The following is a 144,179-nucleotide window of genomic DNA, read 5'->3' as shown; positions in this document are numbered from 1 at the left end:
GAGTTCTAAGAGAAGGAAGAAAGAGGAATGGAAAGAGAAGGTAGGAAGTTGAGAATAGAGAGCTTAAGAGATACAGAGCCATGTGGGAACCTCTGTTTCCTATGCATATGAGCCTGGTGGTGGTGGTGGGGTTCTGAGCTCTGATGACTCGGGAAACTCAGTCCTTTATTATCTGAATTTCCCAGGTGTAGTAGAAACATGAAAAATCATTCATATAGCAATTTAGGAATCTCTTCTGCAGCCAGTATTTTTATAATTGATTCAGCCAACCAAATATTTATGACAATGGCCTCTTAGAAATTGTGTGTGTGTGTGTGTGTGTGTATGGGTGTGCATATGGTATTTTCACATGGACGTGTTTGTGTGAATGTGCACACTGGTAACGTTCTTGTGTTTGTGTGTGTGTGCATGTGTGGACTCGTGTGTATACATGGAAGCCAGAGGCTGATGCCTGGTGTGTTTGAAGCTCAATCAATTTCCACTTTATATTTTAAAGCACCGTCTCAGACAGAATCTGCTCATCACTGACTTGGTGAGGCTGATTGGCCTCAGGGATCCACTCATCTCCCTCTCACCAGAACAGGTAGAGTTTCTCTGTGTAGCCCTGGCTGTCCTCTGACTCACTTTGTAAACCAGGCTGGCCTCAAATTTAGAAATCCACCTCTGGCAAGATTTTTCCATACAGGTGCCAGTGAAATTACTTCAGGTCCTTTTGCTTGGATAGCATGTGCTTTGTTTACTAAACCATCTCCCTAGTCCCTTTAATTATATTTTTAATGCCCATAAATGAAGACTTTTTAATCCATCAGCAATTATTAGACACTAACTGTATATAAAGTTACTAAAGTGGTGACAATTCAGGAGTAATTTAATTTCCACTTTCAGAAGCCTTTAGTTGAGAACTCAATAGAGTCAGACAAAGGCAGATCAGCAGGTGCCCAGGGCATTAAGAAGACTATTCAGCAGAAAAAAAAACCAATGGAATCCTGAGATTTGCAGGCAAATGGATGACACTAGAAGAAACCATCCTGAGTGAGGTAACACAGTCACAAAAAGAGAAACATGGCATGTACTCTCTCATATATGGATTTTAGACATAGATCTGGGGAGTGCCAGCCTACAATCCCATGGCCAGAGAGTCTGGGAAACAGAAACTTCATTCAGTGGCTGATGGAAGAAGAGGCAGACTCCCATGGCTAAGTACTGAGCTGAACTCAAGAAAGCCAGTAACAGAGAGGGAGGACTGATGACCAAAGGAGTTAAGACTGGGCTGGTTTAACCCCAGAAACAGCTGAACTGACAAGGGTTAACTCTTGAATCCCAGGCATCAGCCTGGGAATCCAGCATGGGACTGATCAAGACCCCCTGAATGTGGGTGTCAGTGAGGAGGCCTAGGGAATCTATTGAGCCTTGGGCAGTAGATCAGTATACATCCCGAGTATACACATGGACTTTGGACTCCCATCCAACAATGTGAGATGAACTCTCACCCTGAACTCTTGTGGGGAGGGTCTAGGCTCTGCCATGGATGAAATGACAGTCTATGGACACCCCCATGGAGGGCCTCACCCTCCCTGGGGAAATGAGGGGATAATGGGGGAGTAGGGTGGAGGGCATGGGAGGAGGGGAGGGAAAGGGAGAGGGACCTGGAACTGACTTGTGAAGCAACCATGTTTCTAATCTAAATTTAAACATAAAAATAAAAAAAATTAAAAAATAAATAAATAAAAAAGAAGACTTCAGTTTGGATAGTTTGAGAGGTCTAGAGCCTTCCTCTCAGTGGCTACCAATCATACCTCTTTCATGGTCCTCTCTATTTCTGCTACTTCAGACCTAAGTACCATCTTAGTTCTGAACTGATCCTGAGGGGAAATGAACTGATTTCTTTGTAAGTTTAGTTATCAAAAAATCGCAAGCTGACATGTAAACTTTGGTGATTATTTTCAAGATGTATTTTTACACATGTGTGTGTATGCACCCACACCTGTATGGGTGCCTACAGAGGCCAGAAAGGGGCATTGGATCTCTTGGAGTTGGAGTCACAGGTGGTTATAAGCTGCCCAAAGTAGATGCTGCGAACTGAAGTTTGGTCTTCTGAAAGAGCAGCAGGCTCTCATAAGTACTAAGCCATGTGCCCAGCCCAGGCATATAAACTTTGTGACCTTCGTAAGTGAATGAGGAGAGTAAAGGAGAAGAATTTGATTTCAGCATCCAGCTGTTCTTTTCCATCCAGGCTGTATTCCTGAGGCCTGATAGCCTCCATATCCTCACCATAAACATCTCTCCACACCACCATGTATGCTCCTGAATACTAGGTTTAATGCGTTTTCACTTGAAGTTTACCTCACCAAGGTACCTAACAGATCTGAAATGGGGAGGGATGCATCTTTCCTCATTCCATTATACACGAAGCATTGAATAATGCTAAGATATCAGTTGTCAGGTTTCAGAGGCAGGGGCAAAAGGTGAGGGTGTGTGGACCATCAAGGCAGGAGATGGAAGCCCGTGACGGATTCCTAGAGGTACCAGAGACCTTGGAAGACGTAAAACGTGCTTGTCAGGAAAAGCAGGTGACTGGTCCATGCTCCACCCCTGTATCACCAGACCCTGATTGTGGCAATCAGTCTTCACCCTGAGATACTTCTTTTCCCTCAACTGCTGGAGCTTGTCTCTGCCCACCTGGGGAGTGTGGGTTCCCTGTTGAAGTGACTCCTTTTTCTTCAGGACTGGCATTGTAGGCTCTGCAGACTGTAGAAGAAAGCAATGGCATTTCCATGTATTTCTAGCTCATTCTTACGCGCAGTCAATGGTTCAATATTTACGAAGTGTAGCAGTGTGATATAGACTGAATGGAAAATGCAACAGCCATGGTTCCTGCTCTCCTGGATCTCCTTTCATAGGATGAAGGGTGTGAACTCACATGCAAACCCATGAAACCCTTGGGATGACTGTGCAGCATATAAGGTTTGTACTAACATATGAAGAAAATGTTCCAGGGCATGTCTGGAGGAGTTCCACTGGTTTCTGCTAACTCAGGTGTCGGGTCTCCTGTCTCAGATCAAATTCCCAAGTTTGCATTCATGCTTTTTTAGTCACATCGAAATAGCCTAAATATTCACTAGTCATGAGTGACTTTTGAATTCTATATTCCATTATGCATTAGCTTATTATTGTAAATTCAGTATCATATGGTTAGAAAATGATTTGCTAACACACAGATTTACTAGTTTTTCAAAATGAAAAATGTAGAATATCTTATTCATTCTTTGATAATTTCATTCATGTATACAATGTATCTGGATCATATCTATATCCAACACCCACCCTTCCCCCACTGGGTATCTCCTAACAGGTCCCCTCCTACCTTCACGTCCTCTCCTTTTTATGGAACAGCACCCTGAGTGTACTTTAGCACAGCATGCTGGAATGTTGACTGAAGTTAGCTTGATCTGCATGTAACCATAGCTGAAGTTAGTAGACTTAGGAGGAGGAAGGGAAGTAGGAAAAGGAGAAGATGGGTAGGGGGTTGCTACTTCTCAGCCTCACCCTGTGAGTGACAACTTCTCCACTAGGTAATTTGCTGATCGATTTGGTATCTGTAAGATTCAGGTCACAGGGATGTGGATACGGACTAAGCACACTGCAGACTTCAAAGACTTTGACAAATGTATCTGCATTCCACTAACAGCAGCTGTCCAATGTGTTCCCTACTTCATGTCAGCCAGTGTGGGAAGCATTTTATAGAGATGAATTGGATTCCTGCGATCACCTCGTTATCTATTGGCTCCACTTTAAAAGGGGTGGGGAAGAAAACAGATTCTTCACGGGCTGAGGTCGATATCTCAGATCCCACATCTTCCTGTGAAAATATGAGCCTTCTTGTCCCTTGCTGGGCTTCTTCTTTCCTGTGGTTTCTCCTCCTGTTCTTCCTCACCTCCTTCCCTTCCCCCTCTCTCTAGTCTTCTCTGCCTCTTTGCTTCTACTTATTTGTTGCCCTTCTTCCTTGTTGTTCTGCCTCCTCATCCTCTTTTCCTTTTCTTTCTTGTGACCTGGAGAGGGAAATGTGGCCATCACTAGAGCTGTTCACCCAGTATTTCTCTCTGTGCTGAATTTCTACCTTCCTGCTTTGAAATCAGCCCAGCTGTGTGACTGGCTGGGCCAGTGAAATTTGAATTGTCATGTTCCTCTTCTGGACAGAAAGTACAAAAGCCAAGGCATGATTTTCCATATCTCCTTTCAATATTAGCAAGTAGAATATAAATGTAGCTGAACCACTCACTAACTGCTCAATGACTGCTTAGTACCTAGACTGGCAGAGCTCTCACCTCAGACCTGCTCCGGATGTGTGCAGAAGAGAAACCTCTTCAGTTTGTGTTTATGGGTAGCTATCCAATTTGTGTGGTTAAATGTCAAGGTTTGATTTAATTTGTTATTGTAGCATATGAAGCCATTGATATGGGAAGAAAAGCTTTTTTGGACAAACAGATTAGGAGAGCGTGATCTGGATTAGGAGACCCCAAATATGGCTACTGCTGTAAAAGATGGAGTATCTGTTAATGGGTATCTGTTAATGCTTCTTGGCTAGCTCTCATGCTGTTGTCTAAGTCCTGTTAAAACTACAACATTTATGAATTAGTTAGATTTTGTAACCTTTGGATCTTTGAAAACCAGAACACCCTGTCTAACCCTGAGACACAAGCACCCCCTGGGCATGGCTTCGGTCTCTAAGCTGTGTGAATGACTTCCTTGTCCTCTTCTTCTAGGATGTCCTAGAACAGTAGTCCTGCAAACTTTGAACTTTCCCTAACAACCTTTTGAAGCTTCCTTTTAATAAAAAGATGCCATGTGGCTAACAAGGTTTTAGGTGGTTAAGAGAATTGATTTAAGGGGTCTATAAATATGGTAAATAATCAGGGTAAGAAACTGAAAGCCAACCAAGAGCTTTCAGGCAGTCAAAAGGGGAGGGAGGTACAAGCCAGCAGGGACCTTCCCAGCCCTCCATGTCCTTCACTTATGACCATTATCAGAGCCACTGCCGAACCGTCGGAGCTGTTTCTGTGACCTTCAAACAGTGCTTGTGCCCAGTGGAGGCAAGGCGGACGGACGCTGTTTGAAGAGGGACTGCCAGCTCTGCACTTTGAGCTTGCGTGGCCTTGGCAGTGAGCACGCATTTAACCTTCAGCAGTTGTGCACTAGGTGCCTTTCTTCTTTCCATACCACAGGAATGTCATGGTGCTGACTCTTCCCCACCTCCCTGAGTATCTACTACCTGCATGATGAAGTTACCCTTTCTGTCATTTTTTTTTCCAAACCACTAGAATCAAGTATTTTAGTTTACTGGGAAAGAAGAAGACAAACACAAGTCACATTTTGGGGAAACACAGGACAGATGTACTACTTGGGTGAGTGTGACTGTGGGGCAGGAACTGGAAAGATCGCGGATGCTACGTGACTGAGAAGACACAGCTGCTGGAGACTAAAGGAAGGCGAATGGGCCAAGGACAGGGATGAACTGGTGCGTTCTTGGAGTCACAAGTCAACAAGACTCTTTGAGGCACACAGCTTAAAATTTTGAATTAATCCAAGGCTGGAAGTAGAGGCCTCTATGTTAACCATTTTCAGATAGACATTAGAAATCACAGGAGTGAAGGATAGAGTGTCTGGGACTTATTTGCCTTTGTACTCAGCAAAGTGAAATGCAAATACAAAATACAAGAAAGCAGTTTGCTTGCAAAGAGGGAGGAGTGATGAGCAAAGGGGTGAAACCCACAGAAACAGCTGACCTGAACAAGGGGGAGCTCATGGACCCCAGGCAGATGCCTGAGAGACCAGCATGGGACTGATCCAGACTCCCTAAATTTGGGTGTCAGTGAGGAGGCCTCGGCAATCTGTGGGGCAAACTGTGGGGATCAGTATTTATCCTTGGCATACAAATGGACTCTGGGAGCCCATTCCATATAAAGGGATGCTCTCTCAGCCTGGATACATGGGGGAGGGCCTAAGCCCCACCCTGGATGACAGACTCTGGAGATACCCCATGGAGGGCCTCACCCTCCCTGGGGAGCACAGTGGGGATTGGGTGGGTGGCTGGAGGGGCTGGGGGGCCTGGGGGGGGGGAGGAGGAGATGGAGAGGGAGCTGGGATTGATATGTAAAGCAAGCTTGTTTTAATTTAAATTTAAAAAAAGATTAAAAGAAAGCAGTTTGCATTCATGAAAGGTTTGGCTATGAGTGGCTCAGAGAGTCAAGCAGCTTCCTTTAAGAGGTTCTAGGTTGGCAGCTGGGCCTCCCTACTGATGACAGAGGTAAATAAAGCCTGACCGGAGACAGGGCAGTTACACAGAGATATGTATGGGACACAGTCAGCCTCTGGCCACCATCATCTGCTCCCCACTGACCCAAAGGGCACTCTGGTATCTGCAGCAGCCCTTGCAGTGGGTGTAGTAACAGCTTCTCTGTCTTCTTGGCTGAGAGAGTCCTGCTCAGCTCCAGGTTTCACAGGTTGAGCTCAGCTCTGTCTCCTTCATCCACCTCCAAGGGCCTCTTTCCATCTCAGATGTGAACTGCTGGCTGCCCTTGTTGGCTGCTGGCCCAGAGCCTTGCAGGCCTCACTCTCCTCCCACTTACTGAGGGGCGTTTCTTTCCCATGTGTGGTGTGTGCAGGGCCATACACCTTCTTTTGAAATATGGCCATGTTTTTAAAAGTGTTTTACATTACATCTCCTCTTGCTGTTTTTACTCTTCAGAGAAGGGTGCGTGTTTGCTTAAAGGTTAGTTAAGTGCTGTCTTTCCTGGAGACTAACAGAACATTCCTAGTCATTGTCTTCCAGGGTCTTAATGGCAGCAGGTACTCTTCTTTCTTGATGCTGGGTAGACTCTCTGTGGCTTTGATGACCCCGCTTCCTCTATCCCTTATGAGTCTCTTTCTGTGGAAGGCTGCAGAGACCCACATTTGTCAGTGATCTCTCATGCAGTCCCGGGACTGTGGGTGCCATATTACGTTACTGGTTCTAGCCCTGGCTCTCCCCACCTCATGCCAGTTTTTCACTCCCAACTCAGCACATCCAAGACCCTACTGTACAAGTCTCCTCCCAACCTGACACTCTATCTAGTGTGACAAATGGCACCCTGTAAAACTGTGTGCTTAGGCCAGAGTCTTCTGTGCTTTCACAGATTCCCCCTTTGTAAAAGTAACCCTGGCACCTATATCATAAACTATCTGCACATCAGCTTTGCGCCTGAGATGCACATGGGCCTCAGCTCATTGATTCTCTATTCTTGATGTTGACTTTGGAATGGATTTACAGAAAAAAAACCCGATTTGGAAACAACAATAACAAAATGCAGCAAAAGGGATGAAAATTAAAACATTTAACCCTTTAGTAACCCAAAGAGATCCTTTTTAGAACGCACAGCAAACCTCGAGTCCCTGTTCCTCTTTTCTCTTCTTATCTATATCTATATCCTCCAATGCTGCCTCTCATCTCTCCTGTCTATTCTTCTCATACTGGATTAGCTTTTCATATACTTTCCTTGAAAGCACTTTTCTCAAAAGCATTTTTCTGAAAGTCTTCACAGGGAGCTTGCCACTGCCTTTATGGGTTCCCACCTGGCTCTCTTCTGTTTCATTAATGATTTATCTGGACTCTTTCTGATAGAAAGTAAACCCACAGCCTTCCTCTCCTCTCAGTCTTCCTCTCCATTCCTACACTTTCTTAAAACACTGACCAAAAATTTCTAGGAATTGAGTAGATTCACAGAAATATTCTTGAGAAAGTGCAGAAAATAATTTAATATTTGTTTTATTGCCAATGTCTTTTACCTTCATGCTCCTTTCTTCATACCCACTGTAACAATTATATCCCAGTGCTAAGAATAGCTAAGAGACCTGGATTTCTCCCTAACCATAAGTAAACAACCTGACTGCCACAGCTCCATAGATGTGGGTAGAAGACACAGACCCATGGGGCAAAGACAAAGGGCCATTTACTACTCACAGCAATCACAGTTGCCAGTATGTTGACTTTATTGTGCCATTTCCCTCAATTCCCAATTCCCACAGGATAATGCATGTGAGCCAGAAGACACCTGCACACACAGAATTGTATTATAGGAGCAGAACCCTGGGCTTAGTGTGACAGAGTCTTCTATCATGATCAGGACGCATTTTTGATTTTTGCTGGAGTTTGGAATCTGGTTTGATGCTATCTCTAGATGTGAGCAAAGTTTGCTTCTATTCTGAAGGGAGAGAGGCACTCTTTCTTGTCTCTGTTTCCTTTCAGTATACCAAGATTCATTTCCACCTTGTCTCCAATCCCATGCTGGAAATGTTTGCATAAAATGTCATATTGTACTTAATATTGCAATAATAATGATTGGAACTACTTTTACTTAGTAAGCAATTTACAAGTGAATGGGCCTGTGACGAGCTTTGTAAAGTACATTGTAAAGTTATAAACAATTCTTGAAGAGGTGTATCTGAAACCCTGTATGGTGTGTGCATGTGAATATATGTGGTTCTTTTCTTTTTTGTGTGTGTGTTAATGACAAAGGGGATTTTAAAAGAGAGAATTCATCTGTCAGGCCAACAATTGGAATTGTATGTTCTATTTATTTACATTTTTTCTCTGCAAGTGTCTGGGCCTTGTATAGATCAACTGCAGTTGAACTTGTCTCCGGTCAGATTCTAACATTGACCTTTTGCTCTGGTTTACAGCTGGGGTTTTAAACCCTCGTTCTCAAGTTCATACAACTGTCCCTTCAGGGGCTTTGCATTTTCTCCCCATCTGAGTGCTTTTAGGCAAATGTCAAGTTTTTTTTTCTTCTTCTGTCATTAGCCTTGTGAGAATTCCTGCAAATAAATAAACAGTTTGAAGAAGGAAACCCACTCTGGGACTGGAGGCTATGAGTCAGTGTGGCGTCTGGAAGGAGCGGGAGACTGGACATGGACTCAGTCTTTGAGACGTGGAGCTGGAGTGAGCTCGAATACTGCTTCCTTCTTTTGATGCCTGAAGTAGATGATGAGGCAAAGTTCCTTAGAAACTTTTTGTGATCTGCTGAGCTATATGGACAGTTTTAAAAGTGATTTGAAATGTATTGAATTTAGGAAGGATTGCTGCATTTCTATTTTTTTTTGTGTGTATGTGATTGTGTGTGTGTGTGTGTGTGTGTGTGTGTGTGTGTGTGTGTGTGTGCAGGCCTGAGTTCTACAGTATGTATGTGGAGGTACCAGGACAACTTGCAAGAGGAGTCAGTTCTCTCCTTCCACAATATGGAGGCACTTGCTTACTGCCATCTTACCAGTCCTAAAATCACAATATATGCTTCTTGCTTTATATGGACCCCACTAGATGGTGAGCAGTTTCCAATTCCTAGTCTCATTCTTGTGGTAATGGAGTAAAAGATTCTCTCTGGTAGACGAGATCATCCTTGGAGAAATACTTGCACAAACTACGGGAAGTGCACTGACCTGAGGAAGTCAGAGAACCTGACCCATCAGGTTGCCATCTTCTCTGGGTAGCAAATGAGCAAGAGTTCTGGGAACATCTGTGTGGAGATTGGTCAGTGAGGCTGCAAGGATGAGGGAAAAGCTGACAGACTCCTGGGGAAGGAACTCACGAAGAATAAAGGGCGCTCAGTACAATTCTCTGCATCGTGAGATCCTGACTTCCTTTCATCGCAACTCTTTAAATATGGTCCCTGAAATGTCAGGGTTTTCTGGGGTACCAGTTAACTTTGTAATGCGGTTGTAGCTGAAGCCAAATTAGGAAGAATGTGAATGGATAAAAACACAGTGGACATCAGAGTTATATACAAATGAAGAAAGCCTGAAATTAGATGCAATGGAAGGATGAGAGGACCCAATTTGTGTCTTTTCTCCCCTCCCCTTTCTTCATAAAAAAACACAAATGGTTTCAAGTCTTCTGGACATCACATAGACTTAGATGTTGTTTTTACTAGACACTGGAAGCATATGTGAGTGTGCTGAAAATGGTCTACATGGGTAGGTAGAAGATTGTCAACAAGAAAGCCATAGACTGGGATTGGAAAGTGGTTAAGAGTACTTACTGCTCTTGTGAAAGATCTAGCTAACAACCTTCCATTACTCAAATTTCAGTGGACCCAACATCTTCTTCTGACAATGCATGTTCCAGCATGCATGTGGTACACATACATACACTTGGGCACTCAAACACCACACACGCACACACACACACACACACACACACACACACACACACAATAAACAGATAAACCGTTTTTTTAAAAAGGAAAGAAAATTTTATTTTCTCCCTTCTAACCCCTACTCCCTTTGTTCAGGAAACAAGTGTCGCATGCTGTGAGGTAGACCTTTCTTTAGTAGAGAAAGGAGGAGGAACCCATACTGGACCTCCCACCACTATACCACAGGGTTGAACAGAGAATCATCATCATCAGGTTTCAGGTAAACACAGGAAGTGTCTTTTTAGACAATCTGCAGGACATCAGGTGTGTTTGAAAGTTCTCATTTCGGGGAGTTTTGCTATGGCGATTATGCAAACAGTAGCAAGGACCCTAAAAAGGGAAAGACATCAAGCAAAAGCAATTTTGGCCAGAGAGAGAAAATTCTCCTCAGTTAGACATGTCAGACCCAGAGTGAGGCAACTTTTGTTCTATGCAGACCAACAGTGTTGTGAGGCAATGAACATGCCTTATCCAAGCAGTGAAAAACATATAGGAACTGAACAGGACCCCTGCAGAGAGCGATGATGATGCCAAACCCCTTTATCCTGCACGATTCTAGTTGGGGGTGTGGGACAGAAGTGTTAGAAGTGCCAAGGAGACTTTACAAGAGACTTTTCCTTCCTCCTCCTCTTCCTGGTGGATCTTAGTGGATCCCACCCCTTTGATATCTTCCTTCCCTCTCCTCTTTAATCTCTTTATGCAGAGAGAGCTATTTTTTAATGTATTGTTTTTTCTCAATATATGTCTTTATTTAAACTAGAAACGTGAATGTTTCACATGTCAGTCTCAGCTCCCTTTTCCACCCCTCCTCCCTTGTCCCTCCACCAGCCCCTCAGCCCCACATCATTTCCCAGGGAGGGTGAGACCCTCCTTGGGGGGGGATCTGCAAAGAGAGCTATTATTAATGGGCCTGTGCTGTGTTTGTAACATGGCAATGGCATAAAAAAATTCTAACAACTCCTGCACTGTCATGATGCAGATACTGTTTTGTCTCAAGTACATAGAGATCTATAGAGAGCTTTTTCCCTCAGTAGATTCTGCCCTTCTCAGTGGCTTTTTATCAGGTAGAAGCATCTGGGACTGCTGGAGTCCAGTTCTTTGTCTTCAGGGTGAGCAATGCAGGTAAGCATAGCCTGCCCTAACAGAATAACACCTGAGCCAAGGCAGCGCTGGTGGAGGTGTTCAATTTAGCACAAAAATGCCTTTGTAAGCCCCCAAATGCCATTCAGATAAATTGGAAATGATTTCTGCTCAGCCCCAACAGTGTTCTGCACCCAATAAGTCACTGTATTCACAGTAGTCTCTTTATTAAATCCCCTGTCCCTTCATTTATTAGCATGTAACTCGATATACTCTTTTGGTGACTTCTTTGTCTGTGGGTAAATAGCTCAGAGGGAATTTATAAGCCCTTCCTCCAACCCCATGAATAGTAGTCACCATACTGTGAGGTTTGTATTGGAGCTTACCCAGTGAATTTACTTGTAATAGTACCCAATGTCTCACAGCACCCTTGTGGCAGGGGTATGGTAGTGCTTGTGTTACTAGGGAGGAGGTTGAAGTGCAGAGAAACCAATCTACTTGTCCAGGACTTTAAACAAAGGTTCATGGGCCTCAAGAACGCCCTTCAGACCTTAAATGGTCAATTCTGTGAGGTCAAGTGCAAAAGCATGACTTCTGCCTTGTTCCACATCTACAAAATTCAGTGTTCACAACCACAGTGTGTTGAATAGATTTATGTCGACTCGAAACAAGCTAGAGTCACCAGATAGGAGGAAGCCTCAGCTGAGAAAATGCCTTCATAAAATCAGGCTGTAGGCAAGCCTGTGGGGCATTTTCTTAATTAGTGACTGTTCTGGGAGGACCCAAAACATTGTGGGTAGGGCAATCCCTGAGCTGGGATTCCTGGGTTCTGTTAGTAAACACATAGAATCACTTCTCAGCCTTTTGGCTAAGATCAAGTGCAATAAAGCAGGCTGAACAAACCATAGGAAGCAAGCCAGTAGCAGCATCCTTCAAGGCCTCTGCATCAGCTCCTGCCTCCAGGCTCCCGTCCTGTTTGAGTTCCTGTCCTGACTTCCTTCAGTGATGAGTAGTGATATGGAAATGTAAGCCAAGTAACACCCCCCCGCCCCACCAACTTGCTGTTGGTCATGGTGTTTATTCTCAGAAGTAGTAATCCTAAGTAAGACATACAGCTCAGTAATGCCCAAGGACTTAACAGACGAGTAAGGGAAGACCAGTTGAGTTACTCTGGCTGCTGCTATAGCCCAATGTCTGGCATGGGGTAATACTCAGAGGCTTTTTGCTGAGAGGATGGGTGAATGAATAATGATTCAGCACCCCCATGAGGACCTATCATGGTGGCTAGCTGTTTTGTGTTTATTTATCTGAACTCATTTCCATGCTCTGGGGACAAGGTTGTGATTTTGATCCACTGTCATCTCCTGTCATTCTAGCAGAAGTTCACCTTTTTAGTCACAGGAACCCAGCCCTATCAGAATACCTTCCTCTGTAGAAGGCAGACTAATGTGAGGCTCAAAACTCCAGGTTGATGCCCCCTCCTCCCTAGAGCCTAATATAGTAATCTACCTCCCTGGGCAGCAATAAAGAACACTTGACTTGCCCCCTAAGAAGCATATATCAGCACTTCAGGCCTGGGCGCCTGAGTCTTATTTATTGCCAGCCTGCTTCAGAGGTTGGCAAATCCAAGGGAGGCCTCCCTGCTTGCTCTGAGCCTTAGAAGACTGTTGATACTTGATCTCTTATCCCAATTAATCAGATTCCCTGTGCATTTGTGATGTCAACCCCGCCTGCATCTGTGCAGTTGGAATGCTTTCTGTACAGGGTTGCCTCTCTCCAGCTGAAAGACTGGCGGAGGAAGCCCTGCTCTTACCCCGTTTCTCTTCCTGTCTCTGGAGCAAGCTCGTTTTGTTCAGAGGAGAAAAACTTCTGTGTTAGATCTCCTCCAAATGCTCAGGGCTTGGCCTTGACTCTCCCTTTCTGGCCACTTGATGACTCAAGTTTCTTTGACTGTAAAATGAAGACCTTAAGACCTGTCCTGCCTGCCAGGTTCGATGTCGGGTTTGGCTTAAAGGAGTTCTGCTTCCAGAACACATTCTAAAAGTAGCTTGTTTATTTAAATAAGCTTTTCTTGTCATTTCCCATTTTCTCCTTAGAGCACAATGCAGGTTACTTAAAAGAAAATCATTAAGTAGTAGGAACAAAACAAATGACGTCTGCTGAGAAGGACAATGTACACAGTGCCCACAATGCTCACCATCAGAAATTTTAATAAACAGTTCCCCAAGTCTCACTGCTCACTTGACACAACACCATGGAAGACCTGTTGGTTGATGAGCATGTTAACCCTTTTTGTGTGTGAGCTCCTGCTTGGGTAGCAAAGTATCACATTGTGCAATGAGGAATATAGATGTTTTGTGAGTCCAGAGACGTTTCTGGAGGTCAGGCTTTTAACCCTCATAGCAGGAGAGTGCAGCTATGTGTCCCAACTCAGAGAGCTATGGCTTATGCACTGATAATGGAGGTCACAGACATCTAAGCAGTCTCAGAACAAGATGAGGGTGATACGGTGGTTGCACATCTTTCTTATTCACCTTCAGAGGTCCACCGCAGCTTATCATGAAGAGGATACACAATGAGCTCCTAATGAGTTCAAGTTTCTGTGCCCTAGACTGCAAATCAGTAACAGTGAACTCACAATGTGTTCACCAGCAGTCACACTAATCAATACTATTGGTCACTTTCGGCATTTTTAGGGCCTATAATCTCACAGCAAAGTATCTAATTTATTAGATCTGACTCATTCACTATTATGTACCTATAAATATACTATTTGTGTCTATTAAGAAAGTACTTTCCCAAGATAGGTATAATATCCTTATGACATACATGACAAGAAAGTTACCCATGTTAAGATGAAGTATCTTCAGGGATGCATCAAAATGTTTCTGTAAGTATACTTGATTTTTGTATTATATCACGTGGAATGGTGAAGGTGATTTGAATCTTATAAGGTAAGACATTTTCATTTTTGGACATTAAAGATTTTGTGGATACAGCATATGTTACTTTTGTCCATGAGGTGAGAGGCTTTGCTTCATCATGTTGTGATGGTCAGTCTTCATTTTCAACAGAGTACCTACAGTGGAAGCACACCTCTGGGTTTCCTGGAAGACTTAACTTATGAGAGATGACCTTTCTCTGGATGTGGGTGGCACCGTCACATGAAACATACTTTAGGTGCCTCAGATTCGTTCAACAAGACTGTGACTGTAAAGACAAAACAGGATGTCTTTGCGTGCACCTTTTAATGAAGCAATCAGAAAGCTGTCAATATGGCTCAGCATGTAAAGTTGCTTGTCACACAAGCTTGTGTTTGATTCCCAGTACCAATAATAGAAGGAGAGAACAGACTCGTAAAAGGTGTCCTCTGACCTCTCGGTATGTTCTCTCTCCCTCTCTCCTTTTTTCCTTTTCTTCCTCTCTCCCCCCTCCCTTCCCCAAATTAAAAGAAAAATACTAATAAAACAATAAGCAAACCTTTAAAATCCCAGTCATCCATTTTCCCTCCCCCTCATTGCCTTTCTCCATAACTGAACCATGTTCACCCTCCTGACCAAACCAACATTCTACAGTTAGTCTTTAATGGATACACAAAACAAACATTGCAAATATTAAGTAATTGAGGACTTAATTTTAAAACAATTTTTACATGTTTTGCTGATACTTAAAGATGCAAGACAAATTTTCATACTAATGTAATGGATGTGCTTATTTTAATTTTTCATAAAGAAGTAAACATCAGTTGAGTGTGTGAGGCTGCAGAGTATACAGCATCTTTGACACTTTCCAGAACTGACTACATTTTGATTCTACATTCATCAGTGCTGAGAATACTATTTTATATGAATACACAGTTAAAAAAATGTAGAACTAGGTCTAGGGCCATTTCAAAAATTGTTGGAAATTCTGCCCTCAAAATTCACCTAATTATTTAAATAAAATGAAATTCAAGTTAGAAATTCAAGCAGAAAAATTTAAAACCAAACATTCCAATACTAAAATGCAAAGACACATTAATTTAGTATGTACATGCTGAGGAATGATGGTAGCAGAATAAATATTGAGTCTTTGTTTTTACTAATTAAAGCATCATGTTTCTATAAGAACAGAAAACTACACGGAAGGTAAAGAAACAATAATTCATAGCATACAATAGTCTCCAATCTGAGTAGGGGTGTTTGTTGGTGTGGCATGGGGTAGGCACAGTGCAGAGTATGCTTTGTGTTCAGAACCACTGGAGAGTGTTACCAGAAACATCTTGGATTCATTATGCATTTTATTTTGAATTAATTTTTGGTTGTTGGATGTGGAGAAAAATGTTACTATTGCCAACATTTTCAGAATGGAACTTTCAGTTATATGACCCCACATGGGGCTGTGGCTCATAGTTTAGGAAACTGTGCTCTTATGAAATTCTTCCTCCTAGAGCACAACCCTACCTGGCATATTGTGAACCAATGTTTTCCTTCCCAACACCCCCCTTCTATTACCACCTGAGACTCCAGCTGTCCTCCTGCCCAGACACATCAGTGTTCTTCCTCATTCATGAGAACCCCAAGTGGATTTCCATTTTCAGTATCTCAGCATGAGCTGCTTTCTCTGCTGTGAGCCTCTCATGATTTTCACATTTACCAGTCCTTGTCAATTGATTTTCACAAAGACATGGATACACCCCATCCATAGTGGCTGCTGCTGGTGCGCAACCACAATTTCAGTGCTTTGTGGTATACATATCATTGAGGTTCCTTTTTGCTTATTTCCTGGCCTGCAAGTAAGTCCCAATAGAGTGACACTACTGTTCATTTTATCTGGATTTTCAATTTCCAGATTAGGTAAGAGTTCCCAGGATTATGTTTGATTGAAAGAATTGAAAAGATCATGGCCGTAGCTCTCCAACTTTGAATAAACCTTACCAGCTCATCACTCAAAGCATTTGACTGGCAAGAGTCCATCAGCATAAATCTCTGGGCCTGGGAAGAACATGGCTTGGGAGGTCAAATTGCTAATCCTACAACTAAGTGGGGCTGTGAGCCCAGTGATGGCTTTCCTGGCAAATCTCGCTTTATAGGTAATAAATATTGAGTGAAGACCCACTCCAGGCTCATGGTTTTACATTTTCTGCACCCCTGCAAAAATGCTGTGATAGCAAATTTGGGAGTTACATGAGAGATGTGAGAAACTGATGCTCTGAGGTGACAGTGTGTTTAAGGATACTGAGGAGCTAGGATTTGGGCTCAAGGCTATCCTGACCCCAAGTCACTGTCTATTGTCCTTCTGTTCTGAAAGCTGTCCTGAGAGCTATGTGTCTTCATGATGGCATCCAAGAGATAAATATGCAGGTGATGAACAGCCACAGTATGCCTGTGGGACTTGATGTAAGTTAAGGAATAGTCTAAGAAACATCTCCATTTCAATGTTGTTTTCATTAAAAAAGAGCCATTTCATTTAGGGTTTGGAAGGACCTTCCTCAGAGAGAGCCTAATTATAGGGGCAGTGCATTCAAAATTCAAGAATGACTGATTTGTGCTTTTAAAACAGTAAAAGGAGCTCTGAAATATATTAAATTTTTATGAGGTGTGTTGCTGACTGAAATTTTTTTGAGCAAATAATCATACAAAAAAGAGTAGACCACATACTTAAAATTAAAACCTCCAAATAAGAAAAATATTTATTAAATAAACTTACACCAAGCCACAGTGACCTTTCAAATGTGCTTTCTAAGCCAATGCAACCCGCAGAGTAATTTTAATCAAGTTAATGGTTCATTATCAGGGGATGACAACCAGAGGTGTGGCTATCATGTTGTGATTAGGTCTGGTCGATCCAATCTGTCACTAACTGAGTGACTTTGGGAAACCAAGTAACCTCTTTGGGCTATAGTATCTTCATCTTTAAAATGGAAACGAATACCCCTGTTACCTCTTCTGGTGACTAAGAAAATCAAGACTAGTAGATGTAGGGAAATGCTTGGAGAGGTGAAACATATTTATGACATTATTAATATTTGTTACTAAGGAGATTTATTTACAAAGCCCCAGAGGTGAAGGATTTTATTCTGAGAGATGATTCTCTTGTCTTTTATTTTTGCATGCTCACCAGAGTTATTTTGTGCCTTTACCTAGGAACATATCATATTGTTCTCATGGTCTCTTGTCACAGATCTTGTCTATCACTTTGGGCTTAGCTGTTAATTAGAAGTGTAGAAATTCTGCTTGTCTTTAGTTCCTCTTGCTTCCAGGTATCTATTCATTGCTCATCTGTTCAAAACTACATCATAGCTTCCCTCTGGCCAGGTGAACTGCTGTTTTATCTTCTCAGTTCTGCATCACTCAGTCTCACGTGGCTTTGGCTAATGGATCTATCTTGCATCCTCCATTTACCGACTACATTTTACCATTTGCTATATAGTCCAAATGGTGGTAGGAGGTGGAATCTTGGTGATGAGGTCATGAAGGGGAATATAGGCAATATTAGTCCTTTTCCCAGGGACCTGCTTTTTCCTCCTAGCATGTGAAGATTCACAGGGAAAGGACCATCTGTGACATTGGAATAGGCCTCCATAACATGCCGAATCTCCTTCATGTGGCACTTCTTCCATGACTGTGGGAAATAAGGTTGTGCTGTCTGCAGACTGTCTTCTGTGGTATTTCCTCACAGTGGCCTAGATGAACTGAATCACCTTTTAGTCTTGGCATCTGCTGCAGTCCTCTTGGGATGTAACCTCATCTCCCTCATCCTCATCTCAGTATACGAAGCTCAGTCTGGCACTACATCTTCACGAGAGTTTTTGGTTGGTCCACTGTAACTTACACAAGCCTCTGTGGTTTCCAAATTATTTTCTTGCTCTGCATTTTAAAAGTATCTACCAATTAGAAATATGGTAAATGGAAGAGAATTCCCCTAACCCTTAGATAAAGATTTCCCTAAAACTACCCCAAGCCCTCTCTTGGCTGCTATGCCGAGATGTTTATGGCTCCCTTTCATGAACAAATTTAACTTTCATTTTCTTGTTTTCTTCATTGTAACTTTTCCTTCATCTCTTCAATTTCTTCCTTCTTTCCTTCTTCCTTCCTGTGGTGTTGGGGATTGAACCCGGGATTTTGTAGATGCTAAGCAAGTGCTCTACCACTGAGCTCTATCTCAAATTCTTCTTTTTTGTCTTATATACATTTATTCTAAAATATTTTAAGCAAAAACTGTACTTTTCTTTTGGATTTGGAGCCAAGTGTTGTCTTTCAAAGCTTCACATTATTTTGTCAACCCTTTCCTTTAGGTCAGAGAGCCTTCCCTCCTCACAGGTCATTGGCCAGGCTGGTTTTCCATTTTGCTTTTATTTATTACTCAGTCTCATGTTCCTTTGTGGGTCTCCTGTGCTCATAGATGCTGAATGTTGGAGATACCTTTCTTTTTCCCGCCAGTTTTCTTGTCTCATTTTGTCCATTCACTTTTATTCCTGAAAGTCTAGAGACCGATGATGGTAAGTAGACATTTATGGCAAAGATCTTGATTATTTTCACTAAGTACAGTGAATGAAATCTTCCTGTGATAAAGTTTAGACTAGAATAGAATGTCAAGGGAGTTGGCTTTTCACCTTGACATCTCAGCACCTCAGCTCTAACACTTCTCAATGAAGAGTCATCTTGACCCCTTTCCAGATCTTGCTCTTCTGTCTGCATTCTCAGACTTTCCTAGTGGCTTGTGAAGACCAGCATCATCCTGAAACAGTTCTTTCAATTTGTCAAATTCTAGGTCTTAAAATGGTAGTCAAGTGTTTTCCTCTTTGCACTATCTATTGCCCTTTTCCTGTTTCAACACTGTCTCATCTTCTGCCTGGATTATATCAGTGGCTCTCACCTGACCTGCCACCCTTAATACTTTCTTGTATTCTTTAGTTTCTCTTGTAATAAAAATATAAACTGCTGCTGAGTTCTCAATTATGTAAATATTATACATAGTATATAAGTGCTAATCAAATGAGTTGAATACATTTATTTTTGAGGTATATTCATTAAACATTTAAAGGGTTTTAGTTATTATAAAAGACATCTTTGCTGCATCTTCTAGTTCATTATTTTATACATTAAAAATAATCATTTAAAAACAGACTATAAAAGAAATCAGATTACTGAACTATCTTTTTAGTTGATTGAGTATCTTATTTTAGAACTTACTACGTAGACCTGAATAGCCTTTAACTTACAGAGATCTACTTGCTTCTGTTTCCTGAGTGGTAAGATTAAAGACCTATGCAAACATGCCCAGACCTTTATCATGTTTTATTAATATACAATAATATATTTCCCATACAATGTTGCTGCCTTTTTGTTAAACATTTATGAGTCTTATTTCTTTGTTTAGTCTTATTGCTTTGTCCAAAGGCTCTACCAAAATGGCAAATTGGATTTTAATAGGAATTTATGTTATGGATGAACTGCAGTTAAGGATGATTCTGTTAATTAATTTTGAGGCCAGTTTTCTTTACCCTGATAAGGATTCTACTGACCTTGACTAAAATTTAGAATTGTCTTAGTTACTTTTTGGTTGCTTTGATAAAATACCCTGACAAAAGCAACTCAAGGCAGTAAGAGTTTGTTTGTCCCATAGATTTCCTGAGAGATACAGTCTTTCACACCAGGGAAGACATGGCAGTGGCCAGAGATGATGTGGTAGCAGGAGCAGGAAGCTGGCAGGTCATGTTGCAGTCCCATCCAGGAAACAGGAAATGGGGCATGCTGTAAGGCTTCAAGGCCCACTCCCACTGACCTTCTTCCTCAATTTCAACCTCTTAACCATTCCACAGCTTTCTTAAACAATGCCATCAGTTGGAGACCAAGTGTTTAAACGTGTGAGCATTCAAACCACAGCAAAGGCCAACAATAAACAATGAATTGTTACACACTATTTAAAGTGTAAGATGGTACACAGCCACATTTGTTCATCAGTAGGGTAAATTATATGTTAATGCTACCCTATTATTAATTAAGATGTGACTCCAGAGTGATAATGATGACAGTTAGTCTGAAGAACCAAGAATGTCTACACTCCGTCTGGACTTGTTACTATCCTACTGAAGAGGTTTTCAAAAGTAAGATGTTCATTAGTGATAATTACAAAGATCACATTATAAGTTAAAGAATTCTAGAGATAGGACTGGGTTACAGAGAACACGAACTTTTCCTCAGAGAATTCAGACTACAGGACAATAACAACTTCTTTTTTTTTTTTTTTTTGCATTTTGCTTTCTCTGTAAAACTGTGGTCTCAGATATTGCCACACTGGTACTATAAAAAGAAACCACAGGTGAGAGAATGGATGGTCTTTCTTGGAGTCCTAGATTAGTAAAGACTTGGTTCCACAGTCTCCCTAGAGGACACACTCCAGGGACCCTACTGTCAAGTAAATTCTACCTCCTAAAACGCCACAGCATCTCCTTGTAGCACTGCTCTGAGGTCTAAACTTTGAATAAATGAACAATTTTAGGACAGTCTTCATAACAAGTACCCAGGGCAATTAGTTTGTAAATTAAATATGTCAAGTCATGCCCCCTCTATCCTCAACATTCTGTCATGGACCTATCTCTCTTGGAGCAAAACCCAACATCCTTCCTATACTACTAAGTCTCTACTCTGGCTGCCCTCCATGACCTCCCTGATTTTCTTGCCATTCTCTTTGAACCCCTACAGTTGCTCAAAACTTCTTGAGCACAGCAGGCACACTGCCATCTCAAGGTCATTTTCCCCCAGTCTGAATAGTTTCCTACAAGTAGGTTGATCAGTAGTACTCTTCTAAGTACTCACAGAGGACCCTGAAAACCTCCTGAGAGTTGTGTGAACAGCTCTGTCCTCTCTGGCATGCTTTTCTGAACACTAAATCTGCTGTAGCCTCTCTAAACATTACACAGCATCCCTTTCTCAAGTCAGAGAGCATGGTGGACTCTTCCTGTGTTCCTTTATTGCCCTTTATCCCGCACTAGAATCTCTTCCAGAAGTAAGATGTGACTCAAAAACCATTGTATCCCATAGGTTGTACAAAGTGTCTGTTGTTTAAAGTAGAAGAAGTGACCCTGGCATCTATTCCTCCATGTTGGCTAGAAGCTGACCTTTTAGCAATTATTAATTCCTTTTCAGTTTCCAGTGTTTCTATGGGGATAACAATGTCTGACACACTGACCATGCTTCTTGCTGTTCACTTATTGTCTGTCTTTGCCTCATCAATGTAATTCTACAAGAGATATGTTTTCTCCATACATGAATTTTTTTATTCAGATAGGGACTGACACATAGTAGGTACTCAGCAGTTATCTATTAAATGAATGACTGCAGAGAAGGCTGATGTCAGGAAGAATTTTCCCAGCCCTACGAGGGTGTGGTTCCACTTCAACATGAAATCCCCAGGTTAAGCAGAGGCTGGGCTTCTGGGCTGGGTACTCAGCTAGTGGCAAGGGTCTATCACCTCCTCAGTCAACACCCTGCTTTGTGGAACATGCTCTCATTCCTCTTGCCGTCTCTCATAAAGTGCTTTGCTTACCCAACACTCCTGAGCTGGATCACAACTCTGAGAAGCATGGATGGAAGGTTTTAAGTTTCTTTTAAAAATATAATCATTTTACAACCACACATGTATGTGTTTTGTCTCTACACCCAACTCTGAGCAGTTGCTACTTAACCCTCATCTCTTTCTTTGTGGAAAACATAAATGTGAAAGGCTCTTTTAGCTCACAAGGGTGGAAGTTCAGGTGGGAATGAATCCAAGGGAAACCTTGGACTCACTCAATAGGGGTGGGCCAGCTAAATAACAGCACCTTTTCCCACAGACTTCCCCTTGTGAAAGGATTTCCCACCTGTCAGCTGGTACATCCGGCAGTTACTCACCTGAGGAACCAAATGTGTGTTTGTATGTGTGTGTGTGTGTGTGTGTGTCTGTCTGTCTGTCTCTCTCTGACTCTCACTCTCTCTCTGTCTGTCTCTGTCTATCTCTCTTTCTGTGTGTGTGTGTGTCTGTCTCTCTCTGCCTATCTTTCTCTCTGTGTGTCTGTCTGTCTCTCTTTCTCTGTGTGTGTGTCTCTTTCTCTTTCTCTCTCTCTGTCTGTCTGTCTCTGTGTCTGTCTGTCTGTCTGTCTCTCTGTTCATCCATTAGATTATGAGAGAGATTCTGGAGCATATTTTCTCTCTCTTGTTTTCTATCTGAGTTTCACTTTGGTCTCAGGACCTTCATGTAGGCAGTATCTCTGTCCTCTTAGACTTTATTGACTCTTCATCATCTCTCAGGTCTTATCTCAAATGTTATGCCAACCTCATGACATTTCAGTCTTTTGTCTAAGAGCAAGTATGCTATGTCAGTCTCTGTCTTTCAATTACTAATTTTAGCATACTAACACAGGGTGGACAAAGTCTAAAGTCTGGAATCAGGTAGAGGAGTGTAGGGAGTGAGGAACAAGAATAGGGAGTAAGAATCAGGAAACCAGAATAGACTGAGTTGGTAGGCATATGAAAAAAGGAAACTGGTTCTCATTTTTGGATCTGAAGCCTGCAAAGACATTCAGCTGAACTTCTTATGTGAATCCTTTCATCAGGATAAAATACTCCTTTACTTACCTATGTCATGTGTTTTTTTTCCTCACAAAGAAACCTTGCCATTAAAATGATTTTACTTTCCTCTAAAGACTTAGCAAGAAGTTTCCAAAGTGTTGGCACTTTGAAAAGCTAAAGACAGATGGTTCAGAGACATCAGAGATGGAAGCTTCATGTGATTACTAGGTAGTTTTTAAGAGAATGGCACTGGGGATGTTGCTTTCTAAATAACATGGCTTGTATTTAAGAGGTGGACTCTCCACATCGCAATATAGAGGTGATGCACTCTTCTATCCCGTAGGTAACTGAGCATTGCAGCATAAAGGTTAAGTGCTCAGCTTTGGCTGCAGAGACTTATGTATATATTTTACTTCTCTTATTGCTGTGATATCATACCTAATAAAAGTAATGTAATGAAGTAAAGGTTCATTTGGTCTCACAGTTAAAGGGATGATATCCTCCATGGTGCGGAAGGCACAGCAGCTGGATTGGGTTAGTCTGTAGTTGTGAGACCTTGTGTCTGGTTAAACACTGGCAGTGACAGATTGAGAGCCATGGGCCAGAAATACAGCAGGGCTGTAGCCTTCAAGGTCCCCCCACAGTGAGATACAGTTAGAATTTATGTTCCATAGATTCCATAACCTCCCCAAATAGTTTCACTGAGTACCACGTGCCCAGTCACAGCTTATGTGGAACACCTCACATCCAAACCACATCACCATGCATGCATTGGTCTAATTTTGCTACTGAAATGTGTATATTGCCTTCAGGGTTTCATTTATGATACTATTCTCCTACATTGATTTATCTTAAGAATGCAAGAGCAATGTAAATTATTTTTGTGATTACTCTTTCTTAAAACTTATTTTAAGTGATTCCTAAAGTTGTAGTACCTCGAATATTTTTGTGTTGTATACATTGTGTTTTTAAAGAGGCTAATAAATATATCTCAAGGAGTTTTTCCTGGTTAAAAAAATTCAAAATCACTTCTTGTAGTCTGTTGCCACCCTATTGTATAATGGCATGCTTGAGCTTCCTACTACTATACAGATATAAACTTATTAATCAACTTCACCTCACTCCTTTCTCCCCAAGTGTTCTCTACAGACTTCCAATGCTGAACTTCTGTGAGAGCAACTCTCTCAGGTTTCAAGTATAAATGAGGTAACATAACACACGTCTTTCTGTGTCTGGCTTATTTCACATAAAATAATAATCCAGTCCCATCCTTGTTATCACAAAAAGAAAGACTTCATCCTTTTTTTCTTGGTTGAAAAGTACTTCATTGAGTACCTGTACCACATCCTCTTTATCTGTTCATCAGTGAATGCGAAGGCGGGCTCTTTCTGCTTCTTGGTTATTGTGACTAATACAGCGCAAAAACATGATAATGCTGCACATGTATTTTTGACATTCTAATTTTGTTTCCTTTGGATATATACTCAGGACTCGTACTGCTATTAAATTTATGAGAAATCTTCTTGCTATTTTCCATAATGGTTGTACTAATTTATACTCCCACTGTTATAGTTAGCTTCAGCAGTCATCTTGACACAGATTTAGAGTCAGCTGGACCCTCAACTGAAAAATCATCATGATGAGATTGGACATGTGGACCTGTGGATATGTCTTTGAGGCGCTTTCCTCCTTGTTAACTGATGTAGAAGGATCCATACCACTATGGACAGTGCTAGTCCTTGACAGATCAGTCTAGAGAGTATAATAAAGATAACTGAACAACTGAAGAAGAGAAGGACAGTATACAGTATCCCTCCATGGTTCCTGCCTCCAGGATCCTGCCTGACTTCCCTCAAAATGAACTGTTACCTGAAAGGGTAAGATGAAATAAACTCTTTCCTACCCCAGGATGGTTTTGGTCAGAGTGTTTTATCATAGCAATAGAGGAAAGAAACTAGAACATTCATCAGTAAATATGTAAAGATCCCATTTTCTCCACAATGTTACTGCTAGTATTTTTGGTTTAGGTGTTAGGCTGAGGTAGTATCACATTATGCATTGCATTTTTTCGAGATTATGGATGTTGAGCAATTTTTCATATATTTGTTATTTATTAGAAGCCTTCTTTTGAGGGATATGTATTTATAGATATTGCCTATTCTTGAATTACTCATTTGCTATTGGAATTTTGGAGTTCCCTCTATATTCTGGACATGAAATCCTTGTCAAATACGGTGTGCAGGCATATTCTCTTAGGTGGCCTGTGTCTGCTGTCTGTTGATTGTAATAGAGGAAACTCTTTATCCGTGTGCCTTGGGGTAAGGACTTAATATCCAACATTTGGAAGATCAAATGTTCTTCAAAGGGACCCAAGCTCATTAGACTGGGATTTAGGACTCTGTCCATGGGAAATCATTCATTTAATTTAGGCAAAATATGTTCCGGAAAGTTATTGCATGAGATCAGTTATATTGAAAAAGAAATCCCAATGTCTCAACAGCTCCCTGCAGACTCATTTCTCAAGGCTAATGTACTCCATGGAGTAGAGGCATAAAATGGTGAAGCAGGAAAAATTCTGACCACTCCACACAGGGTGTTTATTAGCATTACACAGGAAATTCAAGTCACCCTGTTTCCAGCCAATGGGGCTAATCCATTTGTATACTGGACACCCCTATCTGACCATTTTATATTTCTTTTGAATATAAAACTGGCCTGTTATAGCTATAACAAAGAAGCTTAGAGGAAAGCACACGTTAAAGCTTAAAATATGACCTTGCAGCCAGAAAGGAAGCATCAGATCACAAGGGAGGACTGTGTGAGACCCAAAGAGGATCAACCCAGTATAGAAGATGAAGAATCCAGAGTGGCCCAGACTCTGGCATTACTGTGTTGGGACTGTTAAAGCATATGTTATGAAGGAAAACTCTACGAGCTGATTGTTTTTCTCTGAATGCACACTCAGGTGCTACTGCAGCTTGCTTTCATTTAGAACAAATGCTGTCATGACAAGGCCATTGTTAGTATTATCCTGTAGAGACCTTGGCACTGATTAAACAGAGATGTCAATTTTGTCTGGAGGTTAGTGGTGTCCAGTGAGCAAAGCCAGGTGGGTGGCGGCTTTAGAGGACTTCTAAGGGTGGTCTTCTGCTTCATCCGCCTCCTCTTTTCTGAACTCAGAGACCCATATAGATGAGGTCTTTCTATAACACAGGAACAACTCCTACTGTGTGGTAAATCTGAGCACTGAGACACACAGGGTGCAGCATGGTTGTTCTTCTCTCCTGGAAGGAGCAGGTGCTGCTTCCAGTGCCCTTCCATGCCTGGCTGCAGAGGAGTGAGGAGAGGAGACAAGGTGATGGGAGTAAGATTTATGGTTACTGGCCATGGTTCACTCTTTCAGCAGGGTTAGAAGCTGCTGCAAACTGTGTTTCCAGGTCCAACGTATGCATGTGAGAAGTACCTCCTATTGGGAACCTTTCCAAAGTCTAATAAAGCCAAGCTTTGCTCCCCTGACCTTGGCTCAGTGACAGGTAAGTCCCACAACTTCTCCCACCTTATAAACACTGAGATGGGCTGTGAGAAAGGACTATAGAGGCTCTATGCAGAGGCTTAGGCCAGCAAGTGGGCAGAAAAATGTCAAAACCACTAATCTAATTTTTTGATGGCCTTCATGGGAGTGTATAGGGAAAAATATGCGTTACACCAAAAAGTTACTCCAGCACCTTCATTTAAAATCGCCCTAAGTAGAAGACTCACATAATGAGTGAGTAGTGCTTTGGAAAGATGCAGGCAGAGGAGAGAAATGAAGGGAAGAAAGTTTAGGGGAACTTGGGAGCAGGGCATTTCCCCAACTCACCCACCTCCCCTCACATCTGTCTTTAGTCCTGTGCTTGCAAGTCTCTGGTCTCAGCTTCCTCAGACATGTGAATGATTCACAAAGACAGAATCTAGTGCTGGATATAGAGCACTAAAGTAGGTGTGAGGGTACCAGGGTCACCTCTTCTCTGGAGACTAATCTTGAACAAGAGACAGCTGTGATATGTGATTTCCAAGACTGTCTCTGAAATTCTTGCTCGTCTAACTGAGCACACAATGTGAACACCAATAATGTCCTTTTGAGAAATGAACAGATGAATGGACCAGCATGTTGGTGGACAGCCACAGGAAAGGTATAGATTGTTCCCATCTCAACTCCGGACAGCTTCACTGGTGTTTGTTTCTAGGGCTATAGTCTGTTTGGTTTGGTTCTCTCTCTCTCTCTCTCTCTCTCTCTCTCTCTCTCTCTCTCTCTCTCTCTCTCTCTCTCTCTTTCTCTCTCTCTGTATATGTGTATGGGGGGCACCCTTTTCTTAGGATGACTGGGAGGGAGAAGGTAGGACAGGAGTTTAGCTCTGAATCCTGGAACCAAATGCACTGAAATCAGATCTCTGCTGTGTGTGGAATTGTCCTTGGTGATCTGTCCACAGAATTGGATCACTGGCCAGCTGTAACACCACTTAGGTTGTATTTTTTTCCCCTCTTGAAACATTTGGTAGAATGTTTCAGACTGTGCTGGAGGGAGGAGCGGGGATGTCTGAACCAGATGTTCAGGGACCACCGCTGATGCAGCGAGGACTCAGTTTTAAGTGATTAGCCATGTGAGCAATCTGGGAGCACTCACCTTCCTTGGCCAGGCAACCTGACCTTGGCTGGCAGGGCTTAGTTGGAGAAGTAAGAGCTACTGAAACATGTGTTTGTACAGAAATCGGCTGGTAGAACATGTCTAGCAAAAGTTTCATGAGTCAAGGAGGGAAAAGGTCTACATAAAGGACCTGGGTAGGTGGATCTGGGTTGATTCTGAAGGGACCCGGAGATTCTGAAGTGTCCTGCACAGATACTGCACTTTGGGACACATGATAGAATCAGAAGTAACCTCATGCTAGGTGCTGGGCATGTCTGTGTAAGGGGTGTATTGGGAGACAGTGGAAGGGAAGCTGCCTTGTGGCTTCCAGCCTTTATGGTCAAGCCTATGCTGTGCCTAAGACACTTGAAAGAGAGGGGCTGTGACATCTATATGAGCCTCATGGTGTGAATATGGGTTCAGAGTAGAAATTACATCGAATTCCATGAAAAAGTGCACTTTTTAAAAGCAAGCACAGGCTTCTACCCAGACATTTGCAGCTTTGAAAAAAAATTACCCAGTTATAGTTCTACTGGGGTGTGACTGGGACACAAAAGATAAAAAGGAAGGGTCTCCAAGGGGAGGCAGAAAGAATTCTCAGACTAGGCAAAACTCAGAACTGGCAAGTGCCTTGAGTTTGGTTTTCAACTCTGGCCAATAAGAATCTGCCCCTTAACTTGCTGTATCTTTGTTTTCTTGGAGTCCAACATCCTATAGAAGGCCACCCTAGCCCGTCTCAAACTTTCATCTTCCTCCAGTTAACCAGGATAGGACTAACTGTTGCTATAGGGGGGAAATCTGGGTTTCTGGCTGGGTGTGAGTTTAGGGGACTGTCTCCCTATTACTTGTCTAAATGGTCTTGTAGGAAGAGTACAAGATTGTAATGGAGTATATGGTGTGACAGTTTGATTTGAATGTCATGTGTTTTTCTAAAGAGGGTATTTCTGCAAAATAAAAAATCTAGCTTCTAGCCTTAATTTCTATTATTATGTTGCTTCGATTTAAAAGCTCTACACAAATGTCACCTATACAATAAGCAACCTAAAGTAGAACTAAAAAAAATACTTGTGGTATTTTATTAAATAAAGCAACCTTGAGGTGACTTTTGAAAAAAAAAAGAATCTGCCCCTTTTACACTTATCTTAAAACCTCAATTGGCTATGTACATAGAGAGGATGACTTGAAGCCCATGAAGGTGGAGTTTAGCTTCTATGAGAGAAAGTATACAGGTTTTATTCCATTGCTCTATAGAACACTCCACATTTTGTGCTGTGTGGGGAGGCATGGGTGTGTGAGGGAGGTGTTCACTCTGAGTTCTCCTTGTTGGGTCCTATGCCTTGAGTCAGCCTGGGATGACACAAAACTCACTAAAAAACAGGAGCACTGACAGTTTTCATCATCTGGAGCTGCCAATTTGATTCCTGATAAGGGATTTATTTGTGACTTGTTGACTGATGTATGTTCTTACTGCATGCTTACATGGCTTTCTCCAGCCTTTGAGGAGATGGGAGTAGTGGATTTAGGGAGGGAAGGGGAAGAAGGGAGGCAATGGGGAAGGAGGGGGAAGGCAATGGGATGGATATGCAATTGATGATACTTCTAATAAGGAAACAATCCTAATCACTTAGGCTCTACTTTTATGATCAAGTAAAGATCTTAGCTCCTAAATATAGTTACATTGATATGAGGACTTCAACATAGGAGTTTTAGGGTAGCATAAACATTTGCTCCATTGTGCCATTTTTCTGCCTATGCCTTAGTTGAGAGACTTAGAGTTAGAACTTTCTGTGTCCTCACTTCCAACAGGTAGGGTCACTGTTAGCATCACCACTTCCATCAAGACCCAAAGAGTCTTTAATTGCTTCTATGTATCTATCACTATTTTGAGTTACAGATAAGCCTTTTATTTTATTTTATTAAATTGTATGCATTGCATGTGTGTATGTATGTATGTGTGTTTGTATATACGGTATAGACACTTGTTAGTGTGGATGGGTATGTGCATCTGTGTGTACAGTTACATGTGCACTAGTGAAGGTAGATGTGAAGGTAGAGGTTAGAGGCTGATGATGGTAATCTTTGATTGATCTTATTCCAGTTTTGTTTATTTATTTTTGAGACAGGATCTCTCACTCTCACTGAACCAGAAGCTCATTGTCTCAGTCAGGTTGCTGGCTAGTGAGCTTCCCAGGATCTTTGGCTTCTTAGACAGTGCTGAATGTGACTTAAAGAAGAGAATGTGCAGTCTTTTGTGCATCCCATGTGTATAATCTGTGTTTGCTACCTGTGCCTTTAGGTTTATATTTAAGACATTGTTCTGTTAAGAAGAAGGCCACTACCACTGTCTGAGGCCAAATTTAAGCAGGCTTAATTAGATACTGACCAGGAGGATGGGCTCTGGCCAGGAGCACTTGGCACTTGGCCGCAAGTCACATTTTGCAGGGACTTAAAAAGGCAAAACCATGGAGCCACCATATTTCACATCAGGTCCCATCAAGGGCAAGCATATATCCTGATGTACTTTCTGCCTGTGTACCTCCCATCTACATTCAATCAGGGGCAAGTGTAGACTCTGACTTATTTCCTGCCCACGTACCTCCCATTCACATGTGATCAAGCATATCCAGTGTGGATGGATCAAGCAAACATAGAACAAAAAGGAACTTATTCTTTGTACTATTATTATTATTTATTATTGTTATTATCTCATATAATGCATCACAATAACAGTTTCCCCTCCCTTCTCTCCTCCAAGGCTCTCCTTCCATCTCTCTTCTCCTCCAGATCCATGTTCCCTCTGTCAAATACTGACTAACATGATACAATGTGAACAGGTACATGCCATCATATCAAGGTTGGACTAGCTAACCAAATAAGAGGAAAAGGGTCCCATAAGTAGGCAAAAGAGTTAGAGACAGTCCCCACTCCCACTGTTAGGAGCCTCAGAAGAGCACCAACCTACTCAGTCATAACATATAGGTAGAAGAGACCTAAGTCGCACCGCTACAGGCTCCCTGGTCTCTACAAGCCCCCAATGAGCCCCTATCAATTGATTCTGTGGGTTATGTTCTCTTGGTGACCCTGACCTCTGTTGCTCCTCTGATATTCCCTCCCTTTCCTGTGCAGGACTCCCCAACCTGCACCCAATGTTTGGCTGGGGGACTCTGCATTTGCTCCCATAAGTTGCTGGATGAAGTCTCTCTGGCCTCTTTGATGATGATTCTGCTAGGTTCCAGTCCCAGAACTCTCTGCAGGCAGGACAAACTGTAGGTTGAAGGTTTTGTGGCTGGGTTGGAATCTCAATCCTTCCTTTTGAGGCCTTGCATAGTAACAGAAGATGACTGCTTCAGGCTCCGTGTTCCCAGTTACTAGAACAGTTGTCTAGTTTTACATTGAGGTCTTAGATATTCTTTGACTTGAGTTTTATGCAGACAGGAATTTATTCTTGATTGCAAATAGACCTTATAACCTGCAATGTATATTTTTCCTGTTTTGTTCTTACAGGGTCTGAGGTAGTGCCAAGGGTTTTGTATTATCATGAGCTTTCAGATCTGATTGTACTAACCATGATATAACTGTTTAATGAATTTATACACTGAGTGTCCAGTGGACCGGTATGTTTAAATGATTTTTCTCTTTGTTCACATTTCATTTAATAGATTATAGTATATTTATTACCTTGTGGCCTATAATGTGGGGAGGCAGACATTTTATTTTTCTGGAGAGTCTCTAGAGGATTTATTGATACAGAGAGGTCTCAGAACTATAGAAATGTTCAGAAGCACATCCCTAAGTCCAAGCAATTCCAGAAAGTTTATGGATTCTTTACCCTAAGAGCATTTCAAAGCACACTTAGAAGTAGTGTAATTTCACATCTAAGGCTTTGGTTTTGAAGATCTTGACTTTGCCATTTATGACTGAGTCATAGTTACTGACCTTTTCTGAGAATCAATTTCTCACTTGTAAAATGGAAACAGTAATGCATTCCTTTTAGGTCACTGTAAAGATCAATAGAGCAGAGGTAGAAAACCCACAGAATGTCCTAAATAGACTTCAGCTCTGCCTTGGTATCAGTGGTGTGGTTGCTATTTTTAATATCTTTCTTTACTTTCCATCTCTGACTTTAGAGTCATGATGGTGCATCTCAGACTTCATCATGCCCAGGGGAGTCCTGGTGTGTTGCTACATGGAGTGACTGTAAAGCTTTCAAGGTCAAACCTAGATTCAAGGGCAACAGTGAATCAGTTAATCCTCCCCTTGGAATTCACTTGTCCCTGCAGCAGACTGCCTGGCATCTGATAGCCAGAAGCTCTCAGAGGAGAGCTCCTTGTAGACACTTTTTGGGGGAAATGTGTTCAAGAGGTAGCTTCATGACCTTATGACCTGATATCCCCAATGACCCCACTCTGCCCTTTAAACATTCCAAACCATAAAATAAGGTTGTTTTCCTTTCAATGTAAAACAAAACATTAGTGTCCTTGTGAATCTTGCTGTCTGCTTGGTCGCTGTTCTTCTCTTCCAGGAAAATCAAGTTTTAACTTCTGCTGTGCTGGATGTGGCACTGCTGAAGTACAAATTGATTGCTTTGGTGTGGATCAGGCACCAGGGACTTGGTTTTCTACATAGTTCCCAGGTGATGTGGAACCTCAAAGCTCTAATGAGTCTTTACAGATTAAAGTGATGAAATGTTACTTACATACCATGGGAATCCCACCATTCTCTGTTGCTACATTGCAGAAGCAGAACATACAGTACTTAGGGTGGAATCTGATGTGGTATGAATATGAACTGCCTCCCACAGGCTAGTGTGTTTGAACACTTGGTCCCTAGCTATTGACACTGGAACAGCTGTGAAATGACAAGGAGGTGGAACCTTGTTGGGAAAAGTGGATCACTGGAGGGCAAGCCTTGTGGTTTCATAGCTTAGTCCTACTTCCAGTTTGCTATCTGCTCTTTGACTGCTGATTCAGTGTGATTGATCAGCTTGTCTCTGGCTCTTGAGGGTCACACTCCACTTTATGACATTGTTGTCATTGTTTTTCTGATGCTAGGATGAAACCCATGGCCTCACATATGCTCGTCAAGTGTTCTACCACTCAGCCACATCCTAGCCTGAAAAGCCATAATTTTGTTTTTTCAGACTGAAACAAAATGGTATTAAAATTTAAGGGACTGTTTTCTTAGGATTCCCAGGGTAATCTTTGGCTTTCTCCAGATGTGTATATACCACAGCTTTCTTCTTCTCATGTTCTTCTTTTGACATCTTTCCATCCCTTTACTGTCTGCAGTGGCTTCTAACAGATGTCTGATACACCAACTCAACTCCACAGGACACGCAGGCCTGGCATCTTGTCCATCATCTGGATGATACCCATTTGCAGAGTAAGTATCTCATTTTTTTTTTTTTGGTTTAAGTGGTCTTCGGAAGAAAATGAAAATTACAATGGGAAATTGTGGGTGGCAAGGGAAAAGAGCCATTTTAGGTAATATGTCTTATAATTGGAGTAATTTTAACAAACTCAGGCTCTGTGGAATTCCCACACACCACCCCCTGTTCCCTTAAGTTGGGGAAGTGCTCTGTTTAATAGGGGCCTAAGCTGGTCTCTCATCTCTGCCCGACAGAAATGATGTTGAAATTCAGTGAAGTCATACCTAGGGCTCTGAGAAACATGCTTACTCTGCCCTGGTGAGTCTTGATCCTCTACAGCTCCATCCAGAGCAGAGCGGACAGAGCTGGGGCTGTGGAACTGCTCATGGTAATACATCATGACTTTGGTTTTGGTTTCTACACTTATATGAAGTTGGCTCTATATTTTCTTTTCACAACCAAAGGGTCCAATAACTTAGATTTAAAATGATGACGTTTTAGCACTTTCTTGCTTTATATTTGTGACAGATACAATGACATTTTTCCTTTTTGTATATTGGATTGCCCTTTGATCCCATGACAGCTGCTTCCTTCTAGCAAGAGGGGTATGTGTATGTACATATGTGTGCTTATGTGTGTGTGTGTGCATGTGTGAAGATGTGCACACAACACATCTCCACGTTTGTCTATTGGACTTGGATGGCTGAACAGCTCACCCACAATCTTAAGTATCAATGCAGAGGTTTACTTTTTGGAGCAAGGCATCATGGGCAGAATGGTTTTTGATTCTACAGGAGCACAGGTGGCATGATCAGGAGCTTTGGCACCAGGGTGAAGCTGAGTTTTGCTGTCGCTATGGCACCACACTTAAATGGGGCAAGGGAGGCTGATGGAAAATTTAAGGGGACATTTACACTCCCAGGTGATATAACCCTGTGCTCGAACAGTCTTGAGAGTGAATGCCTCTTTAAATTTCCCACACAGGTGTCTCACTTCCTGATTCCAGTCTGGCTGTGTGTAACCCTGACAATTCACTCACTTCTCTAAGCTTTTGTTCTCATCTGCAAGAACAGGGTGAGTACTAAAAACCCTCTCATGGGCTTGACATGGAGCTTAAATAAATGGGTGTTTATAAAATTTTTGACACTGCTTGGGACCATGACCATTATTAATTTTAATTAATCTATTGGTGTGCATCTTAGCTAATCCCCTTGGATCTTGAGAAGAAAAACAAAAAGGAATTGAGGAACACAGAAGTGACTTCATTTTGGAGCTTTTATTTTTCTTTAGAGTCATTTCTTCTTTAGGAAATAACTTGTTTTAAATCTACTACAAATCACAATTTCTCACAGCTAAGATGTTGCACCAGGCAAACGCAGGAATGAAACTGCGTTTGGGGGTGTGGGAATATAGAGTTACTGGCAGGGCAGAGCAGTGCTCTCATTAGAGCCAGTACTTCATTTTCAGACCAGGAGACCCAATGTCTCACTCAAAGAGCAGAGCAGCAGGATTTGGGTTGAATGTGTCAAGTGCAGGCTCAGCAGGCAGCTCAGGGTGGCTCCCCAAACAGTTCTGACGCTTCCTGTCTCTGTGGTCACTCACTTAGCACAACTCACAACAGCTCACACAGCGTGCTTGACTAGCCAAGTACTTTCCCCACATTTTAAGGTTTTGGATGGGAGGCTGACCATGGTGCTCAGCACCAGGATGGAGAGGAAATCTGTTATAACACTGGTGTGTAAGGTGAGAGGCTCTCAGGGGCTGCTATCCCAATTGCTATTCTTGCCATGTTATTCTGATGAAAACAAAACAAAACAAAACAAGAAAACCTCAAAAAAACCTTTTAAGCCCTCAGACTTTTGGCATTAACAATGCACTGCAGAGCCCATTTGACACCCCCTCCCACCTCTTTTGTTAGATACATGGTGACTAAGAGGCAGTGACGGTGACTGAAATTTATTTTACTGTGTTATTTTGAGTTATTTGGAATGCACTTTGGTTGTTAACATAGGAGTTTCCCATCTCAATTTCTCAATGGATTAGATAAGGGGCCTGGATTTTGGACTGTTTTGTAGGATGAGCCACTTCTGAGACTACTGTGAATGTGTGTATATGCGTGTGTGTGTATGAGTGTGTGCATGTGTGTGTGTCTATGAGAGTACATGAGGGCATATATATAAGGTCTATCTCAGGCTTGATGGTGATGGTAAGTCTACATTATCACTTTATTCACCACTCGGAATTCTGAACTCTACTCTAGTCATCATTCAAAGAGAACCATTTCCTATTCTCATAGCCTGTTTCTGTGGATAGACATTGGTAATCAATCACTGCCTTTTTTTTTTTTCCAAGTCTAAGTCTTACTTTCTGGTGCCCCAGAGGACACCTACTATTCTCAGCCAGTAGGCATCAAATGGAGGGCAAGGACTTCCTTGATCTGGAAAAATCGAGAAGGTAGTTTGCTACTTGAGTCCCAGCTGACTGATTTGTGTAGAATGCAAAGAATGTACGACAACAAATCAAGTGTGGAACATAGGAAACGTCTACGGCTATCTGGAGAAGGCAAATATTTGACTGCCTAGTATATATGCCTGATGCCAGCTGTGATACACAAAGGGTCTGTGTAGAAGCTTGTTTATGAAACTGTATGCCTAGTGAAGCAGGTAGATGCATTGGTACACAGCTATTGCATTCACCTGTCACTAGGATATCAGAGATGTGAGGAGGGTGTCTCGTGGAAACAGTATCTTCTTGTGCTCCAGCAGGTTCGTGGAGTAAATTTTCTACCCAGTCTTCCAGAAGTCCAAAATGTCTTATTGTTTTTTATATGGGATGAGTTGCTGGTACTGTTTAGGTTTGACCACAGCTGAGCATTGCTAACTGGGGAGACCTGCTGGGGTTGCCACTCACTGCAGGTATTTCTCTTTGCTCAAGTATCTGATAGGGACACCTCACAATGGACATTTTTAGTGAGGGGTTTTACCATTTGGGGCTTCCTTCATGTAAAGTCTTGTTCAAGAACTAGAACACAAGTGTTGCTTATGCTGCTCGAGGAAACTGACTTAACCTGCCTATAAACCAATGTACTTGATTAGTGAGTATATCAGATCATGGCCATCCATGTTTCCACCTTTGCTTTATCTGTGCAGGTATCCATGTTGAAAAGGCTGCTTATGGGTCTGGGAAATAGAAGCTTCCCTGGCTTCATAACCAAGAGTTAATATATCCTGTCCTTATCGAGAGGGAGCTGCTATAATTTGGGGCTTTTGTTTCAGAATTTAACATCTCTGAGCCCTGAAAAATGGAATCTTTGTTCAGAGACCAGATGATATTAAGGCAGTTCCAGGCCCAATAAGTCAGATGTCTCTCAGGATTAGGACTGAAATTAGGGATGCAGATTCGTTGTAATAAGCTAAAACCTTTGCCAAATAAATATGACACACTTAAACCAGTGCATTGACTTATAGAAAATTTAAGTCAGATTCCTGAGGAAGCAGGGATAATACTTCTGCTTTTCTATCCTAAAGACAATCTTGTGCAAGGTGCAAGATTTTGCATGAGGGAAGTCCCACCTGATAAACTTGAAACATTAACCAGGAAGTACTCTGCCTATACCAGTATATACAGCTAGCTCTTTGGGCTATTTGTTGAAACAACCCATAATCATATTTTAGTCTCTCTAATACATACCTTTACAAATAAAATTAGGGATGGTGAAGTGAAAACCAATTTGTGGTTCTTTAGGGATCAACACAATGAGATAGAAAATTCAGGCTGGGCAGGCTGACAAATGTCCCAATTTCTGCTGACGCCTCAAAAATAATCCCCAGATCCCCAGCGATCTTGGAGGTCCCTTCTCTACTCTTATTTTCTTTTTCTTTTTTTCTCTCACAGAAAAAAATGCCAAAGACAATTGAGCCAATAATATTTGCTGCACTTATTCCTCTTCTCTGACTCAAACATAATATCCAAACAAAGCGTCCACTCTCGGATTTGGGTGTGTGTTTGTGGCAAGGATGAAATGCCTGCTCATTTAAAAGGGAAAGTAGGTGGTCACAAATGACAGTGTGGCATTGTGGAAAGAATAAGAATGGCTTTGGAGTCTTGCCTGGGTTGACTTCTTGGCTCTTGTGTCTACACATTGTGGGACCTTTGCCATGGCCCCTGATTGTCTCTGTGCTTTCCATTTCTGTATGTACGAAGGAGGATGGAAGCTCATTGGTAGAATTGTTGCTAAGTATGATGAGTTATGTGACATGAATTATTTATCCCTGTTTTCCCCATTCTGAATAGTGATTGTTATAAAAACCATGGAGGCGAAAATGCACAGCGATGGGCATGGTAGGATATGCTCCTTGATCTCATGTGACTAGCAGAGGACCTTATGTGTTGCCAGAGGAAGAAGGGATGGAATACTCAGTTGCTGTGAGACCCTCATAAGCCCTTCCCTTTTGAGATGGTGGCTGCTCAGTTAGTTTGATCACCAGATGACTCCAATGAGCTGAGCTCTCTGTTGGCCCTCAATGTACAACACACTGCTGTTTTTCTTTAAATCACTTATATTCAAATGTTGATTGTAATTAAAACAGAATATAACATATCCTTACAGACTGCACCTTCAGATAATTGAATTTTTCCCTTTTGGAAATTCACACATCTTCACCGTAGGACCATACACACCACCTTTCACAGGTTCTGAGTTTACTATTTGGTACAGTGGAACATCTAACTTGGCAGTGACACGTCCAAGATAATTAACTGCAGCATCTCTTTCACTACTAGTTTCACACAACACTGACTTCTTGGCCAGCATGTGCTCCAGGGAGGCCACTCAGGGGTCGCTGAAAAAGACATTTTATTCTGACTTGGTTTGTAAATGACTCTAGGCTTTGTATTGCTGGTCTGAATTCTCCTTTAGACTAGAGGTTTGGCATACAATCACTATTTGATTATTGCACCTGAATTAAAATGTTATTACTATTTATGTGCACATGTGTGTGTCTATGTCTGTACATGTGCCTGAGGTCAGAAGCATGTCACATTCCCTGGGTCTGGAGTTATTGGTAGTTATGCACTGTTTGATATGGATGTTGGGAATGGAACTTAGGTCTTCTGCAAAAAAAAAAAAAAAAACCAAACTGTTAGCCCTTAATTGATGAACCTTCTCTTCAGCCTCTTTGCTTAGAACTTTAATAGCCAATTAAAGTTGGCATGGCCAAAGCTCTGTCGATTCTTGCTTCTAGATTTCCTGGTTCTGGATCTCCCCCTTGTATGATAGGGTACTGTCAGAATGGGTTTTTAAATAGAGACCTTTCATTCCTATGTTTATCTGTATGTTCTGGTACCCCTGATTTACTCCTCAACTTTTCCATGGAAATCTCTTCTTACCAGGAAGTTACTCATTGGGCAGGCTTCTTGGCTACCTTAGCAAAATCACTTACAACTTTCCCTTTACTAGAGGCTCATTCCCTACCACACATCATCTTCCTCATAGCAGCAGGAACAGACAGGAAACTGGTGTGTATATTTCCATAATATGTACTGCCTAACTCCTAACCCTCCTTTAGGATATCAGTTCACCAGGGGCTGTCTGTTTGTTTTTCTAGAACTAGGAACATTCATAAATACTGATGATCACTATATGGATTATTAGTTACATTTCAGGAAACTTCCACCACATAAGAAATATCTGTATCCTTATATCTCATACATAGTTTGGCATATTTTAGGTGAATAATAATGTTTCTTCAACTTTTTTCTTGAACACATGCATCAATCTCTTTTCCAAAGAGCAAATTAATTGTTGATTTCAAGTATGAAACTACTACTACTACTACTATTACTACTACTACTACTACGACTACTTCTACTACTACTACTACTATAACACACACACACACACACACACACACACACACACACACACACTGAGGAGAGGAGAGAGAGAGAAATGCATGTCCTATCAGAGAAAAGAAAAAGAATGGCCATATGAATTTAGGTGTTTCTATTTGTGCTTTAAGATTATTAATATTCTGGAAAGCTGGTATTACCGTGATTAATTACATATATCAATATTCTTTCATGAAATGCTAACAAATATTACAGGGCAGAAGAAAGCAATTATTAAGATGAAAATTTATTCATGTGCTACTTGTTGGAGAAAATTTAACAGCTCAAACTAAACTGGGGGAACATGCTAATGATATAGGCCAGATACAGGCATGGGACTAGGGCTAGGCTGAAATTTGTGTGTTTACATTCATCCCCCACTAGTTCTGAGAGAGAAAAGACTATCATCTGAACAGTAAGTAGTCCATGAATTCCACTGCCAAACCTTTGTAAGGGGGAGGCGCTCAGTCCTCCCTAAACTTGATGTTTCATGCTATGTTCAAGCCCATGGGAGGCCTGCCCCTTTCTGCATGGAGACAGAGGAGGCGAGGGTGGATGGGGAGGGGAGGTAGATGAGAATTGCAGGACAGAGGGGAAACTGTAGTCAGAATGTAAAATAAAGGGGAAAATGTTAATAAAAATTGCCCCGTAGGCACTGAGTTGGAGACTGAGTACAGGATAAGTCACATGTGCTCCACACATTCTCAGTATCTCATAGTATCTTAGCAAGGTTTTAGGTATGGAGTCATCATGTTTAGGACTCCATTTTATCATCACACCTATCCAATAGAACTCAAATATTTTCCATCTTTTCCTCTTCTGATAACTGTTCTCTATCATCTCCTTATTGCTTGATGTGACGATTCTGGCAAGAACCATAACAAATGATCTATGCTATCTTTGGGGCAGAACACTTAGGTGTATCACTGAGAGCCCTCCATATCTCCTGGCTCCAGAAATGCCAGAAAAATCTGTTCTATTAGCCTGGCTCCTGATGACATAACTAGAATATGATTACTGGCACATTAGTGAAATTAGTGTGATTAAAATAATCTTTGTCACTTCAGGACTTGGAGGTTGGGGGAATATTTGTTACTGTAGCACAACAGAGAAGTCTGAATGACATGTCCAGAGAGGTGACATTCAAGGGTCACTTTAATAACAAAGAGGAAGCCAGAAATAGATCATTTTTAGTATTCAAGGGTCATATAATTCCTAACAGATAAATTATTTTGATGATACCAATATTACTAATTAGAATTTTGACCTTTATCTTTCAATCTGTTTATATGGTGGATTACATTTACTGATTTGTGTATGCGGAACCATTCTTTTTTATTTTTTTAATTTTAGAAACACTCTTATTTACATATCAATCCCCCCATTCCCTCACCCTCCCATCCTCCCATACTTTCCATCAACCTCACAACCCACGGCCCACCCAAGCCCAAGGGATAGTGAGGTCCTCCACGGGGGATCATCAAAGTCCATCACATCATTTGGGGGAGGATCCAGGCCCTTCTTTCCATATCTGGGCTGCAATAGTATGGCTCCCTAGGGAAAGGGCTCCCAAAGTCCATTTGTGACCTAGGAACAAACCCTGGCTCCACTGTCAGAGGTTCCATAGACTGCCTTGGCCTCCTAGCAGGCACCCACATTCAGAGTGCTTAGTTTGATCCAATGCTGGTTCCCCAGCTTTACGACTAGGGTCTGCATGCTCTCATTAGGTCAGGTCAACTGTTTCTGCGGTATCTCCAGCACCTTCTTGGTTCATTTGGTCATCTCTCCTCCTTCTCCGCAATTGGACCCCGGGAGTATGGCTCAGTGTTTTTAATTGCGGGTGCCTGTTTCTGTTTCGATCAGCTACTGGGTCAAGGTTCTAGGAATGGTAACTGAGGTAGTCATCAATCTCATTATAGGGGAAGGGCAACAAAGGCAGCCTCTCCGTCACTACCTAGATTCTTAATTGGAGTTATCCCTGTGGATCTTCTACCATTTCCTCTGTTCCAGACTTCTCCCCAAACCTGTACTGGCTCTTTTTATCAAGTTATCTCCTGTCTTGCCGTCCTCTATTCCTCCCCTGTCTCAGTCCCCTTGTTCTCATCCCCCCTTTTCTCCTTCTCCCCTTTCCATCTCCCTCCTCTCTCCCCCCATGCTCCCAATTTGCTCAGGGGTTCTTGTCCTCTTCCCCTTCTACCATTTTTCTCTTGGAGTCCTCCTTGTTTCTTAGTATCTCTGGTGGCGTGGATTGTATGCTGTTAATCCTTTGCTCTATATCTAAAAACCATATGTGAGTGAGTAAATACCATGTTTGTCTTTTTGTGACTGGGTAATCTCACTCAGGATGGTTTCTTCTAGTTCCATCCATTTGCCTGTAAATTTCAAGATTCCATTGTTTTTTTTCTGCTGAGTAATACTCCATTGTGTAAATGTATTACATTTTCTCTATCCATTCTTCAGTTGAAGGACATCTAGGTTGCTTTCAGGTTCTGGCTATTACAAACAACACTGCTATGAACATAGTTGAACATATGTCCTTGTTGTATGAATGTGCATTATTTGGGTTAATGCCCAGGAGAAGAATTGCTGGATCTTGTAGATTCATTCCCATTTTCCTGAGAAACCCCCATACTAATTTCAAAAGTGGTCCTATAAGTTTGTACTCCCAACAGCAATGGAGGAGTGTTCCTCTTTCTCCACATCCTCTCCAGCATAGACTGTCACTAGTGTTTTTGATTTTAACCATTCTGTCCTGTGTTAGGTGGTATCTCAGAGTTGTTTTGAGTTGCATTTCCCTGATGGCTAACGATGTTGAGCACTTTCTTAAGTGTCTTCCAGCCATTTTAGATTCCTCCATTGAGAATTTTCCCTTTAGTTCTGTACCCTACTTTTTAATTGGGTTGTTTGGTGTTTTGGTAGCTAACTTCTTGAGTTCATTTTATATTTTGGAAATCAACCTTCTGTCAGATGTGTGGTTGGTGAAGATATTTTCCCATTCTGTGGGCTGCCGTTTTGACTTGCTGAGTGTGTCCTTTTTCTTAGAGAAGATTCTCAGTTTCAGGGGGTCCCATTTATTAATTGTCAATCTCAATGTCTGTGCTACTGGTGTTATGTTCAGGAAGCAGTCTTCTGTACCAATTTGTTCAAAAAAAACCTCCCAATTTCTCTTCTAAGAGGTTCCATGTGGCTGGATTTATGTTGAGGTATTTGATCCATTTGGACTTAAGTTTTGAGCATTGTGATAAATAAGGGTCTATCTACAGTCTTCTACATGCCAGCATCCAGTTATGCCAGCACCATTTGTTGAATATACTTTCTTTTTTCCATTGTTATAACTTTAGCATATTTGTCAAAAATCAGGTGTTTGTAGGTGTGTGGGTTAATATCAGGGTTTTCAGTTTGATTCCATTGGCCTACCTATCTACTTTTGTGCCAATATCAAGCTGTTTTCAGGACTACAGCTCTATAATAGAGCTTGAAGTCAGGGATGGTGATGCCTCCTGAAGTTCCTTTATTGTACAGGGATGTTGTGGCTATTTATTGTTGTTTCCATGTATTGTTGAGTATTGTTCTTTCAAGGTCTTGAAGAATTGTGTTTGGATTTTGATGGGAATTGCACTGAATCTGTAGATTGCTTTTGGCAAGATTGCCATTTTTACTATGTTGATCCTACCTATCCAAGAGCATGGGAGACCTTTCCATTTTCTGGTATCTTCTTTCTTTAAAGACTCAACGTTCTTACTGTACAGGCCTTTCACTTGTTTGGTAAGTGTTACTCCACAATATTTTATTTTTTTTGTGGCTATTGTAAAGGGTGATGTTTCTCTGACTTCTTTTTCAGCCCATTTATCATCTATATATAGTAGGGTTACTCATTTTTTTAGTTAATTTTGTATCCTGCCATTTTGCTGGAGGTATTTACCAGCTGTAGGACTTCTCTGGTAGAGTCTTTTGGATCACTTATGTGAACTATCATATCATCTGCAAATAATGAAAGTTTGACTTCTTCCTTTAAATTTTGTATCCCCATGATCTCCTTTTGTTGTCTTATTGCTCTAGCTAGAATTTCAAGTGCAATATTGAAGAGATATGGATGCAGAGAGTGGACAGCCTTCTCTTGTTTCTGATTGTAGAGGAATCACATTGAGTTTCTCTCCAGTTAGTTTGATGTTGTCTGTTTGTTTGCTATATACTGCTTTTATCATGCTTAAGTAAGTTCCTGTTATTCCTGATCTCTCCAAGATTTTATCATGAAGGGGAGTTGGATTTTGTCAAAGGCTTTTTCAGCATCTAGTGAGATGATCATGTGGGTTTTTTTTCAGTTTGTTTATATGGTGCATTTCATTGATAGATTGTTGTATGTTGAACCATCCTTGCATTCCTGGGATGAAGCCTACTTGATCATGGTGGATGATTTTTCTGATGTGTTCCTGTATTCGATTTGCCAGTATTTTGTTAAGTATTTTTGCAACAATGTTCATGAGGCATATTGGTCTGTAGTTCTCTTTCTTAGCTGTGTTTTTGTGGGGCTTGGTTACCAAGGTAATTGTAGCCTCATAAAAAGAGTTTGGCAATGTCCCTTTTGCTTCTACTGTGTGAAACAATTTGAGCAGTACTAGTATTAGCTCTTCTTTGAATTTCTGGTAGAGTTCTATACTGAAACCATCTGTCTCTAGGTTTTTTTCTTTTTTTTCCGGTTGTGAGACTTTTGATGAGTGCTTCTATTTCATTAGGGGTTATAGCTCTATTTAAATTGCTTATCTGTTCTTGATTTTAGTAAGTGATGTCTATCCAGAAAATTGTCCATTTCCTTTAAATTTTCAAATTTTTTGGATTTTCTCAGTGTCCTTTGCTATGTCCCCCTTTTGATTTCTGATTTTTTAGTTAGCATGTTCTCTCTCTGCCTTTTGGTTAGTTTGTATACATGTTTGTCTATCTTGTTGATTTTCTCAAAGAATCAACTCTTTGTTTCATTGACTCTTTATAATGCTTTCCTAGTTTCTACTCTATTGATTTCAGCCCTCAATTTCAGTATTTCCTGGCGCCTACTCCTCTGGGGTGAGTTTTCTTGTTTTTCTTCTAGAGCTTTCAGTTGTGCCGTTAATTCTCTAGTGTGACTATTCTCCAGTTTCTTCATATGTTCATTTAGTGTTATGAAGTTTCCTCTTAGCACTGCTTTCAAAGTGTCCCATAATTTTGGATATGTTGTGTCTTCATTCTCATTAAATTCTAGGAAGACTTTATTTTCTTTTTTAATTTCTTCCTTGACCCAGGAATGGTGAAATTGTGTATTGTTCAATTTCCATGGGATTGTAGTGTCTCTGTAATTTGTGTTATTGAATTCTAACTTTAACACATTGTGGTCTGATAAGATACAGGGGGTCACTCATATTTTTCGTATCTGTGGAGGTTTGTTGTGTTGCTGAGTATGTGGTCAATTTTAGAGAAGGTTCCACGTGGAGCTGAGAAAGTATGTTCTTTTGTGTTTGAATGGAATTTTCTATAAATGTCTATTAATCCCAACTGGGTCATAATTTCTAATAGTTTTTTGCTTCTTTGTTAATTTTCTGTCTGGTGGTCCTGTCTAGTGGCGAGAGCCGATTGTTGAAGCCTCTTACTAAAAGTGTGTGAGGTTTTATATGTGATTTGAGTTTTAGTAATGTTTCTTTTACCAATATGGGTGCCTTCGTATTTGGGGCATAGATGTTCAGAATTGAGACTTATCATGATGGATTTTTCCTGTGATGACTATGAAGTGCCCTTCTTCACCTCTTCTGATTGGTTTTAGTTTGAAGTCTAATTTGTTCAATACTAGGATTGCTAGACTAGCTTATTTCTTGTGTCCATTTGATTGGAAAATCTTTTCCCAACCCTTTACTTTGAGGTTATGTCTGTCTTTGACATTGAAATGTGTTTCTTGTATGCAGCAGAAGGATGGATTCTGTCTTGGTATCCATTCTGTTAGCGTGTGTCTTTTTATAGGCAAGTTAAGACCATTGACATTGAAGGATATTAATGACCGTTGATTGTTGATTCTTGTTTTTTTGAATTTGTTGTTGGTGGTGTAATTATGTGTGGATTCCTCCCCCCACCTTTTTTTCTTTTGGTGTTTGGTAAGGTGGGATTATCAATTGTCTATGTTTTTGTGAGTGTAGTTATGTTCTTTGGGTTGGAGTTTTCCTTCCAGTACTTTCTGTAGGACTGGATTTGTGGATATTTATTGCTGTAATCTGGTTTTGTCATGGAATATCTTGTTTTTTCATGTGCAGTAATTGAAAGCTGTACAGTAGTCTGGGCTGGCACATTCATGTTCCCTTAGTATTTGTAGAACATCTACCCAAGACCTCTTGGCTTTCATAGTTTCCATCGAGACGTCAGGTGTAATTCAGATAGGTCTGCCTTCATATGTACTTGGCTTTTTTCTTTTGCTGTTCTTAATATTTTCTCTTTATTCTGTATGTTTGATGTTTTGATTATTATGTGGTGAGGGGACTCCTATTTGTGGTCCAGCCTATTTGGTATTCTGTGTACTTTCATAGGCATATCCTTCTTTAGGTTGGGGAAGTTTTCTTCTATGATTTTGTTGAATATGTTTTATGTACCTTTGAGCTGTATTTCTTCACCGTCTTCTATACCTATTATTCTTAGGTTGACTTTTCACAGTGTCCCATATTTCCTGGATATTTTGTGTTAGGGATTCGTTGGAGTTGAGATTACTTTTGGCCGATGACTCTAGTGAGTCTTTAACACCTGAGATTCTCTCTTCCTTCTTTTGTTTTCTATTGGTTATACTTACATTTATATTTCCTGATGGTTTACCCAGCTTTTGTATTTCCAGCATCCCCTAATTCTGTGTTTTCTTTACTGTTTCCATTTCAGCTTTCAAATCTTGAACTGTTTTAGTTGTTTGTTTCACCCTTCACTTGTTTGGTTGTTTTTTCTTTGTTGTTGTTGTTCTCTTTAGATTCTTTTAGATTTGTTTATTGGCTGGGCAGTGGTGATCCATGCCTTTAGTCCCAGCACTCAGGAGGCAGAGGCAGGTGGATGTCTATGAGTTCAAGTTCCAGGACAGGCTCCAAAGCCACAGAGAAACCCTGTCTGAAAAAAACAAAAAACAACAACAAAAGAGATTTGTTTATTTCTTGAAATTTTTTGTTTGTCTTTTCTTCCATTTCATGTATTTTTTCTCATTTCCTCTTTGAGGTTCTCTATCATCTTCATCAAATAATTTTTAAGATCCTTCTCTTCTGCTTCATCTGCGTTGTACTTTGCAGGTCTTGCTCATGTGGAGTCTCTATGTTTTAGTGCTGTCATATTGGTCTTTCTATTACTGAGTTTGTTCTTATACTGTCCTCTTACCATCCATTCTTTTAGTGGGTACATGTATCGTCTCTCCATCTCCTCTGGTCTCCCGATGGCATATGCGAACCAAGACTCCAGTGTTTGCAACTCTAAATGGTCTTGCTTCTCTTGGTATTCTCCCCACTCAAGCACAGTGCATTGCAGAGAGGGAGCCAAGATGAGGTGGAGCAGGACTCATGTCCTTCTTCAAGCTGAGTGCTGATTCAGAGTGCAGTAGGTGAGCCAAGAGTGGGGTGTGGAAGGACTCATGTCCTTCCTGTCTGGGTGTGTCCATTCAATGTGAGGAGCAGGCTAAGGAAGATCCAAGGAGGGGGTGATGGATGGGAGTTAGGGCCTGAGCAGAGCCCACATTCCCCTGAACCATTGTTGCATCTCTGGGATGAAGACTGCTTTATCATCATGGATGATCTTTTTGATGTGTTCTTGGAATCAGTTGCAAGTATTTCTTTTTTTTTAATAGTACCTTTTTTAAAAAATTTTATTTATTTATTTATTTTTCAGTTTAAATTTAGATAAGAAACAAGGTTGCTTCACAAGTCAGTTCCAGGTCCCTCTCCCTTTCCCTCCCCTCCTCCCGTGCCCTCCCCCCCAACCACCCCATTATCCCCTCATTCCCCCAGGGAGGGTGAGGCCCTCCATGGGGGTGTCTATAGTCTGTCATTTCATATAGGGCAGGGCCTAGAACCTTCCCCAAGAGTTCAGGGTGAGAGTGCACCTCACATTGTTGGATGGGAGGCCAAAGTCCGTGTGTATACTCGGGATGGGTACTGATCTGCTGCCCAAGGCTCAATAGATTACATAGGCCTCCTCACTGACACTCGCATTCAGGGGGTCTTGATCAGTCCCATGCTGGATTCCCAGGCTGATGCCTGGGATTCAAGAGTTAACCTTTGTCTGGTCAGCTGTTTCTGGGGGGTTAAACCAGCCCAGTCTTAATCCCTTTGGTCATCAGTCCTCCCTCTCTGTTACTGGCTTTCTTGAGTTCAGCTCAGTACTTAACCGAGGGAGTCTGCCTCTTCTTCGATCAGCCACTAAATGAAGTTTCTGTTTCCCAGGCCCTCTGGCCATGAGATTGTAGGCTGGCACTCCCCAGATCTATGTCTAAAATCCATATATGAGAGAGTACATGCCATGTTTCTCTTTTTGTGACTGGGTTACATCACTCTGGATGGTTTCTTCTAGTGTCATCCATTTGCCTGCAAATCTCAGAATTCCATTGTTTTTTTTTTTTTTTTTCTGCTGAATAGTACTCCATTGTGTAAATGTACCACATTTTCTCTATCCACTCTTCGGTTGAGGGACATCTAGGTTGCTTCCAAGTTCTGGCTATTACAAATAAAGCTGCTATGAACATAGTGGAACAGACATCTTTGTTGTATGAATGGGCATCTTTTGGATATATGCCTAAGACTGGAGTTGCTGGGTCTTGTGGTAGGTTTATTCCCATTTTTTTCTGAGGAATCTCCATACTGATTTCCAAAGTGGCTGAACCAGTTGGCACTCCCACCAGCAACAGAGGAGTGTCCCCCTTTCACCACAACTTCTCCAGCATAAATTGTCATTGGTGTTTTTGATTTTAGCCATTCTGACAGGAGTGAGATGGTATCTCAGAGTTGTTTTGATTTACATTTCCCGGATGGCTAAGGACGTTGAGCACTTTCTCAAGTGCCTCTCAGCCATTTTAGACTCCTCTATTGAAAACTCTCTATTTAGTTCTGCAGGCCACTTTTTAAGTGAGTCCTTTGATGTTTTGGAGACTAGCTTCTTGAGTTCTTTGTAAATTTTGGATTTCAACCCTCTGTCAGATGTGGGATTAGTGAATATTTTTTCCCATTCTGTGGGCTGCCTTTTTGTCTTGCTGACTGTGTCCTTTGCCTTACAGAAGCTTCTCAGTTTCAGGAGGTCCCATTTATTAATTGTTGATCTCACTGTCTGTGCTAGTGGTGTTATGTTCAGGAAGCTGTCTCCTGTACCAATTCGTTCAAGGGTACCACCCACTTTCTCTTGTAAGAGGTTCAGTGTGGCTGGATTTATGTTGAGGTCTTTGATCCATTTGGACTTAAGTTTTGTGCATGGCGATAGATATGGATCTATCTACAATCTTCTACATGTCTGCATCCAGTTATTACAGCACCATTTGTTGAAGATACTTTCTTTTTTCCATTGTGTAACTTTACCTTCTTTGTCAAAAATCAGGTGTTTCTATGTGGTTGGGTTAATATCAGGGTTTTCAGTTCAATTCTATTGGTCTACCTGTCTATTTTTGTGCCGATACCAAGCTGTTTTCAGGACTATAGCTCTATAATAGAGTTTGAGGTCAGGGATGGTGATGCCTCCGGATGTTGCCTTGTTGAACAGGGTTGTTTTCGCTATCCTGGGTCTTTTGTTTTTCCATACAAAATTGATTATTTTTCTTTCAAGGTCTGTGAAGAATTGTGCTTGGATTTTAATGGGGATTGCATTGAATCTGTAGATTGCTTTTGGCAGGATTGCCATTTTTACTACATTGATCCTACCTATCCAAGAGCATGGGAGATCTTTCCATTTTCTGAGGGCTTCTTGAATTTCTTTCTTTAAAGATTCAAAGTTCTTGCGATACAGGTCTTTCACTTGTTTGGTTAGCGCTACCCCAAGGTATTTTATGTTGTTTGTGGCAATTGTAAAGGGTGATGTTTCTCTGATTTCTTTTTCAGCTCTTTTATCATCTGTATATAGTAGGGCTACTGATTTTCTTGAGTTGATCTTGTAGCCTGCCACTTTGCTGAAGGTGTTAATCAGCTGTAAGTGTTCCCTGGTAGAGTTCTTTGGGTCATTGATGTAAACTATCATATCATCTGCAAAAAGTGAAAGTTTCACCTCTTCCTTCCCAATTTGTATCCCCTTGATGCCCCTTTGTTGTCATATGGGAATATCTAGGACTTCAAGTACTATGTTGAAAAGGTATGGAGAGAGTGGACAGCCTTGTTTTCCTGATTTTAGAGGAATTGCGTTGAGTTTCTGTCCATTATTTTGATGTTGGCTGTTGGTTTACTGTATATAGCTTTTATTATGTTTAAGTATGTCCCTGTTATCCCAGATCTTTCCAAGACCTTTATCATGAAGGGGTGTTGGATTTTGTCAAAGGCTTTTTCAGCATCTAGTGAGATGATCATGTGATTTTTGTTTTTCAGCTTGTTTATATGGTGGATTACGTTGATGGATTTTCGTATGTTGAACCATCCCTGCATCCCTGGGATGAAACCTACTTGATTGTGGTGAATGATTGTTTTGATGTGTTCTTGGATCCGATTTGCCAGTATTTTAGTGAGTATTTTTGCATCAATGTTCATGAGGGATATTGGTCTGAAGTTCTCTTTCTTAGTTGTATCTTTGTGTGGCTTGGGGATGAAGGTTATTGAAGCCTCATAGAAAGAGTTTGGCAAAGACCCTTCTGCTTCTATTGTGTGGAATACTTTGAGAAGAATTGGTATAAGCTGTTCTTTGAATTTCTGGTAGAATTCTGCACTGAAGCCATCTGGACCTGGACTTTTTTTGGTTGGGAGACTTTTGATGACTGCTTCTATTTCCATAGGGGTTATAGGTCTATTTAAATTGCTTATCTGTTCTTGATTTAGTTTTGGCAAGTGATAGTTATCCAGGAAGTCATCCATTTCCTTTAAATTTTTGAATTTTATGGAGTACAGGTTTTCAAAGTACGACCTAATGATTCTCTGGATTTCCTCAGAGTTTGTTGTTATGTCCCCCTTTTCATTTCTGATTTTGTTAATTTGCATGTTCACTCTCTGTTGTTTGGTAAGTTTGGACAAAGGTTTGTCTATCTTGTTGATTTTCTCAAAGAACCAACTCTTCGTTGCATTGATTCTTTGTATTATTTTCCTAGTTTCTACTTTATTGATTTCAGCCCTCAATTTGATTATTTCCTGGCATCTACTCCTCCAGGGGGAGTTTGCCTCTTTGTGTTCTAGAGCTTTCAGCTGTGCTGTTAATTCTCTAGTATAACTGTTCTTCAGTTTCTTCATGTGGGCACTTAGTGCGATGAACTTCCCCCGTAGCACTGCTTTCAAAGTGTCCCATAGGTTTGGGTATGTTGTGTCTTCATTCTCATTGAATTCTAGGAAGTCTTTAATTTCTTTTTTTATTTCCTTTTTCATCCAGGGATGGTGCAGTTGAGCATTATTCAATTTCCATGAGTTTGTAGGTTTTCTGCAATTTGTGTTGTTGTTGAATTCTAATTTTAAAGCATGGTGGTCTGATAGGACTCATGGAGTTATTCCAATTTTTTTGTAGCTGCTGAGGTTTGATATGTTGCCAAGTATGTGGTCGATTTTTGAGATGAAATGTTCTATATATGTCTATTAATCCCAGTTGGGCCATTACTTCTATTAGAACCTTTGCTTCTTTGTTGAGTTTCTGTCTGGTATTCCTGTCTAGTGGTGAGAGTGGTGTGTTGAAATCTCCTACTATAACTGTGTGGGGCTTTAGATGAGATTTAAGTTCAAATAATGTTTCTTTTATGAATGTGGATGCCTTTGTATTTGGGGCATAGATGTTCAGGATAGACACGTCATCTTGGTGGGTTTCACCTGTGATGAGTATGTAATGACCTCCTTCATCTCTTTTGATTGTTTTTATTTTAAAGTCTAGTTTGTTAGATATTAGGATTGCTACCCCTGCTTGTTTCTTGGGTCCATTTGATTGAAAAAATTTTTCCCAACCTTTAACTCTCAGGTAATGTCTGTCTTTGAGGGTGAGGTGTGTTTCTTGTATGCAGCAGAAGGAAGGGTTCTGTCTTCGAATCCATTCTGCCAATCTGTGTCTTTTTATGGGTGAGTTAAGGCCATTAATATTGAGGGATATTAATGACCATTGATTGCTCATTCTTCTTCGATTTGCAATGGTTGTTGTTGGTGGAATTATGTGTGGAATTTCACCCCTTTGTTCTTTTGGCTGTTGGTAGAGAGGGATTTTCTCTAATGCCTATGTTTTTCTGGTTGTAGTTAGCTTCCTTGGGTTGGAGTTTTCCTTCCAAAATTTTCTGTAGGGCTGGGTTAGTGGAAACATATTGCTTGAATCTAGTTTTGTCATGGAATATCTTGTTTTCTCCATCTACAGTGATTGAGAGCTTTGCCGGATATAGTAGTCTGGGCTGGCATCCATGGTCTCTTAGTGTAGGTAGAATATCTATCCAGGACCTTCTGGCTTTCAGAGTTTCCATGGAGAAGTCAGGTGTAATTCTGATAGGTCTGCCATTATATGTTACTTGACCTTTTTCCTTAGCTGCTCTTAATAATCTTTCTTTATTCTGTATGTTTGGGGTCTTGATTATTATGTGGAAGGGGATTTTTTTTTGTGGTCCACTCTATTTGGTGTTCTGTAGGCTTCTTGTACCTTCATTGGCATGTCTTTCTTAAGGTTGGGAAAGTTTTCTTCTATGATTTTGTTGAATATGTCTTCTGCCCCTTTGAGGTGGATTTCTTCTTCTTCTTCTATTCCTATTATTCGTAGGTTTGGCCTTTTCATGGTGTCCCATATTTCCTGGATGTTTTGTGTTAAGGATTTGTTGGACTTAAGGTTTTCTTTGGTTGATGAATCCATTTCTCCTAGTGTATCTTTAACACTTGAGATTCTTCCATCTCTTCTATTCTGTTGGTAATGCTTGTATCAGTAGTACCTGACTGTTTGCCCAGCTTTTCTATTTTCTTCCTTTCTTCAGATTGCGTTTTTTTTTATTGTCTCTATTTCAGTTTTCAACCCTTGCAGTGTTTGCATTGCTTCTTGCAATTTTCGGTTTATCTTTTCGTCCATTTGTTGCCTTTTATGAATTTTTTGATTTGTTCTTTCTTCCATTTCTTTCATTTTTTAGTTTGCTTTTTGTTCCATTTCTTGCATTTTTTGCTTTGTTTCTTCTTCCATTTCCTGCCTTTTTTGGTTTGTTTCTTCTTCCATTTCTTTCATTTTTTGCTTTGTTTTTTCTACCATTTCTTGCATTTTTTTTGGTTTGTTTCTTCTTCCATTTCCTGCCATTTTTGGTATGTTTCTTCTTCCAAATCTTGCATTTTTTGGTTTGTTTTTTCTTCGATTTCTTGCATTTTTTGCTTCGTTTCTTCTTCCATTTCCTGCCTTTTTTGGTTTGTTTTTTCTTCCAATTCTTGCATTTTTTGATTTGTTTTTTCTTCAATTTCTTGCATTTTTGGTTTGTTTTTCTTTCATTTCTTTGAGTGATTTTCCTATATCGTCTTTTAGGGCCTCTATCATTTTCATGAAAGTGGTTTTAAGTTCGTTCTCTTCTGCTTCGTTCGCATTGGAATGTTTGAGTCTTGCTGGTGTGGAGTCTCTAGAATCTGGTGGTGTCATATTTGTTTTTCTGTTGCTGAGTGTGTTTTTGTATTGTCTCTTTCCCATCTCTTCTTCTAGTGGGTGCAGAAAGAGCCCCTTACTGGTCTGGGGACCAGAGTTCCCTTTTGGTGGGTGCTAGCAAGTCCAATAATCTGGTGGTTCTTCTCTTCCTTGTCCTCGTTCTGGTCCCGTGGGTGGAGAAGAAGAACAGGAATCTGGGGCGCTTAGCCTCCTACCTCGTCCCCTGAACCCTATGCTGGGTCCTGTTGTACCTGATCCGGAACAGCTATTCCCTTGGTCTCCCTGGCTCCTCTGGTTTCCTGGTCTCCTTTGTGGGAGAGAAGACCTGGAGTCTGGGGTGCTTGGCTCCCGCTGGGATTGGGAGCTCTGTGCAGTTCCCAGGTGATCCGCAGGCACTGGAACACAGGCTGGGAAGCTGGCCTGTTTACCTGATGCTGCCGCAGGAACAGCTTAATTAGACTCTGATCTCCCCTTAATAAGTTCACCCTGACCCTCTTCAGCAATTTGAGGAACGGTTCAACAGAGTTTCCAGCAAGCCTTCCTCAACTGATCGCAAGTATTTCTTATTGAGAATTTTAGCATGTATGTTCATAAGGGAAATTGTTCTGTAATTCTTTTTGTTAGGTCTTTTTTTGTGTGTTGGCATCAGGGTAACCATGACTTTGTAAAATAAACCAGGCAATGTTCCTTCTCTTTCTACTTGGTAGAATAATTTGAGGAGGATTGGCCCTAACTGTTCTTTCAAATTCTGGTGGAATTCTGCACTGGGCTTTGTTTGGGAGACTTTTTAGTGATTGCTTCTATTTCACTAGAGATTGTAGGTCTATATAAATTGTTTATCTAATCTTGATTTAATTCTGGTAAATGATATGCCTTGAGAATATTACTAATGTCTTTAAGATTTTCTAATTTAGTATAATACAGGTTTTTAAGTGTGCCCTTATGATTCTCTGGATTTCTTCTATGTTTGTTGTATGTTCTCCCGTTCATCTCTAATATTGTGAATTTGGATAGTCTTTCTCTGACTTGTAGTTATTTAGCAAAAGGTTTGTCAAACTTATTGATTTTCTAAAAGATTCTCTAAACTAACTCCTGTCATTCATTCTTGTATTATTTTTTGTTTCTAGTTTATGATTTGTGCCCTCAATTTGACTAATTCTTGCTATCTACTCCTTGTGCTATTTCTTCTTTTTGTTCTAGGGTTGATCATCTTATTTCTGTAGAGATTAGGAATACAAGGGACACACTTCAATAATAAAGGTGGCAATTTATAGCAAGCACATGGCCAACATCAGCCAAATTAGCAGTGAGGAGTGGGCTGAGGTCAATGGCCTGATTGCCATGGTGATATATGGGACTGACCTGTGACCCTGCTGCAGCCATGGTCCTATGATGATTTCTGTGGCTCCTGAAGGACAAAAGGATAGGGTTGCACAGAGTTGGACCCACCCCTCACTGACTGCAACACTAGGAAGAACTGGTCCTGCCCTCTACCAGCTGCAGCACTAGAGAGAGTGGGTCCCTGAAACTCACTTGGGCAACATGACAGAACTGACTGTTGATTCAGGGGTGAGGGCAAATTGGCCCTGAGGGCACGAGGGTGGGAGAGCTGATCCTGCTCTTGTCATCCACCATGTGGCAGCATGGGCAAGAGAAAGGTACACTTCTACCTTTGACCCTCACCACCTGTGGCAGGTGGGAGAACTGATGTAGCCCCTCACCAACTGCAACACTAGGGAGAGCAAGCTTTGCACCTCACCTAGGCATCAGAGTGGAGCCTACCCTGCTGATGGTGGCATGGGGGAGCCTGCCCTGAGGTCCTGGAAGTGGGTCCTGTATCCCTCATTGGCCATGTGATTGCAAGGATGAGTGAAATATGCCCCCCTTGCCCCTTGGCATCCATGGCAGGTAAGAGAGCTAACCCTGTCTCTCACCAGAAACAGCCTTTGGGAGAGGGGCCCTGTACCTTGCCTAGGCAACTGAGTAGCGCTGACTCCATAGGTCAGGGACATTGGTGTGCTGGTCCCAAGAATGTAAGCATGAGAAATCTGCCTCTGCCTCTCATCTGCCATAGGGTAGCATGGGCAAGGGAGAGAAGGCACTCTCATACCCCTTGTGGTCTGTGGCAGCTGGGAGAGTTGTCCCTGAGGTCATTAAAGTGAGAGAGCTGGTCCCTGCCTCTCACCAGCTGCAGCACTCCGTGGAGTGGCACCTATACCTTTCCTGGGCAAGATAGTAGAGTTGATCCTGGTGGTGTAGGTGTAGGTGAAACAACTCGAGGTCATGAAAGCAGGAGAACTGGTACCTCCACTTGCTGCTTACTACATAGGGTGAAATATCTGGGGTGGTACTGGAGAGTTTACTCTGGTTTTGAGGATGAGGGAGAGCTGGCTGACTGACCAACCTAATCACTACCTAGACTCAGAACCAGGTGACCCACTCCACCAACCACCCCATCTCTTGGAGCATGTGAAGAGGCTGGCCTGTGTCACCATGATATGGGACAACAACAGAATATACAAGAGGATGCAAGAATAAGTCTGCACATCTATGGACACCTGATTGTTTTTAATAAAGAAGCCAGAAATACACACTGGGAAAAGATAGCATGTTCATCAAATAGTGCTTGTCAAACTGGATGGCTGCTTTAGAAGAATCCAGATAGGTTCATACTTATCACACTGCATAAACCTCAGTTTCAAATGTATCAAACACCTCAACATAAAACCAGATACATTGAATCTGAGAGAAGAGAAAGTGGAGAATGACCTTGAGCTCATTGGCACAGGAGAAGGCTTTCTGAATAAAATACCATTAACATAGGAAATAAGATCAACAATCAATAAATGGGACTTCAGGAAACTGAGAAACTTCTGCATGACAAAGGATACTGTCACTTAGACAACTGGCATCCTACAGAATGGGAAAAAATTAACAGCTGAACACTCAGTAGAGGGCTAATATCTAAAATATATATAGAAATAAAAATATACTGAACATCAAGAAAGCAAATAAGCCAATTAAAAATGGTACATAGATCTAAACAGAATTCTCAAAGGAGAAATTCAAATGGCTGAGATGCATTTAAAGAAATGTTCGCTATTTATAGTCATCAGAGAAATGCAAATCAAAAATTCCTTGAGATTTAATCTTATACCAATGAAAATGACTAAGACCAAGAAAACAGGTGAAAGCTCATGGTGACGAGGATGTGGAATACAGGAAAGCAAATCCATTGCTGGTGGAACTTCAAATTTACACCGCCACTAGGGAAATCAGTGAGGCAGTTCATCAGAAAGATGGGAATCAATCTATCTCAAGATCCAGTTATGCTACTCTTAGGCACATACTCATAGAATGTATAGAGACACAACAGTGGGGTAATACTCTGCTGTTAAAAATGAAATTGCAGGTAAATGGATTGAACTAGAAAAATACCATCCTAAGTGATAAAACAGGTTGAGAAAGACAAATATGGTATGTATTTGCTTATATGTAGATAGTAGATGTTAAGTCACTGATGAAAGCAAGTCACAGTCTGTATAACCATAGACGTTAGGTAGAGAGTAAGGGACTAGTGTTGTCTTTCTAGGGAGGTGTCTTCCTAGGATTGGGAAACAGAATATATAGATGGGTGTGCAAGGACTGGAATGTCAGGGTCAAATGAGAGGGGAAGGAGGTCAAGAGAGAGGGAATATAGGGAGAGACAGCTAAAATTAAGGGCCTTTTGAGAGGTAGTTTGGAAACCTCGTACAGTTGAATCTGTAGACAGATTTTTGGGGGCCACCAGCTCACAAAAAAATAACATGGAGACCTGTTAAGTATAAAATCTTGGCCTATAGATTAGGCTTGTCCCATAAGCTCATAATTTAAGTTAATATATATCTTTTAATCTTGGTTCTTTTACATGGCTTGGTTACCTTTACTCTGTAATGTTCTGCTTTCTTTTCATCTGACCGGTGATTCTATCTTTCTTCTTCCCAGAGCTCTCTCTGTCCAGAAGTCCTTGTTATATCTCCTGCCTAGCTATTGGCCATTTAGCTTTTTATTACACCAATCACAGTGACATATCTTTACATAGTGTAAACAAATATCTCTCAACAATAAGCTTCTTACAATAGATACATATAATGAAGGCAATGTGAATGAAGTCACCAAATAATAAGGAAGACGGAGACTCAACTGGACATCTCTGATCACCAAATGAAGCTTTCAGTCTTGGGAATGGTTCACATCAAATCAGATTCTTGGCCAAAGAGGTCTCATGAGAACCCCCAAACAAACAAGCCTTTTGCCAAGGCTATTGGTGGCTCTCCACAAACTGACAGTTAAGCCCTATTGCTGAAGATAACACCTATATAGTTTGTTGAATATGTGGGAATCAAGCTAGTATTTATTTACTGTTCTCTTGCTGTGAGGAGACACCATGATCAAGACAACTTTTACTCCTATAAAAGAAAGCATTTAACTGGAGGCTTGCTTACAGTTTCAGAGTCTCCATTATGATCATGGTGGAGAGCATTGTGGCATGCATGACACCAAGCAACAGCTGAGAGCTAGAGCCTGATGCAGAGGCAGGGAGAGGGAGAGACGGGGGAGGGGGAGGAGACTGGCATGGGTTTCCCTCAGTGACACACTTCCTTCAACAAGGCCATAGTTCCTCATCCTTCTAATCCTTCCAAACAATTCCACTCTCTGGTGACTAATCACTCAAATGTGTAAGTCTATTGGGGCGATTCTCATTCACAACACCGCACGTACTCTGCGTACTGCTAAAGTAAAAAAGGTAAACACCAAGCTGTTGGATTTGCAAAGGTAACTACCTACAATGTATGCTACTGCAACAGCGGTATAAAGTATAAGTGTTCAGGCATCTGTACTGGCCTGTCTTTGAGGTTCTGACAGGGTACACCCTCAGCTACAGCCACTAAAGAACACCACCTGTGCACATTTATTATGTCCACCTTTAAAAGGGCCTTGTCCACCTCCCATTCTGTCTCTGTCTGTGTCTCTGTCTCTCTCTTGCTTGCTCTCCCTTTCTCTTTCTCTTTCTTTCTCTCTCTCTCTCTGTCTGTTCTCCTCTCTCTCCCTCTCTCTCTCCCTCTCCCCCTGTTTCCTTTCTCCTCTCTCCTCTTACTCCTGCCTCTGGAGGCCAGTCTCCCCTCTTGCCTTTCCCATTTTTATGATCCCTTTCCCTAATAACCCCCCCCCCGCTTGAACCCTGTGGCACGGCATCTTTCTCTTGCATGGACTTTTCTGTATTTTTTTTTTTAATTTTGGTTTTTCAAGACAGGGTTTCTCTGTGTAGCAGCCCTAGTTGTCCTGGAAATGGCTCTGTCGACCAGGCTGGCTTCAAACTCAGAGATCTGCCTGCCTCTTGCTCTTCAGTGCTGTGATTAAAGGCGTGTGACACCACTTCCCGTGCTGCTTTTCTTAGATTACTTCACAAAGCTTGTGGGAATAATCAACCACTATTTGATTTGAGTCAAGGCCCAAGTCAGGAGATGCAACTCATACCAAGGATTGCTGGGGTACCAAGAACTTAAGACTAGATAGGCCTGAAACTTAGGGGAAAACAACATACTGCAATTTTGCTAGACTCTAGTAGTTCTCACTTGTGGGTCATGACCCCTTTGGGAGTCAACCATTCCATGGGGATTGCATACTAGATATCCTGTATATCAGGTGTATACACTATGATTCACATCAGTAGTGAAATTACAATTATAAATTAACAACTAAAATAATTTTATGATTGAGGGGTCATCACAGCTAGAGGAACATAGCATTAAAATGATTCCTAACAACATTCTTCTGTACTCATAAATCAGTGTTTGCTTAGCCATCATCACAGAAACTTCTTTTTGTAGCAAATAGGAACAAATGCAAAGACCCACAGCCAGATTATATATGGTAAGGGAGAGGACCTAAATAGGTCACCATAAAATCCCTCCCCTTAGAGCTCAGGGAATTAGATGTAAGAGAAGGCAAAAAGAGCATAAGAACCAAAGGGGATGGAGGACACCAAGGAATCAAAGTCTTCCAGACTCAACAGGGCTGGTGCACATCTGAGCTCACAGAAACTGTGACAGCATGCTCAGGGTCTGCATATGTAGACAGACTTTTCTTTCCCACCTATCAGTTTTCAAATAACTGACATAGAGAGTCAATATAAATTATAAAAGCATGGCCAATAGCTCAGGCTTGTTACTAGCTAACTGTTACATTCAAATTAACCCATATTTCTTATCTATGCTTTGCCATGTGACTTGGCACATACTTTTTCTCAGTATGACATGTCCACTTTGCTTCTCTCTGTGTCTGCTTGTGTCTCTTCTGACTCCACCCTTTTTCCTGCCAGCACTCTCATTTTGGTTCTCCTGCCTAACCTTATCCTGTTCAGCTGTTGGTCAGTCAGCTTTTTTATTAAACCAATCACGGTGACACATATTCACATCGTGTAAAGGAATAATCCACATGCATGGGTCTGCACCAGATGGATGGGGTCCTAGAGTCAGAAGGAGAAATGGAAACATTCTCCCATTACTAACCCAGAAGCTATCTCCAATTGATAGCCACTTGCATGGGAGTCTCACTGGGAGAAACAAACTACCCTTACATGTAGGACTCATGCCCAGGAGTAGATAGCCAGTACAGGGACTCAGCATCTTTGGACGTTCTTTGTTTCATTGTCCAGTGCTAAGTCAGAGTCTTTTTTTTTAATCTCATAGGTCTTTTGCATAAATATCATGACGTCTGGTTTTGGGTTTTTATGGGCTTCCTCATTTGTTCTTTTTTGATTTATTGTATTCTGTTATTATTCCTTAAATGCTTATTTGTTTTCTAAGGAGATTCAGAAAGGGTGTGGATGAGAGGGGTGATGGTGAAGAATTGGGAGGAGTAGGAGGAGGGGAAGCCGTTTTTCAAAAGAAATGTTGAACTTTAGTTTTTATAACTTAATCGTAATTTTCCTAAGACTCCATTTTACACTCTGATTGAGAATTCACTGCCAATGATGGGTCTCTGTTTACTCTTCCCTAGCGTTTCAGGGCACAGTGTTGGGGACCTGGTGTACACTGTGATTAACTCTATTGGGCCACATGTTCTTGGCTCTTGGAGGCATTACTTATTCAGTGTTCAACCTAAGCATAAGAGACAGCCCAGCTCTATCTATGCTTAGACCTAACCACCCACCTCCAGAGGCCTGTAGCCTCATATAGGTTGAGAAAATCTTACTACGTTTCAAACTTTTGGGCTCCTCCCTCTGTCCATGTTTATGGAGTGCCAACTGTAAGCTCTGCTTCCCTTTGTGTTGAGAAGAAAATACCCCAAAACCATTGCTCTCAACATGGGTAATGACAGGGGCTCGGGAAAACATAATAAACAAGTGGACTTCATAAAAGTTTAGACTAATTTGGTGCTACAGCAAAAGCAAAAGAGGGAAGGGGGAAAGGCCAACACAGCCCTAGCATTCTGCTAGGAAGTAGGACAACTATTCAGGGAAGTTTCTGGAAGTTTCTTCCAATCAGTAGGAAATGGCTGAACAGAAAAGCAGAATGCTGGCTGTGTGTTAGGGAGAGTCAAGGATGCTATGAGGCAAGGGGAAACCAGGACAGTCAAACTCTGCATTAAATTGCAGTGTGCGGAAACCACAAGAAGATTCTGGACTGAAACTGCTGTATTAAAATGAGTAAATTGTAGCGGTCAATAGCTGAAGCAGGGAGAGCACTCAGGAGGTATCTTGGGGTGCTACTTTCCAGTCTGGGGAGCTCATGTTCACTCTGTCTCACCCCTTTCAAAAGGATATCACCAGATGCAGGGAAACAAAAAAAATCCTGGTCCCCGTATTAGTTACTTTTCTCATTGTTGTGACAATTACCAGACAAAAGCAGGATAAGGAAAAAGGGTTTATTTTTGCTCTCGGTCTGAAGGCACAGTCCTTGGTCAGGAAGTTATGGTGATAGAAGTTTGAGGCATTTCATCTTCAGTCAGAAAGTGGAGACTAATGAATGCTGGTGCTCTGCTCTCTATTTGCCCACTCCAGAATGCCAGCCCAGGCAATGATGCCACCCACAGTTAAGGTGCTTAGCCCAACTGCTGTTAAACTAACCTAGATACTAGTCACAAGCATGGGTGATTCTCGAGTCTGTCAAGTTGACAGTCACTGATAACCATCACAGTTCCTTGCTGAAGTAAGGACTTTCACCCAAGTCAGAGAGGACTTCAGCATCTTCAAGCATCTGAGGTGATAGGGAGGTGAAGACAGTGCTGAATTTGGAGGAGGAAAAAAAAATACAAAGATACTATGTTGCTTTCTATTTCCTGCAGCAAAACACTAAGTATCCCATAGATTGCCTGTCTCACAGAAATGGGTGATCATGGGTGCTAAAGGTAGATACAGTGCACCTGAAAATGCAGAAGGCACCAGGAGAACCAAGAGCTCGGGATGTGTGTGAATGTGTGCAGGTGTAGGCAGCTATTAGAGTGGAGTAGCTGGAAGACCAGCAAGGACCAAGCTGACACACTTCAGCGAGAGAGTACCCAGATAATATAAAATTTCCAGTTAAATTAGCCTTCCAGCAAACAGAGACTCACTTTCCCAGATGCCTGGCTCCATATTTCACAGGGAAGAGAATATACCTAATCACTGTTTTCTAATTTGCACTTTTCTTTTGTATTTTGTTGTCTTGCAACTCTAAGCTTCGATGATGTTTGGCTGACAGTCATGATCGAAAGCAACTGATTGCTCAAAAATTGTATGTCCTCTAGATAAAGAAATGGGAGCGGAGCAACTCACGCTCCTGGAATGATCACTCTTAGGAACTGATTTGAAGTAGCCCAGGCCATTTTGTGATCAGAGAAGAGAAAAGATCACAGTTCTAATATATAGCCAGAGCCAACAGCTTGCTCTGTCCACACTGTCCTTCCACACAGGAGGGCCAGTGGGCAAGGTCATAATCAATCACGATATGGTTTTATTTGTCTGTACACTGAATATTCTATTTAATTTGATAGTTGGAATGTAGTTACTTCATGGAAAAATTCATCTTGCTGTTTTCTCTTGGGTCTTCAGATGGTGTATAATAAATTAAATATTCTCATAAACTTTGTTGACATAAAGGGGAAGTTCCTGACTCAAGAAGGCAAACTAAGAAAATGAAGGCAGACAGTGTCCTTCCCTTTGTTATCACAGGAGGGGCCTCCTGTGGCTGTTTATTGCTAATGAATGAACACAGCCATCCTTCAGGCTGCTCATCACTGTCTACCTACCACAAAGTCCATCCAAAACCTCTGCATTTCAGAGGATCCCTGCTGGAGCATTTATCCTTTTAAAACTTGACCTTCAGCACACGGGTGACGACTCTCTTGTGTTCCTGCTTCACAGACTTCTCTTTGCTCCAGTGGAAACTGTTTTAATGGACATGCTTTGCACTTGTGAACACGCTCTGTTGCAAAGGAAGTCCCTGAAGTGTCTGTCTCCTTCAATTTTCCATGATACAAAGAAACTGGACTTTGTTTCTTTGTGTACTCAACTTTTCTGCCCTCCCAAATTTATTAAATGAGTTCTAGGTATGAACCTTGGGGTCTTCGGCAGCAGAGTTGAGATGTGGGAAGGGCGCAACATTTACATATTACTGATTGTAATTAGAATTTAGGTTTCAAAGACATTTCCTTCTGCTGCTATTAGCTCAACTGCAGATGTTAACCCTAATCCTGATTCAGTTGTACAAAAATTGATGTTAAATGATCCTGAACTATCACTGATACCAATGCCTGTGCTAGTACAAATATAAAGAGCAACTGTGTTAGCAATCCCCAACAGCAAATCTGATCTACTACTGTGCAGAGCTCTGGTTTTTCCAGGGAAGCAGAGCCAGGATAAGGGGAAGGAAAAACGTTTATTTTAAGGAATTTCCCCATGCAAGTCTCGAAACTGGACAATCAAAGGTCTTCATGGCAGGAGCTAGGTAGGTGTCTGGAGACTGCGGAAAAAGCTAATTGTGAGGTTGAAGGCTAAAGACTTCCACATTGGAGACCCAGGAAATAATTCTTGTTGTAGTTCAAGACAAATGCAGCACAATTCCCACTGATTTGAGAAATCTCAAGCTCAGTAGTTTGTGCTACTTGGGTCTTCAACTGATTAGATGAGGCCCTTTTACATTAGACATGCTTGCATTAGTTAGTGTCTACTAAGAAACATTAATTTCTTCCAAAAAATACCCTCTCTGATCATGTCTTGAATAATGTGTGACCACAAAAATAACAATGAGATCAAGCGACATAAAGCTAATGGCCACAGAAAATCAACCATCACATGTATGTTAAAATAACATAGGAACATTATGTCAGGTTCCACTAATTTTAGAAAGCTAACCAGCAGAGATGCCTGAATCCATAAAGTATGTATCACGTGTATAGTTATACTATATATGTATAATATGGAATATGAATATGTATATGTATATACATAGATATACAAATATTGAGAGGAAGAAAAGAGGTACACACTCATTGTAAGGAGAAGAATTGACTTACAGGGTTGTAAGTTCAGCTAGCCAAGCCTAAAATCAAAGGCTGGTCATTAGGCAAGACATGCTGAACATGGTGGGCAGGAGGGGATACCATAGTCTATTGCTGGAGTTGTTTCTGGGAAATCTCAGCTCTGCTTTGGAGACCTTTCAACCAACAAAGTTAGTGTTAGTTTTCATAACTTCCCTTTCATAAAAAAGCAACTGTCTGTAGCAGAAAGCCACATTTACAGAATGTCTAGATTGGTGTTTGATTGACTGATGGGTACTATAGGCTAGCCATGTTGGGTGTGTGAACTTGAATATCGCAAACATTTAAAGCAATTAACACAATGCCTGTTGATCACTTCTGGCAAGGATAGTAATATAAATGAGTGTCAAGTTCTGAACTTATAGCTATCTTCACATATAGTATAGTAATACATGTGAGGGTTATCCATATGAATCTATATGTATTTTCATGTATGTTTTGTGTTAAGCTTGTGATACAATTGAAAATAAATTGCAGTCCTGTATATTTATATGACTAGGCCAAAACTCTCAGCACCAACTTTCATTCCCAACACCCAGAACTTACCACAGTGCTAAGAGCTTTAAATTCATTTTATATTTTCATATACCCTAAGAGAAATCTTACTTGGACTTTTCAGTACAGAAGGATAGGGTTTCAAGGTAGGAAATTTCAACTGTTTGCTAAAGATTATGTAGCTCTCAAGTACAAAGACAAAGATACTCCCGTGGGATGGTCCAGCAGCCTTAGCCAGGATGGAAAGAACTATGTGGCAGGAGGGACAGAGATGGAGTGCACAGAGGAGTCAGAGCTAGGGACATCCATATGGGAGCTGACAATAGGGCAACCTTATCATTGAGGGAAGACTTCAGCAGGCAGAATTGGGAGTGAGATGCTGAGAAAGAACAGGGAAACTCCTACCAGGAAGGGGGTTAAGACTCAGAGAATGGACAGACAGAGGGAAGTGTAGGCTCTGGGGGCAACTTCAGCATCAAAAATGCAGGATTGAGAGAACAGCAGAATCACCCAAGGACTACATCCTTGTGTGTAGAGAAATTTTGTCAGGGAACCTGCCATGGGAGCCCAGCTTGGTATCTGGGTTCACAATGGGGCCACCAGAAATTGACAAGGAGTATCAGAACCCAGAACTCTCTAGGAGGAACTGGCTGCCAATTGATCTGGTCAATCAATGCCGAGAAGAGAATGTTGAGGAGATGAGCAAGAGGCAGGGACAGTTCTGAAAAGGTGGAATTTCACAGAGATGGTGGTGGTGATGGTGGTGGTGATTGTGGTGGTGATGGTGGTGGTGATGGTGGTGGTGATGGTGGTGTTGTGTGTGTGATTTGTAGGAATGTGAGCTTTCACATGTTCACGTAACTTTTCAGGACATATTCTCATTGTTTTTTCAAGTCCCTACACTGTAAAGAAAATCTCAGGGAAAATGGAGGACTTGAATATCTGAGGACCTTGAGTTCAATTTGGCCAAGGCACTTTTTTTGGGTGCAAAATTTCTAAAATGCCTTGAAAGTATTTTTCAGGGCACATTCAGTGACTTCACTCAGCCCAACTTAAATGGTCTATTTTGGTTTTGAGTTCATAAAGCCCCCCCTCTCTCTCCCTCATTTCCCTGTTCAGGTCCACGTCCAGATAAAACAGCTAACTCAAATACAGTGTAAAAATGCAAGTCCCCTTTAGCCCAGCCTTTCATTCTGCGCCCCAAAGTGTGCCTGGGTGTTGAAAGTGAGAAGAGGTGGGGCTGGGGGGCAGCATGTTTTTCCAGGGCCATTTATGGGAGTGGGTGCTCTCTGGAGCTTTTAGCAGGAACCCTTGCCTCGTGGCCCAGTGGAAGTCATTCAGGGTGATGCCCACGCTCAGTGGTCGGTGGAGAGCTGGGACAGCTGCCAAAGTCAGCAGCTGGAGCCATAGAGTAAATCACATTAAGAGGGAACAGGACAAGATTTTGGAAAGAGAGAGGAGGTGCAGGTCAAACCTTTAACCAGACCTAAAGGGTGAGATGATGAGGTATAAATTGGTATTCCTTGTGCTTAGGAAAGGCAGTCTCCCTGGGATTTATATCTGGTCCTCCGGTCCCGAATGCTTTCAGGTACTGCCATCTCTGCCCAGTGGTCCTCAGGTGTGGGACATTTTGAACTGGATCTGGTGCAAACTAGGAGAGCTCTAGTGTTGCATCTGTACATGCATTTATCCAGTTGTCATCCTCAATTCCTCATACTGCCTGTAGAGAAAGACTACCTGAGCATCTCCAGTCTCTCCTTGCTGGTATCTTTAAATCATTTCTCTTCACTTATTTTTATAGACATTGGTGGTACATAGCCCTGGCACTCAGATGTTGGACACTTAGGACTCTGAAAATGGAATTGTGGCTCTAGGTAAGCACAGTGGTTTGTTTGGTCTTGAGTGGTTCCATTAAACAGGTAAACAAATAGAGGCTCAGAATTCTTACCAGGCTTGCTCCTGGTCACATATTTAGAGCACAGAAAGCAGAGACAGGCGTATAAATCAGTATAATTAACTCCATTTTATAGGTATAGAAACTAAGGCTCATACAGGGACACAAAATAACACAAGAACACACAGAGAGCTGAAGTAAGAACTAGGTCTTAAGCTCAAGCCTCTCTGGCTCTCAGTGTTGCTGCACTCCACTTGCCTGACATCTTGTTCTCTTCACCACTATCCCCTAGAGAATGTCTGGCAAGAATTCAGGAAATGGGTGGCATGTTTTCTACTTTTTTCTACCAACCATTCTAGCCAGGAGCACCCTACTCATTTATCCTTGTAACTCTGGCTCAGCTAACTCATAATTGCCTGGTGCTGCTTGTGTCAGGACCAAGCAGGGCCCTGAGAACTCACCTATGAATAAGCTGTGTGTCAGTCATTCAGCTTTGATTCTCACTCTCTTCATGCCCAGCCCATTGCTGATCCTCACAGATCCATCTCTGTCCTGGCACAGCCGTGTCCTTCTCTCCTCTCAAAGTGACCATCTTGTCTTGTGTCCTCACCAATGGCTCTTTATAATATTTAGAAAAGAGACAAACCCCCTATGTGATGTATAAGAGCTTTCCTAATCTACCCTCCCATGTTTCTAGTAGCTCCTTCATGTTGCCAGTCACATGGAAGATAATTTACTCTTCTCATGCCCCAATGCTCTTCCTGCCTTGGAGACATGGCCTCAACTGTATACTTGCTTGTAAGGCTCTTCCTTGCAATGCCACACGCTGGCTCATATATCCCTGACTTATGTAGACTCTTGGAAGCATTTCTTGGTATCCTACTCAAAGAGGGCATCCTCTATTTCAGTTCTCAGAATCAAATATCTCCGTCTTCTACACAAAATGATGTGTTAATTTTCTTCCCATCATAATGCAACCTTAGGAGGCTAGGCTTAAATCCATCCCTACGGCTGTCTGGACATTTGTCAGGCAGACAAGATGAATAGCTATGGCCCTTGCTTTGTTAACCAGCTTTCTATCCTTGTGACAAAATATTTGCAAAAATCAACTAACAGTAAGAAAGATTTATGCTGGCTTAAAATGGTAGTCAGTCCATAGTCACTAGCTTTGCTGTTTTGGGTCTGTGATGAGACTGAACATCCATCATGTGGCAGAAACATGAGGTGTAGCATTGTTGTAAGCAGGGAGGAGGTAGGGAACGAGGAAGGGAGAGAGTCGGGGAAGGGGAGAGAGGAGAGGAAGAAGCAAGAAAGGAGTGTGGTGTTTTGAATAGGTATGGCCCTCATAGACTCATGTGTTTGAACGCTTGGTCCATAGGGAGTGGCACTATTAGGAGATGTGCCTTGTTGGAGGAGGTGTGTCAATGTGGAGGCAGGCTCTGAGGTGCCATATATGCTCAAGCCAGGCCCAGTGGCTCTCTCTTTGTGCTGTCTACCAATTCAGATGTAGAATTCCTCAGCTCTTTTTTCCAGCACCATGTCTGCCTGCATGCTGCCATGCATCTCGTCATGATGATAATGGACTAAACCTCTGAAACTGTAAGCCACCCCAATTAAATGTTTTCTTTTATTAGAGTTGCTGTGATCATGGTGTCTCTTCACAGCAATAAAATCTTAACTAAGACAGGGAGGGAGAGAAAGAGAGAGTTAAGGAACAGGAATACAGAAAGGGAGAAGGACAAGAGGAGATAGAGAATTGAGAGGGACAGAAGGAGAAACAGTACTGAAGGAGGAGAGACAAGATAACCCCTTCAAGTCTAACCCTCCAGAGACCTACTTCTTCCAATGAAGCCACACTTCCAAGTGTCCAGTACTTCAGGAACCTGTGCAAGCATGTTTGAAGACAAGGGGTAGTTTCTAATCTGTCGTGGATGAGTTAAATGCCTGCATTATCCAATTACCTGTGAACACTGCTGCACTGGGGATGACTTCGTGCAGCACATGGACTTTGGGGGCACATTTGAGATCTAAAGCATAATGCTCGTCTTTAAAGCATTTATAATGTGGTTGAAAAGGTTTAAATTATATTTCTTTCTTTAAAAATGATAATCTTTTGCTAACTTTTTACTATAATATACTTTGATCAAAATTTTCTCTCTCAAACTCTTGCAAGATCCTTCACACCTCCCTGTCCATCCGACTTCATATTCTTCCTCCTCTTTCTCAAAAACAGAAAGAAAAGAAAAGGAAAAAATAAAAACAAACTAAAATTAAAAGACAAAAAGTACAAAACAGAGAGCACACCAAAAACAAAACCACCCCAAAGACAAAAAAACAACAAAACCTCCACCCAAAATGGAATCTGTTTTGTGTTGGCCAGTTACTCCTATACAAGAAGTTTGCCCTGTAGTGTGGTTGACATAGTCAGCGACACTCCATTGGAGAAAACAGATTTCCCCTTTCCCAGCAGGCATCAATTGCAAATGGCTTCTTGGTAAGGGGTGGCACTTTGTGACCACTTTCTCTTCTCATTGCTGGGATATTGTCTTTGAACCTGTGCAGGACTTGTGTGCTCTCACAAGTCTATATGCAAGTCTGTGAGTCCATATGTTTACTAGTCCTATTGTGTTTGGGAGACACTGTTTCCTAAGAATCATCCACCACCTCTGGCTCTTTGAATCTTCCTACCTCCTTTTCTGTGTAGGTCCGTGAATGGGTTTTGGTGAAGACATCCTATTTAGGACTGGGTGCTCCAAAGTCTCACTCTCTGCCCATTCTTATGTTGTGGGTCTTTGTGTTACTTCCCATCTACAGTACAAAGAAGTTTCTCAGGCGAGGGCTGACCAAGATACCAATCTATGAGTATAGCAGAATGTGGTTAGGAGTCATTAGATTGCCATATTCCTTTAGCAGAGCAAGCGTGTTTGGTTTTCCCATAGGCCCATGACCTATCTGAACTCAGGTTTTTGGCCACACAAGTGTATAAGGGTTCCAGCTCGTGTAGTGGGTTTCAACTCTAATCAGTTATTGGTTGGTTATTTCCATAAGCTTTGCACCATCATTCTTAATATCACTCTATTCCTGTCTCACATGATTTCTGAGCTTCCTAACGGCTGCACTGTTTCAGTGGTGGATCTTCTTCATTGCCCCATATCTCAAGAGTTCCTAGTGGGAGTGTTTAAGGACAGAGATCTCAGAGCAGATACTGTTGGCTTTACGGACGCTGTAACGATACGCGACACACAATTACTGAAAATAAGGCTAAGTATTTTATATAGAAAATTACTCACAAGATACCAAACCCCGAGAAGCCCAGCAGATCTCAGCTAGCGACTGGACCGGAAGCCGAACTCCAGGAAAAGAGAGCGAGACTTCCTGTGCGCTGTCTTTTATGCCTTCCCCCGTAACGCCCCTAGCCATGCCCAAAAGTGGGCCTGGCTAGTGACGTAGTTCCGCCTACGTACGTATACGTCTTTACGTCCAGCCGTATACGTCTTTAGTCCTGCCTAAAGTGGGTGTGGTTAGCGGTGTGGTAAACCGCCCTTTTATTACCTCATCTGTATGCGCCTCTAGTAAGTCACATGTTTAATGGCGGCATAGACTTAGTAAGTCACATGTTTAATGGCGGCATCAGACTTCCTCCTACAATTCCCCTTTTAGTCTAAAAAAGGACAACTAACTTGTGTCCATGAACAAAATGTATCAAACATCTATTCTATCTAAACCTAAACTTATCTTAAAGAAACACCCAAATATGAACACCTCCTTCCAATCCCAACTCTAAAATAATTGAAAACTAACACTAACAGGTGTGATCTTATAATATCAATAGTAGGGAGAGGGGGCGTGGAATTCTCAAAACTACTTCCTGCTGAGATGGGACGATGATAATCTCATGGGGACCTGTGAAAAGAAAATGTTAGTATAACAAAATCTGAGTAGATCAGACAGTCTCAGTATGGCAGGAGCTGCTTGATTGAAGTTCCTGACTGAGGTTCTAGTGTTGATTGAAGCTCTTATCTTGAAGCTCTGGTCAGATTGTAAAAGATGTGCTATTTCTGTTCCTTGGTCTGGAGTTGTGTCGAGTGATGTAGTTTCAAGCCAGTTTCAGGATAGTGCTTGTCAGGTGGAGTCAATGATGTGGGGCAATTCAGATGCCTCCAGTCGAATCAGGTGAAGTCAAGGAAGTGGATCCTCATTCTCTTTCGGAAGCAGTTGAAGATTGCTGTCAGGAAATCCCTTGTACTCTGGAAAACTCGAACATTACTGTTAACAAAGAAATATTTTAACTTTCACATGTAAGCATACAGAAGAGGTGACAATAGGGAAGATGGAAAACCTGGAGGAAATTAGACTGTTCAGAAAAAGAAATCCATAGATAACAGTCCCTCATTTTATTTCTTCTGTCTTATATCAATGGCTCTTTGATATAATACAGAAATTCTGAATTGTATTTAAATAACATGCTTGGGTTTAGAGTAGGAGAGCCAATCCAACTCCAAAGCCAGCTTCAGTTAAATGAATGGGAACTGAGGTATGTGAAGAAATAAAGATAAAAGGATACTATGAAAAAGCAATATAGAGAGATTTAGACTTTGATACCACACAGTGTGTGTTTGATGGTCCTCAGGGTAGCTATTCATTCTTCTACAGGAATCCATATGTCCAGTATTCTTTGCTGAGTTTACCTGTGAATACAAAAACAAAACACTTCTCTTTCCTTTTAGGAGGTCACTTTACCCATTGTGGACTATGAATTTGTAGATGGGCTGTTATCTTCCTCCTCCTGAGATGTTTTCTGTTCTGATCGAATTTTAATTAATTTTGATGGAACCCAAACCTTTTCTTCTCCTGTGGAAACAAAAGCATAACCCCTTCCCCAACGTAACACATATCCTGGTTTCCAGACTGAGGTCATAAAATCCTTAAAATACACCGGTTGGTTCAGTTCAGAAGTCTTCTCTGTAGTCCAGTGTCTTTCTGCTGCAGTTTGTCCTTTTTCATCAGCATTAAGAAAATTCAACGTTAGTAAAGCATTGTGTAACCTGTGTCTAGGTGTCTTTGTTTTCCCTGGCTGTTTATGAAGCATCTCCTTTAAGGTTCGGTTAGACCTTTCAATTATTGCTTGTCCTGTGGGATTGTAAGGTATACCAGTTACATGTTTTATATTATAATATTTGAAGAATTGTTCCAATTTACTGGAAACATATGCTGGACCATTGTCAGTTTTTATTGTTTTAGGTATACCCATAACAGCCATTACCTCTAAGAGGTGTGTAATAACAGAGTCAGCTTTTTCAGAGCTGAGGGCAGTAGCCCATTGGAAGCCTGAGAATGTGTCTATAGTATGGTGTACATATTTCAAACTGCCAAATTCTGGGAAGTGAAATACATCCATTTGCAAAAGTTCATTTCTGTGAACACCTTTAGGATTACAACCTGCTGGTAATGGAGTTTGAGTGTACAATGAGCAACTGGGACAATTTCTTACTATTTCTTTGGCTTGTTGCCAGGTGATAGAAAAATCCTTCTTTAAACCTTTGCTGTTAACATGGTGTTTCTTATGAAATTCTGAAGCTTCCAACACATTACCTACTAATAAACGATCAATTTCATCATTGCCTTGTGCCAGAGGACCTGGCAGACCTGTATGGGATCTGATGTGTGTTATATATATAGGATGAGTCCTGTTTCTGATGATTTCCTGCAATTGTAAAAACAATGAGGTTAATTCTGTATTATCAGGAACAAATTCTGCAGTCTCAATGTGCAGGACAACTCTTTCTGCATACTGAGAATCCGTGACTATATTGAGAGGCTCTGTAAAGTCTTTAAGTACCATCAGAATGGCATATAACTCTGCCTTTTGTACGGAGTTGTAAGGGCTTTGAACTACTTTACTTATTTTTCCTGATTTATACCCTGCTTTACCTGATTTGTTTGCATCCGTGTAGAAGGTAAGAACTCCAGAAATAGGTGTTTGCCTCACGATACGTGGAAGAATCCAAATTGTTTTCTTTATGAATTTGATTCTCTCTGTTTTGGGATAGTTATTACTAATACTTCCCAAAAAGTCACTGCAAGCTATTTGCCAATACTCATTATCCTTCCATAAGGAGGAAATTTCCTCATTCGTTAACGGTACAATAATTTCAGCTGGGTCTTTCCCAGTCAGTTGACGAAGCCTTAATTTACCTTTTAATATCAAATCAGATATCTTTTCTATATATGTTTTCAATTTTTTATTTTGTTTATGTGGCAGAAATACCCATTCTAGAATGATGTCGTCCCTCTGCATTAATATTCCTGAGGGGTATTCTCTAGATGGTAAAATAACCAGAATACAGTCCAGATTTGGATCCACACGGTCCACATGTGCTTCTAATATTCTCTTTTCTACCCATTCTAATTCTTTTTCAGCCTCAGCTGATAGTACTCGCGGGCTGTTTAGGTCTATACGTCTTTAGTCCTGCCTAAAGTGGGTGTGGTTAGCGGTGTGGTAAACCGCCCTTTTATTACCTCATCTGTATGCGCCTCTAGTAAGTCACATGTTTAATGGCGGCATAGACTTAGTAAGTCACATGTTTAATGGCAGCATCAGACTTCCTCCTACAGATACTCAACAAACTTTTTGATTGGCTAGTCACTGTGTGTGGATGCTGCAATGTAGAATACAGATTTCTGAGATTTCTGCCTGGACAAAGTCAAAGACAGAAACTTGGTGTCATCTGAGATTTTGCACTTGGATATCCCTTTCCTAGTCCACACAGTTTTGAAGAGCATATCTAAGCCTATTATCCATTATTATGAAACCTTTTGAAGTAAGGTAAATTAATTTATAAAACAATGTAAATTCATGAAAGGTAGACTAGTTTGGGAAAAGATAAACTCATCTGTAACCCCCACCCACCACAGATAAAGGCTTTTAGCATGATGATATTTATACCACCTATAACTTTGATGTAGAAAATGAACACAATCTGTCTTTACAGTTCCTTTTAGAACCTTTCTCAGCTTTTATTTTTTTAAATCAGTAGACACATACAAACTAACATGTGTGCAGAACAGGAAGAACTGATGAGGAAATACCGAGGGAAATGAGGGATCTGGGTGGATGTGTCGGTGGGTGGGTGCTCTGTGAGTCACAGTGGAAGGGCTTGTGCAATGGGAAGGCATTAGATGGTTCAGAGAAAGATGGCCCTAGATGCAAGTTACATTTGGGTTATTCCACTTGTATATTCTTCATGTGGAGTCAAGAGGACAGTCAGAAGGTCCACCTGTGTTCTGGGTAAGAGAGAAATCTGGAAAAGACTAGAGAGGAGGCAGCAGTGACACACCGAATTGCAATATGAAAGAAAAGAAAAGGGAGAATCTGTTATTAGCATGTGTAGATCTTTCATGCAGTAACTCTCTGGACATCCTAATACATAAGAACCACATCTAATTAAAAACACACCCAAAAGCATCAGAAAAGTTTTACAAATGTAGCAGACAAGGCTAGATGCTCAGTATGGCATACTGGCATGATTAACTGTTTCCATAAGAAGAGATGATGGCGATTTGATCACTTTATTTCAAGGAGAGGGAGGGAGGAGACGTCAGTAAATCTCTGACTGTCCAAACAAGCATGTTTAACTTCAATTATGACTGCCTTTGGAGAGCTGTGCAGGTCCTTTAGTGTGTTTCAAAGTATTTTACTTGGACATTTGGAAAAACATACATCTCTATTCATGGCAATGGTTGCCATTCTGATTTATACACCCTGCTTCACTCTAAATCATTCAAAATGCAAAAATTACATTTTATGAAGTAACACTCTGATGGCTCTATGCCTGGGCAAAGGGCAGAGGGAATAAAATTTTTCTTGCTGCCAATTATCACTGGATTTCTTTCCATTATGTCTTTTTTTTTAATTGAGCAAATGGTTCAAGTTCAATATGTAGGTATAGAGAGGGAGGCATACAAATGTTCTGTTAAGAAAAACATTCATGACGTGACTTAAAGTGTTATACTTTTCACCGTAGACTTCAAGTCCATTCAAGAAAGCAGCTGTCTACCCTGTAAAAACTCCTGCCATTTTTACACCAGTGGGCCCATCTTAGGGGTTGGTAGCATTGCACACGGAGTCCAGAGCTGGGCAATTCTACTGATGTCTTTTCTCTTCCAGCAACCTGCATAACACCTTCTAATACTATGAAAACTATCCACCAGGAAGGGAGTTTCCTAGTCATCCCAACCCTAATTTCTCTATGTCCTGCAACCAAAGTGGATAGTATCTTCAGAGATATGGTCTTACCATCTATTACAGTTTATAACAAAGAGCAGTGACAACACCTGTATTGTTTTGGGTACCTCTGGGGCTCCCTTGACCAATAACTTTTAGGGAGGTAACCAGTGCCTGGCACTGAGATTTATTTAGTAACCCATTCTTCTGGAGGCAGGATTGTTCATCCATGCAGGGTACCTATGCTCAAATTTTTTTAGAAACATCTTGTAAATTAGCTTGCAAACTAGTGGGGTTTCATTAGGCTTTCTCACACATTCTTAGTTTCGGCTAACCTGTCCTCTAGCCCATCTTTTCCAATCTTTTTTCTCACCCTCATTTAAACCTTTCACATCCAATGTCCCATTTTTCAAACCATGTGTGTTGTTCTACTGTCCCCTTATTATATTCTGTTACTTGGGTCTTAAGACCACAGGTCCCATGCAGTTTCTTCATGAACACTTTATTTTGATCAAACCTTCCCCCATCCTTTATCCCCCTATCACCAATACTCACTACATTTTACAAGCACATATTTATACTGGCTTCTCTAAGGTATCGGCATATTCCTTTATATACATTATTCCTTCTTTAAGAAGGATCTGTGAAGAAGAAAAAGAATCACAAGAGGGGCTGGGAAGATGGTTCAGTGGATAATAGTGCTTGCTGAACATGCATGAGACTTTTGAGTTCAAATCCCCAACACTCATATAATGAGTCAGGTGTGGCTGTGCATGCTTGTAACTCCTGTACTGTGTGGGTAGAGACAGAAGCATTGCTGGAGCTGGTGAGATACCAGCATAGCCAGAGAAAAAGCAAACTCCATGTCCAGTGAGAGATGCTATCTTAGGGGACTAATACAGAAAGTGACAGAACAGAGCATTTGACATCATACTTGTGCCTCTGTGCCTACAAGCTCACATATGTGTACATATGCCATGTATATATACACATCACATACACACCATCAATAATAACAACAAAATATTTCACCAGGCAGAATAACTTATAATGCATTAAAAATTTGGGCCAGCAGAAAATAATGGGAAAGCAGATGATACTAGAAATATGGCTGACAGAAAGATATTTACCATGTTATACTACGCTTTGTGAGAAAGTCACTAATGTGACTAAAGTTTTGACAGCTTGGTGATGCCATTTTCTCTAATTGGCTGCTTACTACTTAATATGGCAGTCCTTTTGACAAACTGATTTTTTCTTTCATGTGCTTGTTTTATCTCCTTGTCTGCGAGCTCCCTGAGGGCAGGTAGGGTCGTTGATGCATTTATCTTGGTACCAAATGCCTTGGAAATGAAAGTAATCATGAATGGTTAGTGGAACAAATACGTGGTTTTTGGCAAAAACATTTAGTATCAGGCCATTTTGCAGAAGACTAAGACAGCTATGTTCAGAAGTGATGCCGCTAGACCCGCATGCCAGCACTTTGTTCTCTGGCTCTTCATGCTCTCCTGTCCATGGTCAGCCTGGTGAGCGAGCAAGAGCAAATGCTGATGAATGAGGCTGTCCAGACAAGGCTGAGCAGCTCTTTGCACATGTCACATTTGGCTGCAGTGTGTATCATGAGGCACAGAATTCTTTGATATGCTCATTTCCTTTTGTGTGTTTCTTTCCTCATAAGTAAGATGTAGATTTCTTTCAGCCTTTGTTCTTCCTTCAACAATCACACATTGCATAACAGCTCTCCCGTAATAACCACCACACGAACCAACAACTACTAAACAGAATGTCACTGAGAGCATGAGTCACGTGGCATTTATGCAGAGAGTCATCCAGAACACACATTGCTAAGTTCTGCAAACAATTACGGCTCTCATGTAGTTATTATGTCCCAGGATGGTTTTGCAGCCCATTTTGCCTCAAATGACTAGAAACACTCTTACACATTAAGTACCTTAGCACAATAGTCTGCGGCAACCCAAATATTGCAAATACTCTCAATTTTTATTTATTTTCTTCCAAGAAAAATCTGAACTCTGGACTCAGGAAACAAAATTTGTTTTCTGCTAGCAAAAATCATACTGGAACTTTTAACCTTTGTTTCATGCAGTCCAGGCAAAGAGCATATCCATTTTTTTTGCATTTTTAATGCAAAGGAAGTATTTACTTTATGAGGACAATCAAATGCGTTTCCTATGCAATGAGCTCTCTAGAACACAGACCACGTATGTTACATAAAACAGACATACTTCTACGCCAAGGGAACCTCTGGTCTTTTCACTTTCCTTGTCACCTTTCTGCTCTTCGAACATGACCGAGTGATGCTTTTGCTTCTAGCTGGAAAATTCATAAATCTGAGGGGAGGAAGAGGTTGACTTCTTGGCTGTTTTCTCTCTCTCAGAGACGCATGGCCCATTCATCAAAGGGTTCCTCTCTAAGAACAGGCCTGTATCACCTCAACCTCCTTGCGAGGTTTCCCTGAGCTTTCCCTGTCTCCCCCTTCCTTTTTAAAGGCTGATGCAGCTTCTGGAGTAGAGGGGATTTGCAAGGTTAATAGGAAACTAACAGGAGGTGAAAACTTTTGCCAGAGTGTGCATTGAGCAGGAAAAATACTTGGGACTTTGCTACGAAGGGGTATCCTGAGATGGGCAGGATAAGTGTTTTGAGACAGTCCCATTTAGGCAGTTACTCAGAGCTGTGTGACTTTATGACAACCTGTGGAATCCTGACTATGGAATTTTATCTGTGGGTTTCAAACATTTCTCTGCAATGCTCAGAGCCCCAGGATTTATGATAAACAAACTTATCTTTGCTGTGCTTCCAATTTCCCAAGGAGACCAAGAGAATCCGAGGTCAGATCCAGCAGGGAAATAGTGCCGTTTTCTCCTCCACCTTCCTCTGCAGAGCTCCACACTTTTCTTGGGTCTGAGGACCACCTGTTCCCACTCTCATGGCCTTGGGATTTCTTCCCTTGTTCTCTTACAGCAGCACTGGATTTTGTGACACCACTGTGCAACGGAGTTTTGAAGCTTTTGCTCCTAGTTTGACTTAGTTTGGGCTTGACTTTGTCGTTTTGAATCAGTTACTTGAGCTGAAGTTTTACTGCCTATAAAGGGGGATTAATAATTCTGGATTTGGTAAGCCACTGTGCGGATGAAGCAAGAGCATATGGAATTCCTCACATGTAGTAGACACTCTGTGAATGCCTTTTTCTTTTATGTGACTCTGAAAGACAAGTTTGAATCAGAGGGTTGTGTGCTCAGGTGTGCCATTCTGGAAGGTCCGCATTTGAAGACTGTGTTAGCTGTTGATTTCTCTGTAACCAGTTACAGAAATGTATTGCTTTATACTCTGTGGGTCAAATCCAAACATGGATTAGCAGTATCCTCAGATTTTATTAGGGGCCTACAATCAGAGTCAGTCAGGGCTGAAGCCTTATCTGAAGGCTCACCCGAGGAAGCATTCAACTCCTGATTCATGTGACTGTTGGCGGGATTCAAAAATTTGCAAGTTACTGTAAACTCGACATCTGTTTCCTATTGGCTTTTGTCTGGAAGCCAGATTTCATTCGTTGCTTTGAGAGCCTTTCCATAGATGATTTGTTTCATCCAAACTAGCAAAGGGTCCATCAGCAAGATGGAAGTCAGATTCTCATGTGCTCTACTCATGGAATCGACAGCTAACCATATTTTTGATATTCTGTTGGTTAGGAGAATGTCCTCTAGGAGTCAAGATAGAACTGATGAAGGTAACAATCACTGTCTGGGGAACATCTCACCATCAACTCTACTCCAAGAACATACAAAGAGAGACTAGAGCTGGCATTCAGAACAAGGGTGATGACAATCTACAGCAACAGGCATATAGGTTTGCCATCTATTTGGGGGATGGACGCATGGGGAGTTAATATAGAGGAAAGATGCTGGTGGTTACTTATTTGCTGACATTCAGCCAGCAATTGAATATGGCAGGGATCTGTGAGATGACCAGGGCTTTCTGGCCAGGGTGTTACTCCATGTCCACTCCTGAACTCGAGAGTAAAAAGAAAAAGTTCTATTGTTCAAATTGATAGCAGGATGAGGTCACAGGCAGGAAAACCTCAAGGGTGGGGGGCACCTAAGCAATTTCCTAGATATCCTATTAGTTTGGGGTTTGAATACACTGACTTAAGGCTTTAATTACCTTATATGTCTTCTTTTGAATTAGTTAATGTGGGAATACACACACACACACACAGTACTTAAGTAAGAGAGGGTACTAGAAATTTTAAGGTCTATGTAATCTGCGAATGTTGGAAATCTGTGCTATGAACAGGCTTTCCCTTTCTCTATGAAGAGTCCAGTGGTAAACAAGACTCAACACATGTGATTTTGAGTGCCTCCTCTCTGAGGTACACATTTTTCCTTCAAATGAGAGCATTGACTTAGACAAATACACACTTTGCTCTCTTTCTGGTGTGTTTGTGGTGGGGAAAAAAGACACTGTTAATAATTTTCCCAGGACAATAGCTCAGAACTGGCTCTGTCTAGGTCAAACCAGGAGCTGTGTCCATTCCAACTTTGCATTAGTTCTCCACAATTCTAAGATGAACAGTTACTAAACATCTTCTATATGTCACTCCCACACATGTCATATCGTTTACATGCCCCAATATGTTGAAGTGATCTGTTTGGTAACAGAAATTTATTCAGCCAGAGAGAAGAATGAAATCCAGTCATTTACAGCAAAATGGGTGGAAATAAATGACATTATGCTAAATGAAGCAAGTTAGACGCTGAAAGACAAACACCACATGTTCTTTATCATACGGGGAATGTAAAATTTAATCTGAACATAGAATAGGGATCACTGGAGAGTAGAAAATGTAGTGGGGTAGAATCTACTCCATTAATACATCCAATTAGTATGCCAGCAAATTTAATTAAAGGTAATTAGGAAAGAATTTTAGTATCTGAGGAAAATTCAAGGTTACTTGTAGTTCAGAAAAAACTTTGGACATACATCTGGGAAAGAATGAGATGCAACTTACAAAGGATTTCCCTGGAAGATTTGTGGGATAACACAAATCTGAGAGTCAACTTGATTTTATTATAAATATGTGAATCCCCTCTCATCCTCATCTTCCATATATTTATTAGATAGTAAATGTAACTCAATGTAACTTTCGTGAATGATAAAATGTCTATAACATAAAACACTTTGACATAAACTTGAATTTTCTTGGGAGCAAGGTATGTGTGTATGTGGTGGGTGTTGATTTGCCCTCATTCTTTGTTTCCATCAAGGCCAGGCTGTATCACAGTCTGTCTTGGGCTCTGCTGAAGACAGTGTTCTGATGAAGGTTTTTGGCTTTTCGGTTTTCACAGGATCTTGTGGTTGGTTTTCGTATTGCCTCTCTAGGGAGGGAGAAGGGAAGCCTGCAGGAGCTGGCATACCTGCACATTTGCCAGGCAAGCTGAGGCTCTCGGGGCTCCATGCCTGTGCTTCTTTCACAGGCACATGCAGCTCCAATTGATATTAAGGGTCAGGCAAGGTCCTTTATGGGCCTCGGGATGTGAAGCTTGGTCTTGCCAGGGGAGTTGTTATGGCTGGTATCACAGGGTTTACAGTCCCCAGGAACCGTGTCCTGGGGCTTTTGAGTTTAAATGGAGGTAATTCATAGGCTCCAGAAGACCTGTAATGTTTGTAAGAATCATAGCACTGGCTCTCAGGTGCCTCAAATCAAGCCTTGGTTTTTCAGCTGTTGTAGAATCCAGGCTGTCAACATGAGCTCTCATTTCAGGGAGAGACCAGAGAGCTAAATAAAAATCCTAGTATTCAGCTAAAGATCCAACTCTCTAGACTGCTTCAAAACAATGAAAAATGACCTTACTCCTTAATATTATCCTACCTCTTAAACTGAGACAAAATTTTCCAGAGAACCGTGGAACTTGAGAAACTACAGTAGATAATACAGTTTCAGAGAACAAACAAAATACCAAACATTTAACAGGAACTGGCCTGGATTTTTTTTAGCTAACTCCTAACTTTATGTTTGTGATGGTTTAGATATGTATGTATTTGTGTGTGTGTGTGTGTGTGTGTGAGAAAGAGAGAGAGATAGAGTGTGTGTCTGTGCCTGTTGATGCATTCCTATGTATATGCATCTATTAATACCCATGTCATATGTATAGGTAAGTACATATTGCTATGTGTTTATGTAAAAATGTGTCTATATGTATGTGAATTTACACATGTATCTATGGATGCTTACCTTTTTATGTGCATATGTGAACGTGCATGTTTTATGTCTGTATATGAGGTGTGAATTTATACGTATACATGAGTATGTCCTATATGTTTATGTCTATGTGAATGTGTGTGTTTGTGTCTGCTCATGTGTTTATACATGTATGTAATTATTTCCACTTTCACCACACTGCTGGAGAACTTTCTTTAAGAAGCAAACTGGGAATGCAAGAGCAGGAGAATTACCAAGCTCAAAGACCTTGAATAAGAGACAAGTGTAATATGTGTAAGGACTGTAGTGCAGGACAGGGTGGTAGAACCCAGTGCTCCCTGTGGGGTAGAGGAAAATGAGAGGAGGCCTAGACATCCCAGGAACTTGTGGAAACTGTATGCACTTACATTTGAGCTAAACCTTTTGGACACCATTTGAGGCTTTGAGTAGAGAAATGACATATCACAATTTATAGTAATAATTATAACTTTGGCTTTTGCTCCGTAGTAGAGGAAGTGAGGATGGCAGTTAGCTTACTGAAAGCTTTAGTAGGAATTTGGAGTAAGGATGGGGTACCGATGATATGGGGCTTGGATTGGATTTGCATTCTACCTTGGTACTTGACAATTATGTGGATGCTGTATGTGTGAGGTGTGAGAGTAAGAGAAGGTAAGAGACTGTGTGCATCCTTGTCTTTTATGGGTTGAGATGCAGGCTCCCATCATGGTTACAGTTTCTGCTGATTAGACTTAGAATAGCAACCACTGTAGCTTAACTTTGGTCATTATCTTCAAGCACAAGGTCTTGTTAGTGGCCTCAAACTGGCGTTGATCCTATAGTCAGGGTGCATACACATTTTTCTTGGATCTGGGAAGGGATGTAAGCCCAATAGAGGCATGGTGGGGGAGATGATTCTTGAAGAAAGAATTAGAACAGTTCAAGCAGGAAAGAATTTCCTGTTTCTTCCTCTGGGCATAACAAAAGCATATTCATCTCTTCCCCAGGATAAGCTTGTCTCCCACCTTGCAAATGTTCCCTCATTTTTAAGATCTAACCCACACAAGGGCTATTCTATTGGATATTAAAAGATAGGAAAAAAGTCCTTAAAGTCAAGATGAGAGGAGGTAATGAATTCCAAGCAGAGGAAAAGGCCAGTGGACAGAAACAGAGTCTGGAGAAGGTGCATGCTCAAGACTAATGAGTGCTGAGAACCTAGGAGCTGTTGTAGAGCAGGTAGAGAAAACGTACAGTGGGACAAAATTCTATGGAAGTTGAGTGTTGGGCTTGGGGAAAAGCATCTGAGGCCATTTGTACCAAATGATTGGTTGGATAAGCTTACCTGTCAGCTATGGGCACAGTCAGAGGCTACTTTCCTGCTCTCTGGAGACTTACGTTAATATGGAGTCTTGCATGGACAGTGAATGAAAGAATCTAAAGCATTAGAATGTTTTCCTATTGTTATAATCTGAAAAAAGACCACAACAAAACAACTTCAGGGACTGTGTTGGTCTGAATGAGAATGGCCACTATATGTTCATAGGTTGAATATTTGATTTCCACTTGGAACTGTTTGTGAAGGATTGGGAACTGTGGCCTTGTTGGAGGAGGTGTGATACTAGGGGAAGGTTTTGAGGGTTCAGAAGACCCCGCCATTCCCAGCACCTCACTCTCTGTCTGTCTCACATTTGTGGATCAAGATGTAAGCTCTCAGCTACTGCTCCAGTGCTGTGCTTTCTGTCATTATCCCTACCGTGATGGTTATGGAGTATAACTTTTGGAAAATTTAAACCCCAAATATACTCTTTCTTCTCTAAGTTGCCCTCATTATGGTGTCTTATCACAGCAATAGAAATGTGACTAAGCCAGGCAGAAAGGGCTTAATTAGGCTTACAGTTCCAGGTGGGTAAAATCTATCATGGGAAGACATAGCAGCAGGCCTAGAAGGAATGGTGGCAAGAATAGGAGGCTTGTTGGTCACATTGCTTTCATACTCAGAAGCAGAGGTGAACAGGAAGTGTAGCCATGCCATAAAGCATCAAGGCTTGCCCTCAGTGATCAGCTTCCTCAATGGAGGTTCCATCTCTTAAGGGTTTGTAACCTACCCAAACGGCACCATTACCTGAGGATCTAGTGTTTAAATAAGTGAGCTTTTGGGGCACATTTCACTTCAAACCACAGCATCTATGCACATACTGTACAAAAGTTGGAAAACAAAATTTGGTTTTCCTTGGTTTATATTTGAAAGTGCTTTGTATCATATTGATTTGTTTCATATGTGCTCATTGTTTTTGCTTTTGTAAATTCATATTCTCGTCTCCTCTTCCCAGTTTTTTCATTCCAGTTTTCTTTCCTTTCTCATTTATTTGATAACTTTCTAACAATGTGTCTACTATGCACAGTTTCACAATTACCTAAGGACATATTGTAAAGATATTGACTTTGGCCTTTGGCGTATCTTGGTTCATATTGGCACCACTGAGCTGTTACTTAATCTTTTATAGTTTCTGTTTTTCTGAATACTCTTCATAAGTGAGTAATCACACTTCATTTAGGCTTTGCTTGAAAACCCAGGTCTTAGAGATATTCAATAAATGCTAGTCATGTTGATTAATAATGATGGAATATTTTTTAGACCAACATGTTTTAAATGGTATAAATTAGAAAGATATTCTCTTTAGAATTAATTCTGTCCAGGGTATTTTGTATAAAGTAAATAATAGGGCAGGGTATTTAAAAATAGTTTAGTTTTAAAAAATTAGTGAATGTAAAGCAATTCAAAATATTGTCTGGTTTATAGTCAATGTTAAACAACATTTTATTGTGTAATTATCAATAGTTGCTCAATTACTTGCAGTCTCATGAGAATTGTCATATAGGTAATGCTATGTTATGAATGATGGTGTCCCCTCAGATTTATGTGTTAGAAGATAAATATTCAATATATTAAGAGATCAGGAGCTTAGAAAGTAGTTCAATCACAAGGTTCCATCTTTATGAATTAGAAGAACACTTTTACTGAAGGGTTCACAGAAGCTATCTTACCACACTGCCCTGTGAAGAGGCAGGAAGAATGTACCATGTTAGAAGCAAAGGGAAGATGTTCTTATGCACTGAATCTGTATTCCCTTGTTATTGGACCTCTATATAAGTTCCAGTCGTTTATCGATAAATTGCTCAGTCCAGAGAATTTCATTAGTAACAGTCTAGAAAGACAAAGGAAGGAAAGTTACGTCTATTTATTACTATTATTATTATTATTATTATTATTTGCAGTTGAAGATTGAACCCAGTGATTTGTGTATTCTAGGCAAATTCTCTACCATTGAGCTGTATCTCCAGCTCTCTCCTAAAAATAATTTTCCTTTACTAGAAATTGAATGATTTTATCGTTAGGTCAGAAGTCAAATAATTAAAGCTGTATGTAACAGTTTGAATGATTCTTCAGAAATACTGCTCTCCTCCTGTGGGTGGCGTTAGTGTATCAACTCCCTTGCTGTTGGACTTGTCCACATGGCATAGTCTGGCCAAAAGAATGTGAAAGGATAGACTGTAAGCAGAGGCTTAAATGTGCTTGTATAGTTTGGTTTGGCTCTTGGTTCTAGTGATGACCATGAAGAAACAATGCTCCATAAAAATGAGAGATGAACTGACTAAATCTGAAACTTACCTGTGGCTTGAAGCCAAACCCAGCTGGTACATTTATTCAAGCATAGTAATGCATATAGGTGCTAGTCTCTTGCTCCTGGCTGGCTTGTTATGTAGTGTTGAAGAAGCAGTTGTTCACTACGCTACACACATTTTCTTATTTAGTGCTCAAGACGTTGCATCCTGGTGTACTCAATTAACACTGCTTTCCATATGCCCCATATGTGAACTTCATAGACAGTTTTTTTATTTTGTCCATATTGGGCTCTTTAGCTTTGTGGGTAGAAGATAACGGAAAGTCCTTTAGTTTAAAAGCATCACCGTTTAGACGACGGAAGCAAGGGGGAAATTAGCTAAATTTCCAGGCATCATAACCCACTGCCTGAGCATATTTTATTTTTCCAAGTGACTTTCAATAATTTAATGGACCAGAGGCTTGAGGATCCTGTGCAGCACGCCAGTGCAGAGAGAACTGATGGTAGACAGGAGGGCTAGGTGAAGGCCCGAAAGAGTGGTGCTGTGGAGAGTTGAAAGTGATAGGTTGGTCAGGCATTGCCACGGCTGGAAATAAAGACTCTTCTCATTTGCACAATCATGGGACTTGTTCAAAGAGGTTCTGTGGGAAACAAGGGATGAAATTAAGCCATGGAAATTTTTGGCCAAGTCATGAAAACACATTTTCCAAAAAAGCTGTTAATTTGATGGTGGAATGAGTCACAGCCCATGGGAAGGGCTGAAAGTCACATCAACAGAATTACTCAAAACTTAACTGGACAATAAAAAATGTATGGTTAAGGCAAACAGCCCTACACGGTCAGGCCAAGCAGACACTGTGTCCCTGTATGAACTTTTCCTTTGCATTTCCAGGCCAATTCTACATGGAAAAATACCTGGTACCTCAGGTCCTGGGGAAAATGGGGCCCAGTTATTTCAGGGTTGGAGAACTTCTCAGTTTCACTTGTCTTCAGGGTCAGATCACTGAATGGTGACCAGAATTTCAGTGCCACTCTGATGGTGGGACTGGCACCTACCAGTTGATCTTTGGAAAATAACATTTCTCACTAACTTGAACCTGGAATTTCCAAATATGAGATAAAAATAAGGTACTCAGCCATTAATAAGGACATTCTGGTGTAGCTTACTTAGTAGAATTGGGCAGGAAGGTGGCTTATGAAGTAGAAACCTGACTTTGTGAGTGTTGGCTTTTACATATACCTCCACCACCTCCTCTGTTATGTTTAAAAAGAGAAAGTGTGAAAGGATCCTCACACCTTGATAAACTATAGAATTCCTGGTAGACACCATCATGTTTCCACCTCTTATTTCAACTGTAGCAATCCAGGGAAGTTTGTCCCACATGTTTGGTTTAGAGCTTGTGAAATAACCACAACTCCAATTCCTTTCTCACAGGACATTTGCTTTGGCTGGTATCATATATTCATGAGCATAATGTCTCCACTAACACCTGTCTTACTCAATAGTCTATACACCTCACACTTAGAGGTAACATAAGGTAGAAACTCTTGGTTTTCATTCATTATTTTCTAAGGTATCTGTTTATAATACTCCCTGTGTAACTGATCTAATGATCTCTTCCGCAGATTTAGTAGTTTTCTGGAGAAGTTTAGACTCCTCCATGTGGTCCTGAAGACCTCTTATGGCATGAGCTCTTACTTCCCAGCTGGGCCCCACATCTGTCTGCTGTTATTTTTATTCTTTAGAATGGCCTGGATTATAATTCCTTCTTATATTTTGGGACAGTTTTTCTTTTGTTCATTTTATCATTCCATCCACCAAAGCTATTGAGCAAGACAAGCTGAAACTATCCTTTCTCAGAAGAGGCCAGGAACACCTAAAATTAGAATAGTTCCTCACTGCCTCTTTGGTTGACAAGAGGAGCCCATGATCATTTTTTTATTAAGAAAAAAATTATGTTATGACCAAGTTCTATGTGCTTCCCTTGGTCATTCTTTGGACTCTGTCCTTTGAGTGGTCATCAGCATTTTCAAATTTTACTAGATAGTTTACTTCACAGACCTGATTTTAGTATTTTTTGTGTGTATGTTCAGCTCAGATGATCGACTATTGATATTTTTCCTTAACCTTTTAGACATTTATTTATTATCACATATTATTTGAGGAAATTCTATGACCATGCATCATTGTCAAATGTGAGCCACTAAAGACTATGAGTTGTAAAAGAAAGATGAAGAAAATATTATGTAGAAATATCAAAGAATTGTGATGCTGTAAACAAGGAAAAAAGAACCAGGAAAGCATTCATAACCTTAAGTGTACAGTGGCTGATACCTAAACCCTGTTAGAAGTATGTTACCTCACAATTCCATGCTGACAATAGCTCTTCAAGATAAGTATGCTTACCAACATTTTGTGACATTAGAAACTGAGGTTGAAGAGCGTTTCATACTTGCCTCAAGTGACAACTCATCCTTATCATATCTAAGATTGCTCATCTTTTCCTCTTTTAAGTTTTTGAGATTTGGATATATTCAGTGGAGACTTGACTAATATACAACTTAACTAGATTTTTCATTTCTTTTATAAAGGAGAACACAGTTCATTGTTCCTGATTGAATGGTTCATATTGGTATAAAATTGATCATTAAACTATAGATTTTATTATCAGGAAACTATTTTTTCACAGATTTTTATATAACAAGATAAATTCTAGGAAATGTGTTTATTCATGATTAGGTCTCCTTTGACCTACATTTGTCTTACATTTTCTTTGTCTTTATGATCTTGACAGCTTTGGAAGATTATTAATAAAATATTTTGTAATATGACCATCAATTAGGATTTATCTCCCTACCTTAACTCCATGATTGGATTGGACTGGGTATATGGAGGACGACATAATAGATGTGTGGAATCTATCTGTGCCAAGGAACACTTGAGGTCGCAGTGACTTATTTCAGCCAATGGCAACCTTTGTTGCTGGTGCCTATTCAGGGTTATGGCTGGACTCTTGCCATGTTGTTTTTCAGAAGAAAGTCATAGTGAGAGGGTGAGTATCTGATTTTCATCTTCCTGAAGAACAGAAAGTGTATTGTAATTCCTTTTGTTGGCAACACTATAAATGCGTGCTTGATATCTTTAAAAATTATTTATTTTCTTTTTGAGACTATAGGATAATTACATAGTTTCTTTCCTCCCCTTTCCTCCCTCTAATCAAAGAATTTTCAAAATAAGAGCATTATATGAAAAGAATAATCATTGCAGTGTGACTCATGATCAGATGGAGGCTTCTTTCTGCAAGCTGCATACTTATATGCCTTGTCTCTTTTGCTTGTAGGAGGGGTGCTCTGTGCGTGCTTGGTGAAAATGAAGAGTATTCTCAGTGCCCAGGATCTTCAACTGAGCTTCATGAACCAGGTTTTAAAGTACATGAGAAAGACCTTGCCATGAAAAAATACAATTGCCAGTGTTTCCATGGAAACTAGTGTACAAAAAGGCTGTTTGCCTGGAGAGGTCTGTTTATTTTATTTTATTTTCATAAAAAACCTATCAAGAATAACCCTCTGAGATGTGACATTCTATTTTCATAAGCACATTTAAGGTGTCAAACAGAGCCTGATTTTATATTCCTTGAAAATAGAGTCTGCTGCAATGTTTGCTGGACTTTTCAAAATGTCACTTTCAACCAATTTTATGTACAAATGGGTTGCAGTCCCAAGAAAATACTGAGAAAAAGAGGAAACGGTTTCAAAACATAGTATTAAGTATTATTACACTGAAACACGTTTGGGGCAGAAAGCCTTCCCACCTGCCTCCCAACCTTTCAAATGCCAAGGCAGCAGAATATCTGTGTGATATGGGAAAGCCCATTGTTAGCATCTTGATGTCTGCAGATTCCTTTCGTTCAATTGATTATTCATCGCTCCTCCTCAGTAACCATTCTTGCTTTGGTAACAGGATCTTGTAGTCACTTTCAAAGGCATTACTGATCCCAGGCTCTCTCTGGTTCATATTTCAATTTTCTCTTGCATGATGCAAGTACTTCCCCCCAAATCAGGTCTTTAGACATGGGGAGAATTTATCACAGGAGATTTATTGAGAAACATTGCATTGCAGACTATTCTGAAGTTCATTTCAATCTTTAAAATAATATATAGAGGACTGAAGGCTTCTTTCTCAGATCTGTCATTTTAAAATATGCCCCATCTCACACCATTGAGGCTTTGATGCAACCACTCTGAGCACAGGCTTTCAAGGTTGTGTCAAGACAAGAAGTAGGAATAATCTAAGGTGACGGGGCAGTTGAAAAACAGAAGTCCACTGTTCCTTATTTCGAGGACTGGGCTCCAACTGAGGTACTTTGTGGCCTCCAGAGCTTCTTGGAGAGATTTTTCAACTTTTACTTCAGTCCCAGGAAAATGAGACTTTCCACCAACAGTCCAGGTGGAGTCTTTGCCCTGAGTAGACACCCAAGTCTGAACTCAAATAAGTGAGGATTTTGTGACTCTCCCATGCTTGGAATTTTCTGTTTGCAAGGCGTTCAGTTCACAATACATATTCTGTGCACAGACATTTTTTAATTGCTACATGAAATGTTCCCAACATTTCACCCTGTCTCCACAGCAAAGTGAGAATCAGAAGTATGAAGGACAACTGTAGGGAAATTATCACCTATGTAGAGGGCCCCCTTCCACTCTCTTGTGCATGATTCTCTGTGCAAATACCTCTGCTGCCATGCTTTGAGTCATGGTCCTAGTAATAGCTTGTTCAAAATACTACCTGTCAGTGTTTGTGAATACGACTTAGAAAAATATTTGCAGTTGTGACTTAGGGATTTTGAGTGGAGATCATCCTGAAGTAACCTGGTGAGCCTTCAATGAAATCAGATAGTCTTAGGAGAGACAAAGGAGGCAGAGCCATAGATATGAGGGAGGGAGAGTTGAGTCCAGAGTCAGTGGAGGTGGAGACAGACTTGAGTTACACTTTCACGTGCCAATGCATAGCTGGTGGATTAGTTGCATCTCCAGTGCTGGGATAAAATACCACGACCAAAAGCGACTTAAAGAAGAAAGTCCACCTAGGTTCATGACCCCAGAGGGCTAGATATCCATAATAATGGAGGAAGTCACACTAACAGGAGCAGAAAGCTGAGAGACCATATCTCAGCTGCACACAAGAAACAGAGAGCAAGCAAAAGTAGGGTAAAGTTATAAATGTCCCCCTCACCCCCTCAGCCTGTCCATAGAGGTACACTTTGTCCAGCATAGCTGTACCTCTTACAGGTTCAGGAACACCCCGAACCACGCCACCAACTGGAGACCAAGCAGATATGGTGGGTATTTCTCATTCAGAACACCTGGAATCACACGAGACAGGTCTCCTGAAGGAAACAATGCTGTCAATGTGTTCATCTCAGCCTTGAGGCTCTAGAATGGATAGAAATAAGGTTCTGTAGTGTTTCAATCACTGATCAATGGTTTGTTCTGGCTGATACAAGAGCTCATGCCCTGGGACTGTGGAGGGAGGGAGGGAGAGAGGAAGGGAGTAAGGGAGGGAGGGAGGGACATGGTCTTTCCAGCTTTAGGAAGCAGCATTAGAAACTTGCACATGTCACTATGCCTTATGCTCTTCTGGGGAGGATTTCTGAACCCTGATCAGCATAGTTTGCTATGGAGATGGAGAGATTTTGGTGCTGGGACCTTGTCCCTGCATTATGGAATGCTTCACTACATTCTGGCTTCTACCAGAGGTGATATTAGGAAGCCCACCAGCTTCTCTGAGTAAATCTGTTCCCAGTTGATGGAGCCAATGAAAAGTGTACCCAGTTAGTGCCAAAGATGTGCCTTCTATGCTGTAGACATGACCTAGCACCCATGTCTGAAACTCTATCACTAGGGTGAGCATAGGGAGATGGGACTTTTAGAGCTTGATAAGACATAGGTTTTATGTGAGACCTTGTCTCAAAATGAAGCACATCAATTGTATCTAATACCAAATGTTTAGACCTAAAATACATATAAGGAATATTACATAGTATGAACAGGTTGTATTTAGTATTTTGGAGTCCATATCTATATACTTATGTGTATGTAACAACAATTACTGAAAAAAAAGAGATCATGAATTTGAAAGGGAGCAAGGAATCCCATAGAGGAAGCTTTGGAGGGAGAAAAGGGAAAGGGGAAAGGATGCAAATGCAAGTCTTTTATAATCTCAAAAATAAAATAAACAATAAAAAGATAACATGGGGAGCAACCGCAAAAGACAAGGTTGTCACCACATGCATACAGATACATGTACTCATGTACTAGTGCACATACAGAAATACACACACACACTATGCTACCAACATCACAACTTAAAGAATGTGTCTTGGAGAGAATGTCCACTGATGTGGGGCATTTCTCTCTGGACCACCTTGGCACTTGAAGTTTTTCAATCCTTTCTTGCTTTTCAAGTCCAAGAACCTGTTCTCATTTCCCACATTTCCTTTGTGCAAACCTAGGTCAAAGCAGAGGCTCTGAATCTTTCTGTGTTCTCTGTCCACACCTCTGTTTTTCTGCAAAGTGTAATGTTTACAAGAGAATAAACTGCTATCTTCACATCTCCCCCCCCACACTAATGCTTATTATGAAAAGAAGGAAAGAACAACCAACATGGTCATACTCTAAGGCCCCCAAAGGAGACCCAGCAAGACCCATAAGCCAAACACCTCAGCAGGAGAAAAGGCTTTGTCCTCATGTCTCAGTGTAGTCTCCTCGGGAGCCAGGGTGAGCCTGGTGTAGACCACAAAAACTTCTTTTGTACCTCTGGCCAAAGGCAGCTTCTGAGGTCCCTTTGCTGAGGTCAGCATTTTCTAAGCTTGTTCCAGGGCCCAGAAGCTTCTTGGAAAGGTCCTCTAAGGAAGGGCCTTCTTGGCCACAGGCATCTGGGAAAGCTGATCTTCTAGATTCTCCCCTTAGGAATTAAGCAAGCACCTTAGATTAGGCTGACGATGAAGAAGGGAAGTTTGTTGCACATCATTTAGTTTAGTTTTATAACTTACCAGACCACAGAACTAACACAAGAACTCCGTAACATCCTGAAATATATTTTAAGAAATTAGTTTAAAACTGTACCCTAATCATTTCCCGATCTAAGGCAGCATTTGCGCATTGACCCATACAGCTACTAAATTAACATCTAGAAATTTCAGTTTCATGTAAATATAAGATTTGACTTTATTCATTACCCCCTATCTTCTAGAGTTAGCACAGCCTGGCATCTGCTTTAAATGGCTAAACTGTCTTTTGGTGAATTTTAATTCTCTACCATTCCCTTTCACCTCCTGAAAGATGCCTTTTATTGAATGCTATATACTCCTTTTAGGTGTAAGAAACATTCCTATTTTATCAAGGGAGATAAAGAAAAAGATGCTTAGACAGCAGGGATAGGCAACTGATATCTTGATACCTGGGCATATCTGCCTCTTACACATTAGAACTTTCACTCTTCCTGTGGAGAGGAGAAGTAAAGGAAAACCAAACCTTAGGCCTAACTCACCAAAGCCAACAAAGGCACTTTCCTTTAAGTCATAGACTACACACCTAAGCAGTTGGAGTTCCTAGTAGAAGTGCTGACTACCCATTTTTCTCCATAAGGAGTATCCTTATGAAGTGAGGGATCATTAGAAATAATATAATTTGGTGCCTGAACATGAAGGAGGGTATATGAATATGTGAATTTATGCTAGAGATGGTATAAAAACAAGTTTATAAACTAGAAAGTGCAAGCTGTGTTGCCATATTTGTGGTCAGAAGCTGTGATGGCTGTGTGATGTCATTTGACTTCAGAAGTCAAAACAACATGCTGTTCCCTTTAAGTATATACAATGAAAAGCAACTGTTTCATCACTTTGGGGGAGGATTTGGTAGTAGACAGGGAAGAGAAATGAGATGTAGGAAATAAAGTACTTTTTAAAGCTTAGGCTTACTGGATTGGAAGGACATGAGCAGACCTTGGGTTACTCCTTCTGAATTCTAAGATACAGACAGGCTTTCCTGCATCCAAGAGCCCTGAAAGTTTGATAAAGACTAAAGCCAAATAAGGTTTGGAGAAGTGGCAGACATCAAAGGTTGGTGGGAAACAAGTTGGGTTCCTCTAAGCTAGTCTGGGTAAGGGACACAATGCAGTGTTTTGGGAGGGACAGCCAGGCATTTTAACTTCAGTGTCCAAGGCAATAATAGCACATTCTTCTTGATATAATCTGTCTTTATGAAATTGTTCACATTTCCCTAAAAGAGTTAATCTGGCCCCTCGTCACAACCACTGCAATTAAAGTGTCATTCAGACTCTCAGCTCTGGGCTTTAAAGGGCCTCAAATAAGACCTGAAGGCCCTTTAGGGAATGAGATAACATTGTTATTGGTGTGAAAGGGGGGTGAGGGAGCAGAAGTTCAGTGTCTAACCCAGGGAAGATAAATGGTCTTGTGCTGAGCAGAGGCCTGGCCATCTCCCAGCGATGTGGACTTTATATACAGAATCTGACTTGAGATTCATTAAACCATTCCCATCGTAGCCACCAGTGCCCACAAAGGCAGATCTGTGCAATCTCACACTGCAGGAAGTCAAGGCAAAATTGCAGGCCCGTGAAATGAACTGGGCTGACAGGAACACACAAACAACCAGGTCGTAGGTTTTGCCCCATGTCCTCCTATGCTGTTTATTTAGGAGTGGAGGTCCATTAAGTGCTCTTCGATGGTCTTCTGATAACATCCCCACCTTTGGAGGGCCCACCAGAGATGGCTGGCTGCCCTCAAATGTGGTGGCTGACATTTTAGGATACACTTAATGATGGTCTTGTCCAATACAGTGCACAGGACAGAAACCACACATTGTAGAGTTACATCTGATAGCCCATGCTTAGGATGGCAGGGATGTTACAGGCCTTTCCATTAATAATATGAAAGGTCTCTTTGTCCTGTGACAATATTGTAAAACATGGCCCTAGAGATTTGGAACTAGAGGCACCTACATTTGGCACTGGCTTCTGAATGTGTTAGAGAAAAACCCATGATGACATACATGGATTTTATCAGTAGTATAAGCGTTGAGCCTGGCCGTAGTGACATAACACAGTGATAGAATGCTTGCCTAGCATGTGCCAGGCCCTAAGTTCAATTCTTAACACTGCAAAAAGAATAGTATAAACCAGAAAAATCTGCAAAATAAGTTAAAAAGAAAAACAAATAGTACAAACTTGAAGAGACCTGGAGGTGAGGTAGTATACCCCCTTGCTAAGAACCAAGTCTCCAAAATGTAGAAAGAGAATTTTAGCTATGAAACCCATAACCTACCCCTAAAGCATATCTCTGTTAGCCCCCTCCAAGTAGCCAATACTTTGTTTATATTAACCTTCACCTTTGCACCTTTGGTCACAGTTCCTGTCTCCCACATTGCTAACATGACTTGCCTTTTTCTTCTTTTAATTCTCTCTTTTTTCCTGAATAAAACCCAAGTACCTGGATCCTCCCTGGTGCTGTGGATGCTGCAATAAGCAACTCTGAAAATTCTCTGTTGTGAACTTTACATTTTAGGCTTAGGGCAGGTAGGGGATAGACAAGGCGAAAGTAAATTAATGAGGGTGGTGCCTTCTAAGAGTGATTTATGCTAAAAAGGAAGTGAGATGAGGTGATGGGAACCAGAGTCATGGCGGAGAGATTTAAAGTGGGTGGTGAAGAAAGGCTTCTCTGAGGAGCTAGCATTGATCAAAATGGTGAGTGGACACTTGGCTTTGAGGCAGGTGTCCATTTGGAGAGGCTGCAGGCAGCGTGCACGTGAAGCTAAGAGACGATGGAAGTCTAGAGATCATGGAAGGAGTGTATCTGGGGTCCACATAGAAGATAAGGTCACAACACTAAGAAGGGCCATCTTCAAGGCTCCAAAGGCCATACTTAAGGTACAATGTCCAAGGTACAATGAATAACCTTGAGTGCTTAAGTGGAACTGAAGTGATCAGATGTGAGTAAAACAGTTGCTTTAAATCTTTTGAGTTCAAATGCATCTGGAGCCATAGGCATTTGCTGGTAGAATGAACCAGTCCTGGAGTTGTGACCTTACAGTACTGACATAGACAAGTTAGGGCACATATTCTGTTTTTATTCACTGATGGGGAGCCCCAAGACAATAGGGATCACTACTGAGTTGCCTCTGCCTCCCACAGTGCTTTGCACACAGTGCCTTGACAGTAATTGTCTACTTCACTGGTCTTAATTATGAGCTTTTGGAGGTTAGTAACTTTTGGCCAGTTTACTTTGTAAAGTTCCAGTGGGCCCTTAATAAAATCCCTTTGATGATGAATTGGGCTCTTGGAGCCCTGGTTCAAAAATGGATCATCTCACAGGTGGTTTCTACCAAGACAGAAACTAATCAAGGTTAACTTGAACAAAATAAATTATTCAAATGATGTCCCATGGTCAATTAGTTTCCTGCAATTGCTTCAGCATATTGCTTAAAGGTGTCAATGTTCAGGCAATGAAACCAAGATGAAAACCTACACTCCATCTTGTATACATTAAAAATGGCTACTCCCCAAATTTGAAATTAAACATATTACATTCCTGGGAGTGCGATTTCAGCTTCTTTACATTTATGACACAAATGGAGCTGTCCGTCCTCCCTCTGGTCTATAAAGGCAAGACTCATTAGAAGGAGGAAATTTCCTTTATCATTCGTAGGCCTCACTCACATGATAAAAACCGTCTCTACTCCTGCCTCCTTGGAAAACTCTGATTCTCGTTTTAAGCAATTCCCACATAGACTATTTATCTTCCACAGCTTCCCAACTCTCAATGGCACCATTATATCCTTTATTTGGAATCATAAAACATTGAGAATAAAAAAGAAGCAAATTAATCCTCCCAAGGGGGAAAAGGAAGACAGGCCCTGCCAGCTTTTAAACTGTAGGTTGGACTGGCCTCGAGACACAGTTTTCTTTTTCAACAGCTTAGCCAGTGGGGGGAAATGAATGGTTCTGACAGAGAGTCCTGAAATGAAATGCAGAACTATGCAAACGTGTTAAAACTGACATCTCTGAGTAAAACCTGTTGAAAGCCCAAGAAATAAACAATGCGGGCTGGGAAGGGAGCCTCTGGAAGCTCCAAAATGGGTCACTCTGCTTTTATTATTCACAATAGAGAAATAGCTTCCACCATGATGTGAAAACCACAGTTTCCTTTATCTGTGGATCATGCCAGACTGAAAACACTCAGAGAAGGAGAGTGGCTGGGAGAAAAGCAAGGCAAGTCCAGGATCCTGTCGTGGATGCTGGCTAGCTCCGTTCAATTGCATAAGTCACTTAACCTCGCCATGACTTCTGCCCCATCATCAGCCTGGAATTAAGGAGTTGGCCTTTCCTCTTGGGCTGTGATCTGCACTTCCTGGCTGCCAGTTAGAGAGTATGCTTTGCCCATTGCAATTTGCTGTAAGGAGTCTCAAGGTTGTTGTGAAAACAAACGATAAAAGTCAGTTAACAAGCCTGCTGCCATCCGATCAGCCAATGAGGAAACAAGGCCACAGAATGCCTCAAAGCGAATCTCCAGGTTTGGGGTTCTGGAAAGAGCTAGTAAAGCTTTTGGTTTTTAAACTTTCATTGATTTTTATTACCTTTTAAATTGTAAGGTTCAGTCCCCGGACAATGAATGGATATTGTGTTCTCATAAAGTAAAATGAGAATCATCAACTTGAGAAACCATATACACCTGGAGTATTATAGTCTGAAGGCTCTTGGAGACGATCCCGTGTAGCATGTCTAGTTTTCAGGGAAGAGTTTGAGTAGCTCACCTGTGCTCCTGGACTCACACACGGGTCAGACGGTGTTGGCAGCTTTGAGACTGGACTTGGATCATAGTTACATTAATCCGACAGATGGGAAATATTTTCTAAGAAGGCTGACAACACTGGAAGCTTTTGCCTAACAGTCAATTTGATGGTAGGCAAGAGAGATCCAAATGCTATGGTAATAATGTCTTTTATTATAAAAAAAATAGTTACAAATGTCAAAGGAGGCATCGGTTAGAAAAATGGTAGGGCATAGCTGTTGACTGCAACACTTGAATAAAAATCTTTCAAAATTTTATTTCAGTCTTTTCCTCCCTTCTCCCCTCCCTCCCTCCTTTTCTTCCTTCCTCCTTCTCTCTTTTCTTCCTTTTGTTCCTTTCTTACATCTTTCCATTTGTCTAACTGAAGAGTCGTTCTGGAGAGAAAGTTTTGCAAGTCTAGGCTCCTCCAGTGTACCTAACATGGAGAGGAAAAACCAAGAAAGCAGAGGGAAATGCAGAGGAGACAGGAAAGATTTACTTTGACTTGCTAATTTTCAGAAGGAAATTAGTAAAATTGATTCCAGCAAAAACTCTAAGTGGACAAATAGAAAAAAAACAGATCAAGAGTTGTGAATATGCTGGGCAGAGAGCAAGTTCTTAGAGAAATCTTTCCCTGAGGGAGAAATAAATATTTAGGAGAAATCACTAGCTGTAAGGGTCGTTAAAGCAAGGATCACTCATAGGATAGAGGCAAATGCTCTCGTCCGCCAAGTATTAATCCCAAAGTCCTAGACTCAGTGGCAGTAACATGATTAGTTATTGTGGGTTCTGGAAGAAAGCAAGACCTCTGGCTATAAAGGCATGGAAATATGTATTTTTAAGTACTATAAAAGCCATGGGCAGCTACTTTTCTTTTCATCCTGGGGGCTAGAAATAATACACCTGAAAGGACAGATGAATGGCAGAATGCTGGTCTTCAATGGGGCATTAAACATTTTGTGCCACATTTATGAGGCTTTCCTGTCATTAATTCTTGGTAAAACAAACTCAAAAAAAGTTTTGTTGTGCTTTCAGACCATGTTTATTTTTCACCAACTTGCTGTTCTTTGCCTCTCCCTCCCTCCATCTAGAATCTCATAGCTATTATGTTTTCTTGTGTCCATCACACTCATGGCAAATTTCCTAGCTGGCTACCTCTGAGTTGCCACCTCTCTTTTACATTCTTTGTCCCTTCCTTGGCACTCTGTCTTTTGGGCTGGCTGCACGTGTTTGGACCTGTGGTAGGGTCGGATGTGGTTGATTTAACTGGCGGGAGTTTCTGTGGTTTGCTTGTGGCGCCCTGACATTGGCCTGGTCTTGGTTTGCCTGTCCAGAAACTACAAAGAATGGGGCAACCTGAATCCCTCTCTTACTAGGGTTTCTGCTACAATTGATCGTGATGGTAAGGCCGTGTGTCTTTCTAGTTTTATTTGTGGACTTCAGTCTTACTTTAGTCTACCTCCTTAAACAAAAGGGCCCTTCTGCATGAACAAGCCATATGTTTTCCTTTTTCAATTTGATCAAATTTACAATGAAGGGACAAAGGATGGCATTTGGGGAGAAGAAAGACACCAACCTTGAAACACTTGGTCTGTGGGCCTCTATTCTGCCACTGCAAGATGTTGAGAGATCCTTGGGGCCCTCTGACAGCCAGTCTTTAGAAATGATGGTTGCTCTGCTTCCTGAGATCTGCGGTGCAGTTCCTGAGTTACTTGTCCTGGGCAGACAGGACAACATCTGGCCATCTCAGATGGTGTCCATCTCAGACAGTGCCTTACAATAGCTGCATTTCTGAAACCCCCACCTTCCACTTGTCTCCTACGGCCTAGTTCCTTACACTCTAACTTCCACAGTGACCCTGAGCAATTGGGAGACAAGAGTCAGGTGAAGATTCATGGTCCTCTCCCTCCCTCCCTGCCTCCCTCTCTCCCTCCCTCCATCCCTCCGTCCCTCATTCTTTCTTCCTTCCTTCCTTCCTTCCTTCCTTCCTTCCTTCCTTCCTTTCTTTCTTTCTTTCTTTCTTTCTTTCTTTCTTTCTTTCTTTCTTTCTCTCTCTCTCTCCGTCCCTCTCCCTCATCTCATTTCTAGGAGTATTCAGCCCATAGCAGAGTTCAGTGTTCAGTGAATAAACATCCCACTGTCACCATGCAGAGAATGACTCCTAGATACACTTTTCCTCTGTTCCTGATCTTGCTTTGCACTTTTGGTTAGTCAGTTCCCCATGACCAACCATCAGTTTCTGAGTGTTATCAAGTCATGTCCTTCCTGTTTAGCAGAATGAAATATTGACAGTTATCATCAAATGTTTGCTCATATAATGAATACAATTAAATTAATGAATTTAGGCCTAACATAGGCAGTTTGTACAATGCAAGGATTATCAGAATGTTCTGAAGAACTCTACAAACAAATAAAAATTAAACCAGAATACTAAGAAGTATATGTATACAAGGCAATATTAATAATATTACATTAGGTAAAGGAATAAGCAACATTTGATTTCACTGTTATAAGAAAGCAAACAGCACAGGCAGTAAGATCAACAATTAATAAATGGGACCTACTGAAACTGAGAAGCTTCTGTAAGGCAAAGGACACAGTCAGCAAGACAAAAAGGCAGCCCACAGAATGGGAAAAATATTCACTAATTCCACATCTGACAGAGGGTTGATCTCCAAAATTTACAAAGAACTTAAGAAGCAAGTCTCCAAAACACCAAAGGACCCTATTAAAAAGTGGGCTGCAGAACTAAATAGTTTTCAATAGAGGAGTCTAAAATGGCTGAGAGGCACTTGAGAAAGTGCTCAACATCCTTAGCCATCCGGGAAATGCAAATCAAAACAACTCTCAGATACCATCTCACCCCTCTCAGAATGGCTAAAATCAAAAACACCAATGACAATTTATGCTGGAGAGGATGTGGTGAAAGGGGGACACTCCTCCATTGCTGGTGGGAGTGCCAACTGGTTCAGCCACTTTGGAAATCAGTATGGAGATTCCTCAGAAAAATGGGAATAAACCTACCACAAGACCCAGCAACTCCACTCTTAGGCATATATCCAAAAGATGCCCATTCATACAACAAAGATGTCTGTTCCACTATGTTCATAGCAGCTTTATTTGTAATTGCCAGAACGTGGAAGCAACCTAGATGTCCCTCACCTGAAGAGTGGATAGAGAAAATGTGGTACATCTACACAATGGAGTACTATTCAGCAGAAAAAAACAAGGGAATCATGAGATTCACAGGCAAATGGATGACACTAGAAGAAACCATCCTGAGTGAGGTAACCCAGTCACAAAAAGAGAAACATGGCATGTACTCTCTCATTTATGGATTTTAGACATAGATCTGGGGAGTGCCAGCCTACAATCCTATGGCCAGTGGGTCTGGGAAACAGAAACTTCATTTAGTGGCTGATCGAAGAAGAGGCAGACTCCCTTGGTTAAGTACTGAGCTGAACTCAAGAAAGCCAGTAACAGAGAGGGAGGACTGATGATCAAAGGAATAAGACTGGGCTGGTTTAATCCCCAGAAACAGCTGACCAGACAAAGGTTAACTCTTGAATCCCAGGCATTAGCCTGGGAATCCAGCATGGGACTGATCAAGACCCCTTGAATGTGGGTGTCTGTGAGGAGGCCTAGGTAATCTATTGAGCCTTGGACAGCAGATCGGCACCCATCCCAAGTATACACATGGACTTTGGACTCCCATAGAACAATGTGAGGTGCACTCTCACCCTGAACTCTTGGGGAAGGGTCTAGGCCCTGCCCTATATGAAATGACAGACTATGGACACCCCCATGGAGGGCCTCACCCTCCCTGGGGGAATGAGGGGATAACGGGGGGTGGGGGTGGGGGGGAGGGCATGGGAGGAGGGGAGGGAAAGGGAGAGGGACCTGGAACTGACATGTGAAGCAACCTTGTTTCTTATCTAAATTTAAACTGGAAAATAAAATTTAAAAAAAAGAAAAAAAAAAGAATAGAAAAAAAAAAGAAAGCAAACAGCACATCATTTACTGATGGGTTGTTAGGGCTTAGGATCATCTTTGTATTGTTTAGAAACAATGTTATTGGTCCATATGACTGCATATTGACAATGTGTATCATAACTCATAAAGCACTCATATGCTTTGACATAATAATTCTGTTACTGGCAACTTATCACAAGGAATAATTCTAAGTAAAGCGGTAGGTATCTATAGTTTTCCATAGGCCTGTGCATTATTATGATAGAGTAAATCTGAAAACCTCATATCCAATAAAAAAGATCAGATAATTCCTTATAAAAACACCTGCATGAAATATATAGTTACTATAAAATGTATTTAGGAAGGTTTCTTTATAAATATTTAGATGGAGGTTTAAACGCAAAATCTCAGATAGAATATTATCATCATTTGGTAGTTAGACTAAGTAGAGGAGAGTGGGTTGAGTGAGAACTAGAAGAGCTAAAATTTTAGGGGTGGTCCCTCTCCCTTTCCCTCCCCTCCTCCTGTGCCCTCCCCCAACTCCCCCATTATCCCCTCATTTCCCCAGGGAGGGTGAGGCCCTCCATGGGGGTGTCCATAGACTGTCATTTCATCCAGGGCAGGGCCTAGACCCTCCCCCCACGAGTTCAGGGTGAGAGTTCATCTCACATTTTTGGATGGGAGTCCAAAGTCCATGTGTATACTCAAGATGAATACTGATCTACTGCCCAAGGCTCAATAGATTACCTAGGCCTCCTCACTGATACCCCCATTCAGGGGGTCTTGATCTGTCCCATGTTGGATTCCCAGGCATCAGCCTGGGATTCAAGAGTTAACCCTTGCCAGGTCAGCTGTTTCTGGGGTTAAACCAGCCCAGTCTTAACTCCTTTGGTCATCAGTCCTCCCTCTCTGTTACTGGCTTTCTTGAGTTCAGCTCAGTACTTAACCAAGGGAGTCTGCCTCTTCTTCCATCAGCCACTGAATGAAGTTTCTGTTTCCCAGACTCTCTGACCATGGGATTGTAGGGGGCACTCCCCAGATCTATGTCTAAAATCCATATATGAGAGAGTATATGCCATGTTTCTCTTTTTGTGACTGCGTTACCTCACTCAGGATGGTTTCTTCTAATGTCATCCATTTGCCTGCAAATCTCAGGATTCCATTGTTTTTTTTTCTGCTGAATAGCACTATGCTCACACCTTAAAGGTTCCTCTACATACAACTATTGCAAAGTCCAGGACTGAGTCTTTAACACAGATTCCAGGGAGCCTCCCAGATCCAGTATGTAGCACAGAGTTTAGGCATAAATGTGTGTTCATGCAATGGCTATAGTATTATGACTAGCAAATTTCACTACATCTAAAACCCAGATCAAAAGGCCAGGACTATGGAAACTAATTAAGATTGAGTGTAAAGAGCAGTTTTAGGTTAAAATTCCCCTCACAGATGAGAAAGGGATGCCGGACGGCCTTGTCCTAGCTGAGCATCCGTTATAGATGCTGGCTGCTGGGGAAGGAGAGTGATTTTTCTTGGGGATGTGGCCTCTGTCAGATTCCCAGTGCTTCCGTGTGTGGCTCCACACCCATGTGGGTATGAGCAGCACTAACTGAACTCAGGGGGATTTTAAAAAAGGAAGACATGAATTCGGGAGGGTGACATATTGAGCAGATCTGGAGGGAGCTGGAGTGGCAAAATGAGGAGTGATGGATATGATCAAGATGCATTGCTTATACATATGGAATTCTCAAAGAATAAATGAGAAATGTTATTAAAACATGACTGCGCCTAAGTCGAGCTCCCCGCTATGGTTGTTTGCAGAAGGGACCAACTGCTGAAGCAAGGCAGGGTTTGGAGGCGTTTCTGAAGGATGGGGAAATGACAGCAGCAAGCACTAGAGGAAAGAGGGATGGTGTGGACAAGCAGCGAAACAGCCAGTGTGGGCTGTCAGAGGGGCTGCTGACTGGTAGAGAGACATGTTTATGTGAGTGTGTGAGGATAGATAAGGTGGGCATCCTTTAGATGGCTTTCTTGGAATCCGGTTTTCAAAATAAATATGTTTAAGTGATGGTAAGCATTGAAAAACAAAGTTTGGGAGGTGAAAGGTCGATGCTGTTGGGGATGCTTCAGGATGGAATGAAAAGTGTAAACAAAAGGCCCAGTACCTGGTCAGAAAATGACTTAGAATCAGTCATTTGCATATTCATGTATATTGAAATTCTTTTCCTGCTTTTAAAAATGAAAAATTCTTTAAAATGTTTGCCTTTACATTTGAATATATTATAGCCCATTGTTCTATGGGAGAAGATAACTAGTCACTGGGGACAATGGAAGGAGTTACATATTTAATTATGACATTTCATGCATTTATTGTCATCAGTTTTATCTGAATATAATGTCATTTTTTTTGCATAAACACATGACTTAGTTTGATCCCTAATTGACTCATTTATCCATCCATTCATCTAATTATCCATTTATTTAGCAACCTTTTGCTGTGTGCCTCATAGAAACAGAATGGCAGGACACTGGAATTATGCAAATAACTGACAAATTCTTGAGTCTGGAGGTCTTAGATTATGTTCCACACAAGATCCCTTGAACTACTCTGTATTTTTATGTGTGTGCACGCATGAGTGAATGAGTGAGTGAGTGTGTGTGTGTCTGTGTGTGTGTGAGTGAGTGAGTGAGTGTGTGTCTGTGTGTGTGTGAGTGAGTGAGTGTGTGTGTGTGTCTGTGTGTGTGTGTGTGTGTATAGAATTTTGCTGACACAGAGTGAAACAAGATGAATATTCATGTGTATGGCATCTCATACCCAGAGGTTTTGAATTTAGTCGGTAGCTAAGGGAGACATCACTAGCCTCGAGTATAGACTACAAATTGGATACTATGAAGGGCCCTCAATAAGTTCCTTCCCAAATGTTCCTAGCTTCACCGCACACCCCATACCTCACTCTGAAACTGACAGTTAAATATCTTCACAGCAGTGTGCTTTTGTGAACAGGCTATAAATATTCTTTGTTTGGAGAAGGCTTTTTCAATCTCTACTGGTCCCCACGCTTGTTGCTGATCCCATTCCCATTGTGTGTTCTTTCTGAAGCCTTGCTGGTCCTTCCCAGGTGGAGAAAGCCACTGTGTTAGATGTGCTCAAGTGGACTTTAAGATGCCCCTGACCACTGTGGAAACCCACAGCTGTTGGGTGAAGAGAAAAGTTTGTGGTTTTAAGGATAGAGTTGATCATGAATCCAGGCCCCATCCTGAGTTATGGACTCCTGACTTTAGTCTAGCTCTTCCTGTTTCTACATTCTACCTTTCTCACCTGGTGTTTTCGCGAGACTAGTGGCCATGTCACAAGGAAAGGACTGACCTCTGCTTTGTACATGTGTATGCTCAGTATTTGCTCATGTGGCTTCTCTGTTGTCCTCCTTGATATAGCTGACTGCACTTTATTTGGTGACTGCCACTGTACCAGTTCCTTCTCAGTATTCGATAGGATTAATTTATAGGAAGATTTTCTCTGGTTCACTGCTCTAGTCCATCATAATGGGGTAGGTTTGGTGGAGTTCGTTATGGTGGTCAAGTGGGGTGGCTTGGTCTGGTCATATGTTGCTAGGTCAGGAGGCAGACAGCGCAGACTGGAGCCAAAAACAGATGTCACCCTCAAGGCCTGAGCAGCAAGATGCATTTCTGCCACCAAACTCACACATCCCACAAGTTCATTACCGCCCAAACAGCTCTACCATCTGGGAACCAAGCACAAACAGATAAACCTATGGAAGGCATTTTACCATTCACACATTCAAATCTGCATCTTTCCTAACAGCCAGCTAACACTTCCCAGAAAAAGCATGGAGTAGTGGTTGTGCTGGGGATGAGTTGGAGAGTCCAACTGTTGTGTGAGGCTAAGGCTTCCACTTTCTAGCTAGACTGGGGGAGGCGACTGGCTCTATGGCCTGGTTTTCTCATCTGTCAAATGGAGATAATCAGTTTCTGCTCCCACAGGGATGCCAGGGGTTTCCATAAGGACCTGGCATGGGTAAGCCTTCATTAGGGGTGGCTATTATTAGTAGGTGTTTGGGAACTGCTTATTGAGTGGCCAATGAATAGGTTTTAGTGTGTGATAGTCTGAGGAGGCCTGGCTCATGCGAAGGTGTTTATTTGGTTCAGGATGGCTGCTTCTTGATCTGTCTATAATTAGTTTATAGTATGTTGAGAGGAAATACTTTCTGTGATGCTCAGTGTCCTGGATTCCTGTGGGGCAACACTCCTGATGCTTCACACACCAAAGTGGAAATTATTTTGTGGGTTTTAGTAATAGGACTGAGTTCTACGGTGAGTATTTGGTAGAACATACAGATTTCCTAGAAGCTGTTGACCAGAAGTAGCTGATCTGATCTGGGGAACATCTGGAGGCTTTCTCCTCAACTCTTATTTCTCCCATGCTAAAGGAATCTAGGCTGCTGCTGATCTTGTGTGTGAGAGAGATTCAAGGAGATGGTAAACGGGCCTTTTCCACCCTCAATCTCCCACTTCCAGGGAGGGAAAGAAACTTGCTTTATTCTGGGATTCCATTCAGCTCCTATAACAATTCTGAGTCCATATTCTAGTCCCGTAAAGAGCTACAAATTAATTATTAAAATAATGAAGATTTTTCTCCTTTCTTCCTTAGAGGACATCTTGACGTTCTCATGGCGAGCTCACTGGACTCTAGGGAAAACATTGTGCCATTCTGTGTACATTGTTTCTTGTTTCAACTTTAAAATAGTTTGAGGAACATCATGGCTTTCTGTGGAAAGTTTGGAGAACTGTCACCTGGCATTGCTCTGACTTCAATGAGATTCTAGTCACCACCACCCATTTCAGAAACTCTGCTTCTTTGCCCTAGTAGGAGACAGTCAGTATTCCTTAAGACTTTATTTTTGACTGTCTTCTGCCGACTGCTTTGTGCCTTGTTCCCTGGCATTTCACTCCACAGCAACCCAATCAGTGTGTGGATCAGTGGTGACTTTAACCCTGCTCCTATAACAGCTGAGGAGTAGAAGCTGAGGGTGGAGGTGCTCATAAAGGTGTATAATGGACTCACACTTGTGCCTTAGCTGTGTATAATGGACTCGCACTTGTGCCTTAGCTCTGTATAATAGACTCGCACTTGTGCCTTAGCTCTGTATAATAGACTCGCACTTGTGCCTTAGCTGTGTATAATGGACTCACACTTGTGCCTTAGCTCTGTATAATGGACTCACACTTGTGCCTTAGCTCTGTATAATAGACTCGCACTTGTGCCTTAGCTGTGTATAATGGACTCACACTTGTGCCTTAGCTCTGTATAATGGACTCACACTTGTGCCTTAGCTCTGTATAATAGACTCACACTTATGCCTTAGCTTCTTCATACTTCCTGAATCCATGAATAATCATTGGGGACGAAGAACCTTAACTTGAATGAGGTTTTCCACTGAGCATTAGAAGGCAACTTCTTCAGGATGCTAAAAGCTCCCTTTGCTCCTCCCTCACTCCCTCCCTAACTCTACGCCTCCCAACACTTATTCTTTCAAGGCTGACTGTGGGCCACAGTAAGATTCCCTGGATACTCTCCCTCAATTGTCTCATGCTTTTCCTTTACTGTATGAGTGATAATTGTTCTCAAAGTATCATTTACCTGCTTATGTCTTTAGCTAAAATGGAAACACCATAAGACCAGGGCTTCTCTGTGTTCATTCTGAGTTGAGAGCTTACCTAATCCAGTAAGCTAGACCTACAAGAAATGTCTGTGAAAAGATGGAAAGAATGAGCTACAACTGTGTCTACATGCTGGGCGAAGTCGGGGGAGTATATAGATGGTAAAAGATGATGTGTCTGTGTAACCAAGCCTTTCTAACTAGCAAACAAATGAACATGCTCCATCACACAAGAAGAGGCCACTTTTCGGGAACATTCCAAAATATCCACTCTGATTGGACAGAAAGTCACGAATAATGAATGTTTAATTCCTCCATGATTGTGCATATGTTGATTAGTGTTTATTCACTTACTCAGTCTCTCTGTTAAGCAACGATTGCTACTTCAAACATTTACTGAGTACTGTGTTAGCTGCTGCTGACACAATTGTGTACAAAGAGCTTATCACTTAGTAGGGAAGAATGCTAGGCTCTCCTTGCCAGTACCTCCCAGGAAGTATATACACTCCATCTGTGGTCTCCATAATGACTGTGAAGGTCATTGTTGTGGATGAAAAGGTTCACAAAGGTTAAGTGGCCTAGCTTACTCAGGCCACACAGCTAGGGGGTGGCAGAGGTGGAACTCCCCTGTGATATTGATAAGATCCTCCCATTCAGTGAGAATGAGCCGAGAATGTGCTGTTTTAAAGGGACAGCATGTTCATGAAGCATGGGGTTAAGTCCAAAGTTTGTTTGCTAAGGTGCTTCACAGAGGCCAAGAACCCAAGCAAACTGTAAGGAGGCATCTGTGCAAAGGGCAAAATGCAGACCAGTTGCAGCAGGACATGCTCCTCCAAAAGGTTCGTGGAGAAGGTCATCTGGAGACATCTGGATGGAAACAGGAGAGCCATGGATAGGGGCTGTTGAGTAGAGAGCTTCCCAGGCAAGGAAAATTCTCATACACACATTTTATTCTTCATTTTGGAGGAGGATAGGTTGAATATGACTCTTTGAGGATTGTATAACTGAAAAGCCTCATCTTTCTTTAGCTGTTCACTGATGCTTATGTTGGATGATGGTGTTTGACTGGTGTGCTATTCCTTGACTGCATACCAAAGACTTTTTGGGAGAAGGTAATTTGCACTTAGCCAGCCTTTACCATGACGACAAGCTGGACAAACACAGGCAACCAGCATTAAGAGTATTCAGTGTTCATTTTCTAAAACCAGGATGGTGTCTTGTGGAGAGCTGAGCACTGATAAAACATAAGGAGCTGCCCATTCTTCTTGGTCTGGTTCTAAGTTCTGGCACCGCAGCCATTTGTTCATCTATAACAGTGCACTACGAATGGGTGACTTGAAAACAACAGACGATTGTTGCTTTGCTGAATGGTTATGTGTTTGTGTTTCTGTCCACAGCTTTGAGCTGCTCTCAGGGTGGGTCGAAGAAGCTTCATTTTGCAGTGGGTGGTGGTTAAAGAAGACTCTCACGACTCATCAAGGTGTGATCATGAATAACTCTGAAGGCTCAGTAGTAGAGGGGTCATCTATATCCACCTTCCACTTCCAAGGCCCATGGGAACTTTTGGAAGAAGGGGTGTTAAAGAATGGATGAGCAGATAGGCATGTGTGAAATGTTTCTCAACATGACATGACTGTTGTATGCACCACTTTCCAGCAGCTGTGGTTACTTGCACATGACCTGCACACGATGAAGACAGTTAAAGTTCCAGCATAGATGGGGGAGGGACCGCTCAAACCCACCCATGTTGGAGGAGCTATTGGAAGTTGATGGCTGCTGAGAGGTGTGGGCAGTCACTCCACTTTGCTGGTAGACTGCTCACACTCCAGTGGATGACACATCTGTATGTGCGTATTGGGAGCACTAACTGAATTCAGGGAGATGAAGTTAGGAGGGAGATGGAGTGTGCGGCACTAGGGGGATTTGGAGGGAGATAGGGTAGGTGGACATGATCAATATACATTGTACAACTGTGTGAAACTTTCAAAGAACAAAAAGTATTATTTAAAAATGACAACCAAAACTCATTTCCAATAAGCAGGCCAGAAAGGCCACAATCAGGATGTCAGCCAAAACCAGTTTCTGATTTTGAGATGATTTTTACTTCATCCTTACATGGTGGAAGGGGGTAAGTCGGTTTCCTTGGACTCCATTTCCAAAGAGCAGTGATCACATTCACAAGGGCTCAGACCTCTTCCCAAATACTCTGCTTTTGAGATCAGGGAGGGAGGAGGGCTCTAGTGGACCCCAGCGGTACTGTTCTTACAAGTGTTTCTCACTAGTGTCTGCTGAGGGCTTCATTGAACCAATGTTCCTCTTTTTGAGGGGACAGACAGGCCCCTGGGGGCCACAGTGCTTGTAAGTCTCCTTGCAGGGGTCCTGGGGCTGCCCGCTGCATACAGGACTAAGGTTTCCCACTGCATCGCATGAATCCAGTCTTTTACAGTCACGCTGTACTCTCAAATACAGCCCTGAGAACCAGGGCTTGGTTTCAGGCCAGGAATCTCGGTAATGTTCGTGTGGCCTGCATCTGGATGCAGAGCCTTCCAGAGAGTGTGACTTTTGGGGAGGATTGGGAGGAAATTTAGCAAGTCATTAAGGAAACCGGCTGGTGAGAGTTCGTGATCTGTGGCCAGCCCGGGCTTGTTTGTGTGACTGAAGGTTGAAATAGTATCCCACCTGTAGCTCCCCCTCGAGTGGCTCCAAGCCAGCCCTTCCACAGTCCGTCTCGAGCTTCTTGAGCCCATACATCTTGAACTCTTAGTTCCATGACACATCAAGCTGGCAGAGACTGAGGACATTCAAGAAAAAAACCCTAGAACCAAAGAATGTTGTCTCTGGAGATTTCTCTCCTTGATAGTCTTGAAAGTTCTAAATTCCATTCAAAGAGAGGCCATGGATAGAGTTTAGGGCTTCCATTGGGTAGCTCTAGACAAATTCCTCTTCTGCGTGTCAGTTTCCTTGTCTGTAAAATAGGAACAATTGTTGTATATGCTTCTCAAAAATGACTATAAATTGTACATGATAGAAATATCTGTGTGTCACATGGCAGAAACTGTGACAAAGGAAGATGCTATTCTTCCGTGTATTGTTCAGTTCTCCAGGACTTTATTATTTGAATTAAAGTGGATATAAAGATAATAAAGGAGGAAACTATTGATTTTTGGGTCTTGGGACAATGATTTTCTATATGTGAGTGTTTATGTGTATAGACAGATGCACATACAATATGCTCTGCTGTTGCTTACATATGACATGTGTGTACGTGTGTGTGCCTAGGTACAAAACACATACTCATATATACACATATATTTGTATGTACATTATATTTAAGCAATATCTGAGCATATAATATAGTTAACATACCAAAGCACATCTCGCCATGACAAAGAGAGAAGAAAACTTTCCCCCGGTCCTGGCTCACATCTTCTCTGCTCAGTCATTTGTTCCAGGAGTAAGAAGAGTATCTCTCCCTCTGATTAGACACAGTGCTGGATGCTGAGGATGTACTCGGGATGCCCTTCTCAGCTGACTTCACTAACACAGATGGATAGGTTCTTGTCCCCTCATGCTCTGAACAGCACTTAACTGGTATCTATTTTGTACACAGCGTTTTTCTCAGTGTTACCTGAGGTTTGAAAACAATGATGATGCTTTTCCCTCTCAGGAAACTTTGTTCTGTGGGGAAAGGGGTTAGATTGTAACAGCAATAGGTATGCAGTGGCTAACTGCTTAAGGGGAGATGACTCGGGTTCCCCATATGGCACCAAATCTGTGTGACTTAGGACCCCTACCAGGGGTCTTTCCCAAGAGAAAGGTTGGTTCCCAGGGTGACTTGGCAGCTGCAGCATCAGATGTAGGAAAGTCTAACAAATTTCAGGTGGGAATCTATCACTGTCATTCTATTTGGCTTAATCAATTAAAATCAAAGGCAAGGACAGCAGCCTCTTCCACACTTCCTGTATGACTTCATTTTCAGTTCCATGAAAGTGGACATGTTTGTCCTTGCCATGTAAATGAGGCCTCTGAAGTTCTGTCCCTTGTCTCCGGTAGCTCAGAGTTGCCTTTGCAGAACTGAGAACTGAGGCAGGGGGTTGAAGGCAGCGGCACTTTAGGGGCTTCTGGGGGGAAGCCTGGATTCCTACAGCCTCACTTCGAGAAAATGATACTCCCTGTCCGCTCATACTCTTGTTTTCCCACTTCTATCCTCAGGAGCAATTGTGGATCTCTTTTGAGTTATCTCTCTGTGGGGGCCAATAACCTTTCCTCTGGTGGCTGTTTCCATTTAGGTCACCTCCCTCTCAGCTGCCTTCTCGGTTGTGGCTCAATAGATGTTTCCCTCCCCGTCTCATCTATTTAGATAGAGCCTTTCTATCCCACTGAGTCTATTTTTAATTTTCCAAGAGACCCATGTGTTAGAATTTTAATGCTGGAGCCTGCTTCCCAGTTGGGTCTTGTCTCAGCCAGCCAATGATATCATGTTTCTTTTAAACACATGGCCAGTGGTTTCATTCTCTTCCTCATTTGGATGCTGTTTATGGCTTCTGTGAGGGAAAGGTTAATTTCCCTTCTTGGTGTCTGAATTTCTTCTTTTAAGACATAAATAGCTGCTTGGTTTTAGTTGGAATCAGATGTCTCTGTGTTGACCTGACTCTTAGTGTCTGCACAGCACTCAATACTGCTTGACTAATAATTTAGGAAGCATGCTCTGTGGGGATGGCCATGCTTGCTTTGGCTTCCAGGTCGTATTGTGTCTCACTCCTTAGAAAGCTCTGTGTCTGCTCTCTTCCCCCTGTTCCTGTTACCTTCTGGCCTACTCAGGCTTCTGTGCCTTTCTCCTAGACAACCCAGGGTCATTGGTCTCCTTGCTCAAATCTATGATTGTGTCTCTTTTCCATTTCTCCCACTACCAGAGTCTAAACACATCGCTCAATGCAGTGGAGAAGTACCCCACTCCTTCATTTCTTAAGTCTTCTTCAGCATATATTTCACGTTTTTGTCTCTTATTAAAACTCTATACTGATGTTTTACATGTCAAAGAAAGAAGCTATCCAAGAACTCTGTTTTTTCCAGGCAGTTCTCCCAGGGGCACAGCTTGGATGCTATCACACAGGCTCTCGAATCATCCTTGACTACTACTTCCTACAGTAACCAAGTCCAAACCCTTTACATAAAGTCTCAGCTGAACCTTGGACATTTTAGAAGATTTTTGAGCTCAAAGTCACACACAATAACTGGGAACTTCAAATTTTCTGGAAAGTGCTATTATTAACTTGGAGATTATTTTTTTTCAATTTTTTTATTTTAAATAGCTTGTTTTACATGTCAATCCCAGTTCCCTCTCCCTCCCCTCCTCCCGCACTCCCCTTTCCCCCCCACCCTCCCGCCCTATTGCCAAATCCTTCCACATAGGGGATATCAGAGTCTGTCATTTTACTCTGGGTTTAATCACAAATCACTTTATTATGTAGGAAGGTTGTTACATTCAAAACTGATCATTGGTGTGATCTGATAAAAAGTGATAGTATTTGCAACATTTTTTATTTTTTTAATATTTTTTTTATTTTAGAAGCAGTCTTATTTATCTACCAGTGCCCCCATTCCCTCAGCCTCACATCTTCTCATGCTTCCCACTGACCTCCCAATCCACCCCAGCCACTCAGGGGTAATGATAATGGGGATCATCAAAGTTCATCACATCATTTGGGGGAGGACCCAGGCTCTCTGTTCCATATCTGGGCTGCAATAGTAACCCTCCTTAGGGAATGGGCTCCCAAAGTCTATTTGTGACCTAGGAATAAACACTGACTCTAATGTTAGAGGTTCCATAGACTGCCTTGGCCTCCTGGCTGACACCCACATTCAGAGAGCTTGATTCTGCCCAATGCTGGTTCCCCAGCTTTACGACTAGGGTCTGCATGCTCTCATTAGGTCAGGTCAACTGTTTTGGCGATAATCTCCAGCACCATCTTGGTTCATTTGGTCCTCTCTCCTCCCTCTCCACAACTAGATTCTGGGAGTGTGGCTCAGTGTTTAGCTGTGGGAGCCTGTCATTGCTTCAATCAGCTACCAGGTCAAGGTTCTAGGAATGGTAACCAAGGTAGTCATCAATCTCATTATAGAGGAAGGGCATCAAAGGCAGCCTCTCAGTCACTGCCTAGATTCTTAGTTGGGGTCATCCCTGTGGATTCCTTACCATTTCCTCTGTGCCAGACCTCTCCCCAAACCTGTACTGGCTCCTTTTATCAAGGCATCTCCTTTCTCACCCTCCTCTATTCCTCCCGTCTCAGTCCTCCTGTTCTCCTTCCCCCCTTTTGGCCTTCTCCCTTTTCCATCTATCTCCTCTCTCCCTCCATGATCCCAATTTGCTCAGGGATTCTTGTCCCCCTCCCTTTCTTTGGGAGACCATATATTCTTCTCTTGGGGTCCAACTTGTTTCCTAGTTTCTCCGGTGGTATGGATTGTAGGCTGGTAATCCTTTGCTCTATACCTATAAATCACATATGAGTGAGTACATACCATGTTTGTCTTTTTGTGACTGGGTTATTTCAACCTTCTAGTTCCATCCATTTGCCTGTGAATTTCAAGATTCCATTTTTTTCCCACTGAGTAGTACTCCATTGTGTAAATGTACCACACTTTTTCTATCCATTCTTCAGTTGAAGAACATCTAGGTTACTTCCAGGTTCTGCCTATTACAAACAACACTGATATGAACATAGTTGAATATATGTTCTTGTATGAACGTGTATTCTTTGGGTATATGCCCAGGAGAAGAATTGCTGGATCTTGAGATAGATTCACTTCCATTTTCCTGAGAAACTGCATATTGATTTCCAAAGTGGTCGGACAAGTTTGCACTCCCACCAGTATAGACTGTTATTGGTGTTTTTGATTTTAGCGATTCTGGCCTGTGAAAGGTGGTATCTCAGAGTTGTTTTGAGTTGCATTTCCCTGATGGCTAAGGATGTTGAGCACTTTTCTTAAGTGTCTTTCAGCCATTTTAGATTCCTCTATTGAGAATTTTCTATTTAGTTCTGTACCTCACTTTTTAATTGGATTGTTTGGTGTTTTGGTGGCTAACTTCTTGAGTTCATTATATATTTTGGAAACCAGCCCTCTGTCAGATGTGAGGTTAGTGAAGAACATTTTCTATTGTGTGGGCTGCCGTTTTGTTTTGCTGACTGTGTCCTTTGCCTTACAGAAGCTTCTCAGTTTCAGCAGGTCCCATTTAGTAATTGTTGATCTCAATGCCTGTGGTACTGTTGTTATGTTCAGGAAGCAGTCTCCTGTACCAATTCGTTCAAGGATACCACCCACTTCATCTTCTAAGAGGTTCAATGTGGCTGGATTTATGCTGAGGTATTTGATCCATTTGGATTTAAGTTTTGTGCATGGTGATAGATATGGATCTATCTACAATCTTCTACATGTCTGCATCCAGTTATTCCAGCACCATTTGTTGAAGATACTTTCTTTTTTCCATTGTGTAACTTTACCTTCTTTGTCAAAAATCAGATGTTCCTATGCGGTTGGGTTAATATCAGAATTTTCAATTAAATTGCATTGGTCTACCTGTTTACTTTTGTGCCAATACCAAGCTGCTTTCAGGAATATGGCTCTATAAGTCTATGTCTTGAAGTCAGGGATGGTGATGGCTCGTGAACTTCCTTTATTGTACAGAGTTGTTTTGGCTATCCTGGGTGTTTTGTTTTTTCCATGTATAGTTGAGTATTGTTCTTACAAGGTCTGTGAAGAATTATGTTGGGATTTTGATGGGGATTGCATTGAATCTGTAGATTGTTTTTGGCAAGATTGACATTTTTACTATTTAGATCCTACCTATTTAAGAGCACGGGAGATCTTTCCATTTTCTGGCATTTTCTTTAATTTGTTTCTTTAATGTCTCAAAGATCTTACTATATAGGTTTTTCACTTGTTTGGTTAGCAATACCCCAAGATATTTTATGTTGTTTATGACTATTGTAAAGGGTGATGTTTCTCTGATGTCTTTCCCAGTCCATTTATTTTCTGTATATAGTAGAACTACTGAGTTTTTCGAGTTAATTTTGTATCCTGCCACTTTGCTGAAGGTATTTATCAGCTGTAGGAGTTCCCTGGTAGAGTTTTTGGGTCACATGTAAACTGATCATATCATCTACAAATAGTGAATATTTGGCTTCTTCATTTACAATTTGTATCCCCTTGATGTCCTTTTGTTATCTTATTGCTCTAGCCAGAACTTCCAGTACAATATTAAAGAGATGTGGAGAGAGTGGGCAATCTTGTCTGTTTTCTGATTTTAGAGGAATCCCATTGAATTTCTCTCCATTTTGTTTGATGTTGGCTGTTTGTTTGCTGTGTATTGCTTTTATTATGTTTAGGTATGTTCTTGTTATTCCTGATCGCTACAAGATCTTTATCATGAAGGGGTGTTGGATTTTGTCAAAGGCTTTTTCAGCATCTAGTGAGATGATCATGTGGTTTTACTTTTTCACTTTGTTTATATGGTGGATTGAAGTGATGGATTTTGGTATGTAGAATCCATCCCTGCATCCCTGGGATGAAGCCTACTTGATCATGGTGGATGCTTTTTCTGATGTGTTCCTGGATTCTATTTGCCAGTATTTTGTTGAGTATTTTTCCAGCAATGTTCATGAGGGATATTGGTCTGTATTTCTCTTTCTGAATTGTGTCTTTGTGGGGCTTGGGTACCAAGGTAACTATAGTCTTGTAAAAAGAGTTTGGAAATGTTCCTTCTGCTTTTATTGAGTGGAACAATTTGAGGAGTACTGGTGTTAGATACTCTTTGAATTTCTGGTAGAATTCTGCACTGAAACCATCTGGCCCTGTTTTTGTTTTTGTTTTTTTGTTTTGTTTTGATTAGGTGACTTTTGATGATTGCTTCTATTTCAGTAGGGTTTATAGGTCTATTTAACTTGCTTATCTGTTCTTGATTTACTTTTGGTAAGTGATCTCTGTCCAGAAAATGGTTCATTTCCTTTAGATTTTCGAATTTTGTGGAGTACAGGTTTTCAAAGTATGACTTGAATATTCTCTGGATTTCCTCAGTGTCTGTTGTTATGTTCCCCTTTTCATTCATGATTTTGTTAATTTGCATGTTTTCTCTCTACCTTTTGTTAGTTTGGATAACGGTTTGTCTATCTTGTTGATTTTCTCAAAGAACTAACTCTTTGTTTCATTGGTTCTTTGTATTTTTTTCTTTGGTTTGACTTTAGTAATTTCAGCCCTCAGTTTCATTATTTCTTGGTATCTACTGCTCTGGGGTGAGTTTGCTTTTTTTGTTCTAGAGCTTTCAGTTGTGTTGTTTATTGTCTAGTGGCGCTAACCTCCATTTTCTTCATGTGGGCACTCAGGGCTATGAACTTTCTTCTTAGCGCTGCTTTCAAAGTGTCCTATAAGTTTGGGTATGTTATGACTGCATTCTCAATGAATTCTAGGAAGTCTTTAATTTCTTTTTTTATTTCTTCCTTGACTTAGGAATGGTACAATTGGACATTGTTCAATTTCCATGAGTTTGTAGGGTTTCTGCAATTTGTGTTTTTGTTGAATTCCAAATTTAAACCATAATTATCTGACAGGATACAGGGGGTTATTCCATTTTTTGTATCTGTGGAGATTTGTTATGTTGTAGAGTTTTGTATGTTTTAGAAAATGTTCCATGTGGCACTGAGAAGGTTTATTCTTTTGCGTTTGGATGGAATTTTCTATAGAGGTCTGTTAATCCCAATTTGGTCATAAGTTCTGTTACTTCCTTTATTTCTTTGTCAAGTTTCTGTCTGGTAGTCATGTTTTGGTGAGAGTGGGGTGTGGAATCTCCCACTGTAAGTGTGTAAGGTTTTATGTGTGATTTGAAGCTTAGTAATATTTCTTTTATGAATGTGGGTTCCTTTGAATTTGGGGCATAGATGTTCAGAATTGAAACTTCATCTTGATGGCCTTTTCCTGTGATAAATGTGAAATTCCCTTCTTCGTCTCTTTTGTTTGATTTTAATTTAAAGTCTAATATGTTAGATATTAGGATTGCTACCCCTGCTTGTTTCTTTGGTCCATTTGATTGGAACATCTTTTCCCAACCCTTTACTCTGAGGTAACATTTGTCTTTTATGTTGGGATGCATTTCTTGTATTCAGCAGAAGGATGGATTCTGCCATCGAATCCATTCTGTTAGCCTGTGTGTTTTTATAGGCAAGTTAACAGCACTGACACTGAGGGATATTAGTGACCATTGATTGTTGATTCTTGTTTGTTTTGGATTTGTTGTTGTTGGTGTTATTGTGTGTGGATTCCCTGACCCTTTTTTCTTTTGGTGTTTGGTAAAATAGGATTATCTATTGCCTATGTTTTAGTGAGTGTAGTTATCCTTGTTGGGTTTGAGTCCCCCCCCCCCAGAACTTTCTGTAGGGCTTGATTTGTGGACATGCATTGTTCAAATCTGGTTTTGTAGTGGAATAGTGATTGAAAGCTTTGCTAGGTACAATAACCTGGGCTGGCATCCATGTTCCCTTAGCATTTGTAGAACATCTATCCAGGACCTTCTGGCTTTCAAAGTTTCCATTGAGAAGTTAGGTGTAATTTGGATAGGTCTGCCTTTATATGTAACTTGGCCTTTTTATTTTGTTGTTTTGAGTATTTTGTGGAGAGGGGCCTTCTTTTTATGGTCCAGTCTATTTGGTGTTCTGTAAGCTGCTTGTACTTTCATAGGTATGTCCCTCTTTAGATTGGGGAAGTTTTCTTCTATGGTTTTGTTGAATATGTTTTCTGTACCTCTGAGCTGTATTTCTTCACCTTCTTCCATACATATTATTCTTAGGTTGGCTTTTTCATGGTGTCCTATATTTCCTGGATATTTTGTGTTAGGGATTTGTTGGAGTTGAGATTTTCTTTTTGCTGATGACTGTTTATCGTCTAGTGAGTCTTCAACACCTGAGACTGTCTCTTCCACCTCTTGTATTCTATTTGTTATACTTGCATCTGTAGTTCCTGGCCGTTTACTCAGCTTTTCTTTTTCCAGCATCCCCTCATTCTGTGTTTTCTTTATTGTTTCTATTTCAACCTTCAAGCCTTGAACTGTTTGAATTATTTCCTTCACTTGTTTGGTTGTTTTTCTTGACTTTCTTTACATTCTTTAAGAGGTTTGTTTATTTCTTAATTTCTTAAAACTTTTGGTGTCTTTTCCTCCATTTCATGTATTTTTTGTTTGTTTTTTCTTCTATTTTTTAAGGGATTTTCTCATTTCCTCTTTAAGGGTCTCTATCATCTCATAAAATAGTTTTTAAAGTCCTTCTCTTCTGCTTCATCTGCATTGGACTTTTCAGGTCTTGCTGATTGGAGCCCCCAGACTCTGGTGGTGCCATATTGGTCTTTCTGTTGTTGAGTGTGTTCTTATACTGTCATCTACCCATCCCTTCTTCGAGTAGATGCAGGTGGACTCTCTCCTTTTCCTCTAGGCTCCTGGTGGCGTATGTGGGTCTGCAACTCTGCATGGTCTGGCCTCTCCTGGTATTCTCCTCACTCAAGCGAAGGGTATAGGGAGGCCAAGCCTCAAATGGAGGGTGGAGAGCAGGGGGCATTGGGTGGAGAGCAGAGGGAAGAGGGCAGAGGGCAGAGGGCAGAGGGGTGGTCAAGAGTTAGTTGTGGCCAAACTTAATGTGGTTCTTCCTTCGGGGTCGGGTCCACTCTAAGCATGTAGCAGGCCAAGGAAGATCCAAGGAGGGCGTGTTGGCAGGAGTTGCGGCCAGAGCAGAGCCCACACTCCCCTCTTGGGGGATTATTTTTAAATCACCAATCTTTACTTAGTGTGCAACAATAATGGGTTTCATGAGACTTTCATGTGCCTCTCTCTCTCTGTTTCTCTGTCTCTCTCTTTCTCTCTCTCTCTGTGTATTGTCATCTCTCCATTCTATTCTTTCCCTGCTGCCGTCTCTCCTGTCCCTGGCCCCTTTCCTCTCTCCCAGTGCTCTCATTTCTGTTTTCTTGCTGCACCTCCCAACACAGACATAGTCTAGATTTTGCATATGAAAAAACACATGATAGTTTGTTGCTCTCTTGTTCATTACTCTCCTCTCCTTTGAGATATCCTTCCACTATTGCTGTCTTCCCTCCCCATCTATTGACTTGTCATTCATATATGTGTACAAATTCCACAAGTAACAGAAACTATGTAAAGCTTGCATTTTAGCCTGGCTTAACCCGGGTAATGTGATGATTTCATGTTCTAGCTATTTTCCTGTAAGTGTCAAATTTCATTCTTTTTTTTCTGGTTGAATAAAATTCCATGTGGTGTATATGCCACATTTTCTTTATTCATCCATCTGGTGATAGATATTTAATCTGGCTTCATGTTTTGGCTAATGCAAGTAGTGTAGCAGTAGACACAGAATGTGAGTCTCACTGTGGTGCACTGGTTTAAATATGCATAGCCAGGAATGAATGGTTTGGCTGAGTCATAGGGTAATCAAAGTATGTTTTGTGTGTGTGTGTGTGTGTGTGTGTGTGTGTGTGTGTGTGTGTGTGTGTGTGACAGAAGAGGGCTTCTGATCCTCTGGAATTGTAATTACAGATGATTGGGTGCTGCTGTGTGGGTGCTGGGAACCAAACCCAGATTCTCTGGAAGAACAGCCAGTACTTTTAACTGCTCAGCCATCTCTCCAGCTTCTAGTACATTAAAAAAGATTTATTCTCTTTCTCTCTCTCTCATATGTGAATGGCTATGTGTATATCTCTGAGTATACCAAGTATGTATGGGTGTTTCTGGAGGCCAGAACAGAACCTCAGATTCCCTGGACCTGGAGTTATAGGCACTGTGAGCTTTTCTGTATGAATGATAGGAATTGAAGCTAGGCCTTTTGGAAGAACAACAAGCTCTCTTAACTACAGAGCTATGTCTTTAGCCCCATTCAGGTTACTTGTCTGTTAACTAGCAAATACTTAAGACATTCTTCCCCTCTTAACCATCTGCCCCAACCTCACTCTCAGGCTTATAAAAGTGGTTGTCACAGAACAGCACACTTTGTCATACAACCCATGCCTCACATGCTATCCTGCCCTCCCTCTCCCCTTTAAGGCTTTCTTACCCACCTTCTGGCCCTCCACAACATCTTGTCTCTTTTACTTACTGTGACAGCTAGCTTCCTTGACATCTCCTTGCCACAAATGACACATTTTTATCATTTAGAAACACTTGTTTCTTTCTTGCCATTGAAAAAGAACACAAATCCGTCATTAACCCCATCTCATTCAGCCCAATAACCTAAGCTCCACAGCCAAGGAAATGAAATCAGAAACTGCTTGGCTTGACGAACTAGAAGATGTTCCATATGAATTGACCTTGTGACCCAGGAATTTGGCTTGGAGATGGGGCTAAACTTGATCCTTAAGGGATGTTGGCTAACTTGCATGATGCAAATGCTATGTTACCAGGTGATATTTCTTTTAAGTAACATTTACCAAGTGTTTAGTAGCTACATGGAAATGTGAGTTACAATCATTGCTTACAAAGAAGTTAAGATCTAGCTGGAGAGAGGCATTATCAGTGCTTGAAGATGTGGTCCTTCAGTAGACGATACTGAATGGGTAATGAATGAGCATATGTCCTGAACTGGATCATATCTTACTACCTCCTCCTTTCTCTGGCGGGAAATCACAGCATCATTCTTTCCTGAATATTTTTTCATTAGTGTTCTGGTTGACCTCCTCCCTATCCTCTTCCTCACTTTGGTCAATTTGCCATTTAATATTTATCAATCTATGTTTCTCTGCTCTAAACACTCTGTCTGGATTCCACCAGTCTTTAAGAAAGTTTGAGTCAAATACTTACCCCAATCTGCATGCCCACTGACCTCTGGCATCATCCTCTACTGTCTAACTGGCTTGATTGGCTGCAATTACATAGACCTGTGTGCTGGTGCTGAAATTTACAACTGGATACTTGCTTCAGGAGCTTTGCACTGTGTACCATCCCGGTATGGCCAGCTGTTTCCTTACCTGTCATCCTGGCTGCTCTTTCACATCTGTCACTTCACTAAGGGATTCTCTCCTGCTCAAGGATATGCAAAAGAGCACCCTGTCCCTCCTGGTTCTATTCTTCTTTACTTTTATTTTTCTAGTTCTCAACACCATCCAGAAAGCATTTTTAAAAAATTATATCTAATTGGAATATAGACTCCATTGAGGCAAGGTCCTCATCTGGCCTATTTTCTGATATGCCTCTAGGCTGCTGTACCTAATAGTTTCTTGATAGTGTGTGGATGGATAATGAATAATGAAAAAGACTATATTCCCCAATCTACCCTGTACATTGATTAACTTGACAGATGTTTAAGTACCTGTAGTGGGCTAACAGAGATTTACTAAAATTTTGAGAGGCTATGTGTTGAGTAAATCATACAATCAGTCTGAGTGTTTCAATGATATCCAAAGCAAACTGAGGTGACACAGTTGACCCTGGTTCAAATTCTGTGGCTAAAGGCTGAGGTGTAATTTAGTGATAGAATGTCTGCCTGGCATATGAGAGTGTCTGGGTTCCACCTCAAGAGCAGCAATAGAAAAACAGACAAAGCAAGCAAACCCAGCCTAGTTAAGAGTAAATGAGTCCCACCCAGCAGGTCATGGAGTGAGCAGATATTCATACCCCACATTCTGTGTGGTGTCAAACTCAGATTTTCAGCATCCAGAGATTGGAAAGGAGAATCAAGCAATACAAACCTAGGATGTGGCTTTACAAAGGAGGACACTGACGCCCAAGTAGAAGGAGCCTTGCCTCAGATTAGAATAATCCTTGCTTGTGGCTTCATGGTGAGGATCTTTCCACTTAGCCACACTGCCCTTCCTACCCACTCCTTCCTTCACTCCTTTCTCTTAGTGTCCCTTTCTTTAAGACAGACAGATCTTGTTAGGGAGTCGGGTAGTGTGTGCGGTGAAAGGCAACTTTACAGTCCTTAGCTGTTATGATCATATTTTGGGGGTGGCGAGAGACGTGGGAAAGAGCCAGGAAGACTTGCCTGCAGGATGTTGTGTTTTCATGGGATGGATCCCTGCTGGTCATTCTCACTCTGTGCCTTTCTCACCTGAGGGCTACATCTCGGTCACCCAGCAGTCAGGGAAATGAAAACAGTAATTTTAGATCCCAGAGCAGAAGAGAAGAAGAGAGAGGCCCAGACAAGGCAGCAAAGGAAAGGAAGAAAGGTAGAGAGGGTCAGCAGGGACCCTCCAACAGGAAAGATGGAGGGATTTTTTTCAGGGAAGCCAGAAGAAGAGTGACCTCAGCTGATGCATTTTTGATTAAGATGAAAATTGTGACAGGAGAAACTGGTGAGAAACACTGACAGTGTGACAGGCTTTATTTAGTTATGAAACATCTGTCCTTAAAACTTCTAGAGGCAGGGCAAAAGAGAACTGATTGTTGAAAATTATCGCTAGATAGCTCTAAAATATCGAAATCAGTAGTTAACAATTACAACACTAATGGTCCTAAGGCAGTGAAATAATGAAGTAATTTCACACATACCAGTTCCCCTCTCTTCAATTTGGTAAGAAAGGTGCTGTCTGGTCCTGGTATTTCAGAAAGGAAAACTGAAGGTAAGATAAGTTAGTGGCTTACCTCAAGTTATAGAGCTATTAAAAAGTTGCAAGAGGAATTTATTCCACCACCAGATTTCAGTCCCATCCTAGGCAGGGTTTTTATTTTTGTGATGAAATACCAATATCACAAAGTATGTTGGAGACTAAAAGGTTTGTCTTATACTTCCATATTGCTATTTATCATGGAAGGCAACTAAGACCAGAAATTCAAGCAGGGCAGGAAGCTGCAGGTGAAGGGTCTAGGATGGCAATTAAGGTAGTGATCATTCTCAATATTGGGGGAGGGCATTTAAGGTAGCCTCTCTATTATTGTTTAGATTCTTAGTTAGGGTCATCCTTGTGTATCCCTGGAGATTTTCTTACAGAGGCATCTTGTCAATTGAGGTTCCGTCCTTCCAGATGGCTCCATTCCAGTTTAAATAAAACTATCCAGCACAGCCCCCAAACTATGTTGCTAATTCTTTTGCTGTCTTCCAAGGTATTATTTTGGGCACTGATAAAATGACACAGACTGAATAAAACTAACCCTACTCCTGTCCATCAAAGGGAACAATTCCTCAAGTAGCCAATTGGTAAGAAGTGGTAGATCTGAGTTGAAAATAAAGACAGCTCACTTGGTGTGGTGGTGAATGCCCATAACCTCAGTTCTAGAGAAGTTTAGGAAGGAGGAGCATGGGTTCCAGGCCAGTCTGGGCTACAAGAGATCCTGTCTCAAAATACAAAGGGCTAGCGATGTACCATAGGCATGTAGTGCCCATCTGGCATGTGCAAGGTCAAGACCCTGAATTCCATACTTAGAACACAAAGAAAACAAAATAAACACAGAATTTGTTGACTCTAATGTTTGTGTACTCTACATTTTCCTGAGTTTTTAAACCTTACCCCACAGACCTATTCTAGCCTATCCTGGCATCTCCTCAGAAATGCTCCACTGAAACTAACCCAACTAGTCCCCACATAATCATAGCAGGCCTATGAGTTTCTACTCTGTCCTTTCTGTGTTCTCTGTCTGAACAGGACTCCTGTCCTCCCTGTCTCAGGACCTTGAGAGTACTTGAGATTGTTCCCAGATTAGCTTATCCCCTCTTGTAGTGTCCCCATGCAGCAGAGGTAGAACGTTTTAGTGTAGGTGCTGGCAGGTGAATGAATGTGGTGATGGCCATCAGGGAGTATTGATGTGTTTTTCTGAGATTATTTATTTACCTTGACTAGCTGCTGATCTTTTCCAGATCTTAAATCCCAGCGTAGGTTGAGCACTAAGTTATTCCTGGGTAGCAGGCTGTGGAGTAAGCTGACTTTCACATTCTCTCATTCTGGTCTCTATCTCAGTGGAACAGGCTGCAAGGATACCGTATGAAAGTCCTGAGGGAGAAGCTTGGGATTTGTAGAGAGAGAGAGATGCAGGTATGGTAGGCTGTATGGGGGACTAGAAAATCAGATAGCAGGGAGAAAGGATTATGTCAGAGGCGCTCCTCCCGAATGGGTGCCTTGTATTTCAAGTGCCATCCATCTCTGTGGTACGTTTTTCTCTAGCCATAATCAACTGTTTAGGTGCAGGAGCTGTATTCAGTTTAGTGGAGGCTAGGTTTCTCTGGGTGAGCACATAGACAGTGCAGGAACAAGATGCTGAGCATATCTGTTAGAGCCTGGGAAACCTGTGCCAGGACAGAAGGGAGCCAAGGACAGTGAGGAGATCCCCTGCAGGGGACAGGGAAGGGCAGAGAGCTGAGGAAACTGATGCAAGGAAGTGGCTATGGTAATTTGTCAGTAGAGCATGTCAACCATGACCCTGGAGAATGGCTAAAGTCCAAGAGGAAGAGGCCAGGGCTGATTAAGGGGACATTTCTCTTCATATATATGAGTGTAGGAGAGAGTGTTGGAAGCAGGTTTCATAAAGGGGTGTTGGGGATTTTTCCCAGGGGATTATAGTGATACCCTAGTTTTATTTCTTTTGCTGACACAAATGTCTTGACAAAAACAAATAGAGGAGATAAAAGGATTTATTCAGTGTGTAATTTCTCATTATAGTCCATCACTGAGAAGAAGCCATGGCAGGAACTCAAGCAGGTGGTCATACCACATCCATGGTCAAGAGCAAAGTGAGAATAAACATAGGCTCTGCTTATTTCCCTGTTTGCTCATTGCTCAGGTAGTTTTCTTTACTCTTAAACAGTCCAAGGCCCAGCCCAGGACACGGTACCACCTCCTATGGGCTGAGTCTTCCTACATCAATTAACAATGAGGACATTCCCCCACTAGACAACCCCCACATGACAACCTGATCCCCGTAGTTCCTCATTAACACAACCTTCCCAGGTTATCCCAGGTTGTGTCAAGTTGACAGTTGGAACTAACCAGCACAGGCAATTTGTTCTTTTGGCATACATGTCTAAGTAACATTGGGTTTCTAGGGAGGAGGTGTGGATAATGGTCAGAGTATTAACAAGGGGCAGAAAGGACACCCACTCCCCCTGAAGCTCCAAAAGGTTTTGTAGATCATGGTAGAAACAATGTTTTCAGGGAAAGATTTAGGTAAATCAAAAGATGTAGGAACTCTCCTTGGAAGAGGTCCAGACACAGGGACATTTTCTCATGGCAGACTATGACTTGTCCAGGACTTTCCAGTACCCCTTCAACATAGAGCCTGTCTGGACTGGTGTTCTGGTTCTGCTGGAAAAGTGTGCGTGTGGGGGGAGTGTTCAAATCTCCTAAGCCTCTTAGTATTTCATATTTCAAGTGGTAAATAAACGAATATGTGAAGGAATGAAGGGATGCCTAAGAGCCAGCTCAGAGTGCACAGAACAAAAGGTTCCAACCTGTCTTTCCAAATTAAGGCTGAGTTGGCAAATACATTTTGCTACCTGCCTTTCAAGGACGTTCACATTTTAGTTCATTCCAGCCTATCCTATCCTGTTTCCTCTTACTCCTAATTTCAGGTTCTGTACCTGACAGTTTAGCCTTCTAGTTGCCCATCCAAATAGCATTCACATTCTTACTTCTTGGTCAAGCTCTGGTATTTCCTCCTAGTAGAATGGCCTGTTGTCATCTGCTTTCCACAGCTGGCTCTGCCCTCTCCTTCAAGGCCATGGCAAGTCAAACTCATGCGAAGGTTTTCCCTGATGTGAAAGCTTGCCCATTGTAGATTGTCTAAGACATTTGTGAAATAACCTCATGTGGCACAGTGAAGTGTGTCTCATCTTAGGTGAGCCTTGTGTTTCTAAGTAAATACTGGGATTCTTGATGAAGGGGTTCTTCTTCTGCAGGGCATTCTATCCCTTCCTGGCAGCTTCCTTCCCTGTGTGCATGACTGTTGCTAATGGCAGATTGTATGAGTCGTTTCTGTCAGCTCTGTTGTTTTCCTGTGACTAACTGAATTCTGCTCACGTTCCCTCCTAGGCTTTTCTAATAGCACTACAGAGAGATAGTAATAAAAATACTACAGAGAGACGGCCCTACCTTCCTCTTCCCTGACCTGATTGGTCTTCGGTGAGAAGTGTGGACACTTTGAGCTCAGTACCCTCTTATCTCTTTGTACCTTCTCTAGAAAGTCATGGTCATTTGAAACATTACTAGTTATAACTATGCAGTAACTTCAAAATTCACTTCTCTACATGATCACTTCCTCAAAATTAGAAGTATTTCTGTAGCTGTGTCTTGAACATTTCTATGAGAGTGTCCCTTCCAATTCAACATACTTGAGTTCAATCTCTTGCTCTCTCTCCTATTTCCATTCATCTCTCCCTCACTCCTTATCTATATAGTCCTATACTTGTACCTGTGGGTATTAACATATGTGCATATATGTACAAACTATATAAATAATATATTAATAAGGTAGGTATTCTTAGAGTACTGGACTATTGGATTTCTTATGACCCATAGAATAAAATTGTAATTCTTTGTTATGATGCTGAATAATGTTGATTGGATTTCTAACATCTCTCCAGCTTTATTTTCCTGATTTTACAATTTGAAATTCAAGCATAATAAAATTATCCATTTCCCACATGTGACATTCAGATTCATGCCTCTGTGATCAGTTTGTGTTCATGCTGTTTTTTCCTGCCCAGACACTGTTTCTTTTTTCTCTAAGGAAACCTTTATATCCAGTGTCAGTGTATATTGGGTATTTTTGTGACTTTCAAGAGCAAGTTCACAGAGGAAAGATTTATTTTAGCTCAAGTTTTCATGAGGCTCATTTCATCACAGTTGGGGAAATAAGGCAGCAAGATTGTATGGTAGATGCTTGTTCACTTTTAGGTGGATTAGATGCATGGAGAGCTGAACCAGATTTGGGTTCACAGTCTCTCCTATATCTGCACACTTCCATCTGTTAGGTTTTGTCTCTTCAAGCTCCAGAGACTCCCAGGGTATGCACCAGATGGAGGTTGAACACTCAAAATGTCAGTCTCCAGGAGACATTTCTCATTCCAGTCGTAACACCTTTCTTACTTTCCTGAGTTTCTCACTGCCACGCTAGTGGTGTTTTGTGCACTGGGGTATACCAGTTGTAAGACTTGTCATGTCATATTGTTGATGTTCACATGGAGCTGTATAGAGCACAGTCACTGAACAGATACAGAAATAAATGATCAAATGCAAGCAGCATCTCACCCTCCCCAGCCTTTAAATGTCACGTTAGATTTCACTTCCTCATGTCCTTTGGTTCGTCTATAATCACTCTGAAAGTTCGCTGTCCACGTCGTAGTCTTTACATTTAGACAATCATGACAACAGAATTTGCACATCTCTGCTCCCACTTTGTTTTCTCTTCTCCTATGTATGAGACTCCTGTCATAGTCAGCTTTTGATACCAGCTTTCCCACCACACCCACTCTGTCCATGGCTCCTCTTTGTACACAAAGAGCCCACATTCAGGTGTGAACTGAAAGCTGGCTGGTGACTTGACTGTTCCCTAGAACTCTTGAGTATGATTTGTGTCTCTATTACCAAACACACTTTCCTATATCCTTTATCCCTAGTGTATCTACTGCTGAGCACCTCCCTGTATTTCTCTGTAGTGCTCAAAACAACAGTTTAATCTTATAGAAATCTCCTTTATAAATCTTTTAAATGTAAGGAATCTAATTTTTGGCAGTGCTAAGGAGCTCATTGGAGACTGCCAATATTACAGAATATGTAGTTCCCAGTAGGCACCTGTACTACGGGATTCCTTTTTCTTAGGTTTAAGTCTTATTTTTCCCAATGAATCCTGCTTATTCATGAAAATAAAGTCATGAACCCAATGTTGACATACATATTGTTTTCAAATACCTTTGAATGTATCTTATAATCACAGGTTAAAATTGATGCAAATCTTCAGAAGTGTATGCAAAATTACAGAGGAGTCAATTACATGCAAAATTCAAGAGGATTTAAAAATATTGTGGCATCTAATTGGAAAAGTGGGCCAGCCAGTTACTCATCATTTCCCACGACCCTGGGCTTTTATGGACTTTCTCAGGTGGTTCAAGCCTATGATTGATCAACTTGATTATCCTTCTGAATGTCTGAGATTTATGAGGTGTCAGCTAGTCTTTCAGCCACGGTTTAATTGTGTTAACTGCAAGTGCAATTAATTGTGTCACCTTTGGGGAAGAATTTCACAGCTACATTTGGGAGGAGGGTGATAAGTCCCTTATTAAAGTACTATGTGTGGAAAATCTCAGGAGAAACCCCAGATTCTATGAGGCCAGATCATGTTCATTGTTGTAAATTTTTGTTTGCTTTTCTTATTATTTATAATTGTTGTTCATCCTTGCCAGCAGTAGCTGCTGCTTCATTGCAGTTTAACTTGCGAAACAATAACAAGCGCTGCAGGTAGGGGGGCATTTTACCTTTTGTAATAGCAGCCATCAAAATCAATGCCCAGCGTGTCTCCTCAAACACAGGGGTACATGTTTTCCTGACTTGATTTGCTTAGGCTTACACCTCTTTGTCTGTCATATCCAGACACGCTGCTCTGCAGATAAATCATTTGTTTTTACCTGTTTCTAAAACAAGGTCAGTCTGTGCTGTGATTTCTCAAGGAAGGATTTTTTAATATAATTTTTTTTTATTTAGGTAGAATTCTCACCCTAGAACTCACAGTCAAAGAAAGGATAGTTGGGAAGTCTCTGAGACATGTGTGAGGATTTGGGGGACCATGGATCCAGGTCGGTGTTGGCAGTAAGGCTGAGCCAAAAAGGCTGAAGTCTTCTTACCTTTGCCAAAGAATCTCGGCAATGTGTCGGTGGGATTCCACGCCAGAAACCCTGGGAGAATTTAACATAGCAAACACAAATAACAGTGACATGTAGATGGCTTGAGAGGCAGCCTTGTGCAGTGCTGGGCATCCTCCATGCCTGCGGTTTTCCGAAATCTCCTAAGTCTACACTCTGGATTAAACTCGCTGTCTGCCTTTCCAAGGCTTGCCCTTCAGTCCGAAACCCTCTCAGGCTCAGGTCCCATTGGCGGAACCCAAAGCCAGCCAGTCCCCAGCTCCAGAGCCATTTAAGATTTTCTGTGGCTCAATTAAGCATGTGCAGCGCCCCACAGCCGCAGAGGGCTGTTTATTCAGTGAAAGTGCTCTGTAATTTATTTAAAATAATCCATCTTTCACAAATAAAGGGGCCATTGATAGCCCTCCCCCCCACCCCCAGGCAGGCCTCCGCGCAAGGACCCCTCTTGACAGTGGTTTTTGCTGGTCACAGCTTAAACGCTTGACAAAAGTGATTCAGGCTTATTAATTATTTTTTCTTTCTCTTAAGTTACTCGCGTAAAGACGGGACTTTACTAAACTGCTTTGTTTTCTTTTATATTAGTAATCACTATGATGCTTCCTTCCCCTGTCTTTAAAAAATCATTTTTAAAATTAAGGGAGAGAGGAAAAAAAAAGCACAGTTTGGCCATTAAAATGATTAATGCCAGCCAATTTGATAATCGCCGGGTGGAGGTGCCAGTCGTTCTGGGGTTTAGGGCAGCCTGAGACCCAGCTCCTTTATAGCCCGGGGCTAATGAGGAGCTGCACTAGGGCTTTTTCACTCTATATGAATTGATTGACTGAAAATGAGATTGCGTCCGAGGGTGACACCCATGACAAAAAGTTCTTTCTTCTCCACAACTTCCAGTACCAGGACGCCACTTGAATTTGAAGACCGACTTTTCTCCTAGAACTCGGGGAAAACATTGCCTGAACTTAGGGAGTACTACCACAGAAGTCGGGTCAGCCTTGAAGACCTTTCAGACCAGCAAGAATGGGATCTTTGGGCCCAGCAGTAAGGGTATTGGACAGGTCTTCGTGAGAAGTGGCACCCCAGGATCCAGAGCTGTGCTTGATAAGTTGGAAGTTTTTCTCTCCTTTCATTTTTTTTTTTGCTCTTCCATCTTTTCTTCCAGATGAGCATGCATCTTATTTATCAAGCTTGTGTGTATGTGTGTGTGACTGATCTCTGAACATAGGCTTGCACTTTAGTTCTTTCCCTTATGTTTTTGAGAATTTCATACATGTATACAATGAAATATGAGCATATCTACCTTTATTTCCTTTTTAACTTCCATCCATGACACATAACACCCTCAGCACACCATCTTCCCAACTCCATGTCTGTTTCCTTTCTTTTTTATTTTTTTGGAACCCACTAAGTGCTGCCTATATGTGTATGGGGTGGGGCCATCCACAGAAGCCTGGAAGACCTACCAGTGGTCACATTCTCAAAAGAGAATGATTTTTCCTTCCCGGGCAATTATCAACTGCCAATAGCTTCTCAGTAGCAGGCAGGGCCTGGAGATCATCTACCCCATCTGTGATGAGACTTTTTGGTTTGATCTTATATAGGCCTTGTGCAGGTAAGTACCGCTGTTGAGAGCTCACAACTTCAACAGCAGTGTCATATGGCGATGACAGCATTTCACAGCTTCCCTCCCCACCCTCTGGTTCTTAACTTTCTGTCTCAGTGCTGATGGCTTGCTTGATCTAGGTGTTCTGTACAGGGCTGAGCACTCGCTCAGGCTCATTATTGGGACGTTGACTAACTGTAGACCTCTCCACTGACTGCTGTCCATGCAAAAAAGAAACTTGTCTGACAAAACTTGAAAGCAGCTCAAGTTTATGAGCATAAACATAAACATTTAGAAGGCAATTTAACCTCAAAACATCTAGCAAAATAATAACAGGTTTCACCCAAGGGCTCATGACCTGCCCAGCAATTTTTTTGAGCAGGGTATTTGTAATGACATTGTTTCCCATGGAGCAGGCCTCACATCCAATCAGAAAGTTCATTCCACAACAATAGTGTCCCTATTGTATCACTGGGTACATCTTGCCTGGAAGGTTAATATTGTAATACTTGTGCTTCAGAACTGTGGCAAGATAGACACCAGAGAGAAAGCTTCCAGCTCAGTTTGAGATTCATTTCTCTATGTCCCACAGCCAAAGTACATGGTGCCTTCAGCAGTGGGGTTTTGCCATTCAGTACGGTGGGCAATTAGAGGAAATGGTCATAGCCTAGGTTGTTTTGGAGATCTCTGGGGCCTCCCTGACCATCAGCCTTTAGGAAGGCATTCATGTCTTCTTCCCTCACTCTTGTTTAATAACCTGTCTTTTGGGAGAGACAGTGTTCATCCATGTAGGACAATTCTGTTCCATGACTACAGTAGTCTTTTATCTGCTGTTAAACCTCAGAAAATAACTTCTCTATGTAGTCCTATATGAGGATAGCACCCAAAAGCTGTGTCGTCTCAAGGGAAAACATCTCAAATGAGTTTGTAAGTTCTATACACTAGAGCCCGTGAAAGGTAGAATCTCGCTAATACCTGAGATACCCTCAAGAAATTTTCATGTGGTATCAGTGTAAAGTATTTGTTTCTCCCTTTTTCTTATTCATTCATCCATTCATTCACTTATTTCTTTTCTTTTTGGCATGGTCCTGGGTTTTGAGTTTATGGCCCAGCGCACTGCTTGATAAGCACTGTAACACTGAACAAATCCTTTAGTACTTTCTTTTCTTTATGATTTTTGAGACAAGGTTTTAATAAGTATCCCAGGTTAGACTTGAAATAACTCTGAAGTTCAGACAAGCCCTGAATCTGATTTCAAAGTTTCCTCTGAGATTCAAGCTAAATTAAGCCACGATTTCCTATGAAAATAAATAAAACCTAGCTGTCACATACTTCTAATAGGTAGTGACTCAGAGTAACCAGAACCATTTCAAAAAGGAGGAATAGAGATGTGAAAAAAACAGGTCCGGACTAGAGTAAGACAGAAACTCAATAGGGAAACCATTAAACCTAAAGTTCCATGAACAACATTGGGGTCACACTGTGATCAAATGTAGAACTGAAACGGTGTGACAGCCATGCTCCTATGCATTGCTGGTTAGTAACATTAAAATCAATCTCTTGAGCTCCTCTTATTTCTTACTGTTTCTTTCCTCAGTAGGTGTTCCACAATCCTGGCATCTCTAGAGTCCTGGGGTTCTTCATTGCAGTGTGGGCTTCACTATCACACCGCTATCATCAACCTGCAAGAACCCATTTATAAGGACTCACTCTGCAAGTGCCAGCTCTCCCAGGCTTTTCTTAGAAATTCAGGTAGCAACCTTTATGACTCCATGACTCTTGGTTCTGCAAAGGCAGCATAATGTTCATGATTCTGAACATGAGTGATGTTTAACTGGAAATGGTTCCTCACAGAATCCCGAAAGTGGGTCTATGCATCATGTCATGCTCTTTTGTTTGTTTGTTTGTTTTTGTTTTCATTTTCTTTTGCTTTTCCCCCACATGAAAGTCTTTGTAGCAAGCTTTTTCTTAAATTATATTGCTTTGGTCATTCTGGTCTTGCTGATTCATGAGCTATCCTTGAGTCATCTTTGCTTTTTGTCTTGTGCAAAGTACTTGGCTTCTTTTTCAGTGGTGCTGATCTCTTTAACAACTGTACCCTTCCTGGAATCACCCTTAAACTTTCTGCATTTCTGATGATACTGCAAGTTGCCCAGATTTTCCACCTTGTCACACTTTGCTCCTCATTGCCACGTCACAGCCTGTTTGTCTGGAAGGAGTAAACAGTGTTTCTGTCTGAGTGTTGTACTTGGAATTTCCTCTGTCGAATCAACTACCATACACCTTCTAACTCAGCCTCCTGCAAGATCTCAAGGCACAGATAAAACACACTCAATTTTTTTGCCCTGGTGTGATAAAGACATATGTGAAACATTGAGTGAATTGGTAGATGTTTTTTATATAGTAATCCTTACTATGGTGGGTTTTCCTGACAAACCTATTGTAAGTTGGATATATTCCAACTTCAAAAAAATGTATTTAATCATAAGTTGGCCCAGCTTACCTTGAATATTCTCAGCACCATTGTATCAATTTACAGATGGGCAGAATCACCTATCATTAAGCATATTTTATGAAGTGTTTAATTTTTCATGAATGTATTAAGTACTTTATTACAATAAAAAAAACCCAGAATGGTTGCTTGGATGCTTACCATTTAGAGCTGATGTACACTGGGCCGAAGAACATCTAAAATGTTGAACAAAAATTAACTGCGGCATACTGGAGCTGCTACAGTGACAGAGTTATCAATCTCTCTTTTGCCACCATTCTAAAATAGCTAGCAGACCACCTCAGGGCATCAGTACGTATTGTTTGTTGATACGAATGGCATCCTCTAGGAAGAAAAGAAGTTTTGATTGTATGATGTATTTTTCCTTCACATTTAATATTTCTCTTTAGCAAGAGAGAATCTTGGTTAAAGTCTTCAGGTGTGTTTATGTGTCTTTACAATTCCCTTCTAAATGGCATTCATATACTAAAGTGTGAACATGCAGCGGCAATGATGTAGATGGCCTTTATAGAGTAGTGACACATTTCCTGAACTTTCAGAGAAGTTTGCAAGATTCACTTGCTTCATCTGGAGGCCTAGACACTTTCAGTAAAGGATATTTTCCTCCATTGCTTGAGTGAGTGTAGTTGTTTTCAGGGGTAAATATACAATCTTTACATGAGCCAGGATACATGCCCTGGAATGGTGTAAGTACCCTGGAACACTAAGACTCTTGAATAAGATGCCACTTTACCTCTCATATCTTTGTACCTGCAAGAAAAAATAGTTCAAGGACAAGTCCTAAATCAGCATTGTATCTCTCAGGCTTTCTTGCTGTGTTTATATTAGATTATACATATGCACAGTCGTATCTGTGAGTGCTCTTGGGCTCTTGGATACTAGATTAGGAATGCCTTTACCTTAACCCCTGAATGATTTGCACCGACAGATAGCATTGCACTGTCTTTCCTTTTTGGCTAGCCTGAGTCTGACATTTTCTTGGATTCTGGGTGGATTTTGGCACACTTTGCCATACTCTTCCAGAATAAGACCCTTTCATCAACTTCCTGTCCTTTTAATGGCAAGCACTTCTCATTTGAAATTATCCTATTCAGCTCTGCTCAAAGGTACTGGTATTTGCAGCCTCATTGTTGACCATCACATTATGAACACCGTGGTGTTACCTCTTGAAGTATCCACACATATTTGCTATGAACATTCTCAGATATGTAGGATTATCAGCACTTTGTGTGGGCTGTGAATAGGTTTACAGCTAGGTCAATGTGACAAGGATATTATATTGCTGGAGGCTCCACTCATGACATTTGAATCAATTCCTCCCCTGGTCTAGCCTTGGATAACCACACTACTGACTAATATCTGGGCTGACACTTCTGAGATAATCTGAGCCAAAGGACCCAGCTCTGAGGGACCCACATTTGGGGTACACAAAGCTATCTAATACATGCTGTTTTAATCTGTTAAGGCAAGGGACTCGTCTTCACTAGTTCATTTCTGTACCTGTAAATGTGGGACTAACAAATAGTAATATATTCCGTGTTTCTATGTTGTGTGACAAAACCATCATATATATATATATATATATATATATATATATAATGTGCCTAACACATAGCAAGCATTTTGTTGAGATGATCTATTATGCCCTTCAGTCTTGGTTCACAGAAGCATTTACTTCATATTTCCAATGAGAATTATGATTGGTTCTGTATATCAGATCTTGAATGTTCTTCAAAGGCCTATGTGGTAAAGATCAAGTCCCCAGGGTGGGACTATTGAGAGATGATTGAACCTTTAGGAGGTGGAACTTAGTGAGGACATCAGATGATTTGCACTTGGGAGAGACTGTAGGACCCTGCCTGTTCTGGGTCTTTTTGCTTTCTAGTCTGTCTTGAAGTGAGTTGTTTTGCTCATCTTCATTTCTTCCATGATGGATGGCCAGGCAGTCTAGCTGAAATGGTTAGCTTCACATCCAGTGAGAGACCATGCTTCCAAACAAGGTGGAGAGCAATACAGGAAGACACCCAGTATCAGTTTCTGGCCTCCACATGCACAGGCAAGAGCACAGATTCACCAGAAAAGCTTAGAATCTACAGTGACTTGGAAGTACTGTAGGGTTTCTTTTCTGTCACAGCTTGAAATTTACTTGCCTTCCTGGCCCACAATTTACTTATCATAGACAAGAAAAAGATTCTGCCTTCCTGTATTGCCAGAATCCTGGGATGAAGCAAAAACTCTAGGCACCCCTTCCTTGAAGTTTTCTCAGGAGTTAGTATGAATCAATGCTTGCTTCTATTTTCCTGCAGTTCTCTTTGATGTTGGTTTCCTTCACCTATTTCCTCCCAACACACAGTACTATAATACTTGTAAGAATTGTGAATTTTGCCAATTAATTAGTTTCATGCAGTGTTGCTGGGTGGCTTAATTCTCTTTCCTAGCTCACCTGGGACCATATGAAATACAAGACAAGCATTCTTGCTGTAAAATTATATTGAGGAATTTAATGAACAGAAAATGCCGTGCACCATGTGTATCAAAATAAAGTGTGTGCCTTGTGCTCAACACAGAGTAACTGGGCACCTTACTATGTAATATCTGATCTTTCTGCTTTCACAGACTCTCTGCTGCTTTTCTCTAACTTTCTACTATTAGTGAATTCAAATAAACAAGAGCACTTGATCCTCTTCTGGGTTCATGCTTGTTTGTGGTGGATTAAACTCATGGAGCTGGGGCTGTTACCTAAGTTCAAATGCCAGTTCCAGTAACATTTTGGCCAGTTCCTATAACAATGCCTCAGATTCTACTTCCATAAAACAGTTGAGCAAATACAGGGTAATTTATGCTGTTTCTGTAACTGAGAAGTTATCAGTGGCTTGATGAAATTCCATTTTATTTTTTTCTCTCTTTCTAGTCTCATGATGGACGGTATGGAAGGCTATGGTGGTGGAGAACATTGGAAGACTGTGGTGGTTTTCACAGAGAAACTACAACTGGAGTTGGGAACATGCCCTCTGCCTAACTCCTATGAACCAAGATCCAACCATCAGTTCTTGCTGGAAGTGAGGGATGTGCCTTGGTGTGAAATGTGGCCTTCTTGAGTGTCAGAGGAACATGCAGTAGTGACTAGGGCTTTCATCATTGTCTCTGCTATAGTGGAGACAGCAGTGACAGCCACGATGACAAAGAAAGTCTCTCCATGACTTGTGCACAGTAAGACTTCAGCAAATGACAACTGCTCTTATCAAAGTTTCCTTGTTAGTCAACATTACCAACTGATGGTCTCATGCCCTTGCTTGCATGACTGGTTGCAGGGAATCCCAACCAGAAATCACTGTCTTTGGAATCATGATCTCAGGGCAACTGTCAGTATCCTGGAGAGGCAGCTAAGAGTAGTTAAACTTTTGGTAATTTGTGACTCTTGTATTTATTTTTGGCTTCTCAGATGACTTAAGGCAACTAGCAATTTCTGAGTATTTTTAATGGCGATTTTTTAGGGGTATGAATATAATGGGAAACCTAGTTATCTTGTGGGAGAAATATACTCAACTTAAACCTCTGAATATTTTTTCTGTGAGGATTATTTTTCATCTCTTGAGTTCTCTGTTGCAACTAGTCTGGTGAAGTTTTAGACTACTGGAGTCATCATTCATTCACTAATTTAAAAAGTATTCATACGCTGTTATGCTTCAGGTAGTTCTGGGGAATGTATCAATGAACAAAAGATACAAAAGTATCCTTCGTCATGGATTAATGTTGGGGTGTTGTCAGGGTGAGTGGGGAATGGAAATGCAAGTCAAACTATGCTCCATTAGATTGCATGAGTGTCATCAAACAACAAAGCAAATACCATGGGCAAGATCTGGTAGGTGTGTGAGAGAGAAGTCAGCTGTGGTGTTTGCTCTTTGGACTGTCAGTATCCTTTCTTTTTGCAAAACACCATTGTTTCTATTATGAACATTGTGTGTCAGGAAAGGTACGTGCTTTATACTTGATGGATTAATATTAAAATATTGATTTTCTTTTTTTGAGACAGTGTCTTGCTATGTCATCTAGGCTGAACTCAAACTTTTACCTTTTTACCTCAGGATCTAAGTCCTGCCATTATAGGTGTGCCTCACCTTACCCAGTGACACACTGGAGACATTGATAGTAACTAACTCAAAAAAGTATTTAAGTTAGCTTTAATAATTTAAGTTAGACTTCACATCCTTATAGTTCTGTGGGTGAGCGGGGGCTTTAACACAGATCAGTAACTGATACCTCCTGCACTAACTTGGCATCCTCTTGACACCCTTTTATTTGCTTCTTCCTTAAGCTGGCCATTCTCCTCCTGCTGTCCTATCTGACAAGCATGCTGGGCAAAGCCTAGGCATGCTGGTTAGAGGATGGTCCTATAAGCTTAGCCTTCAAGGGTGTTACTCATTTCACGAGGAAGTCCTTGCCCCATGGAGTATGGGTCTATTGAGTAAGATACCCTTCTCCTGTCCTCAGGTGACAGCTAGTTCTGCTGTAAGTTGTGCCTGGCAACTAGTGGTCTTATTCTAGTTGCCTAGGCTTTTGTCTTTCTATTGTCCCCTTAAGGTCACTAGGCTCAGTCCCATTCTTTGTGAACTCTTATCTAAATAAAGTGTTTGTAAGCAAGCAAGTCTAGGCTTCAGCTTCTACTTTTTCTGGGAGACACTTGCTAGATCTTGACTGTTATGTGTGAATGATAATTATACTTTACTTGTAGGACTAAACACTAGGAATAGGTGAGTTTGGAACAGTATAATATTCATGGTGAATCTCACTACATATTGGTTATTATGGTGATAATACAAGCTACTGGTGTGTTGGAGTATGTCTGTATTCATTATTTTACTTGAGTTTGACATTAAGAATGTCACATAGGCAGTTACCATTATTCCCATTTTACAGATGACGGAAGTAACAATTGGTACAGAGAAGTCACTTGTCAAGGTCTTGTGACTGAGAAGCAGAATGTACTAAAAAGGAGATGATGTTGAACACATCGGCAGTAAAAATTGCTCTTTCATTCTGAAATACAGAAATAGGACAGTTATCAATAATATGTCCTTCAGAGGTCTTTATTTGTTATTCTGTGACAATTACTGACATTTGGACAAGGCCTACATAGTTAGCCTCTCATGTAAGCCCCTTAAAAACCACCACTTAGCCGGGTGTCAGTGGTGCATGCCTTTAATCCCAGCACTCAGGAGGCAGAGGCAGGCGGATCTCTGTGAGTTCGAGGCCATCCTGGTCTACAGAGTGAGTTCCAGGACAACCTCCAAAACAATACAGAGAAACCCTGTCTCAACAAAACAAAATAAAACAAACAAACAAAAAAAACCCCACCACTTAGCCTTCACTGTGATCCTAGGAAGAACTTATTGCTATCCTATAATATCATCACCATTCACCACTCTTAGCACCATCATAATCATAGCCATCATCACCATCCTCAATCTTCAATACTGGCAAAGAGATCAATCAAGGCATAGAAAGGCAGGCTAATCTTCCAGTGTCACATGTCTAGTCAGTAAAGGACTTGGACCTGGCCATGGTCTGTCTCCAAGGCCCATGCCTGAGTATAAACCATTACCTAAAAGAATCAGAAGACCAAGAAATAATTCCAGCCAACCTACTTAATCATCTTGCTCATTCAAAACAGCACAGGGAAATGAACTGACCCTCCTAAAGAGACAGTGAGTTAGTGGCTCTTTAATTATAGCCTGAAGTTGCCTCTTGTGTAGATTCATCATGTCCCTCGAATTTAGGAGAAGGCACATGATGATTGGAATAGCTGGTGGATGACATCCTGTTTGAGGGAGGTAAGGAACCTGCCTAGAAAGGCAAGAGAGAACTGATGGAGAAGTTGGGGAGAACGTGTGTGGGAGGAAAGAAGATGCTGATTTTAGAAATCGTGTTGCATTACGCTCTGGCCAAGCTCCAACGACTTTTACTCATTATTATTATTTTGTGGGAAAAGGAACCTGCAACAGTTTAGTCTTTGTTATTTGCCTTCAGGCATTGGTTTGTTAGATTGGATCCAATGCCAGCTCAGCACGGTGGGTGTTCATGGGTGGTGTGTGTACGTGTGTGCCCTTCTCTGTGTGTGTTCATGGCGTTGGCGTTCAAGGCCCCATCCTAGGACCTATGTGTTGCTTCTCCCTCCAGCCCACCCCCCTAATGTGTCAAGAATTATAAATTAATCACCTGGTTGGTTTGCACTGAACTTACTGGTGTTTATGAAAGGGAATTCATGGGATATGCCTGTTAATGGAACACGTGTAATAATACTAAAGCCTATGATTAAAAAGAAATTTAGGGCCCATGAGTTTTTAATAGAAAAACATGTCATTTAAGTGTTTATTTGCTGGTATAAAAGGGATGATTTTTAATATTTTTATTTAAATTAGAAACAAGCTTGCTTCACATGTCAATCCCAGCTCCCTCTCCCTCTCCTCCTCCCTTGCTCCCCACCCCGTAGATCCCCAGCCCCTCACCCAATCCCCACTCCATTCCCCAGGGAGGGTGAGGCCCTCCACGGGGGATCTCCAGAGTCTGTCATTTTGTTCAGGGCAGGAACTAGGCCCTCCCCCAAGAGTCCACGCTGAGAGAGTATCCCTCATTGTGGGATGGGCACCCAAAGTCCATTTGTATGCCAGGAATAAATACTGATCTACAAGGGAGGAGCTTCTTGTAGTTACAGGAGGACAAAGCTATTTACACTGAAAGTTCATGATGTTTGCACAGCAGCCCAATTGCGTTTTCAGAGGAGCATCTGGATAAAGTAGAAGTCATTTATTGCCTTATGGGATTCAAAGATGAACACATTTGGACTTTGAATATGCACGGTCCTCGGATGGCCCACAGTTTGTTGGAGGAAACAAATTAGCAGAAATTACTTTGGATAACTCTCTCTTAAGGAAGCATGACAAGGGCAATGGGGGTATATCAGCAGAAGTCCATGGCTTTCTAGGGGAGGATGAATTCAGTCCAGGCCTGGTCTTCTCCATGGTGATGAGTGGGCATTCTGAAGTGAATTAGAATTTAAGTTGTCTAAGGACCAAGATGTGTTTGGGATAAACTCTAAGTAATCTTTACCTATGGAAAAGAAGTGTTAGTTGGCTTAAAAAATATTGGCTCTAGTTTTTCCATCGTGCATTGATTCTTCAGTTTACACAGAGTTTCTATTCTTTTTCATAAATGCATATAAATGTATTTGCATGCATATATAAATATCTAATATTCCTTGGTGAGGTGTTTCTTTGATATACATACATATACACACATTACATTTTGGTAAGATTTAATCATCCACATTATTTTATAGTGAGGTGTAGAAAGTTCTGCATGTAAAATGAAACTAGTTGATTTTGGCTTTCCTGAGGTTTGCCTGTGGGTTTTTAAAAAGTCTTTCGATTTTCCAGGGAACGTTTGCATAATTCCCCTACAAATCCTATTTACCTTTCGAAATGTTGAGGAGAACAAACTGCTTTGGGTTTCACAGACCTGGGAGACAAGACAAAGTCTCTACATGTTTTGGGGACATTGGAGTAAAGGTTTAGGAATGTGGGATGACTTTAAAAGAGAAGTTGTTTTTGCTTCACTCTTTTTAAATGTTGCTAGGAGATTTTAGGAGAGTGAAAAATACAGCTCTGAAAATTCGAGCTTTCTAAAAGCTGAGCAAATAAAGCACTCATTAATTGGTCATTCCCCAAACGCTGACCAAGCACTCTGAAGATGAAGCCTAAGAGGAAACACAAGATGAAGCAAGCCCAAGCCTAAGGAGATGGAGGATGGTAGAGGCTGTTACAGGAATGTTCTCGAGAAAGAAGGGGCACAAGCTGTGTCTTCAGGATTTAGGAGGGTGGAAACTTGGAGAGACATTTTAACAGAGCATGAACACAGGCCGCATTGAGACTGGGCATCTAACTGACTCTGCAGGGTCAGGAGGCTGCCAGCTTGTTGACCATGCAGTTCTTCTGCTTCCTAGCCACAGAAATAACAGGTGAAACACAATGAGCAGAAGGGAAATGCGCACCAGTTAAAAATCAGCATCAACACTTCTGTGGTTCGGAGAACGAAAAGACACATGAAGTTGAAAGCTTATCAGTCCATAGGTCACTGGGTTTCTGAGGCGACAGAGGAGTCACATGTTCAGTCCTTGGTGGTTAAGCAGGACTGACCCTACTCCATTTTCTCAGTGGGGTTGGGATATTGGTCTCCCAGTGGGAATCAAACAGGTCCCATTTGGTTGTAAAATTTGCACACCTTCCAGATCTCAGATCAGAAAATCTCCAACTCAGTGTTTCTTAAGGATAGCTTAGCTCCAGGGCACAAAGGGAGGCAGAGAAAGCAAGGTTCAGGAGAAAATGAAGACAGACACTCAATCACTTCCATCCACACTTAAACTACAGTGTTTCCTCTGATTCAAACAAGCCTCCCTGAGCAGTTACAAAACCAGCTGTAGGAGCTGCTTAAAGGGAGAAAAAAGGGCGCATGGTTGGATGTATGTGATGCATGAAATAAAAATGATACGAGAGCTGCAGAATACCTCCAAAATAGTTTGGGACAAGGGATGCAAAGGTAAGGTGTTATAATCTATAAAACAAATGATACCATATGTATCTTTAAAAATATAAATTAAATTTAAAATTATAAACCATAATTAAAGAAAAAGTACTCAACAGAGTACATTTCAGGTGTGGCAAGACAGTCAGTTGGAAGATGTCAGTAACTAATTTATCTTAAGTATGGAAGGAAATATAAAAACAATACCATAATATCTTAGAGAAGAAGACTTTGGAAGTTGAGCAGTCATTGTCAAGACCTGAAGGATGGGAGAACTGAATCAGACAGACACACCAAAAGCAAAGCAATCACAATAAAATGGAGGAATATGGAGTTTAAAAATTGACCAAAAAGCAGAGACAGCAGAGACTGATTTATGGTAAAATAACTTACAAATACACTGACTGTGATTTATCCTTATGGGAATAGATGATGGGAGCCACTGGACTGCCATCTTCAAAGATAAAATTACAATGAGTTGTAAATGCATACCCAAGTGCTAATTGCTACTCACTGCAATGGTTAAAATGTAAACATTCTGAAGACCAAAGATTAAGGAAATTCACCATTTACATATCCATTTATTGAAAATAGTTGTTTTTATATAATGTGTCATTTACAAATCTTGCTGACAAAACTAATGAGTTATCAACTAAAAAGAGAAGTCAATCTACAAAGAAGGAATGGCTGCAAGTAAGAACAAAGAACTCTACCAGGGAACTCTTATAGCTGATTAACACCTTCAGCAAAGTGGCAGGCTACAAGATCAACTCAAGAAAATCAGTAGCCCTACTATATACAGATGATAAAAGGGCTGAAAAAGAAATCAGAGAAACATCACCCTTTACAATTGCCACAAACAACACAAAATACCTTGGGGTAATGCTAACCAAAAAAGTGAAAGACCTGTATCGCAAGAACTTTGAATCTTTAAAGAAAGAAATTAAAGAAGCCCTCAGAAAATGGAAAGATCTCCCATGCTCTTGGATAGGTAGGATCAATATAGTAAAAATGGCAATCCTGCCAAAAGCAATCTACAGATTCAATGCAATCCCCATTAAAATCCCAGCACAATTCTTCACAGACCTTGAAAGAACAATAACCAATTTTGTATGGAAAAACAAAAGACCCAGGATAGCCAAAACAACCTTGTTCAACAAGGCAACGTCTGGAGGCATCACCATCCCTGACCTCAAGCTCTATTATAGAGCTATAGTCCTGAAAACAGCTTGGTATTGGCACACAAATAGACAGGTAGACCAATGGAATTGAACTGAAAACCCTGATATTAACCCAACCACATAGGAACACCTGAGTTTTGACAAAGAAGGTGAAGTTACACAATGGAAAAAAAGAAAGTATCTTCAACAAATGGTGCTGGAATAACTGGATGCAGATATGTAGAAGATTGTAGATAGATCCATATCTATCGCCATGCACAAAACTTAAGTCCAAATGGATCAAAGACCTCAACATAAATCCAGCCACACTGAACCTCTTAGAAGAGAAAGTGGGTGGTACCCTTGAACGAATTGGTACAGGAGACAGCTTCCTGAACATAACACCACTAGCACAGACAGTGAGATCAACAATTAATAAATGCGACCTCCTGAAACTGAGGAGCTTCTGTAAGGCAAAGGACACTGTCAACAAGACAAAAAGGCAGCCCACAGAATGGGAAAAAATATTCACTAATCCCACATCTGACAGAGGGTTGATCTCCAAAATTTACAAAGAACTCAAGAAGCAAGTCTCCAAAACACCAAAGGATCCAATTAAAAAGTGGGCTACAGAACTAAATAGAGAATTTTCAATAGAGGAGTCTAAAATGGCTGAGAGGCACTTGAGAAAGTGCTCAATGTCCTTAGCCATCTGGGAAATGCAAATCAAAACAACTCTGAGATACCATCTCACTCCTGTCAGAATGGCTAAAATCAAAAACACCAAAGACAATTTATGCTGGAGAAGATGTGGTAAAAAGGGGAACACTCCTCCATTGCTGGTGAGAGTGCCAACTTGTTCAGCCACTTTGGAAATCAGTATGGAGATTCCTCAGAAAAATGGGAATAAACCTACCACAAGACCCAGCAACTCCACTCTTAAGCATATATCCAAAAGATGCCCATTCATACAACAAGGATGTCTGTTCCACTGTGTTCATAGCAGCATTATTTGTAATAGCCAGAACTTGGAAGCAACCTAGATGCCCCTCAACCGAAGAGTGGATAGTGAAAATGTGGTATATTTACACAATGGAGTACGATTCAGCAGAACAAAAAACAATGGAATCCTGACATATGCAGGCAAATGGATGACACTAGAAGAAACCATCCTGAGTGAGGTAACACTGTCACAAAAAGAGAAACATGGCATGTACTCTCTCATATATGGATTTTAGACATAGATCTGGGGAGTGCCAGCCTACAATCCCATGGCCAGAGAGTCTGGGAAACAGAAACTTCATTCAGTGGCTGATGGAAGAAGAGGCAGACTCCCATGGTTAAGTACTGAGCTGAACTCAAGAAAGCTTAATCCCTGATGACCAAAGGGATTAAGACTGGGCTGGTTTAACCCCCAGAAACAGCTGACCAGACAAAGGTTAACTCTTGAATCCCAGGCATCAGCCTGGGAATCCAGCATGGGACTGATCAAGACCCCCTGAATGTGGGTGTCAGTGAGGAGGCCTAGGTAATCTATTGAGCCTTGGGCAGTAGATCAGTACTCATCCCCAGTATACCCACGGACTTTGGACTCCCATCCAACAATGTGAGATGCACTCTCATCCATGAACTCTTGGGGGAGGGTCTAGGCCCTTCCCTATATGAAATGACAGACTATGGACACCCCCATGGAGGGCCTCACCCTCCCTGGTAAAATGAGGGGATAATGGGGGGGTTGGGGGCAGGGCACGGGACGAGGGGAGGGAAAGGGAGAGGGACCTGGAACTGATTTGTGAAGCAACCTTGTTTCTAATTTAAATTTAAACTTAAAAATAAATAATAAAAAAAGAACACAGAACAGAAATCTTTTAATAGGCTGTCTTGATTTGTTGAATGAAGGTGGAAAATATAGAAAAGAAAACCACTAAATGATGTCTAAGTAGCAAGAGGAAGAAGACTGAACAGTATACCAGTAGTTGAAATAGAGTAAATTCTTCAACTTGTTTGGAAGAAGACAGCAAGAAATTTTAGGCTTCTAAGACAGTTATAAAAATTTGATGTTAAGCACTAAAGGAGTAACACAATTTACAGATAGCAAGGAGAGCAATAATGGGGCCAGGAAGGCAGATAAAGGGAACTTTACTTCATCAGACTATCAAAGGAACCACATTTGGTTCTTGGAAACAAAGTCATCCCTATTTTGTGCTTCTTTAAGTATTCTGGAGGTTTCTGTTCACACCCATTTCTAGCAGTAATTTTAGGGGACAGTGGGATTTCCACAGATCCATCTATAACATTCCATCTCATTCACATGTCTATGAAGCTTTTCTTAAAGTATTAGAGTTGATATTATCATTTTCATGTATGAAAACAGCTAACTTCTGAATAAGGATTTAACTCCTACAGACATCTAAGGAGACTCTTGTACACTCAATACTGTCTTCACCATCATTATTTACAGTGGTTGATATAGTAACTTGACACTTCTAGGCTTTCCAAACTCCTGTTTCCAGTATTACTGTCTGGCACCAGAAACTTAATAAAGACACAGGAAAAGAGAGGCAGCTGTGTCCAGCTCTCTGGCCTCCATGCCCTTGCTCAGGATCTAACTTCCTGGGAAACTCATTTCTCATGGTCCTTTTCAGGTCTAGTGGAAGCTTTATTAGAGCAGGATCCCTCCTGCCTCCTCCTGCATAGACTGCCTATCACCTGTTTCATTTTGAGAACAATTGTATTCTTATTTATGAGGCTGCTGTAGATAACGCGACAGTTTTATTCATTCCTTGAGAATGCCATACAATGTATTTTGACCATATTCTCTCTCCATTCTTCCCCCAACTCCTCCCAGATACACCCGCCTCACTTACTGTTTAATTTTTAAAAATAAGCCATCAAGACAAATTTCTATTGTCCATACACTTCTGTGTGTGGGGCCATCCACTAGAGGGTGACAGACATACCAGGACTGTATCTTTCAAGCAAAACAACTCTCCTTTTCTCAGAAGCTGCCAACTAGCTACATCTCAGTTAGGAGTGTGGGGCCTATAAGCTCCTTCCCCTTTGTTATACCATCTTCAAGTATAAGTCTTTCATCTCCTTAACTTCTGTTTTAGGCAGAATGAATCACGACAGAATTTTTATGATCCTGTCCCCAGTGCATGTATTTCCATGGCTTCAGGTAACAAACTCTTTAGATACTAATTCCCCAAGAACTAGGTTTATCTCTCTCTCTTTTTAAAAATCATTATGTTTCTATGTGCAGAAGAGAGTGAGCCTTCAGTATGTATTTGCTGAACTTATGACACCCATAGGAAAGCTATGTCCCATTCACTCCTCAATCATTCAAAACTCAGTGATGCTTCCTTTCTCCCAAGGACCACTGAGTGATCCTACTCCACAGGTAAATCTCACATCACTTCTGTGGGAGATTGGAATTAGTTCTTCAGGGTTGATGACACAGAATGTTCAGATAGTGTGAAAAGTGGAGAGAGAGATCCACAGTCAATATCATCCTCTCTGCCCGGGTTGATGACCAATGA

At 41.3% G+C, this 144,179-nt stretch overlaps 1 long non-coding RNA gene across 1 annotated transcript; it reads left to right on the top strand.

Moving 5' to 3' along the window:
- The first annotated feature begins 33,833 nt into the window (after positions 1-33,833).
- Positions 33,834-135,548, top strand: LOC121140804. The gene is made up of 4 exons (XR_005877725.1): positions 33,834-33,939; positions 65,330-65,402; positions 86,825-87,000; positions 133,815-135,548. It is a non-coding gene; the product is annotated as an uncharacterized LOC121140804 (long non-coding RNA).
- Positions 135,549-144,179: the final 8,631 nt, after the last annotated feature.

This window comes from Mesocricetus auratus, unplaced genomic scaffold (assembly GCF_017639785.1).
Source record: "Mesocricetus auratus isolate SY011 unplaced genomic scaffold, BCM_Maur_2.0 Super-Scaffold_100006, whole genome shotgun sequence".
Lineage (NCBI taxonomy): Eukaryota > Metazoa > Chordata > Mammalia > Rodentia > Cricetidae > Mesocricetus > Mesocricetus auratus.
This window is presented reverse-complemented; position numbering and strand designations above follow the sequence as displayed.